The following is a 144,179-nucleotide window of genomic DNA, read 5'->3' as shown; positions in this document are numbered from 1 at the left end:
AAATAGGGTTAACTTGTACCGTAAATATGAAAGGGAAGAAGAAGAAGAAAGGTTGAACGTGAATGGAATTCATACGGCTTTGAATAAGAAAAAGCTCGTCTGCATAAAGTTATTGTAGGCACCTACTATAACTTGAGTAGGCACCTACTGTAACGTATACAAGAGAACGTTGCTGTCCATTAGCAACGTTCTCTTGTATATAAAATAAAATAAAGTTTATCTTGGTTGTTTTGTATTTTACATTTTATTATACCATTATGTTTTCTTCAGATCTATGAACCGACAGAGAAGTAGCATTGTTTGGGTAGAAAGGTGAAGTCGATTGTTATCGATACGTTAGCCATGGAGATGAAATATAAGACTTCAGGGTAAAACTGATGTTTATTTCATTAACAAGAAATACTATACTGAGAAAGAGGTTAAAGACGCGGAGAAAGTTCTACTTTAAAAAAATCTAAATACTTGTGCAGCAATAATATGGAACGAATCTCATTATCTGTCCATTATTTGAATTGTAAAGCCATTTGCAGAAGTAGGTACCTACACTTGTTCTTACAATAGCACGATAGGTCATACTAAAAGTGGTAAGAAACGGACACTGAAAAATAAATGTTTTTTTTTGCATATATTTTCAATGTAATTTAACATTTCACATTTTAATAGCTAAAATGACCTCTAACGACAAACCAATACACATGTTAGGTATATCACTAATCTATACTAACAAAAAAAGCTGAAAAGTTGGTATTTTATTTGAATGACCTAATCTGTGTTGTAGCTCGTTCAGTAGTATATTTTAGTGGTAGTTAACCAGTTAATTTTGAAAAACTTTTTTATTTGATAGTCCAATTCTTCTTAGTATCTGAGCAAACGATGTTAAAGCGCATTCGGCCGACGTGATGCATGCATCGAGATATATTGTGTAGAAAGGTGGAAGAAAGTTGTGTCAAGGAAACTTATCAGAAGCTTACGCGTCGCGGGTAAACCGCTCTTTAAAGTTATTGAAAATTTGAAATGAGTGGACGCGCTGGGGTAACACCCTATGCTTAAAGATTTTGCTATGGTTTGTTAGTAAAGATTTTTTTCTTTCTTCTTATTACTTCGTTCTTAGTATCTTAAAAGCGCTGATAGTGGTAAGGCCCTTCACATTCGGAGACCCGTGTGTGCCTGTAGTGGGCCGCTGAAAGCTTGATTATGATCACGATAGTAAACTTAACTGCGCTCAAAATACTTATCTTTTTGTACGTCATCATATAGGGACCGCGAACTTTTGCGTAACCTATTGTAGGTAAGGGTATTCCTACTTATATTATAAATGTGAATGTAAGTTTGTTTGTTACGCTTTGACGCAAAAACTACTGAACCGATCATCATGAAACTTTAGAAACATATTCTTGGAGGAAATAGAAGTAATATAGGATACTATTATTCCGAAATTAAGCTCAGTTTCTTTGGGAGAGGTGATGAAAAAGTTTGACGATTTTACACAAGTATATAAAAAAAATATAGAAATGTTCTTCGTTAACCTTTAGCATATAAATCAACTAACAATGCGATTTCGATTCGATTTTTTGTAAGTGATAGGAGGAGCTGAGACTGATAGGAGGTCAGACAGTTCTTTTCAGATATTGTTTATGCGTATAGATTTTTTTTTTATAAGAATACAAAACTTAAAAATTTCAGTATATCTACTCCTAAATTTAATGTCCATGTGTCTGAGACAAACGCAGACGAAGTCGCGGGCAACAGCTAGTGTTTCTATAAAAATATACTGGTAATTTTTGGCCTAGAGTTCGTTCCATCACGAGAGTTGTTGTTACACTCACGATGTGACGAAGGTGCCGAGTGGTTTCAGCATATTAGAATACAGTTGCCACAATCCCTCTTCTTCCCGCGGGTGTCATACGAGGCGAATAAGCAAATATAAAGGAAAATGGGCAGCAGCGTCCTTTGTGCTACTACTACCATATGTATATATACTGCGATCACCAACCCTTTTGCCCAGCGTTAGGATTATGGGCAAATCCTTTCGTGGCCTAATATGATGATAATTGATGATGGGACGACGCACTCGGAGTTCAGACAGAGAAGCAACTTTAAATATTTTTACCAGTAGTAAAATAAAAATTTTGAAGAAGAGAGTCGGTCAGTCTATAAATTATGGTCAATACGACCAAGTAAACATTGCATTGACCTCGACTCCCACTGACACAGTTACATAATAGTCTGTAACCGAGACAGATGCTCAGCGATTTACTACAGATGTCACATAATTTAATGCAAATTAAAACAATATTTGGATGCATACATAGCTATAAAGGAAAAACATCAATAAACTCTGTTCTTTACCTGATGGCAGTGTGGCCTAGTAGCGACAGCGGAAATCAAAGGGAATAGTTGTTCGATTTTAAATTTTAAAAACTTTCAGTCGGAAAATACTCCAAGGTGCTAAGTGTACTCTATCTTTTTGTTTCTTTTCTATTTTGTCACGATTTTTTCGCTAATAATCGTGACAAAATAGAAATAATAATAACAATAATAATAACAAAATATTAATCGTGTTAATCGTGGCTATATTTCTGACTTTGTTGGATTAGTTGTCCGCTTTATACGATTCCATTCATTCTTGAGTTGTGTTCTGTTGTGTTGGTTGCCTCAAAGAAATCGATATGTAGCGATGTTAAATTTTTATTTTCAATTTTTCTGTACGTTTATGTGGTGTACAATAAAACTGTATTAATACATTCAATAATGTTTTCCCAATAAAAAATGTCAAAGTTACCTTTAACGAAAATGTGAAATACGTTTTTTTAAATAGTTTATTACAATAGTATGGGGATAAAATAAAAACTGAATATGAACATTACAGATTATTTTGGGCGGTTTTAATCTTTTTTAAAACGCTTTGAGACAAATATAAACTTTATTGTGTACTCGACGCATCCTTTCTACGATCATCTGACGCGCCGGGATAGCACCCTTGAGAATAAGTTCTACATACTTTCCTCGGTGTACATCATCATTATAAGGTTCGCAAACTTTTGCGTCACATATTGTGGTTAAGAATTATCAATAGCCTATAACAGTCCACTGCTGGACTTAAGGTTTTCCAGCGGGAGAGTTTATCCATAATCAACACGTAGTTGGTGACCGCAGTAAATGGTAGTTGGTAATTGCAGTGCATGGTAGTGGTAGCGCAGAAGAGGACGCTGATATCACGCTATATCATGTGATGTGGCAAAAGGAGGAGGGGTGGGGACAACAGTATTCTGATCTACCGTCATTATTTTACTGTCATAAAAAATACCAAAATAAAGTCAGCAGGCTATGCAGCGAAAGCGAGGAGGGAGCTATGATTAGAGATAACCTAACTGGTGAATAATATCTCTTCGTGATATTATTCACCAGTTAGGAGATTCGTAAAAGAGTCAGAGGTACTGATATTTACAAGTTGCGAAGCTTAAATGGTAATTGAGAGTACAACGAGGATCGATGGACGTGATGGCTAGATGCGATCTAGATGAACAGAAAACACAAAAATTATTATAGATATTATAAATGAGTATTACCTAATTTGTAAATTATTTCTATAAATCTCAAGCATATAATTACTGATAAAATAATAATTGTTCCACATTCTGTTCTAGATGAATTTTAAACTAAACTAAATTAACAGATGTAAAAGTAGTGCTCCTCTTTTCACAAAGTTTTACTGAAACCTTTCTATCAGTATAACCTTGGGAAAAGGGTGGCAAAATTTTAGACTTTATTTATTTATTTAAACAACTTTATGGCATAATAAAGGAAACACACACAGGAACACTTACATCAACATAAATTATATGCAAAAGGCGGCCTTATCACTAAAAGTGATCTCTTCCAGGCTACCTTAACTAATGGAATGAGGCAATGATAGACGGGAAATCACAATTCTATATAAAAAAATAATATACATAAATAATTAAATAAAATAATAAATGAAAATTACTTTTTAATTTACTTATTTAAATTTAAATTTCTACAAAATTAGAACCATTACACACCGATTAAGATAGAACGTTATTAACAATATGTAAATGTGTCTCAAATATTTGCCTGAAAGTCTAGACTTATGGAAAACAGTCATTAAGAAAGTTGTAGAGTTTTTTATACATATGAGTTAACGAGTAAGATTAGCCTTGAATTTATTTAAGATAATTTTTGACAACTTTCGAAATCCAGTTTCAGATGCTTAAATGTTATTATAAAGGCTGTGATAATTGGCTACAGACACAGTTTTATTGAAACAATTTTTTATTTAAACTGAGAATCGAAAACAGAATTTCAATTTTTTTTAATAATAAGCTAGGTAGTTTGAAAGCAAATAAAAAAATACAAATTTATAACAAGAAGTCAACTTACGTCAAGAAAAGTATTTCAATTACTTGCTACTGGTACATGGATGTGTGTGTGTGTGTGTGTGTTTTATATTGCAGGGATGAGCTAAGCCGACCAATTACTGGGGTAATGAAATCTTTGGTATAGAGATGACAGAGACAATATGAAGTGCAACGAAATCTTTATTTCTAGTTTATTCTGAAATTCTTATATTTAGCGAATACTTATTACATAAGGTTTCCATGATATAAGGCTCTTTTGAGACTTTTTGACATTATTACATTGGGTAAGCAAGAAAAGAGCAAATAACATTTAATTTTTATTTTACAAAATAGTACTTGTTGTGCAAATGTTCAAAAGTCGGTAAGCCAAAGTTTAAGTCCAAAATTCATAATATTTTTAATCTGTTGGGCCTACATTAATTATATTAACATTATTCCGAAGCTCAGAAGTTAAGCCCTGTATCCTAAAGATTCAACTTTTTACGAACTCTAGAAACATAAACATCTCACTGGAGTGGGTCATTTAGCGAAAGTGTTTGTTTTCTCTCGAGACTCGACTTGGTTCACTTCTCAGTGTAAACTGTATTCGATTACTTACGGACCAAATGAAAGCTATTAGAAAATGATTGGTTTCTTAATAATATAATGTGACCTGAGGAGTAGGTACTATTACATGAACTACGAGTAAAAACTAGTTAGTTGTTTTGACGAAATGGGAGCTGGAGTTTACAAATTCCTTGACACCTTGTAGCTTTTCATTATATTTTTCTACATTTGACTTAATTTTTGTAAAAGTGTACATGGCCTGGGATGGAACAACCCCAATTAAAATGGATTGTAAGTAGAAAACTCCAACGAAGGCATAGTTATTAGTTCGGCTAGGATTACCTATTCTAGATATTAGTGTGACTGTGTTCTGATTAATAGAGCGCATCGACAACAATGATCGCAGTTTCAACGAAGGCGCTCTTTGTCTTGCACCAATATGCAGTAGCCTTAGTAAACGCATTTGCTCGTTCGCAATCGAGGAGTCGTTTCGAGTATGGAAATTCTTGAATATCAGGGTAAAATTGATCTTATTTATGTGTAGTCAAGGCTTTTTCCGACAATTCTTCAAATTCAATTCAATAATTTCATTCATTTTTCAATTCAATTCTTGATCACAGATTTCTGACAGAACGTTTGAAAAAATATCCCCAGACCTGTTGCACAGGATTTTCGACTCTAAAGTCAGGTCTATTAGGTCCATTTTACTTTGATATGCGAAAACGACACCTCGATTGCGAGCGAACAAAATATCTTTTACTAAGGCTACAGTTGCTACAATTTTGCGCAATACATATCGAGTTTATGTTGAGAATGAATATCAGGTTGATACACAATGTATTATGTGTAGTAATCCGTCGTAATCTGCAGCAACAAATGGTCAGTTAATGCGTGCGATAATAACAATCAAATTAATAAGTGGAAAAAAGTATTACTTCACCCACAAGGGGATCTGGCGGCTCTCGGAAATTCAGATTGAGATGAGATTCGGTAGATTAGGCTTTAATACTTTAAGAGTATAACACAGTAAGTTTATTTTGGGCTCTTCTTAGACCAGTAGGGCTGGCTAACCACGTTATAATTATCTCTACCCGTTACTCGTATTTCCTATAGAGATTGACGAGATAATGTGTAGACATAATTCTCTTGTTGCGCGTATCCTAAACCTAAAGGGCGCATTTGGAACTCTCGTATCTTTAGGTTTAAGTTGGCGAATGTAGTTATCACCATCACCTTACAATTATGGAAACATAATATATGTATGAAGACTTCATAAGTGCCTGTGATATGCCTACATGAATAAAGATTTTTTTTCTAGGCAATAAAGCGCACTGACCATGAGTTTCCGTGAAACCGTCTCTAAAGGTTCGATACCACGTATTTTTTCTTTTCTATTTATAAACTGACCGTTACACCTCATTTAAATTTCAATAGGAGTAAACACTTTATTTTAAAATAAGAACTGTTTTTAATAGAGAAAATAGATATAAATTGAAAATTTTAACTACCACGGCACAATTAGGGTGGACTTACAAATCTATCTTCTAGTCTTATCACGATCCGAATTTCCGAGATCATAAAGTAACGTCGCAGTGCAAGATGAATATTTCATTATATACCTAGCGATAAAACAAATATATTATTTTATGCTTTGCCCCATATTTGAATTCGTTACTTAACAAAGGTTTAAGTGTTTGCGAGTCAATAATATGACGCATTAAATAACAGTTACCCTAGGTTTGCGTTACATCAGGCCACGCAGTGTAGGTGTTAAAGTTAGTTTAATAATAAAGTATGTATTAATACAACAATGCAATTAACATCAATCTTCAGTTTCTACAGTGTTTAGATATCAATTGCCACATCACAACAAAACGTTTTGATGCAAAGCGATGTAATCATAAAATCCGACTTTTACTCAATCCGAAATCAATATACCTAATATATAATCAACATGGTTCATAAACCACTTCATCATCATCAGCTCATTGCTGTTCTGTTTCCAGCAACAGAACAGCTCTCAACTGTAATATATTCCAGAGAGATTAAGAGCATGCCACCTCCAATACCGATTAGCGAGTTCCAAGGTGCGGTAGTGGAACCAATTATCATAAAGGGCTGGTACTTTGAATTTATTGACCGAAAACTTAATACCCAAAACCAACATTTATTAATAGCCTACCCAAGAACGAAACCTAGGATCTCGTAATCCTAGTGAAAACTTTTTATTTGACCAAAATCCTTTTTATTTCTAGGGCGTTTTTAGGGTAGGCACCTTAAGAATAGCGTCTACCTTGTTAGAGCATGTCTTCAGACCGTTTTTATAAAGTATTATAAACAAACGAGGCTGAGCCAATTTATACACGAAGAACATTTTCTTTTGCTAGTAGGAAGTTTGTATCTACATACAACGTACTCCAGTTAGTTGTTCTTAATCCAAACAATTCAAGCGAGATACGAGTGCAAAGTAAGAAAAAAAACCAAATGCATTTACAAAGCATGTTAGCAAACTATTTCTCAATTAATGCTGTGTCCAATTTTTTCATCTCTCATACCACCTATGCCATATGGCACGTATGCCATTTGCTTGCAATCCCTACACCTAGCCATCACGCAATCGGTGTTGAGTAACATTTATAAAGTCCGCAGCGTAGACTAATCACAGGGATTCTTTGATCCACATGTGGTTTTGCAACACCGCGGAAACCCAGACGGCAATTTGTCGTAGCAATGTTGTGATGTGATACACAATGCTTTACGTTCGTTGATCTACAACACAACATAACCGTTATGTCAGAATAACTATTGAGGTCGGCCGGTAGTTTGCCGGTCATTAGGCCACGATTTTGAGGTCTTGTTTATAGTGTGACAAAACAGAAGGCTGAAAATTACGTGTTACAATGTGCTGTTGTCATATCTTACGTCAAATCCATTTTTTTTGACGTAAGATATTTTTAAGTACGGTTTAAGACCATTTATAAGTCAGTAAGCCAAGCTTCCTAATTGATGATCAAAGATTTTTCTACATATAATATTAAACTTTCACGTTTGTATTTCTGGAGGCAGAACCCCACAATGCTTATAAAAAGCTAACTCACTCAATAAATACTACAAAATCGCAGCATAGAAGTTACTTAACCAGATAAATTTAAATGAATATACATTCATGTGCATATATTTAGGAACGAGTAAGGTCAGTGCCCACCGTGGTCGGTAGGGCACAGAATTTTTGCTCAACGTAAATACAGACATTAATTAAAATGGTAACAAGATAAAGATTAATATGTGTGGATATCGACAAGTAAAATCCCCTTTGACGACTTGGGACCAATCTCTAAACATTAGTATGGAAACGTATCACAGTTTCACCGATCCGTATACGAGTAGCACAACCGTAACATCAGATGACCTTAAACTAACGGCTGGAATTTACCGAAGAAGGGTAGCGCGGGACAGAAAGTGGACAATGCTGGAGGAGGCCTATGCAGGCACACCGAATTATGAGACATTGTTTAAAAATTTAACAACTCTCAACATTGTTATATTATGTGCTTGTTATTCAGAATATACTATCCCTCATTCTCTTAGACTTTAAAATTAAGGCTAGTATCCCAATAAAAGGTTAGCTCCTTACTTATAAGATAACGATTTTAAGTCGTGTGACTTAAAATCGTTATCTTATATTGGTACATAGTAAGTATTGTATTAATAGTATAGCGGTAGTAAAAGACAATGAGATATTGTTCACCGGTAGTGGATATATTTGCAATTATTGCGATTTTGATGAGGTACACCGAGCCTATAAGGTATGCAAACGCCTCAAGGCCGTTGGCTAAAAACGGTAAACATTCAGGTTAATGTAGACTTAAATATACGCAATCTTTTAGTGGGACGAGTTTACCCATAAAATGCATTTCTGACAACGTAAAGTATGGACACGTAATCCTATTCTCAATTAGCTTAAATGGCTTTTTGTTTTAGTCATTTCCAAGTGTTGCAAATGTTATACCTACTTCCGTAGTGAAATTCTTGAATATATATTTTTGAGCATACAGAGCGTGAATTGAGGTCAGTATACAGTTTTTGAAAATGAAGTGTCGTGTTATTTATAGTAAAAGTTAATATTGAAAGATTGAATAAAGTGCAAAGCCTGCAAAGCACTAAACTAAACTGAATCTATTTTTCTTGCCTACTTAGAAACAAATTCAACAAATAAAAATATGTTTTTGCACAATGCGACGCAGCAAGAACGCCGCTGAAGGCGGGGCAAATGATATATTAAGAAAAACAAACATTTAAAAAGACACAATAAAAACTAGATACATATTTGTGTCAGTAATTTGATTAAGCATAGCAGAACTATACTATATAGAAACTTTCAAGGTATAAGCGATAAGTAGGTAAATTATATCTAGTAAATTGATTCTTTAATAATAAATGTTTCACGCCCTAGTTTGTAGTTGGAATTTATTTTTTTCCGGCGGGAATAACGTATTTTAATTATTTTTATTCGGAAAAATAGAGAGCACTTATATATTTTGAAGAAATTTATAGAACTTGTCGAGACGATTAAGTAGCCAATTTCACATTTATTATAAGTATAAAGGTTTAATGTTTTTTGCTTAGCAGAATGATCGAACCAAATTATAGAATAAATAAGTATGTACTTTAAAGGTTTACTTAATAGTACCTTCGTAGTTATAGTAAATAATAATAAAAATACAAAACAGCACTATCTACCACACTTTACGACTTCAGTTCTTTGGATAAGATCGCTATTTAGCGATATGGCCGCCAAATTGAAGCTTTTATCTAACTCGCTTCTTTGTATAATTATTGTTGTTAATTTTTGTATTATGTACAATAAAACTGTATTTATTCTTGATTACATACCTATTACTTTAGCCGAATGCTGGTGACCATATTAAACCAAACACACACCTGTGAATCTATTTAATTTGGGCATGCTTTTCTTTCCTGAATCACATGAACATACAGCAACATTTGGTCATCATCCGGCAATAAAGATAACGGTAACCATTATTTAAACTTTAAATTCGAAGATTAAATTAAATTAAATTAAAAATTCATTTATTTATGATCAGATTACATTGGATCAATAACAATAGAGACGATGGCGACAGGAAAAGTTTAAAACTGCGTTCCAGCCGCCGCGCCCACCTCCGAAACTAAAGCTATGATTATATTATGTTCTAAACCAAGTTGTTGTATAAATAAAGTATACAGTTAGTTCAGCATGCAAGAAACATAATAATTGTTGTGTGTATGTGTGCGTGTGTGTGCATGTGTATATGTGTGTGTGAGTGTGTATGCTTGTTTTGAGTTGGAGTGAAGATATAAAGTACCCTGGTAAATTCCGAAAAAATTTAGATTTGCCAAAACTTTTACGTCATGTCAGTTGTTTATGTAGTTGCGAAGAGCATGCATTAGCAAAATACTTAAATAGTCATAAAGCTAGGGAAAACGGATTTCCATTATTTTGTAACACAGCTCGAATTATTTGCATACAGCCTTGTTTTACACCCGTGCCCTTCTTTTTTATTTCCACACTAAGGAGTAGTACCTTATCTTAGTTCCCACCACTGTTCACTACTTAACCTACCACCAAGTGAGATTGCTGTCAAGGGCTTAGTTTTTATAGAATAAAAAAAAACCGAACAATTTTTACCCATGATTCAGACCATCCACCTTGACCAGGGTAGGCGAAACTCTTTTCACAAGTACGTGCCATTTATTCTTAAGCCTCTTTGGACATTGTGATTCAATATTTGAACATATCATTAAATCATTTTATTTACATTAATCAACACCTTCTTGACTTGAAGAATGTTACGGTATTCCATATTTCCGTAAATAAAATACATAAAAAAAACAAAACAGAAGAGACTATTGTCTATCAAATTAAACACAATGAGCCCTATCAAATTAAACACAATAAGCATTATTTTTAGATACAGATTTTTGTATCTAAAAATAATGCTTATTTTTAATCAACTAATCAATGTCAATTATGTTTTAAACTAATAACTTTATTTCTCTATAGCTTTATCTGTTTCTCAATTATTGACGTCTCAACATTTTTACTTGACTGCCATATTTGGCCCATTTGTCATTAGTTTGCCATCCCTGCAAAACCTATACCAACGAGACAGTTATGTATAGTAATTTAATATTATAAGTACAGTATAGATACTGAAAGTAATAAATCGCAGAGATTTAAATCTGCAAACTTGTGTAACGGTAGCATATTTGCCCACTGCAGCATGGTTGCATAGCTTTACCGTGTCAAATGATAATGTGATACTTCTTGTGTAATAGTTTGTACCTACACCAGTGATTCTTCCTGGATATCTACTAGCATCTCATAGATAATTACTTACTTTCTTATTATAACAATATATATAATTTTATATATACATATTTATATATATTACTTTATTATTATGTAGTATTTAGTAGTAGTTATTTTTTGGTTTGACCTTTACCACATTATTAAATCCTCTTACTCACATCCTGGGGTGGCTAGAAGATATTTGTTATAGAGATAAGCTTTCCTTTGTTAACTTCATATATTTATGTTTGTATTACAATTTCTCAATTTCTCATAAATAATAAATTAAATTACACAATAGTTTTATTATTTCCAGCATTTATACCCATACAAAATATCCGTTGACAACTGTTGCCTTTAGGTTATGCCTTTTTTATGAGGACGACGAAGAAACAGCAGATAAAAATAGAAAGTAACAAAAAGCTTTTCTGATTTAAAAGCTCAGATAAAAAGTTAAAGTTGCCCTGCCGGGGCTAGAATTCGGTACCCCCAAAAGGGAGGCTGAAGTCATATTAATTAGGATATTATTAGTGGCCTTATCTAGTTACCCTTTTTTAATTAATATGTATGACACGATAGCCATGATACCTGCTATTGTGTATTCGATTTTAAATCATTACTAAAACTGAAAACTGTTATGCTGTGTACTAAGAGGAAACTTCTAAACAAATTTAATGAACTTTGGCTAAAGCGACCGGAGGAGCTTTGGCAAAATAATGTCATTATCTTATTATTTAGATCAAATGGCACAAAATCGTCCAAAAAGTTGTAAGTGGAAGGGGTCACTACCCTCAGGAATGAGGAACACGACGTAGAGAGAGATTATTTAGATATTGACTTGAAGTAAGTTCAAGTAAGTGCTGTATTATTTAATTAAAATTATATAATCGCAAAAAATATCTTAAGCTTATCGCATTGTTTTCTTATAAATAGTTGATTTCGTAATCCATTCCTTCGTGGATACCATCTCGGATTACTGCCGGCTAGGTGTTGACAATAAAGGTATCGGTAAGAAAATTCTAAAGAATTTGTGTTACATTTTTGACATCCGCATATTACGTAGCCAAAAATCTTGTTGCATCTAGAGCAAAAAAAGTAGCACGTGACTACAATGTTCTTTGGAATGTAAATGGTTTTTATTGTTTAAATAAATATATATTTTTATATTTAAATGAATATATATATATTTGGTGAAGGATAACATCATGAGGAGACCTGTATCTATACATCGTGTGAAGTCTACCTAAACGCACTTGGCCAGCGTGGTGGACTACACGATAAAACCCTTCTAATTCTTAGAGTAGCTAGTGTAGCCACAAGAAATAATTCTCCTACACGACGTAAGGTCCGGAGTTTGGCAACTGGTATTGTAGTCTCCCATTCCACGATGGTTGATATTCCTTCCGATACATGCTCTCACTTAGGCAAGGTGTTTATAGGCTACGAAAAGAAATACGCCAAAGGAATAACTTGGTATACATTTTTGTAAATATTTTAGTAGAAGTTACCTTCCGTATATTAAATTACTATACACATTATTTGTGGTTTTCTATTTATATATTTTCACATAAATACAATCAAGTAATCCTTAAACCACAAATAAAATGAAGCATTAGATTGGCAAATACAATTAATTCGATCTCACAGTATTGCAAAATCAAGAAGGTATATGGAGTCCACTAAGGACGTCGCCCGTGGACTTATGCGTTCAACAACGGGCAAGCGTGAATCGCATAATAATTACAGTGAGAGAATCGTGATTTATTAATTATGTGACTAACATCACTATTTTGGTTAGTAGCTATTGAAAAAGGTTTATAAGACCAGTGTCTATTTATTATGATGATTATCATTTGAAACAGTGGACGTTCCCTGCTAGGCATAGTTATTCTGAAGGGTTACCACATACTTCACATTCGTGTGTGTTCTTTAATGTCTATTAAATATTCTTATTATTCTAATATCTCATTCTTATTATTCTAATATCTCATTCTTATTATTCTAATATCTCATTTGACGATTCAAAAATACTTCAACCATAACTCTCTCCATCGCTCGCTGAGTGACTTAGAGCTTTGTAAACACGCACGAAGACTTCAGACACTGGGTCACGAAAATACTTTACGAAGCTTCTCGAACGCTGGCCATCCGGGATGGATTCATCGACCTACGTCTTTTTCAAAATCGGATCTACCTAAACTAACTCTATTTCGATGTACAAAAACTGTAATTTTGAATTTTAAATGGTGGTGAAATGGAATGGGGTGGACAACGAATATAAGATGTTATAGATAAAATATGTTTTCCAACAGCATCTTCTGTATTATAGCTCAACTATATTTACCTACAAAGGTAAGCTAAAGATAGCTATAAGTATATTTATTCATATAAACCTATAGGTTTTACTTGGTGCGCCTATCGCTTCCTATAATCCAAGCCCAACAGAAATGCAAAGATTTTCACAGCGCTTTCTCGTGTGATTAATAGTTCAAACTAATAAGTACTGGTTTTCATCTGTTAAGCCGGGCACAAGTGCTGAGAAAAATACAGGCGACGCGGAACACAAGCATTTTCCGTAGTTAAACTGCCTGAACGCGTGTGAAATCGAGATAAATTATACAGTAGGAGGTAATTGTTGGTGGTTACATAAAAGGGAAATTAAGTACTTAGTTTATTTTAATCAGATTTTGTAGCTAATTGATGTTATCCACTTCGAATAATATTATTAACTAGCTAATACCCGCAACATCGTTAAAGTGGATTTAAGTTTGTAAAATATTCTCGTGAAAAGTCTTTGAAATTTCCGGTGTTAGAATACCTATCCTAAATAAACAAACAAACAGTCACGCAGTTATATATAAAGGCTTTTCATATTTAAAGAGCTGATTTTAGAAAATATTTCAAAATTTATATAGGTTTTTTAACACAGCAGAAAAAAAACACATTTTTTAACTACCAGATAGGTTATGTGGGCAGATCGTAATTAATATTATAATGCGACTAGTAAAATCATGAAATTTTGTATACACTTGTAAAGAAAAGGACCTAAGGGTTGGTATCTACTAAAACAATATATTATAAGAAGCATTATTTTGAGATGTAATAAAAATTTTAGAAGAAGACAACTAGATTTGATTGATTCAAACTATATTAGCGCGAGCGAAGTCGGGCAAAATATTGCCTATAATATTTGTACATTAAATGGTACCGAGCAGACTTTAGATGCGTCTTGGAAGGGAAAGCGAAACTAGCTTTCAAAAGGTTGTGGTGCTCAATAAAGCTAAATGCCACTTTGCGCCGAAGCACCCAGTTCAGTTTCATATTATGGAGCCTGCTCACTTTTCCGGCCGGTGCACTATACTTTGACCGGATACAAAAGCGGGCATTGACCGGCAACGAATAAGGGGCTGTTCTGGTGCTGGAGGATGCAGATGTCATGCACATCTGCGTTCACAAGCAGCAGCGGAAAAAGTTAGCAACCAGGCGACCCGCGTGTACGTTTGCACGATAATCGTAACTAAACAAGAGAAGGCGAGTGAAAATGTAGTCACGGTTTCCCTATTTTAGTATCTAGTCGTATGCATCTCAACGACTCAACTAGCACCGCAGTTTACCACATTTGCGAAGGTTCTGTTGATTAGAAAGCGATGCGTGTTGCAAGTGGCAGGTCATCGTATGCGCGACTTGCTTAATGCAGCGCACGTGCCCGGCTTTCGTAGTAGACGCTGGGCACCCAAGGCTCCGATGTTATGTAATCTAATCAATATTAAAAGCAAATTACTGATATGTATAGATGGCTATCACATACTCCATCATTTTATAACAGCGCTCGTCCATGTCTTTTCCTCGTGCTATTTCTGATAAGTAATGCGCATTTAAACTATTAGTAAAGATTTCAAACACACAGTAAAGTCAAAAAGTTTATTCTGCTTCATACGAGCAGTTATTTCGCAATAAGGGACTGCACGAAGCAGTTATTTCGCAATTAGGGACTGTTTGTATAGATTTTCTCTTGATCATAGGGTATACTGAAGAGTTATTTTATGCAAATCATCAGAAATACATTTTCAGCAGCATTTCATTCCCCATACAGTAAAATCAAATAATATTTAGTAAGAAATGTAGAGATGACCTAGAATTAATGTATCGATTCCATTGATTTCTATACGTAGAGAAAGACAACACTTGTACATCATTAAGTACATCATTACTATGTTCCATCCAGTTGTAGCCACAATGCAACTGAAATACAATCGTAAAATCCATCACAAACTATTAGAAAAACTATTATAGGCTGACTAGATAATATGGACGGGGTAAATATCTGTCCGAATTTCTCTATGCTTTAATTATTTTATTATTTATTTTTATTTGGTAACTATGACCCATCTAGAATATTATATAACCGAATAATTAAAAACTTAACTAAATCAAAAAAACTCACATGAGATATTAATATTAAATATACAAAAAGTTACACATTAGAATTTGTCTTCTTACAAGAGGCTAACTTAGTTTTTAATATAAATCTCTTCATCAATTAAATAAAAATCATAAAGTATGAGAAAATACGGCCACTAAAGTTATTCATTCTTGGTGAATGTTGTTTATATTCTAAAGAGAATTGAAGGCTTACGAGGAGAGATTGTAAGCCCACAATTACCAATTGAACCGTACTTAAACTTGACTAGTAATTAGTGGTTGAAGAATTGCAGGTTATAAATAATGTTAGATAACATCGAGTCGCTGATTCTAATAACAGGTTGGGTAGGTCTAGACAAAGTTGGCAGGTGCTCACTCTTAGAATGCAAACCGTGATAATGGATAACTACATATTAACATTTTGTAACGCCAAATTTTGAGACAAAATCATTAAAGGTCAGGCTGAAAAGTTTTTTTTTTATTTATTACTTTTTGGCTTTTGGGGAATTATTGTAATTATTTTAAACCAACTTTTCAATGTCTTCCACGTCACTTCGCATAAAAATTTGATTGAATTTATCAATTACCCGATTTATTATTTGTTTAATTTTGTAGTTAATACTGCCGGACCAAAATCAAATTTATTCGTTTGTTTTAACTTTTTTCAAGTATAGGAATTATTGTATCTATGGTGAATCAATGCTCATGTTTGCTCTGTTAATGCCGTATCAGGCAATAATAAAACATAAGCTACTTTAATTTGTGATAAACTTTGTGCTATGCTAAAAAAAGGGTCGTCTGGTTTATCCCAAATTATAGTAAAATATAAGCTTACCGTGTGGTGACGGCAGATGAGAATACAGTTGCAACCACCGCTTTTCTTCCCGGGAATATAACGGAGAGCGGGAAGCTGCGTCTTCTGTGCTACTACTACCATCCCAGCGTGGTAATTATTGGCAAATCCCCCAGTTGGGAGAGGCCTTTAGTCCTATATAGAGGCGCAGCGGCTCGAGCGCTAGATACAAAATTCGATTCGTGGTTCGAATCTCTTTGGGAAAGTAATTTTTCTTTCTTTTCCGACGTCCATACCACGTTGAATACAACGGTAACTGATAACCGAAGTTAAGCAACATTGGGCGCGGCCAGTACTTGGATGGATGACCGCCTGGGTCGCGGTTGTGTGCGAAAGCGGTCCCGTGGCCCTGCCGCCAGGCGACTTGTTGAAACAGAACAGACTTGTTGGGTTTTAGCCGGTACGAGTCCGACATAACCACTGTGCCTCCCCGTGGTATGGTGGTATCCATGAGGATTTACCCACGAAAAAAAAAGAAAAGAAAAAGGCCTTTAGTCCAGCAGTGGACTGTTATAGGCTGTTGATAAATGATTGATTGATAAGTTTTGTAATGTAAATGTACTATGAATATTAAAAATTAACACCTGCTTCTAGCTAACATTTAAAAAAGATATCGCAACACCCCGATGGTAGAGCTATGTGTCCATTGCTACTCTACCATATGTGTGTGAAATATTCTTGAGCAGCACCTCTCGAGCGAGGCCATGGATATATTGCTACACTTTATTGTTTTTAAAATAGTAAGGTCACATTGCTTAATGAACGCGTACCAAAAATTCAATGCCTGTATTTACTTTACGTGTATTTTATCAGCCACCACGTTTTTTTAATTTTATTTATTCCACTACAAGTTAGCCCATGACTGCAATCTCACCTGGTCACCAGTGATGATGCAGTCTAAAATGGTATCAGGCTAATTTTACACAAATTTCTACGCGACATTGTACCGGTTCCAACGAAACCGATTACGAGTATGCGTTTAATATAACTGCCATTTTCCGTAACTGATACTATTTTAGACTGCATCATCACTTACCACCAGGTGAGATTGCAGTGCTGAGAAGCGATTGCTTAGCGGCACGTCTTTTTCGGTGGTTTCAAGCCACGGCCTAAAACTCCCACTAGCCCAGCCCAGGGAAAATTCAGAAATAGTAAATATCCAAATTGCCCCTGCCGGGAATCGTACCCGGGACCTCGCACCTTAATTCCCACCACTCACCGTTGCGCTAGTGAGGTCATGAAAAAAAATGTGACTGTCGGAGGGCTCTTTTGTCACTATTTGTACATATATAATATTTTCTTGTATTTTTATGATAAAAGAAGAAGAAGAAGAAGAAGAAGAAAAAGTCTTTATTGCACATACAAATATAAAATCAGGTTAACAAAAAAAAAATAAAAAACTATACATATGCACAAAGGCGGTCTTATCGCTTGAAGCGATCTCCTCCAGACAACCTTTGGTTGAAGAAACATATTAGAGAAAACGGGATAGTGCAATAATTAAATTGTGCTAATTATAAACATTACATACTAATACTACATATATATAGTAAAACATATATATTTATATATTTGTATATAAATATCAATATATATATATATATCAATTTATAAACTTAAATACATATTACTATATAAACATACACATAAAATACATAGATATTTTGCTACATACTAGACAGGAAATAGTCTTTTAACCGTGATTTAAAGATGCTTAATGATTTGGACTGTCTTATATCCCTTGGCAGCTCATTCCATAAATTAACCACCTTTACCGTAAAAGAATTACCATACGCCAATGAACGACTAGCAGGAACGTGTAACAAGCTGTCGTTATTAGCTCGCAGATTTAAGTGAACATTGCTACCAAGAAAGGTGAATCGCTCTTTCAAATATGGTGGAGTTTGCGGATAATATAAAATGGAGTAAAGGAGAGAAAGAGCGTGTAAGTTTCTACGAGAACGAACTGGTAGCCACTTCAATTGAGCACGATACTGAGACACATGATCAAATTTACGTATGCCGAAAATGAACCGTATACACAAGTTTTGCAGCCTCTCAAGTTTGTTTAGCATGGTCTCAGATAAATCCAAATAGCAGACATCTGCATAATCCAAAATAGGCAGTAATAATGTATTAGCTAAAAGAATTTTAGTTTTAATAGGTAAAAAGTTTTTCCACCGCCCCAAACACCGAACAGCACCAAAAATTTTGCGACTCATTTGAGAAACGTGTGGTACCCAAGACATAGTATTATCTATAATGAGTCCAAGATTCCTGACCGAAGTACTAATCGGAATAGCCGTACCATCAAAGAGAACTGGCGGTAAACTATTATACAATATGGAAGAAAGGAAATAACTACTGCCTATAATAGTTACTTGAGATTTATCTGCATTTACCCGAAGACCAAAGGATCGACACCAAGCCGTTATATTATTCAAATCAGTATTGAGAGATTCAATCGCATATGCAAGATCATCAATGGTCGCCGAAACATAAATCTGCAAGTCATCAGCGTATAAATGATAGGACGAAGATATAACAGAGGAAATCGAATTTATATAGATAGAAAAAAGAAGAGGAGAGAGAACACCGCCTTGAGGCACTCCAGAAGTAAGAGAAATGAAGGAAGATAATTTATGATCCAACCGTACACACTGTTGTCGATTACGTACATATCCCTGAAACCAGTTGACAACAAGTGGTGACAAATTTATCATCCTCAAGACAGCCAAAAGCAAGTCAAAATCTACAGTGTTAAATGCGTTACTAAAATCTAAGAGAGCTATAACTGTTAGGAGTTTATTGTCAACAGCGTACCGAATATCATCACATACCTTAATTAAGGTCGTAGCTGTGCTATGCCCACGCCGAAAACCTGACTGTAATGGGCTTAAGACCTCATACCTTGTTAAGTAGAGGCTAAGTTGTTGATGAACAACACGCTCAAGAACCTTAGACAAAAAGGGAAGAATGGAGATAGGTCGATAGTTTGAAGGAGTTAAAGGGTTGAGAACTTTAGGTATTGGTATGATATAAGCTTTACACCATGCACTGGGAAACGAAGCAGAAGTAAGAGAAAAGTTAAGTATATGACATAGTATTGGCAGAATGTAATCAAGTGCAGCAATTAACATTTTCCTACTTATACCATCACAACCAATTGCATCCGATTTAATAGCAAAAATATGACTATTTATCTCAGCTGCGGTAGCGGTGCGAAACTGGAATTCAGGGCCCCATGTAAAGAAGTTAATTTACCTTGTATAGATGTACGAAAAATAAACTCTAAAGAATTTCTAAAGAGAAACAATTTCTCAAACATTACGAGGTTGTTAAAAAATGGGAACTAATTAACTTTTTCTATAAGAATAAACGTAGTCAGTAAATAAATCATTGTTTGTTGTATTGAAGAATGTAGTCCACGTAACGTTCTGTTTTTGCGGTTACGTCGGCGTAGTCGCAGTCCGCAATGAGGCGTAGATATAGTTACGTTCACGTACGTTATTCATTTGTAACTGACTCGGAAGTGTTTCCTCAGATTATGCCAATATTACCTCTATTCAACATAAACTTTGCACCAAAAGATTTTTAAACAGTACGACTTTATTTTTTAATCAGCAAGTTAGATCTGGATTCTGGTGCTGTTTAACGCAGTCTAAGACGGTAGCAGGGTAACTAGTTCTTGGTATGGCAGTTGTATTAAATCCGTATCAGTTGCTACATCGTAATGGAACGCAAAATCGCTTCGTTGCAAGTTTTTGTCGGAAGAATGGTAACTAACCTCGGCTGAGGCCTCCCTGACCTAACCGGATAATAATAAGAAATCATAAATTCCCAAGCTGCTTGGATTCGAAGACGGGACCTCCAACACAACGTTCACCACTGCGCTAGAGAAGTCGGAAATTACCAAAAACTGTATTCATTATTTGATTTTTTTTTCCCAATCTGTCTATGTATGTTCCGGGGGCGAGGGCTGGTTATCCTTAACGCAGATAAAATTTAGCTAGGGTAGCCAGTTCGTCAACTCATTATATGTGCAATTTTGATGAAAGAAATAAACGAAATTATTATTATTATCATTATTTGAGCTTAAGGGTTTTTTGTGGATAGGTAGGTATCATATGACCAAGTTAAGTATATTTCTCATAATAAGCTGAGTCACTCATTTTAGATTGAAGGAGAGCTTGGAGTAGCTCTACTTGATCAATTAAGAAGTGAGGATATAATATGTAGAAGAACCGGAGTATCTGGTATAGCTCAGCGAATTTTAAAGCTGACGTGACGGTGAGCGGGGTACATCGCTCGGAGGACCGATGCCAGGTACTGGAGTGGCTAACCAACACGGAAAACGCAACATCGGCAACATGGAAGATCTAGTCCTGGGATACAAGAGGCACTAGGCTGAGAAGTCCAGCTATGGACATCCTTCGGTTAAGATAGCTTGATACGTAAGGGATGTGTTGATTTTTAACAACAATTAGCTGTACAATATAGCTGTAAATAAATATTTAATTATTTATGAAGGAAGTATCTCATATATTGTTTGTTATTGGTAGTAAAACGATTACTCTCAGTAATAATATATATAATATAAAAATAATAACAATAATAAAAATAAGTACACCTCGGTTTGTACCTACTGAACTTCTTTGACAATGTTTCAAATTTTATTACCAGTATTTTGTACGAGTACCTACGTGTTTGTATATCAATTTTCATTTTGTCTATTTTTACTGTTGATGTCACATAAGAAGCGGCGTCAGAGTAAAAAAATAAAAGTACAAATTTTAGTAGGAAGAAATATAATTGTAAGAAAGTATAGACCATATTATCTCTAAGTATAAAAATACTTGTAAAAATATATAACAGGGAAATGATAGAGCTAATTATAAAATGCAGATTTCTATCGTAGCATCTAATTAAAGAAATTAAATAGTTTACACCTAATATTTAACTAGCAGGTAAAATAACATTGTAACAACAAACATCCCATGCGTGTTGAAAGTATTCCTTCCTCTTTTAGTCCTTCTAGAACAACATTATTACGTGTGCATATTTACTTTATACTCGTATCCATAGGTTTCTAAGTATACTAAAGTATTGTTTAGTTGGTACCTAGTACTGAAACTGTGGACTCACCTAGGAATAGCGTTAGATATTTTGAAAGCTTGCAGTGCTGGGATTTTGTTGTTCTTTTGACGGTTCAGGTTTCGAATATAATATTCACATAAACAAACACGATGCTACAATATTGCAAAACTAGTATTGCCTAAATATTTATCAGAGCGGTTGTATGGTAGCTACACTGAATTGAAATGTTCTTTAAACGGAATCACGTAATTTTCGAACGTTTCCGAGTGTTGCAAGCATGGGCAGTGAACGCGTGCGCGGCGCGGGAAAGTAATACCTCAACTGCTTCTTGTAGTTTGTTGATCGTCTTATTCTTGTTGGTCAGTGGCTTGCTGACTTTAAGGACGCCGTAGCAACTACCGGCTTCATACGCTACAGGCTCTATTATACGAGAGCATTCTGAGATGACCCTTTATCGACTTTAACGTTGTTTGCTGTACATGAGGTTATCAAACTGTGTTAGGATTTTTTTGCGGTACACAAATACCTTCGCGCTAATTTCCTTATCGTATGATACCAAAGTTTCAGTTAATCTTGTCGCTAGAAGATTTCAATATAAACCAGTTTATGCAATTGGAAATTTTGCTGTTAGAATAGCAAACAATTTATCTCATATAACTAAACCCTCATTCTAAAGCCCATCAATTTATGCTGGGTATAGGCCTCCCCTCGCATATGGAAGATGATTTTATAGAGAAGAGATAGAGAAGACCACGCTTCTTCAAGCGGTTCCGCTACGGTGTCGCGTAGAAATCGATTGGGAGCAGTGGCGTGCATAGAGGGTATGCACAGGGTATGCAAATGATATTAAATGGAGAAAATCTCCAGTACGAGTTATAAAAAACTTAAGGATAGGCATTGTAAGAGTTATAAAAAGCCCACCCTTAAGTATTTATAACTCGTACAGGAGATTTTCTTCTTTTTCTTCATCTGCATACCCTGTGCATACCCTCTATGCACGCCACTCAATAGGAGTATATGTTTAATATAACTGCCGGGGTATGGCAGGTCAGCCCGTTAAAATCTCAGACTGCATCATCACTTACGATCAGGGGAAATTGCGGTCAAGCTAACTTGTAGTGGAATAAAAAATAACAAAAATTGTGACTATTTCGGGCTGGTGCGGAGATATTCTTAAATGAAACACACAATTGGTACGTACCTAACAATTTCGGGACCTGAAACGTCTGCGGCACAATAGGTTTGGAATGAAATAGTAGAGGGAAACATCTCTAGAGCTTTTCAGGAAAAATTCATCAAGTGGCGAATATCAAAGAACGGAATGTGTAACAAAGGCAAATGTAAACCTAAAATTTCATGACTGATAGTGCTAAAGACTGCCCGAAACTCAATCCATTTAAAATCGAGAAAATTAAAATTTGGATGTAAGTGTATTTATACTTATAATATAACAGTATCCGGAAGATATCTGTTCATTTAATATATTTTGAAAATTTTGAGGGGGGGATGATTTATAATCGATACTGAGTCCAAAACAGATTTTTATTTAATTTATGTCTGTCTGTCTGTCCGGGAATCACGTGAAAACTAGTGAACGGATTTAAATAAAATTTGGTAAGTATAGTGGTAGCTGATATTCCGAGTCAACATATAGGATACTTTTTATCCCGATAAACAATAAGTTTCCTCCGGGATGGGATGAAATTTTTTATCAATTTTACTTCATAGCTCCATTAAATTTGAACCGATTTTAATCATTTTTTTTTTATTTTAAAAGGTATACTATCAACAATGTATTGTAATGTTTAATGAACATCTGATAAATATTGTCGGAAATAAAGGACATAACTCTTCACAAATAACACCAAGTCGCAAGGCATATAGAACAACGATCGAATGCATGCTTACCATATTACTAATATTATAAATGCGGAAGTTTGTGAGGATGGATGGATGGATGTATGTATCAACTAAAATAATGACATCTTACTAACTCAGATTTGATGCTAACTACTTACAACTTAAAGTATTTAGCATCAAATCTATTCTAGCTTCTCGATTGGCTCATACGCGGACGAAGTCGCGAAAGTCCGCTAGTATCTATTATATTTACTAAAAATTACTTAAATAGTAAGTATTATTGATAAAATTAATTAATTAATCGTGTATTTAGTTGTGTTACATGGACACAGCATCACAATACGCGTGCGTTTTTACCTTTTAGTTACTAGAACATAGAACAACAGTGACAACGTCTTATAGTATCAACCAAAATATATTAAAGCACACATTGGTGCAATGTTACGCTGTAACGTTAAGAGGTGCTTAATAGAGAGTGTCAGAAGCCAAATCGTACGACCTTGACTCCAATGAAAGGCCAGGTCGTCGGACTTACAAATAACAAATTTGGGTAGGTAGGCACAGATGAAAATATTTTGATGCTCAACATTGATTTTGTAACTTCTTCTAACATTCAACATATTATGAGTCTTTTTCGCTCATCGTGAATACACCAATGCCGTTTATTTATTTTAAAAATACCATGCAATGGATGGACGTAAATCACGTTACTTGTGTAGGAGGTATTTATCTGTTTCATGAGATCTTGTTTTATTGCTCAAGGATTATAGTTTTTTATCAAAACTTACCTTTGTATTTCTAATCTTACTTTAGGATGCCCATTATTAAGCTTGGATGGCTGAATTAGGTACTTGATGTTGAGAATAAATAATATAGGTAATTAGTGATACAAGATTTCTATTGTAACTGAATATATTTATTTTTTTAATCACAAAAGTTATTCTAGTGTAGCGTTATTCCGATATATAAGAGCAAATAGTTTTTGGACCTCTCGAGAATTGCCTTTTCAATATAACATGGCAATTTGCAAGTTTGATCAGGACATAAGAACCACAGCGTTAAGTGAAAGTTATATCGATGATATTATTTGAGAAAACAGTAGGTATAGAATAGAAATCTGCCTATTAGGTAACTATCTTCCTATTTATGTGAAAATGTAAAACAAAACATAAAGGGGTTGCAAAATCGAGTGCAACTCTATAATGAAATATTGCCAAACGTCATATTTCACACCATATGCAATATCGTACAACCCAATATATTATGACAAATAATATCTTCGCGTATCTAATAGCTGAATCCTATGGCACAATTTGGACATCGCGAGTTACGTTATCCGTTAACGTTGGTCGAGTAAAAGCAATTTGGAAACAAATTTACAAAAACCGCGGTAGAGCCTAAACACAGCTATAGACGAAGAGATACGAACATACTAAGTGCATAGACCGACCATTTTACCGATGGACGTCCACTACAGGACAAAGCCCTCCTAAAGGGGTTTGCACGGACTTTGTCGTGTACAGTAGTAGTGTGAGATTTACTGTCGTATTGCGAATCGGGGTTAACCAAGCCCATGCCTTTCAGTGCGGGGCTTAATCAGCCCTTACATTAAGACCTAGCCGAAGACTCTTCTTCTTAGTCGTGCACTCTTGGCAGAGTGGTCGTGGCTGCTGAGATGAATATCATGGCGCTAGACATCACTGGATTGCACGGCTTCACGCGCGAGTCTTCTCCACTTTTGGCGGTTGGTAGCATGTCGAAAACATTCTACCACAGTTGTCTGGGTCAACGATTTCACCGTATCTATCCAACGAGTAGGTGACCGCCCTCTTGCCCTTTAATAAGTTGATGACGGATGATTTTGCAACATGGGCGCCAACGTTGGACTGATAAGTTCTAACATTCAGCGAATGATTTTGCTTGGACTATTTGATCACCGAAGAATAATCATAATAACCTATAAGTATATCAAAGCGATATGTTAAGAAGTGGCGATAGGAACGGCTTATAGCTAACAGAAGCGTTGGTAGACTCCCTGTTTAGCAAACAGACTATAAAATTTATAAAACCCTACAACAATAATTAAGGTCAGGCTGACGACGATCATACGTACCCATACTATGCAATCTGTTTCTTCACTGATTTAACACACAAAGATAGGTTAATAATGTAGAGAGAATGTCTCATTAATACCCAATCAGCCCAGATCCGTTCATTTTCTATATGATGACATTATATATACATACGTATACTTACTTCATTAAAAGTTTTATATACGAAAGTACTTATGATGTAGGACTTACCTTTGTTTAACTCCCTTCGCTACAGCCTCAACAATCCTAGGTCAGGCTGAGGACGATCATCGGATATCGGATATATGATGATGATGATGCAGATAATAATTGTTACGGTACACAAAGAGGTACATAGGTATGTATGGAACGTACTAATCCTGCACAACTGTGCAGTGTCCCAATCCGATGAGCTTGCATTGAAATTATGTAACAGCGAACACGGTTAACCGTCGGACTTGCGACACGTAAAATCAACATAAGTGCTTAAAGATCGTGTAATTTTTAGATACGTCTCGAAAATATTGATTGTAAAACTCAACTTATAAGATCCTATGTAAATGAATAAAGCAATAGGTACATTGTCACAATCACGTAGACCAGTGAAATATAATAAAAATAGGTTAAATCCCGGAATTAATCCTATTTCTCTACATAAAGTAAGAATTTTTGCTTTTACGTTGGGTTAAATCATTTAAAGAATTGCGCAAGTTTCATAGCATCTTTATTTTGAAGTTCCCAAGCTTGACGTGAGTGTTATAGGATCTGTCCATGTTTTAAGCCATCAAAAATGAAAAGTTATCATTACCGTAGGCGTACCTACCTACTTTTCGCGAATAACTATTAAATGCTCCAGTTGTTGCATAAAAAAGAACAAAGCAACAAACTCACTTTTTAACTACTAATAGAATCTATGTGAGGTAAAGGATAAAAAATCCTTTCCCAACATTGAAACAAACCCAAGTCGCACGAGTGATTGGTACCTAAAGTTCTTCCTTTACAAGTACAGTTCATTTTGTTTTTAGCTCCCGACGCAATAACTATTAGATTAGCGTTACATAAGATTGACGTGTGTGTGTGTGTGTGTGTCTGTCTGCGGCAGAGTATTATTTCCCGACCGCAATTTTTTTTTTGTTTTTTATTCCTCTTTAAATTAGCCCTTGACTGCGATCTCACCTGGTGGTAAGTGATGTTTCAATCCAAAACAGTAGCGGGCGAGCCTTTTACGGAATATTGCAATTGTAATAAGCTCATACCCCCTAATCTTTTCTACGCAACATCGTACCGAAACTCTAACTCCTCCCAGCCTCCTACCAGACTAGACCACAAAACATTCAGAAATTATAAATTCCCAAATTAAATTAATTAAATTTATTTTGTCCGTTGAATTATGACCTGACAAGAAGGCATTATATCAAAGGTAATCCTTTGATACCTTTCGAAATCGCAATATTGAATTATATTGGTCTAGAGATAATAAGTGAAATTTTTAACCTACTACGTTCCAGGAATGACCTCTTATTCTGATTTTAACTTAAGATACCTGAATTTCTCTATGATGATATACCTACATTGTGGTAACTAGTAAATATGGGGTAAGGACAATCTGGTAATTCTATGTTACAAAGTAAGAGACGTTACACTACGAATACTCAATAATATAGTATGCAATCTGTTTCATCACTAAATTTAACATACCTAGATGGGTTAATAATGTCCGGAGAATGTCTCATTAATACCCAATCAGCCCAGATCCGTGACTTGTGTTCATTTCCTACATGATGTCACTATATTTACATATACCTACTTGATTGAAAGTTTTATATGGGAAAGTACAGAAAATGCAGGTTCTTACCTTTATTTTATTCCACTACAAGTTTGCCCTTGACTGTAGTCTCAAGGTAAGTGATGAAGTATTCTATTCTAGCGGGCTAACCTGTTAAGGGTATGGCTGTTAGGTATTAAACCCTAATCGGTTTCTACGCGACATCGTAACAAAACAATTAAACGCTTGGCGGCACGTCTTTGTCGTCAGGATGTTAACCAGCCACGGCCGAAGCCTTCCGAACCTTCTGGTGGGATGCTTTGGCTGTGGCCACAGACCAGAAAAAAATCAGAAATTTCAAATTCCCAGATTGCCCCTGTCGGGGATCGAACTCGGGACCTCCGTTTATAAGACAACAGTGCTCATGTGCATCGGAAAACCCATAATTGCTTTCCCGTGTTGTGCATGTAGGTAATAAATATAAATGACAGCACGACTAGCGTGGGCAGGAGACATTTTTCTCCGCGAAGAAAGGACAAAATATTCTTCAAAACTTTTATCAACTCTCCAAGCATTACCGCAAGTGTAAAATTCTCCTATTCCCTGGTGCCGCGTTTTGGCAGATGGAGACGTTTTTTTTCCCTTGTCAGTGGATATAATTTTAATCTCCTGCCTATACTAGCCGTGTATGAATGGTTCGTTAGGGACATACATATTCGACATATTTAATAATTATTTGCTGCCACATGGACCGATCATCGATATGAATATAGTAGTTTCATAATAACATGAGTGTAGTTCGGACTCCATGTGTTCAGCTTCAATTCGAGACGTTGTTATTTGTGTGCATACAACTGCAATGTCGATTTGTGAATAAAAATTCAATGAGTTTTGCATAAAAACTGGCCACAAACCTGATTACGTTTTTTATTAATAACTATTTCATTTTTACAACTACAATTCCTATAATACGTGATATCCATTTTATAAATTTGAACATGAATATAAAAATGTCGGAACCGACACCATTTCAACCTGCGACTCCCAAGCATTTTAAAATTGATAATTCTTCAGGTAAATATTATAAAAAAAAAAAAAAAAATATTTTTCACCTATAATTTATTATTTTTTACTGTTTATAGATTTCCGAATCATCCTATTTACGGAAATAGTACAAAGAGCTTAAATTAACTCTCTTAAGACCATCAATTAGTTATGGCACAGAAACCAAATGAGGCACATTCTCCAATTAAACTTGTTATATTATATTATGAGGTATGATTTAAAAGTTATCGCATCTTAAATGTTTAAGTACAGAAAATAATTGCATTAGTAACAATAAACAGTGATTTTTCCTTATTCATGGCTGACAATGCAAATCTGAGATGACATGGCTAGTGGCTACTCTATGGCTATTTTAATATAGCGTCCTCTCCGTCAGGTTTTTCGCATGCAATTTCATGATCAAGTAAAACATAAATTTTAGTTACATAAAAAATTTTATATAATAAATAGCGCAATACATTCATCCAAGAGTTATCATATTGTCTGTTGTTTCAGCAAATAATTGGTGGTTTCCTTTCGAACTGGCGGGCACTAGATGATGTGGTCCGATGAGGCAGTATTGCAAATTGCAGTTTGAGTCCACTGTAGCACCCGTGAATATTATGCAGTCTTGGAGAACACACCTGAAATTTTAGTGTAAGTTAGTACAACTTATAATTTTGCCTTTTTTAGTCGAGTTTTCCTAAACTTTAAAAAAATAATAAATAATAGCAGCGCCCTGCGGTCCCATGGTCAAATAATAATCATTAGTAGGTAAAGATTTTTTAATTCACTTCAAAATAAGCCCTTAAATGCACAGCTTGGCAGGAGACATTTATCTCTTAGAGGAAAGGATAAAAACTTATTTTCTCCTGCAGCTTTATAACTCACCAGACATTAACACACAAATAGGAGTAATATCCGACAAATAATAAACAGGGGTGAACTTTTTCTATTTCAGTTGCTGTGCTTTGGCAGGTGGACAAGTTAATTTTATGCCTTGTCAGGGAATATAGTAAATAAATGGCTTGGTGGCGAGGCTTTATTGGTAGGGTGGTAAAGGACATGCTTAAGCCTCCCACCAGACCAGAACAATTCAGAAATTATATATTCGCAAATTTCCCTAACCACGGATACAACACAGGATTGCCAATTACCAGACCACAGTGCCAACCTTGCAGGGCACGCAATGTGTCCATCATAAACCACAGCCTTCAGACTGGAACACATCATTTCAACAATACTGCCTGGCGGCAGAAATAAGGGTGGAGATATAGTACTTCATGCTTAAGGCACTTATAGAAGTATATATGTTTTCGTAAAATGGGTTTAGTAAAAATACAAAAGCTGATGAATTTAAGATGTATGAATGATGAAGCATAACAGCATTCTTAATAGAAAAGCCCCATTTTAGTATAAAGTATTATATTTGAAATAAAAAAGCTTGGGTGTGAATTATTGCTCTAACTAGGTTGCTCTTTCAAAGGTTGTCTGGATGTCTGGAGGAGATCGCTTAAAGCGATAAGGCCGCCTTTGTGCATATGTATATTATCATTTTTTTTTTTGTTAACCTGGCTTTATATTTGTATGAGCAATAAGGACTTTTTCGATTACTTTTTCTTCTCTTTTAATATTATTATAAATGACAATTTGATGGTGATAACATAAGAACACCCAACATAGTTTGTTGTGGGCTGCTATTTTGACCAAGGCGCATTTGGAACCCTTGTAGCTTTAGTTTTAAGTTTACAAATATGGTTCATGCCATGATTTTTTTTTAAATGTAATGTTTGCATTATAAGTGCCATATTTAGGCCTACTTTAATAAAGATATTATTGACTCTGGCTATAATATAGGTACTACAATCTTTCTGGTACTTACCCTTCTTTAACAGTAACATTGTTCATTAATATGCAGTTGGTCAATCGCACTTTGTTCTCAACAGTACAGTTTGCACCCACAAATGAGCTCTTTATAGATGTTTTTTCATTAATTACACTTTTCTCACCAACTGTGCATGTTTCATCTATTTGTTTTGTTTTTACATCACTGTTTGGATGAAGCCTATCTACAAGTGTTGTACCAGTTAGTTCCTCCCATTTTGATAATATCTGGAAATAAAATATGAAAAATTAATCAATTAATAAGATAATTTTAACAAATAAAAAATACCCTAACATGGAAACTTTTTAGAATGAAGGATTTAAATTAGTGATATAAACATAATCTAATCTACAATTATTCCAACTCAGCTCCAAGATGTAGCTAGTATGTTTTTCAATTTTAAGACTACAGCAATGGTCTCCTACGACAATGAGATGGTCCAGAATGGATTGGTGGACTCCGCACACTTTTAAGAACATTATATATATCAGGCAGGTCCTCACAGTGTTTTCCTTCATCTTTGAAGCAAGTGGTATTTTAATTTTTTTAAACGCACATAACTTAAAAAAGTTATAGGTGGGTTCTGATCTAGGCTTTCACCATTTCTTATAATAGACATTTATATAAATTACAATGTTTGAATTTTACCTTATTATTTGATAAATATAGAGTTGATAAAGTATTTACTCTTATACCAAATGTGTTTTTATTTGGTATGTGAGCATAGCACCTTAAAATGTCATTAAAATACACTCCTTTGCTGCCTAATTTATGGTCATTATAACTAGACATATCTCTTATTTTACTCTCATATCCTTGATCAACAGCAAAGTCAAAAATATCTTTAGAAAGATCCACATTTAGTACTGAGGTTCCTTTCTTCTCGGATGGATTTTTTGGTTTAGATAATTGTTTCTTAACAATGTGCGGTATTAATTCTCCTTTTATTGATGTATACTTATCACACTCTACTAAGTAGCTTATAACCCAGTTTTTCATAACATAGACATGAGCATCCAATAACCTGCTGTACATCGTTATAGTTCTAAATTTTTTCATTAGCATGCGGGGTACTGTTATGTTTTCTTCAAAGTCGCTAGCGCTAGCTAGAAAAACCAGTCTTTCTGTTTCCTTATCAATACAAACAAGATCTCTGTCTGGTTTTGCCTTGCTTTTGAGACCAGGGAGCTCAATCCATTCTTCTGGTCCATTATTAAAGAATAGTGTGGTAAGAGCGGCATCATGTTTTCGGTAAAGGTTTAGAACTTCATTTAAGTTAACATTAGTAATGAGATCTCCAGATACAACTATAAGATCAGTAGTAACTCGACTGCTTAAGTGTTTAAGGGAGTTTGCAGTGCCCCAGTCTTCATCAGATGGGATAACTATTAATTCATATTTAATCTTTAAAGGGCATTTTTCTAATGCATTGAGTATATTGGATTTATCTTCATCAAGAACAACTACCATAGTCTCTGTAAGAAGTAAAAAAAATATTAATTAGTTCCAGGGTTTCCAAAAAAATTATTTTGACCAATACAATAAGAAAATAAAATAGTAAGTAATATAGGCTGAATAAAGTGGTATCCTATACATCAACTGAATGAACAATGTCAGTAACTGGATGAGTTACTGAATCAAGTAGATCTGATTCATGCCATTCAAAGACCATACAGTCTACTGACTATTGGGTTAAACACCATGTCCTAGAGAGCACAGATTAATGATTGTGAAAACCCTCCAACCCAAAGTGAGGGACATAATCTTTGTGGCCCATGAGAACCTGCACCCAACCATGGGTCATTGGCTATGGATGTAAAACATGTCTACTTTATTACGATATTTTAGCTTACCTTGAAATCCATATTTTTCAAGTAAGTTCAATGAATACCACAGAACCGGGTAGGGTCCAACAGGAAGCAAGCATTTTGAAACTGTCCCACCAACATCAGGCAGGCGCGAACCCCTTCCCGCTGCCAATACTACCGCTTGAAACTCCAGTATTTTATGCATTTGTAACTGAGAACATTTACTCTACACAAAAAACAAGGTTAGGATGATGAAACTCGACGTGTAACAAATTCAACAATACTTGTGAATACTTCACTTTTATGAGCGCTTTCTGTTAAACTTCTTTAATAAATGTTAAAATTATAATTCATAGTTTATTTAATTTCTTAATTCCTATGCACAATATTTTTTTATTATAAAAATTAAAATCTCATACAATTCGTTCAACGTTTTTCTCACCCCTATGAAACGTCATTTGTCAGATCACACATGACAAATGTCATTTGTCAAAGGCGCGAGTTTTAGGAGGAAATTTTTTTTAGTTTTGAAAGGGGTAAAATATATTTAATTTAAAGGGGTAGATTTAGGATACCGTAAGGAAGGCAAAGATTTAGGATTAATAACTAAGGTTAACTTCGCCGCCGTAGCTGTCAGTTATCATTTGTTTCTTATTTCCTTTCCATAATAAAGAGCAAAGGTTTATGATCGTACAGCCTTATTTTCAGTGTTAAATATTCATATATTTTTTTATTGTAAGGCATAAAGCCATGTGTAGTCGCTTAGTTATCTACTGCTGTGCTGCTTAGTGTGCCGCTTATCTCAGATCACTATATACCAGTCAGAGCTGCTAATGCTGTCCGGCGGCCACAGATTACATAGTGTCTTCGGCTGTACGAATATTCTGAGGATTATACTAACGCCGTTAGTATAATCTATAAAGAGTTATTTTTTCGCTACTATTGATTTACAATATTTAATAATTATGCTTCTCCTTCTGTTACTGCAAAACAGCAGAAAAAACTGAATCTGAATTTGATCAGTGTAAAAGGCTACGAGCAAGCTTTATGCTATAAACCGCGGGCTGCATCCCGGTGTTCTCTTCAGTTTGAATTGAACTGAGTACCTAATTGACCTAGCTATATTATGCAATATAAAAATAAATCAAAAGTGTAATTGGTTGATATACTTTATGGGACTAATAAGATAACAATAACAACAAAAAATATAATAATTCAAAACTAATTTTGTTTTTATAAACAATATTATTCGGATACTTATTTCATAAATTATTGAGTTAGTAGTCTTCTTCAATAGGAAGCGGTGGCGTCATGGATACGCTGTCTTCAACTTGGCCTCCTGTTGAAGTCATTACCGGCAACACGTAATACCGGGCCCTTTCAGAATCGAATTCATGGCAAGAATCTAGGACGTAAGATTATGCAAAGTAAAGTGATTATGTAGGTACCTATTCTGAGCATTGCTTCTGCCTAAGAAGGGCAATCAATCGAATTAAGAGAGGGCTTTAGTGTTAGGCAAAGAGGCAATACTTGGATGCAGTGGCGTGCACTAGGCTTATTACCAGGGTACGCATACAGTAGAAGGATTGCCAAAAACACCAAAAACCCTCCTACTATAGGTACGAGTTATATATAAATTTTAGGGTAGGCCGTGCTTTTGTGAATGTACGAAGTGCACGCCATTGCTTTTGGCGTTCAAGTAAGCGTTTTGCGTGCGACCAATCGCAAGACACGTCCGCTTTTTTGAGCGATCGCATGTAGGATCATCTTGAACACCGTTAAAAATCAGATGCACGCGGCGGTGTGGACTTCGCTTTACGGACGCTTGGAGATGTACTTCTCTTAGCACGACCAGAAATAAATGCTTAGGTTCTAAACCGTGACCATAATACGAATTTTTCAGTTTGAGGGTAGTCGATGTATCTCGACATGTCACAAAGATTTAAACCATACGGAGACCATTTCTACTGTTGTCAATTGCATGGCATTTTAACGCTTATTCTACTGCTTTGTAATATATTGTGTCATTATGGCTTCACGTTTATATCATCCACCCACCCGTAGTAGATTCAACCAACACTTTGATTAGGTACATATTTTATTATTACCTTTATCTATGGCAGAATAAGGATGCGGCACAGCCTTGTGTGTGTTACATTGCCGACACTGTTTCTTTTCTTTTTCTTGTTCATCAATCATATACACCTGCATTAGATACGTAGCAAAAGTTAACCACGTATGTTACATAATATATTTAAATTTTTAGTTAAAAATGTCGAAAATATCTATTCTAAATATCTAGACTAGGTACGTGTAATTTTATTAAAATTAAATATTTCAGTAATGACTAAATTACTAAATCAATCGCCTCATACAAAACGGGTATTTTGTGAGAGTGTTGTTAATGCAACTTAGTCGCAATTGAACATTTAATATAAAAAAATCATGATGCCGATAAGCGGTGTGGATTTAATATGTTTTCCATACCCCTAATAGCCCGATTCCATCTTTGAATGCATCATCTCTATAAACGAGTTGTACTTTCTGACAGGATTTAAGCTATCATACGTGAAGGACGATTAGGCAGTAAGAGAATGATTTAAGCTGCGAAATTATGATTCTATACAGGCCTACATAGTAATTTATTAGTAATATAAGTTTACTTTTCCATCTGAACCAACTCCAGTAGTCTCGCCGCGCAATGTGCTTACAATAATTTCGGCAGGAGCACGGCTTAATTTGCCACGTATAGCTGTATGTGAACCACCACAGTATCTTCGGAAAAAATGGGATCTAAAACGTATTTTAATAAAATATATTTATACAAATTCAAGGACAAGAATCTTTATAGAATGGCTGACACGAAAAAGGAAAAGATAAAACGGTGTGAACAACCAAACGCTGGTGTTTACTCGGGTAAGTGGACTATATGGAGAGAGCTGTGGGAGGTCTACGTTAGAGTGTTAACTTCTGGCGCAAATAACAATAAATAAAAATAAATAGTAATCGAGCAATAAAAAATATGTGAAAATGCCGTATAGGTGTCTAATAATTTATTAATCTTTTATTATTTTATTTGTAAAGGAAAGTTTGGGCTTAAAGTAATGTAGGTACAATGAGTCTGAAGCAGTGATAGCCTAGTGGTCTTGACTTCGGTTTCACGTTCGGGGAGCCGAGTTCGAATCCCAGCACGCACATTTTAAGCAATTAAGCAATTAAAATATCACTTGCTTTAACTTTTTGAGAAGGAAAAATATTATATATAGGTCATTTATCGTATGAAATACAATACAAAAACTCGTTGTTTTTTATCAATAGTAAACTTATCAACCTAGGGTCTTTAGCATGTGGTATTGGCTGTCCAGGATAACATAATCCATGATCTCCATCTTCCTTTGGCTTTGTTGTATCTTCAGCGCCTATAGTAATAGGGCGAGATGTTTTAGTGAAAGCAGGTAACGCCGGTAGAGTGGCTTCTTCTAAATTCATATGTGCGGGGGTTGAACAAGAAAGACATGCAGCGTCACGAAACAGTCGTCTAGAGATAGTCGCTGCATGCGGTTCTCCGATTATTTCTTCCATTGCATGGATTTTATTCTGGAGTTTTTCGAGATTATCATTTATATTATCACGCAATGCCGCTAGTTGTACCCAATCGGCCTTTTCGTTTAATTCCCTTAGTAGGTCATCTATGATTTTCTGAAAGTTTACGAGAATTGCATTAGTTTAAACATTTGTGAAAAATTAGGAACTCCTGCGCATACTCTGATAAGTAAAGTACCATACAAACTTTTATACTATCCGCCGCGTCGTATTTCCCGCTCGTTGCTCAAATCAAAATGTTGTAGCGTGATTTTAAAAAGCCCAGTGCTGAAAATGGCTTATAGCCATCGGTGGGCTTTAATAATAATTAATTTTTCAAGTTAGTAGTAAGACTTTCCAGGCAAAGGGGTATAAAACCAAATACCCTCTCTCGTGATGGTAATGAGAATTTCTCGACGTCCACTAATCAATGCGATCAGTACCTAATTTCTAGAAGAGCGAGGCAGTTATTTGAAATATTTAAAAAAGTTTTTTTAATAATTCACAGCTAATGTTTTTATTATATAACTGCAGTTGTGTAAAAATGGAGTTTAAAACGGCATTTTTCACGCGTTGTTTTGCTGAGGATACGAATAATATGTGCACATCGGTTCTTACTTGCCAAATAATCTCTTGATTATTGAACTTATCATATGAAGCTCCAATACGTTTCTCGAAATCTCCGCGCACTGCATCAAATTGCTGATGAGTAACGAGACCATTCAATTGGCCGAGTCCAGCCTTGTCCCGTAAAGCATCTGCTACTTCATCGCGATCTGATTTTACTTCACGCAATAATTCAATCTCTTTCCACAAAGACTATGAATGAAAGTAATAAATTAAGCTTAAGTATGATGAGTCAAATAACGCACAATAATCAGTCAAAAAGTGGCCGGGAATATGATAAAAGTGTTAAAATAAATTAATATAAGATAACAGTACTCTTTGGTGGTCGATAGCCATGCTAATATATTTATATTTGCTAATATATATTTTGCCATAATATTATCATTAAATCAGAATCTACTGAGAGGCAATAGCCAGAAAATAACTTCTTCAGTTTGGTAAAAAGAAGACCAACCCTAACTGTAAGTAGGCGGCAGCAGCAGCAGGCACTTGGTCTGTCTATCTCATAAAACAGAAGTATCTAACGGGCGCCTGCTAGTAATATTATAAGATATGTCAGTTCATATTATTTCTTAAATTTATTACTTGAACGTCTAACGACAGCACTCCTTGGCTTTCCTGTAAGTCTTTTTGTCTCATATTGGCGATGTCAAATTGTATTTGTAGATTAGTAAAGTTGGCGTTGAGCTCCTCAACTCCTGTAATTATAACAAGCTTATTAAAAACTTAGGTACAAACTTTTGATTAATTACTTTTTTATTTTATTTGGTTACAATTACAAGTTAGCCCTTGATTGTAATCGCATCTGCTGGCAATGATGCAGTCTAAGATGGTAACGGGCTACACTCTTAGGGATATGGCAGTTATATAAAACCTAAAATCCCTATCTCTTTCCATTGTCCATGAAGCCAGGGATTGCCCATGTCATTTCATCTCATAATATTCTATCGAAAAGTAACCAAACTAAATTCGAAAAATGTTATCAAGGACGGTTCTTCGTCTCTTGCAAATATTGCAGATTAAGGAATAAAGAAAGCAATACAAGATTAATAAGATTAGGTACACAAACGTTTGCTTTTTTTAAAAATATACCTGGGGTTTCTGTTGGAGGATTTGCTAATGCTTCAGCCATGGCTTCCAAGCCCCCTTCCAAGTCATGCTGCATTTGAGTTAACTGTTCTTGATAATTTGACATCTAAACAATAAATACGCAATGGGCTCATCAATGTTTTTCTGAAATATCTTTCCTTCATCTCCTATAGCAAAAGCTATAAAATACAGGTGAAAGGTCTGTGCCTATATTTTTCTATATCAAGTATAGAAGTAAAATGGGCCTAATCTACTAGTTCTTGAGTCGCGAATCCTGTACTCCTTATTTAACGTTATTTCAAAATCCGATTGACAAATTGGAACTTTGACGCGATGCAAATAAAATTCATTTTACTCCGATTTTAAATTCCATACTCGATTTCGACCAAGCAAATGTGGCGCTAAGGCTACTGATCGCAACCATACTATGTTACTGCAATGCATAACGCTTATTTTTTAGTATGCGAGACATAAGTGACAAATTTCATACCAGGTAAAGATGCGACTGGCATGCCTCTAAAGGTTAGTGGAATATACACATTGAGAATAAGTAAATTATACCCTCACCTGCGAGGATAGGTTTGCATCTAGTCTATTAATTTTTCCAGTATATTCAGACACGAACATCTCTAAGTTTTCCATTCGCGTATCTACATCTATTGCTGTGTCCAATTTTGCCTCTATTGCCCAAAATATAAGAATTTATTAATGTTATGTACCAATATATATTTTATATTCCAGGCTATTATATTTTTTAAGGAGAAACTAATCTGAATCGAAAAAATCAATAACCATAGTATAATATATCATTATCCTAACAAACCAAAAACAAATCTAACAATTTAATCGTACTAACTAGATAAAATCAAGGAATAATGCGGCAAGGTTTGGATATTTTATGTGTTTTTATTTTGAGTTTACTGTTTATACTAGACTATTAACCAATTATTATTTCATAAAGGGAAAGTTACCTAGTTTATAAATATTTTTATATCAACTGATCTTAAGTTACCTAGTTTACAAGCAGTCTTAAGAGCATCGTCAGCCTTACTAATAGCTTTATTAGTTAAATTTCCCACAGTTTTAATTAAGTCGTCGTATAGTTCTTGCGTTGCATCACTAAAATTTGGAATTATTTAAACCATTTAAGTATAAATCTTAGCACAACGTTGATCTATACTAAGGTGACAAGGTACTAAGGTGAAAGACACTACTGACTATATATATTTTAAGTAGCTAGTTATTGGCATGTGTTTTGAAAAATGTATTTATTCTATATTTAATTTTAAATTAATTGATTATTTAGTATCAAGTGACTTGAGAAGCGGGATTTATGTTAAGTTTGTCTGTCAATAAAACGTTTGACCGAACAATTAGTGAAGATCTACATCATTGTTTGTGAAAATCTGTAAAGATTATTTATTTAAATATAAATTGTAAATGTAATTTATCTCACTCTAATTCAGCCATGTTAATGTTATTTGTTTTTGGCAACCCTTTCAACAATTCCATTACAGGATCTTCCGTTTCAATGAGTGGTGGTTTTGAAAGCTCATACATGTCTTCAGTTTCCCTGCCAGATTTCCCTGAAATATATGACGGATCGCGAGGCGCATCATAAATCACTTTTGTTTCAGGAGTATCACCACCTCTTTTTATTTGTTGGACTGGAAATGTATTTATTTTCCCTTCTGGCTGTTGTTTTATTTTTATATCCGTTTTGATAGCTAAATTAGTGATCATAGAATCCATTAGTTTCAAAGCTTTTTCTAAGTTTTCAATCCGAGCTGAGATTTGCAATGCAGCCATTGCATCAGTCATAGAAGAACTTCGCTGAACGTCTTGCATTAATTGCATATTTTCTTGAGCTTCACCAACTAATCCAAATTTTGTCTGCATTTCCTTTACTATATGTGCTAGCTCATCAAAATCTTTTTGTGTAACAATATTTAACTCTGTCATCTTGCCATCACGTAAACGCCCTTAAATTAATAAGGAAAAGATAATTGTTAATCTGTAATAAATTTCAGGGTATAATTTTTAACGTATCGAACTGACCTATCTTTTTTTCAGCTTCTTCAACCGGCACCCGTTCGACTGTAATAAATTTATATGAATAACATTAGAAACTTTTCTTTATTAATAAACTACAGTTTTAAAAATATGAGAGCCTCACCGACTAGTAGCTTTTCATATTGTACTTCTGAAATTCATAATCAAGGATTAATCCATTTCTATGAAGTGAATTGTATATATTATTATTTAAATTTTTTGCATTTATTGATTTATATACGAACATAAATTAGTATTTAGTAAAATCTTTAAAAACTACCCATCGAATCTAAAGACGCCATGGGTGTAGGCGTTTTCTCCGCTACTTCACGCGAATCAGCTCTCTGTGGAAAAAATAATGGCGGTAATTAAGTTTCACCTAAATCTTTAAGCTGCATATTATAAATGCGTAAGAAATTAGAAACAATATGCCAGTTTTATTGCTAAAATAATGTTATGCATATTAAGTCAAATATATTTTCTATGTTATACATATACGTTGACAATCTCGTAATGCAGTATCAACAAGTCAAATTTAAAAAACTTGAATTGAATCGTATTTTAAATGTTGTGTTATTTTAACAATTACATTTGCTACACAATGTTTTTTTATTATTATTATTCAGTTACTTACCTATAAAAGTAAACCTAGAGTAAAAAAAATATAAATAACATAAGTAAAACATTGGCACTGCATTTAAGCTGGAAAAAAAAGACAAAAAGGAGAAAAAAAAGGCGAAATTCAGCATATCTTGGTTACTATTTGCACCTGATTAACGACTCGTAACTCCTGTTCTCGCTGCTGCTCAAGAAGCTCCAAAAGATGATGAAAATCCTAAGAGAAAATCTAAATGAAAGCTCGATTATAGCAACATTACTGTTCATACATCACAATGAAAATGTATCTATTTATAAGTTATTATAATAAAGGAAATGTAATTACTGTCTTCTTAGTTTTTCCACTTTTAGCTTTATCTGATGATTCTTTAGCCGATAAAAATATTCCTGTTGAAATTTTAGTCTTATCTGATAGTGATTTGCTTTTTTCGAAAGATGACAATGTGCTATGCTTTGTGAAGGATGATAATTCCGAAGTTGCAGGTTTATCTCCAGTTGATTTAGAAGATGTATTATCAGGCATCGATTTTTCTGTCTTTGTTGTATCTATGGCGGTTTTAATGGTAGTTTTATCCGATATAGATGGTTCTGTTGATTTTAAAAGTGTAGTTGTGTCTGCACTTGTTTTAAAAGTTGTTTTAGCAGTAATCGATTTATAGGATTTAGAAGTGGTCGTTTTATCTGTAGTGGTTTTGGATGACATTTTATCCGTCGTTAATTTCTCTAATGTAGATTTTGATGCTGTCGTTTTATCTGTAGTTGATAAAGAGGATGATTTATCCGTTGTTGTTTTCTCTGATGTTGATTTTGAAGTTGAGACTTCATCGGTAGTTGATACAATGGACGTTTTATCTGCCTTTGTTTTTTTTCCTTTTGATTTTGAAGACGCAACTCCACTTTCACCAGTATACTTTTTCGTTTTTTTGTAAACATTTGCTTTTAATTTCACTTCCGTAATGGAAAGGCTAGATGTCCTTGGAACGAGACTTGCGCCAAATTCAATTGCAACTCGACGCTCTAATAATCGCTGTTGCCTAGCCAGGAGGTAAAGTATTGTTTGCATAAGCTTAAAGTTGACTATATTTACCTGGAAAGTATATTGAAACGGTTTGATTATAATCATGGCTGGCATGGCATTAATTAGTATCTAGGGTTATACCCTATATACTAATTAAATAGGTAATATAATTTATATATAGGTCGCAAGGAAAGGAGAACGTCATTGATTTCACAGTGGGATACTAAAAAAGATATCAGAAAATCACAGAAAGAACCATTATAACAAATGATTAACTCCTCTTCCACTACAAGTTAGTCGTTACCTGAGTAACGACTAACTTGTCTGGCACCAGGAAGGTTTAGGTGGTAGTTCCATAAGACACAAAAAAAATACAATAAAACTAAGAGGTTGATAATATTTTAAGTAAAGATAATAAAGATGATGATTATTGAACTAAAATAGTCGAGCTAAAGTTTTATTATAAGTATAAACAGTTTTTTGATGTCGAAATGAGTCTGGGGCAGTGAATTTTTCGTTCGTCACTTCTGAAGAACTTTTCGCGTTTCATAGTGACTCACAGACTACATATAAGACTTACATCTGGTTCCCCGAAACAATTATCTATCATTTCTCTGACACTCATTATACTGGAATCCGACATTGTGAGATAAAATCAATTAAACAGTTATTTTAGCTTGTGTTACGTCTTATTGTTTTAATCTCGAAGGCTTCAAAAGTGACAATCCACCTTGACGTGCTTTTGCAAAATATTACACTTTGATTGTGATTGTTGGCCCTTATTTTTATGATAAAATATGTCAGAAGTGTGATTTATTTTTTTCTTAAATAAATTATAAATTACGAACGAGTTTAAAATTGCATAATCTTCTTTTTCTTTTGCTTTTTTTGGCTTTAAGGTGTGCAAATCGGCATGTTGTATTTCGCTTATGTGACGAATACTTGCAAGATCCACAAAGGTGATTGTCAAAAAATAAACAAAATATAAATATAATAACGCTCAACCTTTAATCAAACTTATTGATCGAATCGGTAGCCTATTTTTAATCTGTTACTTGGAATTGTTTTATAATTTATATTACTTCAAATCCTTCTAACAAAATATAACAAAATCACTGACTTGTAGGTAGTACAGTCGGTAGTATCAGTGATTTATAAGTCTAGGAATAAAAAATAAAATAATCTAAATTAAAAACTTATTGTTTATTTTAAAATATATAATATGTACAACATTCGTTTCATTTTATTATAAATACAATATACATCATGCACGGAATAATTTAAAGTGTGCATTCCTATCATTTTCATCGAGAGGTAGGATCACACCTTGCGTTTCCACGCTGTCCTGTGGATGAGGTGGTAACCAAGGAAAGAAAATTACGGTGTTCTGATCTAACATTTATATCAAATAAAAAGAAATAAGTAACTATTCAGACGTAATCGGTTCCATAAAATTATTTAATTTAACTACCTATTTAAATATGTTACTACTTATCTATGTATTAAGTGAGCTAATTATTAGGCACGAATCCGACAGTCAGTGGAGCGCGAAGTAATGCAGGCGGGCGCCTCGATAGGAGTCGGTGAGGTGACCGCCACCGTAGCCTCAGTACCCACACTTTGACTAGAGATTGTATTTGCTACAGAAGACGTAATTTTAGTATGTTCCTTAGGAAAGTTTGATAACTTATCTTCGTGTATTTTTTTCCCCAATACATTATTCATTGACTTTCTTTCTTGATTCTTATATTTTATCTGATCTTGTGTCACTAAAACTGCAAGTGGAGGAACAGGTGGTATATAGGCATGAGGCTCGTAGTTATCATCAACATAATCCTGTGGATTCCATGCTGCGGTAGTTGTAGTCGTCGATGTAGTTGATGATATTTTTGTAGTAGTTGCTCGTGAAGTTATAGGAGAAAATGTAGAGGACGGAACCTTTTCAGACAATATTTTAACTGAGATTGGTAAATTTACAGGAACAGCAACAACTTTTCTATATTTGCTTGATCTAGTCTTACGTCGCGATTGTAGTTTTGGCACATCGAGAAAAAACGGATCAAATATAAGATCTGATTCTTTGTAGTCGTCATAATTAATCGCTACAATTGGTTTCACAGCACTGACTACATTTCCAACCGTGTAATTTAGCTTTTTCCCATTGCTATCGCTAACTGATGCACTAGCCGTGACTATAACACGTGGTGGACTTTTAGGTTTAGACGGTTTTCTTGCTTTCACAGTAGGCGGTGCTACCGATCTAGCTGATAAGGATGACTCGTCCTCTGGGATCACATCGTCGCTACGTTTACGATCATAATAGAATGGGTTAAATGGTAATGGTTGTTGTACAGGCAAGTGCGAATGGTGAGATTGAGGTCGATTTTTTACTGGAGTCTCAATTTTTTCAGAAGGCTGAGCATTAGGACCTGGTCGTAGAATTTGATCACGTGGATCAATTGTAGTTGGCCGGAATGGCGTCGGTTGAGGGCGTTGAACAAAAGGCACTGGACGATTCACGACAGGTCGTGGTGCAGTCCTAGATGACTCATATTGAAAGTGGTCATATTGGTGAGGTGGAGCATGGGTAATATAAACACCATCAGCTGGACGAAAACTCTGGCGTTGAAAAGAGATGGCTTCAGATCCTGGACCTCGGTGGCGGTAAATAAATTCTTGTGGTGATAAAAGTGAGGGATCTAATGTCGTTGAAGGCGGTGCCGAAGGAGTTAAAGAAGAATGTACTGGTGGTGACAAAGATGAAATTGATGGGGAAGGTGAGGATATCAAATGAGTCGCAGGAGTTGGTCGTGTAGTTTGTGGTGGCAACGTAGTACTCGTATATGGTGTTTTTGTTGTTGTGGATGTAGTCGTGATGGTTTGAACAGTAGTCGTCGTCAGGGGATGGGAATAATCTTCTTCGTAATCGGAGTTTTCATCATCATCTATTGCGTCATCTTCTTCTTCATATTCTGTAAAAAGTGTTAAATGTTACTTTGTTACTAATGTTTGTTGTTTATCTTTTAAATTAATAATGTTTTGTCAACGTACCTTCTAGATGTTGTATTTCTTGCTGTCTTGATGGCAATGCTGAGGATGGATATGTTGACGTGTTTTTATATTCATCTTTTTTGTTTTCTTGTATTGGATCTTCAGTAGAGTCTATGGGATCTGTCGGCTGATTCATAACTCTATTAGACGTTGTAGGCAGATAATTTACTACCGGGTCGGAAATATCTGTAGTACTTGGTTTATTTTGCATACGTGTTTGCTCTGTTGGTTTTGCTGGAGGTTTTGTTGGTTCAAGTTGTATAATTGGTGGCGTAGTGCTTCCATACAATTCTAAATTTAAACTATAGAACTTTTCAGATTTTGTACAATCTACTTCGTCTACTCTTTCGCATACTCTTGTCTCCTGAAAAAAAATTATGCTTATGTTATTGAAGAACATATTACATAACAAGGTGCCACACTTTATGAAATAATTAGTTTATGATGTTGGGTGGTTTCCCCTCGAAATATATGAATCTCAGCCTATCAATGCTCCACTGCAGAGCACAGACAGCGAGGTAATAAGAGTATTGAGCTACTTCATTGCTTTGATGCAAATTGGCGATTAGTAGCTATTGTTACCACAAGATAGTGATATGCCGGTGCATTTCTCTGTTATGATAATAGTATGTAAAACAACCTGTAGGTGGACAGATGGCTTAACATACACTCAAAGGGGCGGAGGGGGACAGATAAACACACTGACTTTTGTTTTTGATTCTAATCAATTGATTTTATCGTTATAAGTTGGGAATCAGATATTCGAGTGTAGTAGAGGGTTTAAAATATTGATGACAAAAAAAACTGATATATTAGTTCTAGAGTACTCTGAATGTCAAAAGAGGCGCTTCAAATGGGGACAAGATTTCAGCCAGAAGACATCCCGTCCGGTGGTGATGATAGAGGTCAGTGGAAAAACACAATATTGACGGGTCAACAACGGGTCGGTGAAATGGATCGTGAACATGGTAACCACTGGACTACAAACTTCATCGTATTACCTGGTCAAAAACAGTGCCGTTGAGGCAGAGGAACTTGATATCCATGGGTTCGTCCTGCTGTCCAACCGTGCACACGTGGAACATCTGACAGGACGTCTCAAGATCCGCGTAGTAGCCACCAATCACCTTGCCAGCACACGTGAAATTTGTTTCTGGGAGATTATCGAAGTCCAAATACTGAAATCGATATTTTTTGTTTAACAATGAAATTAGGTATATCATAATATATTTAAAGACGTTTTCTCTGGGACAATCTGTGACTAAACGTGATTCAAGCATTATTATATATTCTATCTATTGGTCTTTGTCTTTTTTTATAGACACATATTCTTAATCAATCAAATGTTTTTGAAAAGCTTTATAATCAATCGAGCGGTTTAATCATTGGTTTGTCCATAAAGAATATAAGGTTTCTATGAGAAATCCAAAGGAGCATTTAACATTTTTAAAGTAGTACGAAGTGCACAGCGTAATATTATAGTTAAAATAAATAATAACAATCTATAGCAGAGTATGTATCTAGAGAATGTATGTAGCAAAGATGTAGCCCGAAATTAATAATTAATCAACCTAATCCAAAATCATAGTCGAATCGACACAGATCAAAGATTAAATATATTCATAATATCTTTTTCTTAACATTCCTTGTTGATTAGGATAGCTCTACTAATTTTACTCTTTAATCTGAAGATTTTGGATTAGATTGATTTTTAATATCAGCCGTAAATAAACACTACATAAGTAATACTTTCTATTCAAAAATAAATGATTCCCTAGGCGTTAATATGAATTTTTGCTCCTTCAAGAATACTGTTTATTGTAATTACTTAAATAACAATGATAATCTTACTCCAGGTTGAATGGACCTCGATATCCGAAATTCATTTTGGAACACAAAAAGCAGCAACCACAGCCACACTGAAACGTAATAGAAAAGTATTTAAGTTATATAAGTATTAGCACTATAATCAATCTTTAACGTGAAAATATGAACTAAAGAAAAAAATTCAGTTTGAATAATATTTATACAGTAGATATATTACTGTGCAGCTATTTTAAAATACTTTGCAAGAACTGTATTCACGGAATACTGTAACCATCGCCATAAGCAATCGGTCGGAAAGCTTATTATGCCATTCTAAGTTCACTTTTAGGTGCTTTTCAATACGCCTTATCTATGTAAAAATTCTTATGCCCAAAATAAGTAGATAATCAATATACTTAATTCGGAATCTTCAAAAGCCAGATTGATTTTAGCAGTGTAATCCTTTTCCTAATCTGCATTACAGATAAAAAAAGCACTACTAAATTTTACCTCACATTTAAAGATTTTGGGTTAGATTGATTAATTATTTGGGCGTTAGAATATTTACAACTGTCCTAACTCGCTAATTGTAACAACTACAAATTTTATTTGAGCAACGTTTTCTATGAGATCAGGTGTAACAAATACGAGTATAACCACAGGTACATATAAATCTAATTTCTAAACACCGTGTTTGTCAGAGACATGAAATCTAAGTTTAAGTTAGTACTTAAAGGGTACTCACCTTGCAATGCAGAGGCGGAACGCACCACTAGCGTGCCGCCGGCTGAAATCCGAGCCTGCCGTCGCATCTGAAATTTAATAATTATTCTTGGTCATATAAATTTGTTATAACGAAAGAGAGAAGGGACAAAAAACCGTAACGTGTGGAAATGTCCACAAAAAGCAAAGACCCAGCAGTGATTGTGATATCAGTGTTTGCTAACTTTTTTTTTAGTTTAGTTTTTCTAGCTACTGTTAATTATTAACATACTCAACTAAGGATCATGAGTTTAATTTTCGGGGTTGGAGAATCATTGGGCTATGGTTGGGTAATAGTTTTAACTGTCAAATTAATTTTATGTCAGAAAACGTAGCAAAGTAAAAGACGTAATAGAATATATAAAAACGCCATAGCGACAATGGCACAAGACATATGATGAGGAATAGGAATTAAAAATGGACAAGAGATGTGACAAAATGGTATCAGAGCTAGGGAAAACCCCTTAAAGGGAGGCAAAGGAAAAGGCGTGTCTCAGAGAGCCCAGGGGCCCTGGTTATTATGACCAACATATGAAGGCGCTAGGGGATGTTGCGAATATTTCTTATGCGAAAATATTTCTTATGTGTATCTTAAATTGTCTTAACATCGTTTTCAGGTGCAATACGTTACACTATCTTAAATTTTAGTTTAAGTTACCATCGGTTGATCTACTGTCGTTCCTTATACTGCGACCTGTTCCTTACATTACGTTTGCTTATTTGATTCATCATCATCATCATCACATCAACCGATAGACGTCCACTGCTGGACATAGGTCTTTTGTAGGGAGTTCCAAGTTCCACGATTCTGAGCCGCTTGGATCCAACGGCTACCTGCGACGCGCTTAATGTCGTCTGTCCACCTCGTTGGGGGTCGACCAACGCTGCGCTTACCAGTACGGGGCTGCCATTCCAGCACCTTGGGACCCCAACGTCCATCCTTTCTCCGAACTATGTGCCCGGCCCATTGCCACTTAAACTTCGCGACTCGTTGAGCTATGTCGGTAACTTTGGTTCTTCTACGAATCTCCACATTTCTGATTCGATCGCGTAGAGATACTCCGAGCATAGCTCTCCATCGCCCGCTGAGTGACTCTAAGCCTTCTTATGAGGCCCATAGTTAACGACCATGTTTCAGAGCCATAGGTCATCACTGGCAACACGCACTGTTCGAAGACTTTCGTCTTCAGGCACTGAGGGATTTCTGACGAAAAGATGGCACGGAGTTTCCCGAACTATTTTTATTTGATTACGTGAATAGTAACTAATATTGGCATGGATTCGAAAGAACACCATCTAGTAACAATACACCATCTAGTGATATTATTCATACACGCAGTATTTGTTTCCAAAAAAACAATTTTCCCAGCGCTCCACGGCCTATTTACTTAATAAAAATTCTAAAGGATTAAGGTTGTAATCAATGTTTAGGTTACTCGTATCGCATTCTAATAACAGGGCTCGATATAATGGTAGCGATAATAGCAATCTCACAATGGCTCGTTCGGAATTTTCGCACGCGCATCAGAAAATAACAATAGAGTTTCGACATTTACAATTAGCCATCTACAATGAATTGTTCCGATATGCCTCATCCAAATTGCATAACCAAACAATTAAACATTTCGATGTTAAAATGCTCTACTTTTTTAAGTTAATAGTTGAGGAAGTAGGCCGTGAACTCAATACTTCTTTTTTCTTTTTAACTGGGTAACTGGATAGGTAGGTGCATAAACTTTGTAACAATTCTATTCGATTCGTGCGATTTTATAGTCAAGTTTATATTTTAAACGTCGGATATGCATTTTAAATAATTAAGTGGCGACAGAACAGTTCTGGAAAACATTGGTCAATGATGAACCAACCAGTCCTTTGTATAAATTATCAAGTTCACAATAATAACTTTGTCGTATAGAGTTATAAAATTTTGACATCTCACTCTGATTAAAAAAAAAACAGATTTAAGCTAGCGCAGATATTCACCCTGAATGTGGTATTTACCAAACGAGGTATTAGAAAATTCCTAAAAAACAAATCAAGCATGCACATTTGTTAATATTTCTTAAAATATTTGTTCTAATATAAGATTTTAAAGAATCTTTTACAGGCAAGTAGAAAATTACAAATGGAGTGCTGTGTGGTGACAGCTGATCAGTATACAGTTGTCACTACCCATCCCAGTGGCGTGCACTGGGTTTCTTACCATTGTATGCATACAGCAGGAAAATTGCGTAAATGGAAAAAAATCCTCGTTTTATACGGGCAATATTTAAATTTTAGGCTATGCAGTGCTTTTGTGCATGTATGAAGTGCACGCCACTGGCCCCTCCTCTTCCCGCGGGTGTCGTACGAGGTGTCTAAGGGCATATAAGCGAAATGGGCAGCAGCGTTCTCTGTGGTGAATATGGGCAAAAACTCTCGTCGGGAGAGGTCTTAAGTGGCCGGCAGTGGACTGATGACCGTTTCAATCCGTTCGAGTATTACAATACTTGTTATTAAAATACTTCTTGGTTCCCATTTTAAATTGCATCGTCATCCACCACTCAAGCGCTTCCTTTTAAGTATTGAATAAATAAATAATAAAAGTATGAAAAAGTATGCAACATCGATACATCGGCAAGTAAAAGTTTCGCCTTAGGTTACGAGTGCAGTAGTTAATGTAAATTAGATTGAGTTATCAAGATTTGAGTAACTGCAATTTATGTGTGTAATAATAACTGATTAAAGTTATAAACACCGATATAATTGCAAAATATTTGCAAAATATAAATAACCGACTTAAAAAATTATTAAATTTATTAGGTTTAGTTATTTAAGTATGGAAACTATTTTTAAACACCTCATTGGACTAGTGGTTAGTATGTTTTGATAAAGGATCGTTTTAAGATTTAGGGCCTATGTCAGGCCGACAATTGTTAGGTTTCTCACATCAAGAAATTTTCTGTACCATCTCGGAGTTCGGAAATTGGGGATGTCTACTCCGTACTTCGTAGAATATGTTAAGCCGTCGCCCACGTTTTTACCACAAACATGTGATAATTAAGTATAGTTAAACTCTCATTGGCAAACTGTGGCGATTCTAAGATTTAGCTCTAAATTTCAAATAATACAGAGAGCTCTTTGAGAGAATGGTTCTGTGTCCAGTAGTGGGTCATTTTTATGCTGCGGTTGATGACTTCCGAACACACCTACTGGCGCACGTAATAATTACTTTTCTTTTTATTAATTATAAGCTTAACTTAAATTTATCAAGTTTGACCTTTCAAATTTGCCAGGCGTTCCGTGTGAGCCATCTTTTTCTTTTTAGTAAGTACCTTCATACATAGAGTACAAAAGATTTATTACACAATAGATTTTTGTAGTAGCTACAACCCAAATCGAAGTTTTGATCAATAATGTACGTTAGTGGTAACAGAAATAATAATATTAATATTACAGTCACAGAAATATACAAAAGTGTCAAGCTATATACCTGTTAGTAAAAATACAATGAAATAAGGGTGGTATTTGGTTTTGAAAGCATTGCATTAATGGTTGTGCCACTTTATACCTATAATTTATCTAAGGCGTGGTTTCCGTATAAGGCGGACAGTTGGTGGGTGTGAAATTAGAGCAGCGAACAAAGATCTAAGCTCAGCGCACGGATAAAAATTAGAAAAAATAGATGAAGTTCTGCCGCGTTAATTTATTTTTCGGCGACTCAAATGCAAAATATTCTGATTTTTAACTTAAGAAAGCAGATAGGCTGCTTTAATTTAATTTCACATGAGTGAAAAAATACTAGTTAATATTAGTTACCAGATAAAGTAACAGACGCGGAAAGCAACTTTGTTTTATGCTATATAGACCTACTATACTATTTATAAGAACGCGTTCTTTATTTTTGATTCGATAAAAGTACGTAGGTATACGGACGTAGGTTTATCATTTATGTGTAAAAGTGCATAAACGTAATTACTGAGGTTTAAGTATTTTTTTGGACGAACAACCCCGGTGGAGTGTCTTGAGAGACTGTGCTTAGCTAAAATCTTAATCAAAGTAGTTCTTTGCGGAATTATAATCTCGACTAATATTAAGTAATGACTTTTTATCACGGCTTTAGAAACAATACAAAAAAACTAATGCATCGACGTTTGTTTGTTTTATAATCTTGACAACTTGATGTTTTGTGATCTAGTTATGCAATTAAAAAACTACATCGTTAAGTTTAATCACTATACAAATTTCAAACTCTTATTTTGTCTCTTAGGGGATGAATATTCCATAATCCTTTCTCAAACGATTAGGTATTCGTACCAATGCCAATTGTCATCCCAATCCGTTCCGAGGTTTGAGTTGTTCGTAGCTCAGTGAGTTAGACAGTCAGTCAGTCAATCAGTCACCTTTCATTCTTTTATATAAGTACAGATTTAACATACATAAATTACATTAACTTACATGTAAGTTTCCAGACTTTTGTATGTATATTTAAATAAAAATAAGTACATGTTAAGATGTAGGTATGCATTAACGCCGAATATTTGACACTAGGCTAAATGCGAAACCTCCGTGAGATGATATGTCATCCTAAAGTGGTTTTTGGAATTGGGACTTTAATCTCCTTAATACCTGTACGTCCAAAGGTCAGCGACCCGCTATGCTGGGTCCATATTTTACGTACTCCTGCCTTTCTCTACAGCTATAAGAGAGGAATTAAGAGCTAAGACACACCAGGCTGTTCTAAAGCGAACCGCCAAGTTTAAGGAATTTAATTCTAGCTGATGCCAGAAATTTCGGATGTGGTGAGTTTAATGATTTTTCCCATGCTGCCTATTCCCGTCTCGTAAAGTTAAAAAAGTTTTTGGTCAATTAAGAACCGTCTTCGTATAACAAACGGAAAGCAAGAAATAACAACTTTCTACAACATTTTTAAGTCGGTGACAACTAAAATTTAATAGCTTTTACATAGGTAGTAGAGTATCTAGTGATTTTCTACATTTAACTTAACACCGAATTAAAATGTTGAATATAATTCTTTGCTTGAGTAATAATAAACAATTCATTAAACAACTCAAATGTGTGACCCAGCCTAAAGTGTGACACTACTTATATCTCATAACGCGCCGATGCTACCGGTATTTGACCGGTAAAGTAGCTTGGCGATCGTGATTCATTAAGCCTTGAGTTGGCCTTATCAAATTAATTTAAAAATTGTGTATAATGCCAATATTAGATACGTTTTTTTCTGTTTTCCTTTTTAAAGATTTTCATTATGCTTTTTCAAAGAAATCTGACTTTATGAAGTCATCCTTTAAGCCTTAACCCGTGTTTGGGTGTTTGTCCTTACTTTTCGCTCTAACTAAGAAACCAATCTACTGGATTTTTGGCATAGAATTAGTTGAACGGACAGAGAATAACATAGGCTTTACTATTTGCCCAAGAAAAATACGGTTTCAAAGGGTTTTGTAGGAAACCGTAATAAACGCGTACGAAGAAAGCTGGCAAACGCTAGACTTCTATTAAAATACGTGCATGCGAAGTTTTATTAAATTAAACGGCAGTAAATACACAAAAACCGTAAAAATATATCTCTTGGGTGTGCAGTTGTTTAAAATAATACATAGCTAACATACCTAATTCAGAAAATCATACTAATAAAAGATAACAGCAACTTTACGTTGATATAGTTTTTTCCTGCCGAAAGTTACTGATGTTCCCTCATAAATAAAGTTTGTGCACGTAAGAGTGACATCAGGAGAGTAGCTGACATCAGGAGAGTAGCTGGGAGCCGTTGGAGGCAAGCGGCCCAGGACCGTGCATTGTGGAACTCCCTACAAAAGACCTATGTCCAGCAGTGGACGTCAATTGGTTGAGATGATGATGATGATGATGACGTAAGAGTGTTCTATATTGAGCTATTGAGTTTAGAAACAAAAACAAGTAGGTAGTACATTCAATTTAATTAACAAGTTAACTAATAGCCCTTTCAAAAATATCATAACAATATTTCCGACAGAAGGTTACATAGTATATAGCCTCCAGCCAACTGTATATAGGTACTTATATCAATGTGTACTCGTCTCGTATTATGTAGGTATCAAGTAACGGGGCAAGTGAACGAGACCGTTATGTCAGCAAGTAAGTAGGTATAGCTGAAAGCGCAAAGCGGTCAGTATGTTACTATGTTGTAGGTAATCGACGCTGGGCTTTGTGAAGAACTTACACATTATTCACACGTTGTGTGTGTGTGAGTATGTGTGTATGTGTGCGTGTGTGTGTGTGTGCGTGAGTGTGTGTGTAAGACTGTGTTCCTGTAACATCTTATTTCCCGGATAAACGGATGTGGGATGGGAGTGTTCTTAGCTATGTTTTATGAAAATCGTTCCAAGGTGGCCTGGATGGATTGAATATTTTTACAACTCCCACAATATGAGTATCAAATGAAATGGCTTGACTAGTAGAGTACTAAACACTAAGGCATTTTCAAATCCAAGATGGCCGCCACCTTAAAATAGGGCTTGGCTAATAGAACAATGTACTCTTTATTAAAAGCAGGGGTTTTATTAACTTTTAATATTTTTTTATACCGAAAAAATACTATGAGTCAAACTTACGGAATGCTTAGGTACTATTAGCAATATTCCTACTACATTTCTATTGCTGAACTTACATATTAAGCGTGTGTTTCTTCGCGGATGTTGAAGATATATTCGTACCATAAACATAACAAATTTATTTGGTAAAATCTGCGACAGTTAAACATTGTAACGGACATTGTATTAGATATATAGATATTAGGTATATATATCTTATATCTTTAAACGAGCAATTCTTGTATATATATAATTGGTATCTCGGAATCGGCTCCAACGATTGTCATGAAATTTAGTATACAGGGGGCGATAAATCGATCTAGCTGGAATTCATTTATATTGGACATACGAATATTTTTCTAAGTCGACTCATTCGCGGACGAAATCGCGCGGGTCCGCTAGTTATTATTTTATATCAGCAAATCCGATTGGTTTCACCCGCGCTAATTATGTTTAATAAATAAATTATTTACTCAAGCATATTATGGTTTTAAATGGCATTGTTAAAGTTCGTAATAATCTGCACCTACTAAATAAAATAAGTTTAAGTTGTAGAGTATTAGTACTTTGAAAAGTAAGAAGTGCGTAAGTACCGGAGATTCAACTTATCTCCCCGATAGTTAAGCCGAAGCATCGCCCGCTATCGCCGCTTATTAAAATTAAAATGTTTTTAAAATGTAATAAAGATATAAGCAAAGCAAGTAAAATAAACCCAGAATAAATTATTATAGTAAATACACGAGATAGAAAAGGAAAGTTTTGACACGCTGTTTCGCTGTGTATTTTTATTTCACGAGTCTAGCGGAAGTTCCGCTAGACTCGTGAAATAAAAATACACAACAAAACCCTAACAGCATCAATATGATTAAGAGCATTGGCATTAGCATAATATGCGAATTATAGTTTAAGTAGGAAGACGATAACGTTATATAACCATCACGTCAGTTTAAGACTTAAAGACCTTAATAAATCAGTGTATGTTGGCAATGTCTAGATATAAAATAAAAGGAATTAGGTTACTTGTGTAGGTGTATATTCATAACTATAAGCGGTGACAGCAGGTTACGGCATCGGCTTCTTTTCGGGGACACGAGTTTGATCCCCGGCACGAACCCTCAACTTTTCGGAGTTATATACGTTATAAATTTAAGCAATTGAATATGACTCGTTCTCAATATCGTTCTCAAGCGCGTTTAAAGTCAATTAATCCGTACTTGGCCAATGGTGGACAACGGAAAACCGTGCTCATTCTGAGAGCATAGGAGATCCTAGTATCCGTGGAATGCGTCTTGAGGCCTAAATGGAGTATATATATATTTACAGTTTAGTACCTTTATTAATAATATCAATGAGATTCTTTATATATATTATTGTATAGAAAAAATTACTTATTAATGTTCTTTGCTTATGATGTCGTAGTTATTACAAAAGCCTCTATCTAGTTAAGGGTCGTATTTACGGTCGTCGACCAATTGCACGCAAATCGCAGCCAGCCATCCATCGCTTTCTACATACATGCGATGAATCGCTACTTGTTTGCAGCGGGACGCATCACAGAAGCTCGGGCGAGTCGAATAACTCAGTAACTAACGCTAAAACTATAGCATGTGTATGTTACTTGCACCAGTAATTTGTTCAAATAACATGTACACTAACTAGTAGCTCATGCGAATAACTTTGGCCCGTAGCTTACGCCAGAACCCGGTAGTGTTTGAACGACTTACACGAGTATGTTTGCAGCTCAAAACGGGCCAGACTGCCTTTTGATTCTGAAATTGCATTTCATTTAGGTATATACGAGTAGATATATATACGAGCAACCGTCGTCGCTTGCGACCGATTGCGAGGCGACGGATTGCCCTGTGCATGGAGACCCATAGAATATACACGAGGGAGTTGTTAATTGAATTGTAGGCGTCAAACCGGAAGGGTTAGTAATAATACGATTATTGAAAGTCAGTCACGAATTTGATCTCATTTCAACTTGATACTTTCAATGAGATAATAATGGCTTTATAACACCATACCAAACTGATCATGCGATAGATATTAAGATCTCATATAAAAAGTACCTACTCTGTGGATCTCACATTCAGGCATTGATATTAAGATAATTATCTGTGGTCCAGACATAATCCGTAGTTAAAAAGATAGATTCGTGAAACACGGGAAATTGCTAAAAAGGCCTGGTCTGTTTTTTGTATCGTATCTTTTTGACCCTTATGATTTAATAGCGTAACGTGGGCTTGTTGGCTTGCCTAGGAGGAGGAACCCAAGGGCTCGAAGAAGCAAAGGGATAGTCGGCCTGAGTTCTCCTCATGTGAGGCCGAACCTCGGCTCAGGCGACGTTTGGAGTGACGGGGTTTCGGATGGTGATTAGTCCGCACGCCTCCGAGGCCGTGGTGTCAGCCTACGTCCGGATGACGCCAGAAGTCGGGGTCTTCGTCTTGGCCGACGGAGAAGGTATGTAGAGTTTTATTGTGTGTCCTGATAGGGAAAATTGCCAGTAGTAATCTGATCGTCAGGGTCGTGAAGGTTAAAGTTAAGGCCTCCTCTTTTTGAGAGTGGCTCTACGGTTGGTTGAGTAAAAAGAAGCTACAACTATGAGAAGGTTGGGTTGTCGGGTAAATTTCGAAGTAAATTTTCGAGAGTTTATCGAAATAATGAGCGATAATGGGGAGTTAAAGATCTCTGTGTAGACCGTTCGCACGAACCAGGGGAACCTGGTAGCGTTGCGCACAAAGCGGTTTAGGAGCTAGGACTGGTGCTAATAATAACTCATAAGTAATATATTATATAATGCCCACGTTCGTCGTTCGCGTTTATTACGGTTTTTTACAAACACATGTGATTCCCAAATCTTTTTATATCTTTAATATAACAATCGTTACTCTCCGTCCTTTCATCTAAGAGTAACTCAATGCAAAGAATCAAGTTAATTGGTTGCTTAGTTAGGACGTGAATAAACAAACACACTTTCACATTTATTATACTGTCACATTTATTACTGATAATGGCTAAGTCAGCTTGTTTATTTTTTTAATATTTCCCCGAAACTACTGAGCCGGTGTTGATGCTGGTTCTTGTATTACATAGTTATAACCTCAAACCAGCTAATACATATGCTATATGTATTATAGCATATGTATATGGGCTACATTTGCACCGAGAACCGAGGGGAGTACTTATAGTTCTACAAGTAAATACATTGGCGGTAATAAATTATAGTTAGGTAGGTGTGGCAGCAACAATGATTTTGGCAGTGTTTAAGCTTATTTACGTTATACCTAGAACAATGGGGTCGCCTACGCGAAACACAATTACGTTAATAACACTGACCTGCGCGCGTGCCAAATGATATCGCTGCCATATAAGGCATGTCTGTTTTTCCAAGAATTTTAAACGCGCTTGCCACTTAGAAAAGACGCGATACATCAAAAATAAAATTAAAAATAGCAGCAATGCAATCAAAACTACTTGGAACATAATGAATGAGGAGACGGGAAGAGTAACACCACGAAATATTAACTTTAAACTTAATGTAGATAATAAAGCCTTAACAACAGATTTCGAGGTGGCTACTGCTTTTGAAACCTTCTTTACCAACATTCCCGTCTCCACAACAGAATCATTAAACTCTTCACCAGATATGGCTCTCTCTCCATTAAAGGAAAATGTGCCTGAGTGTAACCATTCTTTTAAATTCACGCATGTTAGTGGCTCTGACGTTATTAAAGCCTTTAAATTATTAATTAATAAAAAAACAAATGATCTTGTGGGGCATTTCCGTAAACGTTGTCAAATCATTAATTGATATTGTTGCACCCGACTTAGCCTTAATATTTAATAATTGTATAGATTGTGGTGTGTTTCCTGACTTAATGAAACTTAGTAAAATAGTTCCATTGTTTAAATCGGGTAGTACTTCTGACCCCACTAACTTTAGACCAGTATCCGTACTACCCACTTTCAGTAAAATCTTTGAAAAACTCATTTTAAATCAATTACTTTACCATTTTCATAAGTATAATTTACTTCATATTAAGCAATTTGGTTTCACACGGGGTCGCTCAACAATCGACGCAGGTGTTGAGCTAATACAAAACATATTTGAAGCCTGGGAGGAGTCACGTGATGCACTTGGTGTGTTCTGTGACTTATCTAAGGCGTTTCATTGTGTTCAACACGAAACGTTAGTTAGGAAACTACACCACTATGGAATTCAGGGTGTAGCTCTAGACTTAATGAGTAACTATCTACGCGATAGAATTCAGAAAGTCGACGTGAATGGAAAACGGTCTAATGGATCAGTTATGAAAATAGGTGTCCCACAGGGGTCTATATTAGGACCATTTCTGTTCCTTATTTACATTAATGACCTTCCTTACCTTGCCAAGGATAAACACGGGATAGTTCTGTTTGCCGATGATACATCACTGACTTTTAAAATAAATCGACGTGAACTAGCTTTTGACGACGTAAACAACTCTCTCGCTAAAGTGGTACAGTGGTTTGAAGCTAATAATTTGGTTCTTAACGGAAAAAAAACCAAGTGTATAAAATTCACTTTACCTAATGTTAAACACGTGAAAACCACTGTACTACTTAATAATGAGGAACTGAAACTGGAGGATACGACAGTTTTTCTAGGAATAACGTTAGATTCTAAACTTCAATGGGGCCCTCATGTAAATAATTTATCGAACAGGCTTAGTTCTGCTGCCTATGCGGTAAAGAAGATACGCCATATGACCGACGTAGAAACTGCTAGACTGGTATATTTTAGTTACTTTCACAGCATTATGTCATATGGAATTTTACTTTGGGGTAATGCTGCTGATATTAGCACTATTTTCGTGCTGCAGAAGAGGGCTGTTCGTTCTATCTACAAAATGGGTCCGAGAGAGTCATTGAGAGATAAATTTAAAGATTTTAAAATAATGACAGTGTATAGTCAGTACATATTTGAAAATTTAATGTACGTCCATAAAAACATTTCTAAATTTAAGAAAAAATGTGACTGCAATAATTTAAACATTAGAAGTAAGAATAAACTTACAGTGCAATATACTAGGTTACATAAAATTCATAATTCGTTTAAAGGAAATTGCATACAATTTTACAATAAACTACCAATTGACATCTTGGAGATGTCTCTTAAAAAGTTCAAAGTTTGTATTAAACGTAAGCTTATAGAAAAGTCCTATTATAGTATAAAGGACTACGTCAACGATAAAAAAGCTTGGGTGTAAATTATTGCTCTAACCAGGTTGCTCTTCTAATAATTTAAAATGACATTGTGAGATGGCGATAACAAAAAAAAAAAAAAAAACACCCGGCTAAGTTTGTTGTGGGCTTCTTCTTAGACCGGGACGCGTTTGGAACCCTCGTAGCTTTAGTTTTAAGTTTACGAATGTGGTTATCGCCATCATCTCACTACCGTGTAATTCTTATGTACGCATCAAAAGTGCCACCTGTGGGCCTACTTGAATAAAGATATTTTTGACTTTGACTTTGACTTTAACTACCGTTTGGTGATTTTTCAAGCGCACAAATGTATCAATTCTTTCACAACTCAAAATTAAAACACGTCTTTCTACCATTTGCCTTCAGCATTAGTTATTTTGGACATATCACACGCCGCGGAAACGAGAGCATTGAAAAGTTGATAGTGGTTGGAAATGTAGAAGGCAAACGTCCCCGTGGCAGATCTCCAACCCGGTGGTCAGATCAACTAAGAGAAACTGGTGCCCGTACCTTCTATAACGCAATACAAATGGCCAAAGACAGGACCCGATGGAGAGAGATCTTATATGACAAGATTACTCGCCATACCAGTGATCACGATCCTCAGTCATGAGGGAGCGAATAAAGAGAGACAGAACTACCGTTTATGCGCATAATTCCATTCTCGATTCACGCGTTGATAATTCTTATCAATTACAGCTTCCCACCTTCACCTAGCTCACTCAACTATTTGTTTTAATACTAATAATTGACGGACCAATCCGGTAGCCACCTAATGGTAAGAAATCATCTACTACAAATAGCTTTCCTACATCACCAACCTAAGGCGGAGGTGATAAGCCTCGTGAACCTAAAGTTGCAGACTGGTATTAAAATTTTCTTAGCTGAAAATTCAATACCTTGTACCTTGTAATATTTGGCTCGATCCAGGGATCAAACCTAGATAGAGCCTTGTGATTGTAGTCAAACTTGCTTAGCCACTAGTCCGAATATACAGTTATTAGCCGAAGAATAATGAAAGTCCATCAGTGAGATGATGTGATGGGGACTAACATATCTCTGGTATATATAGTAGTACAATTTAATAATACGTATTTCTAAAAAAATATAATAATTGTGTTTATTCTGTGTCATTTACAACGGATTCTTTTAATCTAAGGGACCGTCCCTTAGTTAAAAGAATCCGTTGTAGATACAACAAGTGTCTTAGTTAAAAAAACTGTGTTAACGCTCTCCTCCAGGTTTGCTTAAATGCAAAAAGACAAAAACGGCGTGTGTGTGTGTGTGTTTTTGAGTGTGCGAGCAAGATTTGGAAACTTTCTGTCTGTAAAAGTGACGATATTTTATGTATCGGTATAGGACTGCGTCTTAAGCCATTTGGATTAAGCCATTCAGTTTCTGAGATTCATTGGGTATATTTTTAAGAAATAGTTTATTTTATTATACGATGTTTGGCTAGAATAATACTATACTATAGTTTTAGATATACTTTTATTATTCATGCACTACAGCGAAGTGGTTTTTTTTCAATCGTTTAATTGTACTTATGCATTCGATGATAAATAGAACATCAATAAATAGATTTTTATTATTGTGTCCACACCCTTTACTATTCTGTTAATTATACATTACCATCTCTTTGTTTTGCCGTAATGGGGTTAAAACATTGGCAACTCTTGATTCCAATATCCTGTTCCGAGTTTAATAAAACGTTATATGCACTGAGTTAATTAAAATAAGCAACCTTTAGATATGCGGTGTAAAAAATAATGCGAAACCACACGCGAGGAATGCAAATAAAAACTAACGTAGTTCGATAGACTTCCTTGGAGAAGTTGAAACGTTCACTGTTCAAGGTGCAGTGTCTCCGTAAAATGTCACGACAATGCTGTCACAATGTCTGTAATATTCCTACTAAATTAGGGTGGACGTGATTGGGCATGGCGCACACTACGCATCATCTGTGCGTAAATAAACAGGATACAATCATGTATTACGACCTACCAACTATTTAATTTATTGAACCTTAGATGGAATACGCACTTAACTGGAATCGATATTATTATTTATTGTTCCTAGCAACAGGGTCCGTGTGAAAAAAACCCAAATCTTATAAATACTATACATCGGGTCTTCCAAAAGTGAGAAGCGGCGCTTTTGGGTGCCATGTTGTTGTTTATAAAACGTTAATATAATTTAAAAGCTCTGCTACTTTAGTTAAAGCTTCAGACGAATTTGTGTAACGAAATCTATACTAGTTTCGTATACTGCACGCGGTAGTAATTCAGTCGAATACAAAACGATTTATATGATCGAAATATAATACAAGAGTGATCGAATTTATAATAAGGAGAAATCTAGATTTCTCCGCTTGCACAAAGTGTGATTATAATAATTTTCTTTCTTTTTTGCCTATTTAAATTTATAATTTAAAACGCTTTGTTGCAGATAGTGATATGATTGGCAAATAGTGGCTTTGTCATTTTTGTTTATGTTTAGAGTTTCTTAAATCACATACAGAGTGTTCGTCTTAACCACTTTTGTAAAGTACGCATTCATTGATAAATAATCTATCTAAGAAGTAGTGCGATATAAACTTCCATAGGGTACCTATCATATGCGCAGCATTTTCGCGACGATTACGTTGCGCATCCGCTGACCGCAACGACACAGCTACACACATACTGCGATTTCAGGCGTCCAACCAGATTCCAGCAGAGATACCTACGCTACTGTTGATAAATAATCATCGTCAATTTTGGAAAATTCCTGCATGGTCCAATCGGTTACAACAAAAAGTGAATATTTGATTAAAAGTAATGTATCTGAATTTAATTACAGTGCAAGACGGCGTGATTTTACTTCTTATCAGTAAACGCAACGTTGAATTGCCAATAGAGACTCACGACGACGTTGACGTCGCGTCAAGGCGACGTTGTTGCTACGCATACGTTGTAGAAACGCCAACGCTCGCTTAACGTCAGTGTGATCGGGGCCTTAGGAAGCGTCAGATGTGGCAAATGCTTTCTTATGGTCTTTATATGAAGTTATAATTAGAGTTGATTATCTGTCTAGCCGACTTTGTCACCGAGGTTGTTGCCCCTCGAGTGAAATAGTTTGCATCCTGGATGACACGACGTGAAATGCGGTGGAAGGTCACATTACAAGGATGGCGTAAGACTTTGACTCGGCATTCATTAATGAAATTATGTCTCCATTTTAAATGCAATTTATTGAAACGCACTGTGAATTTATTGAAATGGCTTTTTGATAATGAGCTCATTGATTTTTTGTTAGAAAATTTGACGGAGAAACGAATTATTCGCGAAAAACCTAATTGGATACAATATCTCAAGAGTGCTCAGTTCTAATCTAAACTATTATGAAATCGAAGTAAAACGAGTATTCAATATCATAAAAACTATAATTACTGAAGACACCTTTAATTCTCTTACATTCATTTCCACAGATAAGCTATTCGAGTGCGCAATTCTTTCTTACCAATTTGTAAGTGGTGTACCAACTTTACAAATATTGTTAGAATATATTTCAAACTACGGAATCGTAATTTTATATTACTATTTTATACGTTAAGATTAGAATGACCCATTTTGATCGCCTTTTACATTTTTATGCCCTATATGACAAGTGATTTTAATTGATCGTATATTTTTAAGAGAATGAAGACAGCAACTATATAAATTACGAAAATTTGTTTTATTCTTATTGAAAAAATACTCTTAATTTAAGCTTTAATTTTTTTTTAAGTTTTCAAAGTTATACTATGGTTGGTTTCAATCAACTTTTTAGAGATTAAAAGCATTTCAAGGAGTTAAAAGATAAGGTCTAGTATATGTATTTCTTCCTACATAATATTATAATTATATGTAGTAATCTGTGGCAGTAATATTGTATGATGATGCATGCTGTACAACCTACGTGGCCCAACCAGCAAAAACGTGGTGTACGAACGATATTATCAAATTATCGAGTAGAAGCGGTGCCCGCACCTTTAGTTAGTAAAAGTAGTAGTTTTAGCGAGGGCTGCGTTCTCCTTTTCTGGGGGACCCAAGACGCACAATCTCTAAAGAAATAGATTCTATATTAAAATAAGTTATGTAGTTTTAAAACCAAAAACAGCTTAACAATTATTCATTTAGCCACTCTAGGTAACCCTGGATTGCTGATGATACAAATAGAACAGTTAAATAAAGTAGTAATTTAAGTAAGACTTAGATATTTTCTACAACATTTTTTAGTCAGTGCCAAGTAAAATGTCGTAAACACATTACTACTATATAAAAGGGTATGTGTAATCAGTTTTACATTTTACTCGCATTTTGAAGTCGCTACGACTTCAAAATGTTGTAGAAAATATTTTTTTCTTACTTTTTAGTTGGCCCCCATCCTTTTTTGTTAGTTGGTTGACAATGGGTTTGGTTTTTTAAATCTTATTTTTGTTGCGACGGCACAAGGTCGTGTGTGTGTGAATTAATTTTATGGTTTTCCAAACAATAGTGTTCGCAATTTCTTGTCGAAAGATATGTCGCTAGTATGACCTTACGCTAAATGTCTGTGTAGTGAGCCAGCTTGCCGCCTCCGTTGAATTCCGCGACGTTTCCTGCGTCATTCTTAGAAATTTTTATTGTTTACTCACGCTATGAATGAGCCTTTAATGGAATAATTACTTTGATTGCTGTATCCGTCACTTTGTTGGTATTTAAATTAGCATATAAAAAGACGCCTACTCGCAGCGACAAATTATGTTCAACACAAGTTTAATTTTGAACACTTATATAGATAATAGCTTCCGCTTATACCTCTTAAATTTCTAAGCTCCTAAAGAGTGTGAATTTTGTGAACTCGTAATATAGGACGCAATATCGAAAAATATTCTTTACTTTGCTTTTTTTTATTATTCTTTGACTGAAATCTTACTTGATGGTAAGTGAAGATGCAGTCTAAAATGGTAGCGGATTCACTTGCGGTATGACAGTTATATTAAACCCTTTTGGTTTCTACACGGATCACAAAAAATCAGCAATTATAAATTTACAAAATGCACCCGCCAGGAATCCAACCCGAGACTTCCCACTTAACAGACCTCAACGCTCACCACTGTGCCAGGGAGGACACTACGTAGTAAGGATGTATTCATTTCCTAATTGGAGATGAAATAAATTTTACAAAACACTAAAGTTAGTCAAAAGACGCCGCATCGTTAACGCCGCGGTCGACTGCCAGCCTAATACCACTTATTTCAAACAAATGAGTATACAATCACTGCGTTACAAACTTAAAATAATCTGTGAAGGGCTAAGATAGGCCTTCATAGATTATTATTAGTTTTATTCATCAATACATTTCATAGGTAACTCGTAGGTATGACAAACTGTATACGTTAACAACCAAAAAGCGAAAATATATAAAAAATTGCCGAATTTATTATTACTTCATACACGATTGCTGTTACTATATTGCAAGCTTAAATAAAGCAGTCCAATTGGCATTTACGATTTAATCATTTCGTCAGAAAAGTTCTCATGCGTATTTTAGTTATGTAATGTATTAGCAGAAGATCATCTATTTCAAATGTAGCGCGTCGACTTGACCTGGGTGTGTCTAGCCGACATTCAAATAACGCTTGTTCTTCATGCTTCTTTAATTTGTAAATGTCACAAATAAACTTTTATTTAAGTTATCTTAAAAGAAAAATATACTGGCCAAGTGCGAGTCAGATTTGCGCACGAAGGTTTTCGTACCATGTATAAAAACAGCAAAAAAATCACAAATACATACATATAATTTGAATTTTAAAGTGAATATATTAAAATAATTAAAAGTAAATATTCTGTGAATATTTCAAACGTCTACCTGATTCTGTTATCAATATCCAGCAAAAACGAGCAATAAAAACACTTCTGTTGTATGGGAGCCACGGACATTATTGTTATAGCGACAACAGAAATGCAACATCTCTGAAAACTTCAACTGTCTAATGAGGTTCTTGAGATACAGCCTGGTGACAGACAGAGAGACTATGTACAGACTTAGGTCCTTTCCGGACCTAGACCTAGGACCCCGCTTTCCGTCCGGGTCCTGTTTTACGGAACCCTAAAAACATTTAAGTAATTTTTATTAAAAGCTACTATAAATAAATTGTGTGTTATAAGACGTAGATCGATTACCCTAGATGTTATTAATTAACTGGTATTCTAACTTATAAATAATTGAATAGTTTCTGAACTTATATTTCTTGAGAAGTGATTATGTACCAATATTGGTTAAGTTAACTCTGTATTGAAGTGTACGTAACATCGTGTTATGCGGTCAGATTACTTATATGTAATTGATTAGGTTTTTCATACGCATTGAACTCTCCAATTCTGGTCTTAGCGTCTTCACTTACATTATGGTTTTAAACTAGTTTCTTTGAAATATGTACGCACAAATTTTATGAATAATAAATCGCATTTGGGGTTTTCACTTGCGATATGTTTTTTTTGCATCATTAATTAACGTGCGGCCAATCTATCCGCGTACCGAATGTACACATACAACAAACACAGGACGTGAACATTTTATCGTAAGTAAGGTTATTTTACTATTTTAGAGGCAAACCCCATATTATTTTCTTTTAATTCTTTTACAGAAGAGTTAAATTTAAATTTATTTTAATTTTTACGGAAGACCAAAATGTTGTTTACCCCTTCACTAAGCGAACGACCTGACATTTGTTTCTTTACGTGAAATCCACGGATCAATTGGGCGCACTTTAGCTGAATATTTTGTATTCATGTTGTAATATTTATAACATGTACCTGTTAGTAATTTAGAACCTATAGTGTGAATTTATCGAGGTCGGAAATACAATAGATAAAACAATATGTTTAGCTTCGTTTTTCAATAATTACGGGTGGTGAACCACCAAGGTGGTTTTGCTTTAGCAAGCTACAGAGAAAGCTAATAGTAATTTAGAGCCAAAATACAATACATAAAGTGAAAAATAAATATTTTTCTATAAACTTTTATCCTCTTACCAATAATACCCCATCACACACATTCACATGGAATTAGGAAAAACGTGTTTCCCATTTTTTACTACTCCTTCTATACTATATATGCGCTAGTGTGTTTTGAGTCATTTTGTGTGTGCGTGGGTGTGTTACTGAATCCCCTGAACCGCACGCACAGTACCCACGGCGACAATTTAAACGTTGTAACGGCACTAGTTGCAACACTAAGTAAACTCTGACGTTTAGTTATTCAACCGCCTTACAACAGCTGCAAGGATTAAAATTATATTATGCAAGATAATGACCGTGTATTAGATAGCTAAGCCATAATTTAGCTTAAATCACCAAGGAAAATCAAGTGGAGTAGACGGGTGGCTATTAAATTTTGACATGCGTACGAAATTCTAAGCCACTTACTTGTACTTCTGTGAGGCTACGTTTATAAAATTCAATAACAAAATGAAGTCAGACGGTTTAGAAGTACTTTAGAATCGCAAAGGAAAAATCGGTACGATTCTTTAGGATTTGTAGACGTTTGACCTCCGTAGCACAGCCTATCATCACTACTGTATTTAAGAGCAGATCGAAAAAGGGGGGTATCGGGTACGTGTTTTATCGTATACTAACTGTCCCGGCGAACTTCGTGCCGCGAATTTTTTTTATGAATGTTATATTTTATTACTTATTATCCTATTCCGGTCTAAGAGAAATCCAAAAAATCTAATATCATCAAAATTGGTCTAGTTAGTTCTTGAGTTATAAATGGTGTAACTATCACAACTTTTTTTTATATAGCTGTTAGCCCATCGGCTTTCAGTGTGGGGTTTTAACGAAATGTTGAAGGAATAAAGATTTTATATAGATAAAGATATAAGCAACTTATTTCATCTTAAGTTTCTTAATGAAAAACTGGAGTTGCCCAAATTTAAATAGTACCTTCCATTTTTATCTGTACATCTGTACATATCATGCCAAACTTGACGGCTGTCTGCACTCTCCCCTCATTAGTTACATCGTTCGTGATTTGCTCATCATGCGCCATCATGAATTGACCTCTACATAGATAATAATTACGTTCATAAATTCAATGTACTTAGTAATTAAAAGTTATATTGTCATTCTTCGGAGTGATGTTCACAGTTACACCGGCATATCAATATTCCCATGACCTTTTGTTTGGTGGCCGCTTGTAAACTAATCGTTTTCATTTTTACCTTTGCTTGAATTATCTTCTTACATGGTCCTTCCGATTTATTGTTTATAACTAGCCCTGCCCTATTGGACAAAGTAACAAAATGACTTTTATAGGATGGGTATGCTATTCTCAAAGCAATTATGGATATTTTTTCAGTCAAAAATGTCGTTAAATTAAATAGTTTCGATGTTCACTACTGTATCATAGTTTTGATTTTTCATTATCTAACTTAAAGTTATATACAAATAGAAAATATCCATTTTGGTTTATTTTTTTGTTTTGTCTTGTTTTTTAAATTTATTTAACCAATTTTTTTAATGGTGATTTTGTACGCCAAACTAAAGAAGAGGCAATGGTGGCCGAACTTCTAGTCACATTGACAAGCTTTACTAAAACGCAATTGTAGGCTATGTTTTTTTTGTCTTCCTAGCAGCAATTTGATTGGTTGATTTGTCACAGTTATACACAGCTACAAAATATAGCCCATATAAAAAGAAATAGAAAGCAGCGAGAATTCTAAATGCTTACACTTAGTGCTGATAATGGTCAACACACCCTATTTTTAATATTAGTAAACCGTCCATTACAAATTAATGTCCGATATGTAACTTTGTCTTTGTGACAATAATATGAAATCTAGGATCAATTGAAAAATTTGGTAACAGTATTTCTTTTGGCTATCTTCTAAACAGCACTGATCATGGGTATAACCAATACCAGTTATAGTTTTAACTCTATTTCTCCTAACCTGTCTTATAAAGTAAACAATCGACTCATTACTTTTATCGTAAAGAATGTTTTAATAAAACCAATAAAATAAAAATAGATATGTATTGTTGATATTTTAAGTACGATCCCTAAAGTACCGATTTGAAAGATTTATTTATTTATATAAAAGGAAGCCAACGTTATATACAATGCCTTAAATCTATTATAAACATGGTCATATTATAAATTATACATTGTATACCTCACTTATAGGCTGCATGCAATATGCATGCAATATGAAATTTAGACGTTCTTCAATAATATAAAGAAACATTAGAAACAGTAGAAGACTGTTAACATACTTAACTGTGGTCATATTATAAATTATACATTGTATACCTCACTTATAGGCTGCATGCAATATGCATGCAATATGAAATTTAGACGTTCTTCAATAATATAAAGAAACATTAGAAACAGTAGAAGACTGTTAACATACTTAACTGTGGTCATATTATAAATTATACATTGTATACCTCACTTATAGGCTGCATGCAATATGCATGCAATATGAAATTTAGACGTTCTTCAATAATATAAAGAAACATTAGAAACAGTAGAAGACTGTTAACATACAAGACATGTAAGAAAAAAAGTGTGTGCGTAAAGTAACCTTTACTCGCGATTGAAGTAAAACTTTTATTATTATTTATGAAAGAATAAAATGTTTCTGGGACTCCCCCATTTCATTTCATAGTCACTATTTCATTTATATTCTATTTAAAATTCATTAATACCACTTTCACATTTTATAAATATTTACATTTGTTTAATAGAATAATTTAGAGTAGAAAATTTAAGGTTAGATTAGCACATGTCAATATAACCTTGTCACTGAATATAATAGAATGTCGCAATCGTCAGAAAATTTATAAATAATTTATTTATTACAAAAGTAAGAAATAAACAAGTAAATTAAGATATTTTCAAAATACTTTGCCATTTAAAATATTTTTTTTAAAACTGTTGAATTTTTATTCACTCTGCTATTCACAATTGATCTTGTAGTGTAACTGCTACACTCAATGTGCTATTGGTTCATGTTAGGGTAGCAAACGTAATAAATAAAACAGTTATAAATACTAACATGGCGTTGTATTAATATTCATAGAAAATAATCCAGGATTTCCTTTCTATTCTTTGTTATCAAGCTAATTACTTATAAAGACAGTTGCAGAACACCATATTGCCATATTTTTTATCTCATCTATTAACGTATAAGTAATTATACCAGGAGAAGGCCGTGTATCTGTCCACATATTCCATTTTATAGTTTAGCGTAAAGCGACCCTCGAGTTTCCTCACGATATTTTCCTTCACCGTTGAAGCAATTGATATTTTAATTGCTTAAAACGGTAAAACGGTTAAAACACACATAACTTAGAAAAGTTAAAGGTGCGTGCTAGGATTCGAGCTCTGCCCCCGAAAGTGGAGTCGAAGTCCCCGAAAGTGGAGTGGGCGTTTAGTATTGCTATTTGAAACTTAGAAACAAAGGTTTCAACGTTTGTAACTTCCCATGATTAAATCACTAAGTTCCGTTGCCTTTTCCATCAATTTTAATAAAAAAAATTATACCTATGTTATGTATTTTAATAATAAAGTACTTTGTATGTTGCGGATGTAGCTTGTTTAAGCGGCGCAATTTGACATTTAGAGAACCTGCTAACTGAGCATCGGGACACGATTATATTCTAAGATGTACCGTGACATTTCCTAATATATAAAATAATTATGCATTAAAACAAAGTATTAAAGCTGATCACAGTTATTCCGAAGAACTGGAATAGGTAGACGTTGAATGACGCTTGAGTTGCAGGCCGTCATGCTGTTCGATTCAGTAACATTTCAATAAGTACGAGTAGCATTTGGAATTTATAATTTCCGAATGGTGTAGAGTCTGGTCTTATGGGAGGCTTTTCATTACGAAAGATGACTTTAAACTTTATAAAAGACATAATTTTATTATAGTGTACTATAGTGATAATCTGCGAATATTGAAGTAAAGGCCATTTAATATTCTCAGCATTTTGGGTACCATGCCCATAAGTGAACAGTTAGACGGCTATAGACGGATTTATTGTAAATATTAATTTTAGTTTGTAATTATAATTTCCCTAGAAAAACATATTAGTTGGTTTATTAATAAAGGTTTATTCTGGAGAATGAAAAAAAAAAAAACCTCAGAGTATCTCAACAATTCACGGAATAATGCTGTCCACTATAAAGAAAATCAAAGTCCTAGATATAATATTAATTTAATAATTCAGATACAAATTAACATGCACGTGTAATGTGATGAACCTGACTGATGACTGTCCTAACTTCTACAACCTTTTTCTAAGTGACCCTTTTAATATATTATATAAGTATGTGCTACTATATCATTTAAGTGATTCTGCCGTGTGGTGAAGGCAGATCAGTATACAGTTGCCACCTGCACTTCTCTTCAGTCGTACGCGGATGTCGAACGAGGCGAATTATACGACGAAGAACGTGCAGTAGCGTCCTCTGTGATCCCACTAAGTACAACCATCTACTGCTATCACTAACTTGTCTGTCCAGCGTGGAGTGGCTCCGTCATCAAAATTTTAATATATAATCTCTTTACATATAGATTATTTTTAAGTATAGGCCGAAGAGCATGATGATAAACTTTACAATTTTATTGATTTTAAAATAATAGTCACCTTTAGATTTTTGTATTGACTTAGCAACTGCAATGTTAGGATAGAAAAGGTAAGTTAAAGCTCAAATCGTATCTAATTAAGCTTGCTCCCAAAATTGTTGTTTGATTATGAATTATTTTAGCTGCCTAAGGTTCTAGCAGCCTACTTTTCTTCTAATTTATATCTCATTGTTACATTTACATTGGTATTACTTGAACGTCGTGGCATATTTGGTATTATTCAGAACGGGAGACCAACTTTTTAATAGGAGTAGTAGGTACCTAAGACAAACAAATATTAAATTTCCAATCTAAATAAGTCAAAACCTTTACTTATATTTTAATACAATTTCAATATTGGCGTAACTAGGCCAAGTCTGTATCTTAACCGTTAGCCCCTTCCGGTCACATAATTATTTTGCAATTTGGTGTTATAGTTTTAGTTTCGCTACGTACTTATAATTGACGTTATTTGACAAACGAGATTTAATATAAATGTAAGCGAGTAAAAAATCAAAAAACCTTTTAGTTGATGAAATCGCAAAATAAACACATACTAAACGAGAACTTAAACTAGTATTGATTTAGGATATCTAATAAAATTGTGAAATTTACCTACCAAAAAGGTATGACATCTTAGAGTTGCGTAACACTTACGTTCAAGAGGCGCTGGAAAAGATAATATTAAAAATTATATAGTGATAGAAAATACAATGGAGAAAGTGGTAATCAATCTAAGAAAAATACGTGTTGCAGACTGTTAATTTCTATGACATTGATTCACCAATACTATCATTGTCATTGAACAGTTTTCGCCAGAGTACATCAAAAAGGTGGATTCTGTTTATTGAAGCTATACTTTTTTACTACGCCAGCAGAACCAATAAACCCACAGCGGTGGGCCTTTGCTTTAAAATCTTTCCTATGAGAGACGAGGCCTGTGCCCAGGAGTGCGCCCCACTGCTGGGCACAGATAATGATGATGATGAATTTCTCGAATTTTGAATAGGTGACATATAGGCTAATGTATTTCGCATGTAATGTACGCATCAAAAGTGCCACCTGGGCTTTTTATATAAAGATATTTTTGACTTGACTTGACTTGCTACATTTAAGTTCAGATTATCAAGACTAAATATCGCAAACAACTTATCATTGTTTTCAATATAATATATTTGGTTCAATTTCAATCTGCAACATGTTAGGATGAATTGTGATTACCAATGCCTTACTAGACAAATCAACGTCTTATTATTTAAATGAAAATTTTGTGATTCATCAAATGTATGATAAAATAAACATTTCAGTGGGTGGTATGCACAGGCGTGTACGCATCGCTGCAAATCGTTGTTTCTGTAAGCCAAGGGCAAAAATGTTTCTATGCCTTATTGAAACCAAGGCCGTAATTCCTTATTAACTCACATCGTAAGATCTTCATCTTTATATAATTAAAGATGAGTTACGCGTGTAAGATTTATCAACACAACATTTGGTCATGGGTTCACTGGGAGGTGTGTGGGTAGGTGCTTAATTGTCATCAACCAATGCATTAAATAAACTATTTTGCTGACCTAAAAATATTTAAAAAATAAACTAACTTCTTTGACATGCTATGCATTGAGCATATGATTTATGCAGGTATTGAGATTTAAGCACAAGTTATCTTTTACGCATTCAAATCAATTTGAACTAAGTTCAATAATAAACAACCAATACTACGAATAAAAACTTTATATGGTTAGTTGTTTTCATTCTAAAAAGAACTTCATTTGATTTAATTTGTTACGATCTAATTACTTCAATCAGATTTTTACGTGCCAACAGAAGAATAAATTCAACATTCTACAAACTTATTATTCATGTTTTGGTGTAATGGGTAAGGATTTGTCAATAACGCATCCAATTCAGGTAAGCAAATTCCGCAAAACAAGGGCAGCACTATTAAAGGTTGCGACCTACTTGGATTGCAATGCAGATTAAACTGAATCTGTTTGCGCCGCAATGCTTTTATATTGCGATGCGAGGACATCAAAAGTGGAGTGTCGTATTGGGTGATGTATATGAAAAATCTGATGGAAGCATCGAAATTATGATACAGACTACCGGAATTTGTTATACTCGCACGTGAGTGGTTTAAACATAAATACTAATAAGAAATAGGGACTTTGCCAATAATAGATTTTTCTAAAGCATAATCAATCATCCGTCTGAAGTTTACTATATGCTCTTTTAGTTCTCCAACTTCTGACATCTCTTCTGTGGTCTAATGTAGTACTACTATTGTAGGTAATTGCACCTGATGCGTGACGGAATTCTGCGCAAGATTGTGCGACGTCGGAACGCATTCAACCTGCTTTTGCCGTAGTATGTTTATGTGGAACACTTTTACTATGTAAAACTGTATCAAAATTTGTATTCAGGTGGAACATCTTTTTTGCAACTTTCTGAGTGATTTGGAAATATACAGAAGTCATATTTTAATAATACTTAATATTCAAAAAGCTAGATATATAGATATATCTAATTCAAATGAAATACTGGGTAATAACTCAAGAAGGCAATTAATTAATTGACGTCCTTCATCAACAAATATATATTAATTTATTATCTAAATTAAGGAAGGAAGGGGGTAACGGAATAAGAAGTTTAACACATTGAAAATATACAGAGAGTTTCTTTGAAAATGTATTAAATCTCAGAGAGATTCAGAAGCATAATATTAAAACATAAGATAATAATTTCTTTGTGTTTTCACTCAAGCGAGCAAGCGTACCGGTGCAAAGCCTGTGGAGTGCAGTAATATACCAATTAGATTATTGGAGAATAGCATGATATCACGTCATTTTTGATCTATCTGATTGATCTTTTCCTTCACTGTACAAAGAAGAGATACCGCAGTTGAAAGTCTTTGATCTCGTGGTAAATGACGACAAAGAGGTTATGTACTACTGAGGTCAGTAAGTGTATTTTTTCCATCTTGCAGCTACCGTACGATTGCTCTGTTTAAACGGCTTACTTACTGATGGATTGGACTATTTATTCTGCGATTCCTCTAGGTCTCAAATGTAACCCGCTCAGTAGCAATTCAAAATATTCACAACTTTCTTACATAATATAAAATAAGATATAGGCAACTCATTTAGTGAACTTTTAGATAGTCAACATCTCCTGAGGATGCTTCAGCAAAGCGTGCGTAGTTAGTACATTTGACAACGTGGAAGATCTGTTTGGTGTGGTGTATGAAGATAGTTTAGATTTCCTACTTTTTGCGGATAGTAGCCAATTGAGATTAATGTTCATTATTTACAGTTTCCGTTTTAGACGAAAGAGAAAAGTGTCCAAGGTTAGAATAAATATTTTATTTGCATCGAATACGTTTAAATTGTTAAATGTAACTCAGGTGGATGCAATAAATCTACATTTAGTCCGACAACCGGAGCCTACTTATGCAAGGTAACGCAACTTTTACTTTCATCGTAACGCCCAGAATGGATATAAAAACTATGTTTACGTTATTACGGTACAATTGTTTTTCAAGCATTTTCTTGAATTGGAATTAAGTGCGGATGTCATGGTTCTATGGGATCTAGATTATAAGTTGGACTAAACAGAGAATTAATTAACGATGATTTAAAATCCACCTAATAATTTTTCGGTATGAAATTTTTTTACGTAATGGGGTAGCGAATGTAAGTGACTAACTATGAATGTGTAACTAAATATGTTAAACCTAATACAAATCCAATAAGTGGAAATTTAATTTAACACTTGGATTTCAGTGTGCCCCACCGCATAACCATTGAGCTATGGGGGTTATTACTTCATAACGCTTATGAAGTCGCTTATTTTGGTCTGGTGTTTAGAAAGTTCATGTTTCGATTTCTGGTAAGGCTTAGTTTTTGGAACTGGATTGGGAAAAACTATGTTAAGTGTGTCTTTTCTTCTGTTGGTTCTGTCAGGAAATTTTTCGGACGAGCTCGAAGTTATAAGTAAGAGTCCTGGTCTAGAGGCCTTTCTCAATAGGAGGGTTTGTCCATAATCACCACGTTGGCCAGACGGGTTATTGATCGCAGTGCATGGTAGTAGTAGTAGTAGTAGTAGTAGTAGTAGTACAGAGGTAGCTGCTGTCCTCTGTTATATTTTTTTTTTTTTTCTTAGTCGCCTCGAACGACAGCCGCTGGAAGAGCAGGGGTTGTGACAACTGTATTCTGATCCGCCGTCACCCACGAAGTGATACTCGTATATCTTGACAATGTATGTCGATAGCTCAAAGCTACATGTCAGTGTTGGTTAAATTCATTTCAACTTGATCATCACATAATACTGAGTGATATGTGTACTGTGTGAAGTGGTGTGAAGGAATGTCAAAGTCTCATGCATCACGTCCAGTAGGCCTGAGGCATGTCACGGTTCATAATTAACTAGGATCGACATTCGTCTGAATCACGAACTAGTTTAGATGAACGAAGGACGTCTAACAGTCTAGTTTAGTTAAAATTACATCTTGAATATCGTTATTATCTCCAGACCAGTATTATTCATAAAATCAGTATTTAATAGTTAATTTTTGTATATTTTGTATGTTGTAGATGAAAACATGCTCTCCAGATCACCAATCTGCTTTTGTTTATCAAGAAATACAACGACTGTATCTTGATTAACGAAAGTAGATGCTGCATTTTAACAATGCGAAATTTATCTGTTAATATATCAATATAAAGTACTTCATTTACTCTTCAGCTTCCTCTAGGGCAGGTAACTAAGTAACCTTAAAAGTGTTCTTAATCATCAATTCAATCGTTTGACGTCCACTGATGGATTCAGGTATTTTGTAGGAAGTTCTAAAATCCACAGTCCTAAGCCGCTTTTTTTAGCGGCTTCCAACGACTCGTTCGATTCTCCCTGTCTACCTCGTTGGGGGGCGATTTACAAATCTCCGAGGAACCCTTTATTTTCCTGGGATAGAATGTATCCTGTGGCTTCCTCTAGGTTGCAACTTATTTTCATTCAAACTATTTACGAGGAAGGTTAAGAGGTTAAACCATGCTTAGGTAACAAACGCTATTTTTTAATCACGTGGGTAACCTTTACCATCAGCATTTACGTGTTAAATCTATCCATCCATCTTGAGGATGCTAGCTACATCTGTGCTCAGTTTCATTAAGATTTGTTCATAAGCTAAGTTGATAGGAAACAAAGAAGTAGACAAACAGTCACATTTTCACATTTTCACATTAAATTAGTATGGATTATCAGCCGATTACTGGTCTCCTCTTAGAATGAGAAAGGTTTATGTGTGGATTGGTGGTCCTTTGAGGACTCTCAGGTATACAGGTTTCATGACGATGTTTTCAGGGAGTGATAATTTATTACTTAGTACGAAAAGTATGTGCGTATCGGTAGACTTTGAGGACATTATGGAGAAATCTCAGGCATACAGGTTTCATCACGATGTTTTCAGCGCTGGATAAATAACTACTTAACACGCAAAATACTTTGAAAAGTTTGAGGTGCATGTCGGAGATCGAATTCGGTCCCCGAAAAGTGATGCCGAAGACCTAATCACTACGCTATCACTGCTATAGACATAAACATATCGTAGGCAGTCCATTAGGCGAGGTAAGGAAAGTTAATAAAAAGGTAGATAAATTATTTCGAAGTATTACATTCCTTATAAAGTGAAGCAGGTATCTAATGTGAACTGCTTGACGATGTTACGCCCTTGACATTTCGTATTTCTTCGGTATCTCGCATCTGTGTAGACCTTTAGCTAATGCTTTCAAGTGTTACGAAGAATAAAGCGAACTAAGGCCTTACTAAACGTTACGTTGTATATTAAGTTCATATTGTATGCTTTAAATATGTATATGTATGTAATATGTTCCGTATTCATTTGTATAGAGATCGTTCGCATTTGTGGCACAGTAATCCTACTTTTTTTTTATTTATAGTGTGGAAAATTGGTAGTAAAAATATAACCGCAGTGCCGTAGGTGAAGGAATCATCATATCAACCCATTACTGGCCCACTACAGGGAACGGCACTCCTCCCACAATGTGAAGGGGTTAAGGCCGTAGTCCTGGGTTCAAATCAATCGGGTCGGGTCGAGTCAATAATTGTCAGGTATTGTGTTTTTATCTGTAAAAAAAAATCCGTAACAGCCCAGAGTTAGAAAATTAGTTGTGACAACCCCCGTGCATCGGAGAACTTGTAAAGCGGTTCCTGTTATAATAACTAAATTATGACAACAGTTGTAAAAGCCCTCCAACCCACCATGGAGCAGCGTGGTTGGTCTCTACTCTAAAACCGTCAAATAGGGCACTGTGAGACAGCAGGCCGTGCCCAGTAGTGGGACGTTAATAGGCTGCGGATAATGAAGATTGAAGTACAAGTAAAATAAGAGCCACTATACGAGGAAACGCTCAAAAGGCTATTAATTTGGTATACCGGTTAGTCCTTGATATTTCCTCTTTTAGTATATTCATCGTCAAATAACCTTTATAATATAAGCTTAGGCAACTAATAAAATATTATTCGTAAATGCATCTAGGATTCATCGGACCATAATATTGAAAAATACTACTTATACCTGTAATATTATGAATGCGAAAGTTTGTTTGTTTGTCCTTCCTTCACGCCCTAACTAAGCTACCAAAGAACTTGAAGAGTTAGTTGAAAGGACGAAGAGAAACATAGGCTACTTATGGTCCTGGAAAGAATCAAATCAAAGAACCAAATTCCCAAGGTTGGTTGGTACAGGCATTTGTATTTCGTACTACAAATATTGTCCTTCCTCAACGAACTTCAAACCAATCAAAGGAATTATTCATTTCGAGTTACCGCTACTCAGAAACAGATTTTGAGAGATTTTAAATAAGAATTAATTTACGATTTTTCAATTATTTTACTACGATGTGCACATATAGCCCTGAATAACTAAATCTCATTCATCATCATCGTTAGCAAACTACTGGTTCCGGAACAGTAGCCGACTGGCATCCAAGGCTGATGGAATAGTAAGGCGTGAAACATCTTCACGCATAGAAATTATTCTAAATAGCTACCGCGTTCATTATTTTCATAAAGGAAATAAAAATATTCAAGATAGTGTAGATATTTTATACTAACTGTGCCCGACTACGTTTTGCTATGGCTCTGACTTGTATGTGTTCCCGTTCTAGTTCACTTCAGGATGAAAAGTATTAAAAAATATCTTCTATAGAAATGCAACGTTGCAATACCTACTTCAAATGAGTCCATTGACTGCTTTCGTATTTTGCGAGAAATAGGTAACGAAGAATATTTTTTATATTGAGTACTTATATATATATGTGTAACTATATATACGTATATATAGTTTCAAAAAAAATGTTTTTGCTTCGTTTTAGTGTTGCCCAAATTCAGTCTTGGTCTTGCAGTCTTGGTCTTGTTCTTGCGTTTTTGCAAGACCAAGACCAAGAACAAGACCGCGTATTTTTAGCAAGACCAAGACCAAGACTGACCGTGCAAGACTTGAGCAAGAACAAGACATAGCCTGCAAGACTCTTGCGTCTTGCAGCTAGGACTTAGCGCTATTTCACGGAGTAGTTAGGTGTAACAGTTCGGTGTATAGGTAGGTAGGTACGCTTAGGAATTCTATGAGACGCAAAAAACTATATCAAAGAATATGAAAAACTGGACCTATGCGCATTACGACTAATACCATAAACATAGCGAATAAAAAAATATCTATTAAAATCAAACTGAGTGCATGCATAGTTATGTTTTAATCATCGGCACTTTGATAATGCGGCATCAAAGGTTTTGTACTTACTTCTCAAAGAAATTTGCCGCTTTTCGGAAGTACATGGTTATGATACACGCGCCGGCGGCTTCTTTTGAAATCTAAAACAATCGTTGCCGCCGCGCCGAAATCATAACATTTGACACTATTCATGCAAAATAATTTCGAATTTTAAGAGTACCTACAGGTGTTCCAAAGAATAAATAAGTTTCAGAGTGCTTAGAATGAAAATGAATACATTATACTGATCACGCAAGTAGTATTATGATTAGGATAAAATGGTGAGGATAGGTAGTAGATGTCATAATAATTCATTCTAGTAAGTAATTATAATATTGATTACTTATATGGTTTTAAACTAATTACTTAGGTACTATTATTGTACATTTAGTCATTATATTTCTTAAGTTTTTACAAGAAAAAAATAGCAAAAAAGTGTTCGAATATCTCTGAGAGAGATGATGAGAGTAAGTATTTACTAGCTGTGCCCGCGACTTCGTCCACGAGGAATAGTAACTTTGGAGGTATAGTGACGTTCAGGATTTATTTATTTATTTTAAAACTTCTGTCATCAAACATACAAACGAACTCTTCAGCTTTATAATATTAGTATAGATGCACGCCAAAACATTCACTTATATGTAAAGAATAGTGATTGGCACTAATTCTTTACATATATTTTATTCACGGGTCGCGTCTGTACAAGTAGGTAATATTTAGTGTGTGTTTGTACGCCGCACGCGGCATCGTTCGATTTGCGGCGGCATCCTTTTCATAGAGCCGGCACGTGGCGAGGCGGCGCGGTAAAAAGCAAGGAAACGTACTATAAATGAAGGAATTATTTTAATTCCAGTCATTTCCAATTGAGCTGTGCTTCGATTCTAACTTAATAATTGTTTTTACTAATTCTCGTTGTTTTCTAAAAACGTATCACGTGTACAATTTAATATGAGTGACGAAGATTCAAATTATTCTAGTCCGAGTAACGAGAGTTTGAGTCACAGATCTAAAAGACCCAAAAGCAAATTTGAGGAGTTTTTCGAAATAATTCATGCATCCCAAACTGCCTTGTGTAAATTGTGCCAACATAAAAAGATTGAAATAAAAATGAAAAACAGAAACACTTCAGGCTTAAGGAAACATCTAATGTCTTTCCACAAAAAGGAATCAGAAATATTTCTTCCTGTTAAACCAAAATTAAGTGGAGATATCACAAGCTTTTTAGTAACCGCTGGAAGAAGTGGACAGGTAAGAATATTTTTTTAACAGTTAAAAGAATTTTAACTCCGCGTAGCTATTCATGCGATACTTTCAAAAACGCCATTAACTTACGTAAGTATTTTTGAGTTAGTGGTGTTTTCATCTAGGGGTGCGACATATTAAGTATGTAATTATCGTCTTAAATATTTTTTATAAACACCCATATTTTCATTTAATCGGCCAGTAACAACTAAGTACTTTATTTTGGTAAATTACAGTACAGTGCAACCTTAATATAACAAATATCAATTTAACGATTTTCTCGATTTAACAACAACAAACCTCCTCCTCTTATACGCTCAAACCTAGTATGTTTTAAATAATAACACAAGATTTATTGTTTTGTTTCAGTCGGAAAACAGCAGTGACAACATCACGACAGCTACAGTTGATTGGGTGGTGAAAAAATATCTTCCCTTCTCATTTTTCGATGACGAAGCTACACAAGTATATTTTCGACGTATTTGCCCTAATATGGTGTTTCCTAAAAGGTCTACACTTAGAAGGAAAGTCAAAGAGCGATTTGAAGAGCTCCAATTGAATCTCAAGGAACGACTTCAACCATTATCATCTAAAATGTCGTTTACCATTGATGGGTGGACGTCAATTGCTGGTAGGAGTTACTACGGGGTTACTATTCATTATATAGACAACGAATGGAAGTATCGATCTGTAGTTCTTGATTTTATACAATCACGCGGTCGACATACTGGGGAAGATATTGCAACGATTTTCCATGAATGTTTATTGGAATATGGCATAATTGATAAAATACAAGGTATCACGGTCGACAACGCAACTGCAAATACCAAATTTATGTATGAACTGGGCAAACAGCTGCCGCCACACTTTGATTCAGACAATCAACATTTCCGGTGCTTTGCTCACATTTTAAACCTTGGTGTACAAGATTTATTAAAGACCTTAGCATTACACTGTGAGTCTGACACTAACGCGCAAGATCAGCAGTACGAAGACTATGCAGACGAAACTGAGGATGAGGAAGATGAAGAATCTGCACCAAATATTGCTGACTCGCGTACATCTGTAACAAAGTTACGCAGTATTTCCAGTAAAATAAAAAGAAGTGAGATAGTGAAGAAGAAGTTTCAGTCTGCTTGTGAAGCAGCTGGCGTGCCATCAAATCTAAATGCCATTCTTGACTGTCCAACGAGATGGAATTCCACACATGATATGATTGGATTTGGTTTAAAAGTGAGAGCGGGCATTGACATATTGTGCAGTTCTGTCACCGAATTGAATGATTTTCAAATCACAGCTAATGAATGGCAGGTACTCGAAAAATTACATAAATTTCTAATAAACTTTAAACTTTTAAGTACAAAACTTGGTGGAGACAAATATGTTACGTTACCGCTAGTCATTGTATCATTTAATCTCTTGCTAGATAAAATTGAATCCATGGTAAAACAGTTAGATGAGAAACCTAATCGATCTGAAGTGGATGAAAGGCTCATTCTAGCTTTCCAAGCAGCTCGAGACAAAATGCTTAAACATTACAAGAAGAGCAACTGGATTTATTGTACTTCTTTAATTTTAGACCCAAGGCATAAGGCTCAGACTTTTGACCTGACAATGTGGGGGAAGCAACTTAAAACAGAAAGTCTGCGCAAGTTCAATGAACTTTATGAAGAATATAAAAGTCTACACTCACTGAACAAATCTCTGGAATTACCAGAAAAAGACAATAAAGTATGTGATGAAGATGAAGACGTAATAGACTTTGATAAACTCTATGAATGTCCCTCGACGTCATCTGGATCTTGTCTTCAAGGCTTAGTGATAGACGAGTTGGAGGAGTACCTGAGAAAACCAAGAACTGCCAGCTCGGAAGACATTTTAGATTGGTGGAGGACGCATGAGACAGAGTATCCGATTTTATCGAAAATGGCCCGTGATTTTCTCTCAATACCTGCAACTTCAGTACCTGCTGAGAGGTTATTTTCTAAAGCATCATTAGTAATTAGAAAACATAGAAATAGGTTAAGTGATGAGTCAGCCAGATGGTTACTTTGTATTAATTCTTGGTCAAAAGAATTGATATAAAGTATCATAACCTAATGATAAAGCTGTTGATTTGTGTTGTATTTTATTTTTTATTCAAATAAATGATAAATCGTAAAACTCTTTTATTAAATTTCTTATAAGTTGAGGGTTCAATCTCTTTCTAGACAGATAAGTATTGTTCTTTAAAATACAGTCAAGTTATTGTAATTAATTTGTTTTTTTACATGTTTTAGCAAATGTAAGCTTATAAATCATAAATGTTTATTAAGAAACAGTTACTTCCATGGAAAACGACATATAGGTCAGTTGATTTTTCGAATTTCTTATCAAATCTTCAGTTATTTATTAATCTGCTTGATCTTTACTATGGCTATGTTAATTCAAGCTCACAATGTTCCAATTCTAATACGTTTTTCTAAGATTTAAAGTAAACTTTAATAAATAATAATAGACTAATAGGTAATTGCAAGACTTGCAAGACTCTTGCTGCAAGACCAAGACCAAGACCAAGACTGGGAGCGCAAGACCAAAACCAAGACCAAGACCAGGTGTATTGGCGCAAGACCAAGACCAAGACTGGCTAAGTCTCGTCTTGTTCTTGCATTTGCGCAACACTACTTCGTTCCTACCTATACTGAGTTATATAAATTATGGAACGTAAACAAAAGGTTTTTACATTTATCATTGTCGACTTACCCGCATTCTAAATGGTAGTGTGAATAAGTAACGATTTTGTAGCATTACAAAATAAAATTAAAAAAATTTTAACAAAGCAAAAATTTGTCAACGGCTAGGTGTACGGAAAAAATCTTTTGAGTTTATGCTTACACCTTTAAATGAAGACCTGTGATGTATATTATGTGTAATGAGTTAATAAATAAATAAATAAATAAAAGTGAACTATGCCACCTTGAAATAAATGAATTTTGAATTTGAATTTGAATTTTGATCCATATAACTTAATTTTCTGCCGGGGCGCAAACCAAATTATTTAGGTATACTATTTTCCTCCATCCTCAGTAAAATACATTAAAGGAAAAATAGTAAAATTCTTAGTAATTTGAAGCGTATAAAAATTGACCTTCTAAGAAAATCATAAAAATGTGATTAATTTTGCTCACGTCAAATCAATCAGCATCTTATAAAGTATCTAAAGTTTGGGGAATTATTCAAAGCAAGTTATAGTTGGTAACTTGATTTGAGTTTCAGTATTTAGATTATGTACTAAAATTTTCTACTAAGATCACTTATATACTACCTATATAAAGTCATAACGAATATATTGTATTATAGTTGTGTGATCAAAATGAATAAGATATAGTTTTATAGATTTAAGAAGCATTTAAACTACAGTAGTCATCAATTGACTATTTCTAAATAAGGTTTGGTATAAAGACGTATTCAATTGAGTGAGGCAAATCAATAGCATTATGGATTCAAATAAGAATTGACTAGTTGATCCGCTCGTCTTCGCTCAGATTTTAAATCTCGGATGAAACCTTACATCACCGCGTCATTGAAACTTGTTCATCATCTTTTTCTTTCTTAGCCTGTGGCACGAGGCACAGGCCTCATATTATGACAGCGATTCTTTAATATCTATTGATCTATTAAATAATAAAATTAGTGGTATACATATTAATTGGTTCCCGAAATGCGCGGCCATTTAAATTTATTATCCTTCTACGAATAAAAGTGAGACGGTCAGCTTGTGAAAAGCTTAGCAACTTCCTTTAATCTTGGGGAAAGGTTAACTTGCCTTTATTTCCGAGATTATGTCTAAATAAAAAGTTACTGTACTCAATCTTTATCATATTAGCCATAAGAATTGCGTCTTATTTCCCTTAACGATACTATACATATTACTTCATCATTACCGGACCACTATAGGGCACGGTTATCCTCTCAGTATGACAAGGGCTTAGGCCGTTGGCCAAGTGCGGATTGGTAGACTTAACCCGCCTTAGGGAGAAATCATAGGACTGCAGGTTTTCTGACGAAGTGTCCTTTCACCGTTGAAGCAAGTCATATTTAAGCGAACATAGCTTAAAAAACATCTTAATCTCGAGTATATATCTATCTGTCTATATTAAATTAAGAGAATGAATGAATACGGAATACTGAAATTAGAGTTTAAATTCCGAAACGGATGTCGATGTTTCACCCACTGGCCACTACGCTTTCACAGCTTCCACAAAGAATAAAAGGTTCATTTTGCCGAACACTTTGATGACATTAGTAGTATTGATTAGCAATTTCATACAGACGGAGGCGGCGAACTTCCTTTAGTATATACTATGCAGCGAAGTGATAAGTATTCAGGTTAGATATAGGTGTTACAATAGTTGAACCTTATATATACGGACTACACAGGCGCCGCTGCGCAATATGATTTTGTATGTATTTGTAAGTATTTGAATATCATCATTACCACGTCATTAGTAGACATTCGTTACAGTGCTACCAGTGATTGATGTGGATAGCTTTTATCGTAATCGCTTGCAATAAAGCTGGGAATTAGCATTTTGCATGGTCATATAAATACAACTATCGGTCCAAATACGGGTTAATCAAATTAGCACGGGTGGGTCAATTCATGACGTGCAAAAGGAAGTTACGAGAAATGCAACGACCTATGTAGGTACATGAATATGGTTAGTTTATAACGTTACACTATTTTGCTGCTTTATATGTTGTAAGGCTCCAAAGTCGTGCGGTAGTTGAAATATTGTGGAATTTGCTACATTTGCAGATTTTATTCTGTGGTTTAGAAAGAGTTTGATATCCATATTGTGCATACAAATGGTTAACAAGTATTACCTACTTATAAAGTGTAGTTTATTGTGTACATTTAACTATCTATATATCTTAATATATCTTACATATATTAAGGCTGTAACATAAAGGACCTGTACCTACGCATCATACTCGTATAGCAAGTAATAGATGAAAAGAGTAAGTTATGTAGGTAAGAGCTTCTTTTGCAGATGTACATTCTGTATAACATGCCCTTTACCACTTACTTAGCTTTCAGTCTTCAAATCACTAGCAATTCTTTTTACTCTTTCACACTTTTGTTCTTATGTTCCTTCCATTTATTTATAGAGAGTTATACTTTTAGCCTTTAGATTGAATTATATATATTTTATAATGATATTGTATTGAAGTGAAACTTCTTTAGAATCGTTGTGATTTCAAACCGGATGCAACGGAAAAAACGACAAGTAAGAGACACAAATACAAAAATGTGTAGGATGAAGCCGGCAAAGGATAGATAGATAAAGAAACATACACATAAATGTATAGGACACAGTGAGATAGAAAACATTATACATTTTTTTACCTATTCTAGTTGCCATATAAACTAAATAATAAACCTTACATTTATCCTAACAGTTCTGGTCTCTCTTCATCCACCTCAATCTCTCGTAGGCTACTTTTCAGAAGTTACACTTCCGCCGTGTGTGCATAAATTGCACAGGATTTTTTTTTAAATAGTTAACTGTAAACATTAGGTTGGTAGTTAGGAACGCCAGTCTTCAATCAACTTCATGTTACGATCAGATGCACTGTGAGACTTCATGGTAATGTTTTTAATGGGCGTTTAAGTGTTTTCTACTTTCACAGTGTGTTAAGTCGTACACTGACCGGAAAAAATGCCTGTCATGGAGTGGTAAACATTACCTACGAGTGGCAAGAAAAGTTTTGTGGATAAGTATATTTTATTGGATTACAAATCTGGACAATGTACCATAGTGATGTAAGTATAAATATACTTTATAAGGTACAACAAAGGAACACTTAACGAGGTTCCGATAGTAGACAGATATGAAAGAGTCGCACAGAGTGGGTGTTCTTGCAACAATAACTACGTGACACGTGCGGGGTCAACGCTACAAAATGTTAAAGATTTCCGGATTAGATTGATATACATGATTGCGCTACATTATTATATTATGGGACAGATAAGAAAGCTCAGTCACTCCGCGGGCGATGGAAAGGGCTCGGAGTATGTCTACATGATGAAATAAAAGATGAGGAGATCTGTGCAAGACTGACAGTTACCGACATAGTGCAGCGAGTTGCATTAGTTATTGTTTCAAGTGGCATCCTCACAACGAAAAACGCAGCGTAGGTAGAACTTCCACGAGGTTGACAGACGACATCAAAACAATAGACAATAATGGACGTTCTTAAGTTGATACGCGATGACAATATTTATATTATTTTTATTCGTACAGCTAGAGATAGCGCCAGCAGACACGAATTCGTTAATTGTTGTATTGCGATTTGTGCGAGAACACTATGGTAGTAAATACTTCAATTCATTTGAACGGTGTTACGGTATAGAGTACCTCAAATTTGAAGACAATAATTAATTAATGAATGAATACTCTTTTATTGTACACCACATAATCATATAGAAAAATTGTAAATAAAAATTTAACGAAAAGTATACAATTTGGCGGCCTTATACATGCGCTAAACACAGCTCAAGAGAGGTAGGTGGTGCATATAAATAAATAATATAAATAAATAAATATACCTACTACGTCAATACACACAGCGCCATTTAGCCCCAAAGTAAGCGTAGCGTATTTTTTATATGAATAATAAATACTAATAAAATACATATTAACACCCAGACACTGAAAAACAATCGAATCGAACTTACGGCTCTGGACTCAGAGAGCAGGGTCGCTGCCCACTGCGCCAATCGACCGTCAAAATCAACATATATATTTAAAAATCATCCATACGAAACTAGTAGCGCGTATCACGCATATAGGATTTTAAGTTTCTACGAGTTTATAATTATTCTTAGTTTTAACTCCATATATCGCTATAAAGTTAAAGCGGTAGATAACCAAGTGGTTAGGACTTCGGCTTAACTTTCGTGGGGCCGAATTCGAATCCCAGTTATGTGCGTTTTACCTACAATATCACTTGCTTTAACGGTGAAGGAAAACATCGTAATGACACTTGCATTCCTGGGAGTTCTCCATAATATTCTCAAAGGCGTGTGAAGCCCACCAATGCACAATGGCTCAGCGTGGTGGACTAGGACGTCCCACTGTTATTATTGAATGAAGGGGAAAAAAAGTGATTGAATAAAATATGAACATCTCATCTAATTTCTAAGTTTCTAATATAAATAAATAGATGAATCCCTTAGCTGAAACTGCGATTGGACGGATGTCTTGATTCTAATTGAGTCCGGATGGCAGACGGTCATATTTCAGATAATTACGCTCTTATCTACAGGCATTAGTGGCCTCGGCTAATTTTAGCATTGCGCCGGCTCGTTGACCTGACAATTTGCAATAGGTATCGAGTTAAACGTTTGCAATTATCTCTGAAATGGCTCATTCATACTACTTTAGCTATCAAGTGGATATCGCGAACTTGACAAGATAGCGTTTTTTTGTTTGCCCCTATCATTTCCTGATTTTAATCACACCTGCAAATGAGTAAATTTAAAACATTCATATAATTGAAGCTCACGTACGACTTTATGCAATAAAATAAAGTACCTACTCAGAATATTCAACTTTGTTTTAAAACAATCTTGGAATGACTTTTATCGCTAACAATAAATATAAAATATTAGCAATTACTTTATTTGATGTAGCTAGTAGACTTTACTAATGAGGTGGATTTTAATAAACACCTCAGTAAGATGTTTTCTAAATGTTAATGGGACAGTAGAAATATTCCTTTTGGAAGATTCAGTAGAGCTATCGGCTAAAGTAAATAATCTAATTCAGAATCTTCAGGTGTAAGATTGAATTTAGTAGTGTAATCCTTTTCCTATTCTACCCTTTATATAAGAAAAGCACCCCAAAATTCATTTTGGCATATGGTAACTTCATCGAATAAGGATCAAAAAATTTGGATTACATGGACTATTAACTTCGGACGTTAGTGGAGCGGCCAAAATCGGAGCTTCTTTGTTGTGCCTGTTGCACCACGTTTAATGAGTCGTCTTGTGACAGAAGAGTTTATAATTGGTGAGCGTTGCAGTCGCATAAAAACGTGACAAACGGTGAGTTCGCAAGCGCAGGTCGGTGCGCGAACTCTCGCCCGATGTAATATCAATTTGTTCTGCGGCCTTGGCACAGAAGCGTGTTAGTTTCTCTCGACTGAATGAGGGCGCTGCTTTTTGTTCATAGCCACAGTTATTAGTGTGATTGTAGGGAAACGAGTCTTGGCAACAGTCCACTTAACGTCTCAACTAATGGACATGTTACATCCTAAATAATGCCAAAGAATAATTGCTGAAACGCTGCCTCATGGCCGAAATGTGTGAATGCACAGTATTATTATTCCTTTAAGATTCTCTAGAAACAGACGGAAATAATTGAAATGGAGATAAAAATTAGCATAAAAAGAACCAGAAAGAAATTATTAAAATAAAAAGTTCTTAACATGCTTTTAAATGTTTTTTATAAATAATATATTTTAGAAACTAAAGGATTTTGTAAGAGTTTTCGGCGGTAGAATTCTATTTTGAAAATCAAATTACAAATCACGTTTTGAGTTCTTAAGCCCGCCACTATTTTAAGGGGATACAAACTACAATTATCATCAGGGGAGATAGTAGTCAAAGGCTAACTATTTGTTGACTGAAAAAAAAATCAAAGCCTGCCAACCCGCATACTACCGGTAGTACGGATGGTATGCGTAGATATATCTCGACGGAAGGAAGGGACATGACAAGGCATTTAAACAAAGAGTTCGGGTCTGCACGATTACTTATTCATTTATGAAAGTAGTTTTTGAATTTATCAAGCAATGCTTCTTCAAAGTAAACTGCTGTAAACTTTATAACTTGGACCTTGGATCATCGAGAAAGCAAATGGGTTATCGAAAAATAGCATACATAGATAGATGTTGAAACACAAATAAGTTTGTGATGATTTTTTTAATTATACAGGTTAAGCCGATTATATTTTCGCAAAAAATAAATCCGACTATAATAGGTAATCTGAATGCAATATATTTGATCGCCAAGTTCGTGTTTTATTAAGTAGTTTCTTCACCAATCACACTCCACTGATTTATATTGAACTAAAATGGGACAAGGTTATTTTATAATTTTAACTAGGGAGGTGAGTAGTACTTTAACTTCTTAAACTTACTAGGTTTGGGGGCTTTCAATATATATTCTGTACCAGAGTAAAAAAATTGGCGACGTTACAATCCCGTGCTTTGGAGAGCACGCTAAGTTGTTGATCGCGGTTAGGTATTATTATTAACTTGTTATAATAAACATTAAAGTCCTCCAACCTCCATTTTATTTTTGTGGGGGATATAAGCTCTAACTTTTGCGAGCTTTGCCCAGCGGTCGGAAATTAAAAGGATATTGCCTGTTGGGATGTAGGGGATGATGAAAAATAAATTTATAGCAAGCGGCTTAAAACAAGGAGAACTTTCTCCGCATCCTCGAACCGTCAAACCCTTTTGGAGTTCTTAGGCATGACTTCGTTCGCCTGGCGCAGACGACGTGAACTTTAGGGATACGGTTTTACAAATAATTATATTACTTTTTTGAATTTATATGAATAGCGTTATAAGCTTACCTCAGTGTAGAGAACGTGCAGCGCAAATGTTTGCTAGTCGGTAGCCTGTGATGTAGCCCGCATGTTGTTGGCGGTTTTGTACCTCATATCACTCATGTACTAGCTCGGGCACATCCGCCTCATGATCTGCAAAAAGATTGAAGATTTAATATTATATTTGACTGCCGATTGGCGCAGCGGGCAGCGACCCTTCTTTCTGAGTCCATAGTCCGTGGGTTCGATTCCCATAACTGGACAATGTTTGTGTGATGAACCGGCCGGTAATGGGTTAATTTTTTTCAGTGTCTGGGAGTTTTTCTGTATATTTTAAGTATTTATGTGCATTATTTATAAAAAATATTCAGTCATCTTAGTACCCATAACACAAGCTAAGCTTACTTTGGGGCTAGATGGCGATGTGTGTATTGTCGTAGTATATTTATTTATTTCATTATTTATTTATCAGTTAGCCGAGTGGGCAGTGCCGCTGATTTCAGAGTGCAAGGCTGTGGGTTCGATTCCCACAACTGAAAAATGTTTGTGTGATGAACATGAGTATTTTTTGTGTCTGGGTGTTTAAGTATTTATGTAGGTATAATATTATGCGTATATATAATGCATATTTATTAATCATCTTACTACCCATAACACAAGTTACGCTTACTCAAGGGCTAGATGGCGATGGGTTTGGTGGGATGGATTGGGTGGGAAGCAGTGATAGCCTAGTGGGCTTCGGCTTTCCTTTCGTTGAGACCGAGTTCGAGTCCCGGCACGCACCACTGACTTCTCTGAGTTATGCGTTTTAATTTCAGCGATTTAAATTTCACTTGCTTTAAGCCATGAAGGAATACATCGTGAGGAAACCTGCATGCCTGATAGTTTTCCATAATATTCTCAACGGAATGTAAAGTCTTCCAATCCGCACTTAGCCAGCGTGGTAGACTACGGCCCAAACCCTTCTAGTTCTGAGAGGAGAACCGTGCCCTGTATATGGGATAATGGGATAATGATGAAGAGTCATTATTATTTTACGGTTTCTGTTATCAAAACAAAAATTATCACCTTTACATGACTAAGCTAACGGATGTTTCGAGAGTTTTCACAACCAAATAAATGAAAAAAACATTCCTGAAATCTGGATGACAACAATAAGTAAGTATTACTCGTAGATAGAAAAAGGAAATAAAAATATAATGGTGTGTGGAATTCCTTCTTTTACAAGCAATCATTTATAACGCACCCAATGATTTTTAGAAGTAAATTAATGTAAAGGTTTATCAAACCAGTGAATAAACTGCATCAATCATGTTATTATTAGTAGCCGCACGTTTGCATAGAGATTCGCTAATTGGCATACTATGTGATAAAATTGCATTATAATAACAGGCGGACATAACTTACAAGAATAATAGTGTTCTACGAACCGTCGTTATATTTGTTTCGACAAAATCTTTAATAAAAGGTCAAGACACACGTAATAGGTCACTAAGACGTTTTTGACAACAGTAAAAGGATGTGTTCGAATAGCCGTACTTAAATTATTTCTGATTAACAAATATCATTTTTAAGAGATTGATAGTCTTACGTTAGAAATATAAAATATATATGTAAAGTTCAAGTTTAAAACATAACCATTCATTCCATTTTCTTGTAGGTATACCTACTACGTAGTCACAATGTTCAATTTTAATTAATGTATTATTACTTTCTTAGGATACTTGTAATACAAATCAATTCCTAGTAGTAATGTATTTAAACAATGCCTACTTCAATAACTCAAATTGTACTTTAATAATACAGAAAAATAGAAAGATCGGACTAAGAAAGGACGACGGAATAAGAAAGCGTACCTACAGGTGCTTTATTATGTATGCATTCATTCCCTGCTGTTAAATGCGTTAGGTACCCATGCGTTATAACAAATGTTTATGTATTTGTTACCAAATGGTTACCACACGAATTCAAGAAAAAACAATGCAATTATCTGACATTTGCGGTTTCCATTATTAAGCACCTTATTATTAAAACAATAATTAAGAATAGATACTGTGTTTATGCTGAAGTGGCAATGGGCGGGGCACATATCTCGCGGAACCGATGGCAGTTGGGGTTCCAAGGTGTTAGAGTGGCAACCCCGCACCGGTAAGCGCAGCGTTGTTCGACCCCTAACAGACGACATTAAACGAGTCGCTGGGAGCCGCTGGATACAAGCGGCCCAGAATCGTGGAGTTTGGAACGCCCTAAAAAAGACCTGAAATATGTCCAGCAGTGGACGTCAGACGGTTGATTTGATAACGATGATGATGACCGTGTTTCTCATTTTAACTATCGACTCATTTTTTAAGTTGTATACCTACTCAATAGATATGAGTGCCTAGTTGAATAATATCTTTTCGAAGTAAGAACGTTTTAATTAGGTGAAATAATTTATTTTAAGTTAGATAATTAAGATTTGGTGAATGTTGGAGTTGATAAGTCAAATGTCAGGTAACCGGTTCGGTTTAATATCGACTGCGCCTCTTTTAAGGCATGCGAGATGATATAATTGGCGAGATATTCGTTTTATTGACAAATCATGTGCTTGGAAACAATGCGAAATGTCGAACGAGTAGTAACATATTATCCAAGGTTAAAAGTTTGTAACATTCAATTGGAATGCTTGCTTTTAACCCGCTAAGATCAAATGTAGATTATGTTTGCAGGCTGCGAGTATGGTTGGTAGTTGAAGTACTAGTACGTACTAGTTCATTGGGCACGATTTAAAAAACCTGGCTAAGATTGTTGTTGGCTCTTTTTAGACCAGGGCGCGTTTGAAACCTAGCTCCTAACTTTAGTTTTAAGTTAACGAATGCAGTCATCACCATCCCACCACCAGGAACGCACCGTTGCCTCCCTTGTACGACGCCATTTGGGCACGTCCCGGGGAAAAACGCTTTCCCAAATTTATAAAAGCATAACCGAGACTATAATTGTTGCACTGCTTAACACAGGGCTCCTTTGCCACACATAGGCGCAGAATACGCTAACCGAATCTCACTTTTCCGACGCCGATGCTCAAAAAGCTTTCAGAAGCAACCAGCCAGTTTGAAAACGACAACAAGCAAGACTTAGAGAATACGACCGAAACACTAAGTACGATGGCCAAAGTGTGTTTGAGGATGTTACCGGTGCGTTCTTAGAAGATCCCGGAGCCTCCCTTCATGTGCTAAGGCCAGCCACAGAGGGGGTTTTAGTGGATAGAAATCCCCCATAACCCAATTCTTTAGAATTCGGGTATCTCGTAATCAGGAGATTTCCCCACCGTTAACAAAAAAAAACGGTTATGTTTTTAGACCGATTCTATTAATTTAATTAAATTTATTAGATATACCGATTCTGACTCAAAAATGCTTAGATTTTAAAAAGGAAAGGTTCAAAGATATAATCCTGAGATATCCTGAAAAACTAACATTAGTGCAACATGTTGCAACATGTTACACACTAATGTTAGTGATGTGCCTGTGATAAGGTCTACAACCTTTTTGAAACCTAAACATTTTTGAATTTTGATTATGACTCCTCTTCTACTTAAAATTTTGCTACAGATGGCATCAAATTAATTTTAAAAATATTTTCCACACCTGGAAACCTAGACACTATAAGAAACTTTAAACGTAAACCTTTTTCTAGGTATAGTGAGATAAAAAATTGCGTGATGCGGTTTGTCTCCTTGAAAAAATCGCCAACAGGAAACCCAACACCTATTATTTTTTTTCACGACTTGGGAATCAAACTCATAAACTCCTGATAAATATTCGAATGCGTTACTGGACCAGCGAGGCAATTTATAATAAAATCTATCAAGCTACAGCTTAAAGATCTTATCACTGTCCATAACCGTACCTGACAGCGATATAAACCAAGCGAATTTGATACCCAACTAATTAAATCAAGTGTACAGATAGTCGAAAGCGTGTCTCAGTTTTTAGTAAGTAGACCGCGGGCGCAAAAACTGTGTCCCAAGGCGCCCCGCGGGGTCGCGCGGTGCACGCTTGCAACCTCGATTGGCTGTTGTTAAGTGTACCCTTAGTACAAGATTCTTACTATCACAATCGTAGAGACTCGAGTTTTCGAGTATCGATAAATGCAACTTATCTAATGTATTTGAATGTCCAAATTATTTCACTACGTATAACAGCAAGCGAAATTCAAATTAAATGTAATTTTATACATTTTTAAATTGTAGGTGCACTAAGAATTTAATATTTCGCTAAAATGAATAGCCGTTCTTACAAGGAAAGTAAACACCTCATGCATGTAAAATTGTTATCTCTTTTCTTGTTTGTTTGTTAATTGATTTAATATTTTTAAGGCCTTCTAGCACAAGCCTTCCCTCCCAAGTCCCATAGTAACTATTGGAACATAGGCGTACCAAAATTCTACGAGTGGTGAGCTATTTATAGAGTAATAATTACCACCAAAAATCAACATAAGGTCTGACAGTTTTCGATACTCGAAATCGACTTCACGATAGCGAGCATACAGATCTTGTCCTAAGGGACTGGGGGCGCAATGACAACAGAGCACCAAATTATTTGGTCCACACCGTATCTGATGACCGCCCACAGGTTAAACACCGATACTTTCTCATTTGAAAGGAACTGCGATAACCTGTGGGCTCCAATGTCGAATACCACGTGAACAGACACAGAAAAAATTGCATATTGTTTGGGTAAGATATTCGTTTACTAATCACCCGTTGGCCAATGCAGTTAGTCCACGCTCTTGAAGCAACGCAGTATTGAAACAGAGCTGGAATAAGGATGGCTATAAAACATCCCCGTACGAACTCGGTCCATTAATTCTCTTACATACAGTCCTAATACGTAGGCCCCAATCATCGATGCTGATCAGCGCTGGCGTTTTACTCAAATCATCAATAGCGAGGTTTTGCCTATAATCACCACTGGGCAGATTGGTGTCCGTAGTAGATGCTAGCACAGAGGTCGTTACTGCCCGTTCTCTGTACCACATAGCTTAGCTGGCTAGTTTAATAAAATCTTAATATATATAAATCTCCTGTCACGATGTTTGTCCGCGATGGACTCCTAAAATACTTAACCGATTTTTAATTAAATTGGCACACCGTGAGCAGTCTGGTCCAACTTAAGAGATAGGATAGCTTATATCTTTAATTATAGTCGCAATTTTATTTTATTGCAATTTATTTGTCTATATTAATTGACAGTCACATGTTATATATATTTATATATACTACTATACTCATTTAAGGCTTAGCGATACTGAATACTTTAAAAACAAAATCAAACGCAGACGAAGTCGCGGGTAACAGCTAGTTACATTATAAAATGTTAAAATTAATCACTCTTTCAGAACCACAATTTTAAAATGAGTACCTTACTCTTATTTAATCTGTGATTGGCGTTTCAAACACTAGCAGTAAGCAGTCAATAGGATAGGAACCCAATAGGGATGCAAAGACACTGTAATCTTAAAGTAAACTAGCTACTACCTAGCTTAGTTATTAGAGTCTTTTTTTCTGTTTTTTAACCTTAGTATCCTATGGCCACCTCCAGGAAGCCAGCCTTTGCATTTAAAATTCCCCGGGAACGTTATCCTGGTTCTTTACACGCACAAAAAGTATTCTATGTAGATATCCAAGATGCAAATTTTATACGTGCCAAATTTCATTAACATCGGTCTGGTTGTCGAACCGAACAAAGCCAACAAACAAACAGATATACTTTTGCATTTGTAATATAAACATAATATTGCTACGTTCACATATTATATGTTACGTTACAAAACGTGGTTCCATTTATAGCACCTACTTGTAAGTCATTGTCGGCCAGATGTGAATGTGAATTTATTATTTCCATTTAACATCCAAATAACATTTCGCGTTATGATAATGGGCAATGTAAAAAAATTGTAGTAGAGCTGTGACAGAGCTCGTCCGGGGAAGAACTGACGTCATGATTTTTTCTGCCGCTAAGTAGCATTGCTGCTATGCTGAAGGGCGTGGTTGCAGGTGTAATAAGGGGCACATGACACTTAGCACCTAAGGCTCAGTTTGATAGACACAGGGCGGCATGTTGCAGTACGTGTTCCTCGCATGCTCTACGAAGTGTTGCTATGTTTATAACTTTACTAGCTGTTGCCCGCGACTTCGTCTGCGTTTGATTTTGTTTTTTAATGTGGCTTTCAATTCAGTTGTACTTAGTTCTAAAAAAAATTTAAAGTAGTCAGTAGCGCTAAGCCTTAAATGAGGGGTTTGCTGCTGTCCGCTGAGGAGTTCTGTCCTCTATCTCCAAGCACATTCAGATCCACACAAAGTTTAGGCAAAATTAAACACATGTTATAACCTCTATATAGTACAAAAATAATTATTTAAATCGGTTATAATTTGTCGGAGTTATGGTGTTAAATCGGCAAACACTTTCATCCCCTCTCCCAAAGGAACCAAGCTTAATGTCGGGATAAAAAGTATCCTATATTACTTCCAAGAATACGTGTACAAAGATTCATGAGGATCAGTTAAGTAGTTTTTGCGTGAAAGCGTAACAAACATACTTACATTGACACTTATAATATTATAACTTTATAACTTTATAAGGGATGGTCTTTCACTTTCCATGAGGTGGGCCATATGCTTGGTCCATCAATTCATCATCAGAAATGAGCTTGGTGGAAGTAATTCCCCGCCTAAGCTTTGTCACAAAGAACTCTACTACTACTTTTTTACATTCGCCGCGTGTGTGCCCTCACCTTAAACAAGACGCAAATAAGATTTTTAATTTTTCAATTTTTCGATTATCTGCCTCGTTACGTCAAGGTTTTCATGTTACCACCATTATGACCAATACCTACTAGGTGCATATGTAGTTATAAAGCACAATTATCAATTATTATCCATTAGTGGAGCGAATCGTAGTTATTTTGAAACAATGATGATTGAACATTATTTTATCGTCGAACCTTGAGGAAAATGATTGGGGCTCTGTGCGCCTCGTTCAAAAATTCTTGTTGGAGTTCCGCGTCACACGACACAACAATACGTTACAAATCTCATAATTGTGTAATGTTCGACTGCAATTATCCTTTTTAGCTTAGAATTATCTTAAACCTCGCTAATATGAGAAAAGTTGAGAGTTCCCTGACGCAGTGGTGGGCATTGTGGTCTTCTGAATTGGAGGTCTCAGGTTCGAACCCCGGCAGGTCTGGTGGGAGGCTTCCAATTAAAGCGTGTCGCTATGCGGTGTTACGATGCCACGTACAAATCAATTAAAGTTTTGAATTTTAATTTAACTGCTATATACTGTAAACATATTAGGTCGATCTACTATTTTAAATACTATCTTACTGCATCATCTGTTACTACCAGGTGAGATTTCGATTAAAAACAAATCTGTTGCACGAAAGCTGATAAACAGTAGTTACTTAGGGGGTACATACAACAAAACGATTGCATATTTTAATTTTCTTTGTCAAAGTTTCGATAGTACAAACAAATAGTAAACGATGAAAATATCGTTTAATTTAGTGTCGTGTTTACATAAATGGGATTTTAATTTCTCACACCTTTTCTTTGTCTCTTATTTGTAAAGAGGAAAACCACTGCAAACTCACTGGAGAATGCCTATAATTCTCTAATTACATACATTCAACGTCATATTGATTAGTTTTTGCTACCCCTTCACTCAGTAGCACGTCCGGCATTTATAAATGCGTCTAGAAAAAACTTTGTCTCAATAATATCAGTACCTAGAATAAAAACTGAGAACTACATCCGTAAGGCGACATTCTATTCAAGTGCCTTGCATTCTTTTTTTTTTTTTTTTTTTTTTTTTTTTTTTTTTTTTTTTTTTATACAGAGAAAATGCCTGACGCATACCACTCCGTTGGGGAAACGGAGTAGTTATGTGGGACTTGCACCCACTAAAAACTCTGTGTGTCCCTCGATAGCCCTATAAGTGAGAGCACGGGGTTCACTTGCGTATTCACCGCACTCTCGCCAAGGTTTTGACCCCCCAGTGCGTGGCGGGTCCTATCATCACTGGCCTGATCGCTGCCAAATCCTCCAGAGAGGCGTACACTACACGGCACGCCAGACTGCCTTGCATTCTGCTCGTGTTTGGGCAAAGTATTAATAATTTAAACGATCGTATTAGACACGCGTTTACGACATACCAAATTCTGTTGAAATTGTAATTGGGATCAGTATTATAAATATTAAAAAAATACTTGGACAATGGTACCCTCAGTAACGCAGGTTTTCCTACCTTTCCTCTGTCACCAACAATTCATAAGCTTGAATGAATTATTATTATTATTTTATAGTTGTCAAAACCAAATTACAGTTTTAGTTACGCTACTGCGCGGCGGACGTAGTATTGGTAAATTTAAAAACTTTAAAAACCCACAATTAACTTTTAGGTTTCATTAGGTATAGTAATATAATTTTAGAGTTATTAGTGCCTATTAAAATCGCGTGGATTTAAATCCAAAATTGAATATCTGTTACCGAAATCGATTGCATACTAAACAAAATACGTAAAATATGGCAATTTATTTTTAGGTAGGTGAGCTTTCGGTGATAGAGCTCGTCCGGGGAAGTATTACCGACATACCTGGCACTAAGAAGCATTGCTATGTTTCGATCTGAAGAGCAAGGTTGCTGCTGTTATGACTGGCACTGGGTACATAAGGCTTGACACCTACGCCTGAGGATAATGTACCCAGAGCGGCACTTTGAAGGACGCGTTTCTTTTTTTTCAATTCCACTACAGGTTATGATAGAGTCTAAGATGGTAGCGGGCTAACCTGTTAGAGAGCACGGTATTTATACCTCCTAATCGGTTTCGATCTACTTGTTCAAAGGTCCATATTACAATGAAGATTGAAACAAGAGATGACACATTGCTTTTTTATAATTTTATTAGTGTTTTTAATAAATTTTATAAATTTAAAATGCATATAAAAATTTGCGGAACCAATGTAAAAGGTGTATACTAATTTCGGGATCGACGGTCAGAGAACCAAAGCTTAAATGGCTAAAGCGCTCAGGCCGCTTCGCAGGTTCAAATCCACTCCGGTCCGAAATTTTTTATATGAATTTTAAATTTATAAAACAGATGTTAGTAGTAGCACAGAGGATGCTGATGTGGTATGGCACCCGCGGGAAGAGGAGGGGCGGGGACAACGGTTTTCTGATCTGTGTCCACCACACGGCACACGCATAGCCATAAATAGAGAAATGAATCGTTGAACTAGACACACTCCGCGTACAATGGTCTCCGTGGGAAAGGCGACGGCATTTACTGTGCCGGGCGGCGCGAAGTCGCATCTTCGGTTACCTAACGAAAATACGTAAGCGAGACGAGGTGTGACCTGGTACCATAGGCTTCACAAAATTATAGAGCTTTCCCAATTAACATCATATGTATCAAAATCTCGTGTCACTGCATTTGTGGTCGCAATGTTTTGAAATGATTTTCGATTTTTTTTTAATGATTTATTAGAGTTTGTCTCAGATGGCCTGTTTATAACTTCGATTCCAGTTACAACTGGACTCAAATATCGAACCATTATTGCAACTTATTCGGTTTATTTATTTTATTGAAACTCTTTATTTGTACACCACTACACAGTTAGGAAAATAAAGGACGAATAGAGAGAAACACAAAGACTGGAGTAGAATACAAAAGGCGGCCTTATCACTTAAAAGCAATATCTGCTAGGCAACATTAGGATAACGGACGAAAGGACGAGAAAAAATAGGTGGTGTAAAATTATTATAAACCTACATTCAAATAACTACATACGAATACATAAACAAAATATACACAAATAAAAAATATATATATATATACATACCAAATTTAAATATAATAAACGTTTTATTTATTGAATACAAGCCGTTGTCCGCTTTCTTCGTCCGTGTTTATTACGGTTTTTTTACAAAACCTGGGATAAAAGTAGCCTTTGTAACTTTCATCCCTCTCAAGTAACTAAAACGTCAAAAATCTAGTTGATTGGTTGCTTAATTAGAGCGTGGAGTAAGGACAAACAAACAAAATCACTTTCAAATTTATATTATATTATTATAAATTTTGTACTAACTAATATTGACCAAATACTGACTTACCAAGCAGATGGTATTATGGTAAGCGGAAAACTATCGCCTTCAAACAGAGCAAAACTTTGCAGGGCACGCAAGGAGCACGTTCTAAAAAGTGGCGCCCTGCGTACGTTAAAGCGTGAAATAACCGCACATTCGTTTCGTGTTTTCATATAATATTAGTTGAACATTCCATTTTTAAAGTATACGTAAATTAGTCTATATACATTTGTTTATTCATAACCATTCATAACTCTATAGACTTTGTCAAACTTGCGAAAATACAACCAGTGCTACCGGATTCCGTGAAATGTTATGTGTACGGCCTTATAAATAAAGTTTTCGGAATGCGAAATACCAGCGAAATACTTGATTGGTAGATGGCCTGGCCCAGATGCGACTGACAATGTTTACACAAGCAGATATCTACTGAATAAACAAATAAGCAATCTCACTTTGAAATTCTTCAACTATGGATTATGAAGTTCTGCATCGGATTTCCGGGTTGAGCTAAGAATTGCACGGTAAATACTTCAACTATGGATTATGAATTTCTGCATCGGATTCCCGGGTTGAGCTAAGAATTGCACGGTAAATACTTCAACTATGGATTATGAAGTTCTGCATCGGATTCCCGGGTTGAGCTAATAATTGCACAGTAGTCTTGATTTTTTGTCATGTGATGACGGCAGATCAGAATACCGTTGCCACCAGCTGTCCTCTCGATGTCGTTAAGGGAATATAGCGGAGAACTGCTATCACCAAGCCGTCTGTCCAGCGTGAGCATTATAAGAAAACCCTCCCGTTGGAAGAGGCCTTTAGTCCAGCAGTGAACAGTAACAGGCTATTATTGAATTTTACTGTAATTAATGTAAATGGAGGTCTCCAACCCAGTTCCTCGGAGAAAATGTTAAGCCGTCTGTATCGGTAACTACTAATATGACAGTAATTGTAGAAGCTCACTAACCAGAATTGTACCAGCAAGGTAGGTCTGTGCTCTGCAACCATCTCTCTGATAGAACCTCTCCTATCAGAGAGAGTCCAGTGCCCCGACGTAATTATTAAATGAAAAACAATATAGTTTCACTTTTATACTGCTATCCCTTTGGCTTCACTCTTGCATAATATTTTTAGGTAATGTATCCTTGTTCTCTATACGATTAATGATAAATATCAAAGTTTGAGCAAGAAATACATATATGCCATTAAACTCACTTACTTTCACATTTAAATTATTTATTTGGTGGAATAAATAGTATCCCATTGATTATTTCCGAAACGTAACATATCTTAATACCAAATTGTATCAAAATCCTTAAAACTCACCATAGCCTTCGCGCATTTAATTTTATTACACTTTGTACTTTTCATTTTGTCAATAAATTATTCATAGGATTGATTCGCTGTTAGATAATACAATGATGTAATTTTTTTTTTAAATGCTATTTAGTTTATCAACCTATATTATAACATATGTTAATCATATTTAAATGCTGTTGCTGTGCTAGTCAAAATATTCGCAAAACATCTTTATTCCACAATGATAGAGTTTAATTTTAAGGTGGAAATTCTTTTATTTTATGTTTTCCCGAAATGTTACTATTATTCAAATGGGTTAATAGACAACATGAATTAATTGCTATAATGTCTTATAACCAAATTTATTCACTCTGCTTTACTATTATTTATTAAAAAAGTATTCGCCTGTATTTTAAGAAGTAGGAATGTTAATTTATAAGATAACATATCATCATTAATCATAAGCGGTGATGGTCTAGTGGATAAGGTTTCGGCTTTCCTTTCGTGGAGACCGAGTTCAATCCTCGCGACGAACGATTGACTTTTCGGAGTTATATGCGTTTTTAATTTAAGCAATTTCAATATTACTTTGACGGCCGATTGGCGCAGTTTGCAGCGACCCTGCTTTCTGAATCCAAGGCCGTGGGTTCGATTCCCACAACTGGAAAATGTTTATGTAATGAGCATGTATGTTTTCAGTGTCTGGGTGTTTATATATATATTCTAAGTATTTATGTATATTATTCACAAAAATATTCATCAGTCATCTAACCCACATCGTACCCATAACACAAGCTACGTTTACTTTGGGGCTAGGTGGCGATGTGTGTATAGTCGTAGTATATTTATTTATTTATTTATTACTTGCTTGAACGGTGAAGGATAAACATCGTTAGGTAACCTGCATACCTGAGAGTTCTCCATAGTGTTCTAACGTAGGTGTGAAGTCTACCAATCCGCACTACGCCTGCGTGGTAGACTACGGCCGAAACCATGCTCATTCTGAGGGAACACCCATGCTATGTAGTGGACCGGTGATGGGTTAGTGATGATATTATCATTATTCATCCACAGCGTATGATAAAATTTATATAAACCCACTAAAATACTTATTTAAGGTAAATAAAGGTAATAATATAATATGGTTAAAGTTTGTCGGTCTATGTTCTCTCCCTTAGACCCTAACTTTACCATTTATTCTACGAAAGAGTTGCCCTGTGCCCAGCAAACGGCTATTAAAAGGCTGAGAATAATATCTATTTAGAATCCCATCTTGTATCATAGCATCAAACCATCTTGTGGCATCTGACATTTGAACAACCATAATGTCAGTTAAGGTGTTGGGCAAGCTTACGAAAACTATCACGATAGGCTAATTACTTTGTTTTGCGATAATTACACTGACACGCAACGTTTTACGTAAAATAAATATTTGAGCCTTAATAACTCAACGGTTGTGTAGGGCCCGTTGAAATCGGAAAGGTTGTACGAGGTCGTACCTTCAACGTGGGTATGATATTATTCCAATCTGTCACTATTGTCATGTATATTTACCTGGGCACTTAGGCCTGTATCGAGCCTGTATCGGCTTGTATCGAACAGGTTCTCAAGTATGGTCTTACGTATAGACCGATATTTGGAACCTTGTTCTTAGCTTGATATAGGTTGAGCAGATCTAACATCCAGGAATTTAAAAAGGAAAGCGTTTGTATTTTTTAAAATCCTTTTCTGTTTTGTGGAGCCCACGATATTTTTTCTGTAGGTACTATTCGCTAAATGATTACTACTGCAGTTGTGGTAGCACTTTTACGTTACGATCATTTGTACAAGAGACAAACTGAGAAGTTAAATAATATAAATTAGGTAATATTACAGGTAGAGTTCAATGAAATCAACTATCGGAATTACCTAAAGTTGTTTTTTTACCGATGACAAGCTCGAGTTTGATAACAATCTGAACAGATAGTAGGCAAAGATAAAGTCGAAACTTTAATTGAATTTTAGAGACTTTACTATCATCAAGATTAAAATGTATTCACGAGCAAATTGTCCACTTAAACTTACTTAAAGTGTACACTTTAGGCTTCCGTTGTAAAACCTTACAGTTTAGTCCAGTAAATCCGTCCGCCGGCCATAGCCGTTACGATAAGATAAAAAAAATGCTTCATTTATAGAACACGTTAACGTGTTTATATCCCTATTTCGATAAAATAATTTTGAGGTAGGTACTTCCTTGTTACTTACTTACTTCCTACTCGTAAAAAGTAAGAATAAATAATAATTTTGTAGTCTGGGCTCTTGATCTCATTATTATTAAAAACTTTAAAAGATCCTTTTTTTTAAGGAACATACCTTAAAGTTGGAGTTTTACGAGAGGTAATTAACCCTTTCTTTCAAGGAGTAAGCAAGTAAACAACTAAAAAGTAAAATCTAAAACATTACGTTATTTTGTCAACTCTTGTTGAAAAAAGCGTAAAACGTAATGTTTTAAGTAATACAAAAATATGCAAAAAAAAAAATAAACTATAGCCTATTATGGGAATGTCTAGTTGTATCAGTTTAAAATATAATCTAAAGGGATAAAAAAACATTAAAATAAAGAGTAGATTTGATTCAATAAATCATTTCCCTGCGGGTTGCTTCACTTTGACCAATTATTGTATAATCCCTGACGTATTATTAGCTTTAACTTCGGAAAGAGACTTTCTAAGCAATTTCACTATATCGAGTAATATTGTAATATTTAATACAGACAAGACGGTTTTCCGTTCGGTTTTCTCTTCAGGAAATACGTTTGCAAGCAAGCTTATTGTAAAGAAATATGGAATTTTCCGGAGTTGTGTCGATTTTTATAATGACTAGAACAATCATACGTTTTTCAGTTAATTAACCACCGTGAAATTAGTTTGCTTTGCTTTAAAATTTATATGAGGTCATTAAATTCATTTCATAAGAAATGATTCTTCATGACATAAACGTACCTTGATCAATTTGGTCGTTTAAAAAGGGTAAACAAAATGATTTTAATTGATTAAGAGTTTTAAGCTCAGAGTTGAGAAGATTAATAGTTTTAAGTTGAAGAGTTTCTACAGCGTTCTCATTTTATCAATTACATAAATAGGTAAAATGATGACCTTTTACTACATTAATATCTAACGTGGCATAATGTCGGAATATGTATGCAATGTTTCCTCACAGTCCCTTTCAAATATTAGAGCATGAATAGACACTGTATTACTATTCCGTCAGAACGGCAGGTTTAATAATACCCCTAGAGTTTTATTAGTTTAATTTCAACGCTTGTTAAGCCATATAGCATGGCAGATTAAGCTATCAGTTCTAGTGGCGCTACTAACCGTATACGTAATACTGATACTAGAATAATTTTAGTATTTTTCGATAACTAGTAGTAGATTCCTACTGTTCTAACTGCAATAGTTTATCTAATATGCTATAGAAGTCACAGAGCTAAATCAAGTTATAAGAAAGTTAAGTTTGACCACATGTGAGGTACTTGAAATAATATTCTATCACCTTATTTGCAATCAGCGTAAGGAAAACATCATGATATATTATATATTTTCGCCCAAATTTCATCATTTCCAGAAATCTAAAGTACTACCAGTAAGGGCCTGATGAGAAAGCTTAAAGAAATATAACGGTAGATGTAGAGGGCAGTCCGAGTATCTTTTCGTGATCAAGCAACAAAAGAGATACGTACATGCATTTACTGAGCAAGCTTAGCGTAATGTGTAGCGGAAGTGGCAGAAGGCGGAGCGAATAGTTTGGAGGACCGATTGACGTCGCCGCGGTCCCAAGGTAATGGGGTGACCCCAGTCCTCAGCCCTGGTAGGCTAGGGCTTCCAATAGGTTAATAAATGACATGCGGTTGCCGACAATCAAAAAATCAACAGTATATTATACATTCTATAGACAATTTAGCCATACACCTTATATCACCTTATTCCAGTCTTTCGTATCAACCTACGGTTACATTTCGAACAAACATCAAATAAATACACGAAAATATATCTTTTTTCATGCAATATTTATCATATAGAATAGGACATATTTCATTAAAAATCTTTGGCCTAGTAATGTCGCTCAAATGTTACGGTACCCGCATTTTAATCATGCCCATAAAAGAATAAAGCAGTCTTTCACAGGTGATTATACCCCCTTAACTCAGCGCTTCATATTACAGCGGTTTTGTATTATTTTTATTATCTATTTATGGTTCGTTATAATTTTATACAGTTATAGTTTTGTAACGAATTCGGTTAAAATAGTTGTAAATTAAATTCAATTATGGCAAACGGCATTGACGTTCGTTTAACAATAAATACTTTAGTTTCTTTTAGCACCCACCGATTGTTACGCTGAAAAAATCATTGTGTAACTGAATTTACAGTTTAACCACTAACGAGGTAACCGACTAAAAGTTTTTACTAAACGAGAGAAATCAAGTTTGTTTCATTCATTAGACATAAAAGTAATTTATTTTACGTACTAGTAAAGAACTAGCAACTTTTTAAAGTATAGATAATAATAAATAAATAAATATACTACGACAATACACACACCGTCATCTAGCCCCAAAGTAAGCGTAGCTTGTGTTGTGGGTACTAAGACAACTGATGAATATTTTTAATGAATAATATACAGATTTACTTAGAATATACATATAAGTTAACACCCAGACACTGACAAACATTCATGCTCATCACACAAAAATTTTCCAGTTGTGGGAATCGAACCCACGGCCCAGGGCTCAGAAAGCAGGGCTGCTGCAAACTGCGCCAATCGGCCGTCATAGATGTATGTGGAACGATTGATTGATGCTCTCAATTAATATTAAAACAAGTGTTGAAATACCCTTTTTTAAGCCTCATATGCCTGTATTTAGCGGCAGAAATAGGCAAGACGGACGAGCTCTGTCACAAAAAGCTATACTACAATACGTCTGACAAAAGTCTAGAAGTTGAGAACAGAACCTTTCGGAACCTTAGATCGTTTGGTATTTGCACAGAAGCCGCAAGGATCTTGCAGTATTTAATTAAAATAAGAATTAAGAACCGCAGGGTATTCTACTAAAATGTAGAAAATAATTAAGTGTGGTAAACTATAAAAAATGTGTTAGGCCATTCTCGCTTACCAATTTTTCACAAACCTCTAGTCACGAAGTCTTCGTTGTCCGCAGTATTAGGATTCAGTAAATGTGGTAAACATAAAACTGCTATGCGATAATTTTTACGAAAATCATGACTCATCGAGCTATGCTTGGAGTATTTCTTCGTTATCAAATCAGAAATGAGATCCATAGAAAAACCAGAGTTATTCCTCTGTTTTTACCTAATTATGATGCCGTTCACAGCAAAAAAAAAGAGATATGTATAATAATGGAAAGACATTATGTGTAAGATACGTATATGAAACACGTTTTGTTTATTTACACCTTAAGTATATTTTTGACTAAGTGTAGTTAAAAATTGTTAATACATATAAACATAAAATTTTACTAGCGCTGAACTTGACGTTTCCTAGAAATTAATTGAATATTACAACCAAATAAAATTGCATATTGCAACGTCGCATAATCTTGTCTAGTCAAGTCATAGCAGGCTCTCAAGGGTGCGTTTTTGCATGCCATCTAGTTAGGTCAGGCTTTTATGCCCAGGCTTATATTTTATTATTTTTATACTGAACTCTTAAATTTTAAGCCGAGACCCACTTGACGTCCACTTTTTGTGACTACTGGCGGAAGCGCACCGTCACGACATAACTATTAAAACCAGTAGTCTGTAACATCGAGGTTTATTTATAAACAACACGAATTTTTTTAGGCGTAAAATTAAACATTAACGTAATTATTTCAATGCAATTATTTTATTGTTTCGTGATTATTTAAAGATACCGTAGCAGCTAAGCATTGCCACTTACTAATTAAGCGTTTCAGTATAACAGGTATAGGTACTTCACCAAAAACGGGTAGTAGAAATACATGAACCTCTACAGGTGTTTGTTGAAGATGTTCGGGTGTAAAATGATTCAAGTGTCGAGTCGCGTGGCTACCGACGATCGGGTGTTACAAACTTCGTTGATCGATCGTTTTAAAATAATAGTTAATGTACCAAACAGTCCACCTGATGGGACGAATAAGTGGAAATCAGTGTCTTTAAACAGAGCAACACCTGAAAAGCAGTAACACGACCTACAAAATGCCGCCCTGTTTTCATTAACTTGAGGCGTAAGTATTAAGTGCCTGTAATTATACCGCGGGAACCACGCCCTTCAGACCGGAACACGCCAATACTGCTTGGCGGAAAAATAAGCAGGCAGAAATACTTCTTAGGGCGAACTGTATCACAGAAAACTCTACTAATACTAAAAGTTATACTATCCTTCTCACAATGTGCCATTGGGAAAACAATAGCCCTATTCTAAGACCTTGTAATTTAGTTGCGTCTAGATTTTATAACTTAATGAGTATCACCTATATATGTGTCATAAATAAACACAGTACAGTACAGGTACAGTACAGTGTGCCTTTTATTTATGAAACATATTTATAACCATAGATTAACGAAATCGGTCGGTTTATACTCTATCTATCTCCAAGAAAGGGTGTACGCAAATATAACAATTATTATCATCCCAGATTGTTTCGCTTTTTAAAGTTATTATCCCATTACACATATGGATAGGCTTGATTAGTAGCTGCCTTTCACCATGTGGCTGGTCAAAGAATTTTCTTAGATTGTATTAAGTAAATAAGATTTCCTAAGTTATTTTTTATAATGACGAAATTACCGTCTTTTTCTTCGTGGCTCAAATTTTACTAGCTTAAGCGGCTCGGTCACGGGACTGTATTATTTGTATAGATACAAAAAGTTGTTTACAAATGAATATTGCTCTCGTATGTGATTAAAATTCATACGCATAACAATAATAGACCGTGTTATCATGAATGAACTTATATTTAATTCACGGTCACTGTGATAAATTGATTTTGAATACAATGGCCCGAGGCACTTTGAATGCTTCGAATTATAAGCTATAATATGTGACTTAATTTTTTTTTTGTTCTCTGCATAGTAGAAAATAAAATCGCTTTCCGCGTCTGTCTGTATATCAATTAACTACTTATAGACCACGCAACGTCAAAAGTCAAAAGCCTATAACAGTAAGTACTCTGTACCACGCTTGACAGAGTTTGGTGAAGACAGTATTAGCACAGATGACGATTCTGCTAGTTTATCGGGCGACACCCAAGAAAAGGGGTAGTTACAACTGTAATCTGATCTGTCAACCCCACCCGGGCACAATGTTTATATACGATTACATAATTAAGTCTAATAAAATAAGAAAAAAAAAATGCTACCAAGCCGTCAAAAAATAATTTATGTGTTACTGACACATAAATGAAGTCATTTCATTTATTGTTTCTAGTTTATACATATGCAAAGCCGGGGCGTAGTTCATTAATATAGTTCATATTCGGTTATCGGGACGTTTCTTAAAGGTAAAATATTGAAAAACACAATATTAACCTGGCTTCTAACGACGTTGAAAATAAAGTCGTTAGTTAAGTGGCGGGTTCTCCTTTCAATAAACTCTCACTGCTAGCCTGGACTTAAGGAATTTACTTTGATATCGTGACGACCGAGCAGATGCAAAGAAAACTAGTAGTAGTTTGAATAATAGCTTTTCGTGACATAGCTCGTCTGAGGAAACAACTTCCACCGCTATGTTTATTTCCGCCGCAAAGTAGCATTGCCGTCGCCAAGCATTGCTGTGATTCGGTCTGAAGAGCGTGATAGCCGGTGTTATTATGAGCACATGAGGTTAAACACCTATTTATTATACTCTTATACCTCAGATTGCTGTACACAGGGCGGCACTTTGCAGGAACTGTATCTCAGGAACCCTGCAAAGTGTTGCCATGTTTCTGGCGATGCCAGAGCCTCTTGGTGCCTATCAACTATGTATTACTATTAAAATTATACAAGGATTACGAGTATGCAGCACTGGAATAGAGTCAGTAAAATGGTTTGAGTAGGCACAGACATTTGTAAACATCCTATTAAAATAGTACATCAGTGTTTTAACTCAGAACATACGTGTCGCTAGACGTGATAGAGACAGTGTACTTAGACATGCGATATCGCGTTTGTTCAGAGAACAATATTGGTAACGTGACGAGTATTTCACGTTGCGTGTCTGTCTACACATTTGTGTAAAACATGTAGACTTTTAATTAAGTAATCTAGTAGTACCCATGTCTTAAACGCATAATAATGGTAATATAACAAATTTTAATGTTTCTTTGGATATCCTAGAGTACGGAATAACGTATTATTATAATTCTTTAACGGATTAAAAAATTACTTTAATTCTAAACGAACTTATAATTATTTTGTTAAGTTGCAAATATTATAAATATGCTATTGCGGTAATATTTTTCTGTTATTTAAATGTGAGTTTAGGAATAAACTCATTCAAACGAATCTAACCTATCCAACCGAATCTAGCTTTTATTACCATATATTGTCCCTTCTACCATCTTAGACAGCATCATCTCTAACCCTAGATTAGATTGCAGTCAAGGACTAGTTTGTAGGGAAATCAAAAAAAAAATGTCACGAGCACCGCAGTCTTCATCAATATGACTAACATAATGAGCCTATTAAGAGCTTTGGACCAGATATTTTAAGTAAAGGGAAAAATGCATTTCCCCGAAAGAGTTTCATGATTCATTTAATTTATTAACATTACATTTCGATTTCTCTCGTGCCGAAAAGCGTGAAACTCAATTATCGTTTTACGGATTGGAAAAAATAGTAAAAATATTTAAGTAAGGCCAAGAATAATAACAGAGTTTGACCCAAAACTCCCCCTCTACCTGCCTACGGCCTTGCAAACTGTACGGAGCTATGGTGATGCGCTCGACCGTAACAATAGGAGGATCTTCCTTCGAGCTGGTGTTCCATTCATCATTTGCAGTTGTATTCGTCAATATTTGTGAAAATTTCGCAAGCGCGATGCAAGGTCATTGTGGCGCCATCTTGTTAGATAAGGTGGAGACGGCCACACAAACATATCTAAAGTACATTAGTTAATATCAACGTCGTGTAAGTTACTGTAGTTTATATCGAGGAACAATAGCGTTATGGTAGATCATGAATATGCCGCGTTACTCGGAATGCGGCATTTTGAAAGTGGTACGAGCAAGGTCAAAGGTGCAACAAGCAAACTGGCAGCTATGACATGATATCCGCTCTAATGCATCCACAATTTACCCCACAATGCGCATGGAAGTGGATATTATTTAGCTGAGCAAAGCAAGGTCTTTGAGTTATTTGGGTTGAATTAAACTCTATCGTTTGGTATTAAGTGACGTAGAAACTTTTAATATCACTTTTAATCTTTTTGTAGAGGGCTAAACGGTTTGAAGTATGGAACCCCAAACGGTTTCTACGCAGCACCGTACCTACTGCCGCAATTATTTGAAAAGAATTTTAACTGTAATTGAATTTAGGGGTAAACTAATGTATTGCTGTTACGGTATGTAAATGAAAATATCTCGAGAGAAAAAAATCCTATATCGAATTCAAAAAGCAAGAAAATGTTTATCACAATATGTTAACCTCGGTTTACATAATATAGAATAATAATAAGCAATTATATTACTCTTCAACATAAAAAACAGGAGGTTATTTTTCAATTCGATGGTAATTATTTTTAAATGTATTAAAATCAACGATACATAATATACAATGTTAAAGTTAAAGCTTTTAAACTGCAATCTTCCTTTGTTATTTTATTAAAATAACTTTAAAATTGATGTCTCTATCAGGTGGAATATCACGGTCATACGCAAATAACAACACAAGGCGTGTACAACTTGCAATATTCACGATGGCATTCGTAGACGGGCTAGCTTTTGTCGCAATTTTTAGAGGCAACATGGTCAATTCAATCCAAAAATATTATTTACTCTTTTGAGGCCGTTCTGTCTGAGTAATATTCAGGTAACCACAAAGTACCTCGGATTTTGCTCAAGTTAGTTTAATCAACCCCGAAATATGTATCTCTGATTATACGTTTTTAAAAGCGTTGACAAAATAAATGATTTGTCAATCATTGATAGAGATAAAATTAAAGATTACAATGTTTATTGCTAGGCAAATGTAGCTCGGAAATTGTTAGCAAAATTTACAGCAACGTGCAATTTTTATAGCCGGTTTATGACCCATTTCACAATGGCATTCAGTATCACAATGACTTGATTGGTGCATGTGGCTTGGGTATTGCGAAGGCGGACAATTGTACATGTGTCCAGGTGATAAGTTATCGACATTTTGCTGGTCACGATCTCGATTCGGACTTGTTTGACTGAACTTTCTACATCTACCACTATCAAACGTTACAATCAAGAAGGTGCTAATTTCATTTATATTAACCACACCAGCCAAATAGCCGGAAGTTGTTTTTTTCGGATGACTAAGGTTTTTTTATTTAGTAACTTATGATCTTTTATCAAACGTTATATCGCATTGGCATCGGAATTCTGTAACGATGACCGAATGTCTTATCACAATCCCATAACACAAGCTACGCTTACTTTGGGGCTAGATGGCAATGTGTGTATTGACGTAGTATATTTATACATTTATTTATTTATTTTGTAGATCTTTGGCAGTATGCTCTCTACGCACGTTTCGCTCCGACACCGGAGCATCCTCAGGAGATGTTGACTTTATTATCATATAAGCGTAACGTCCGAGTCCCGTGAGATGTGTCATGAGCCCCGCAAAATATGACCTTCAGGTTATGATTCTGGCAAAAAAATACCTGGCTAAAGAAGAGAATATTTTGGTTGGAAAATCCAACTAATTCTCCCATTGTTTTCTTTCTTTGCATTGCTCCTTGACCTTTAACCTATCCCTTTATTTAAATTAAAGGAGTATTTTTGCGATTATTGCGTGCAGCACTGCTCGCAAGAATCTATTTGAGTTCCTGCACTTTGGTAGCTTATTAAAATCGCTTGAAGCTTTGTTATTTTAAGGTTTTAGACATTTTGTTTCTGAACTTTAATCCTTATTTTTGGAAATATTTCAGATGAATCCCAAATTTTTTAAATCCCCTACAAGCCCTTGTCTGCAATCTCGCTTGATGATAAGTGATGATAAATTCTAAGAGTTAAGCGAGCTAACCTGTTAGAGGTGGGACAGTTTTAATAAACCTAAGTCTGCGTTCGGGAAACTCCGTCACATTTAAAATACCTCAAAACCAAAGTCTTCAGACATTGCGTGTTTCCAGTGATGTCTTATGGCTCCGAAACGTGGTCCTTTACTATGGATCTCTAAGATTCATGCCCGTTTTCACTAACGAGGAACAAGGCAATGCCTAAATAAGTAAAGCCTAAGGAGATGTCTAGGCATACATCAATCGCCTACCAATAGTCAACACCTAATAGTTGGTAAAACTTTTTTTTTTCTATAGACATCGCTTAAATCATTAGGCATTCGATTGAGGCGATGCGTTTACTAATAACGGGCATTAGGGCAACTCAGTTGGCTATAAAGAGAGCTAAGCTCGTGATCAAATCAAGGAATGAAGATATATGTAAAATAACCTGATTAGTGTTACCTTGTTTATATACTTGGCTTGGTCCGTTAACACTCGAGTTAACGATATAGATAAAATCCGGGACCTCTTACTTGTAAAACAACAGCACTCAATATTGCGCCTGGGCGGTCTTCCGATTTTAAAATATTGTTACTTTAAGCGAGCCCCCGTTACACGGAAACATAAATACAGTTTTTCCTGTCCATTTTATAAGCGGTTTTGGTAATAGTCAACAGTTTTGAAACGTAAATTCGTTTAAAATAGTACCACGGCATTGCATGCGACGGCGTGGAACAGTTTTCATCATGATCAATTTATTCATTACTTATTACGTGATCCAAGTCGGCATGATGCATTGGAAACAAAATGTTTTCAATTTTAAGGGATTGCCTTCAATGATATAATGGGATTGCTTTACTTCTTAAAAAAATGTAATGCCGCAACTGCAGGCGGAAGCTTACTTCGTAACTAGTATTTTATTTTTGTTGAAATATTAATCTTTATAACAGCAATTACAACAATTGGAAAATAACGGTTATGAGTACGTGATTAAGTACAATGACCATGGTAACGTAAATTCACGTTATCATTTTAAGCTACAGTGACTTTCTGCGACGTCTTTTTTCTATTTAGATAAAGTATAACAGTAGAATATAATCTAAAAGTCGTTTTGCTTAATTAATTTATTCTATTCTACTCGCACCTGGTGATAAGTGATGATGCAGTCTAAGATGAAAGTCGGTTAACCTGTTAGGGAACATGCCATCGTGCCGGAACGCTCAATCGCTTAGCGTCATGTTTTTGTCTGCAGGGTGGTAACTAGCCTCGGCCAAACCAGATCCGACTAGAGAAAATTCAAAAATTATAAATATCCAAATAGCCCCTGCCAGGAACTGAACCCAGGGCCTCCACACAGCGCACACCGCTGCGCGAGGGAGATCGTCGAAATCCTAATTAGTTAAAACCGTTTTCGATATACTTGAATACTACAGAATTTCCTCTAACACGCACTGCTAAAAATTTGTTTTTTATGGAGTTCTCGGCTCACTTACTGCTGCATAGCTTCCTTTGGCGACCTCTCTGGCGCAACGGTGAGCGCCGTGAATTTTAGTAGGAGGTGCCGGGTTCGATTCCCGGCTGGAGCAATTATTGAATTCATAATTTCTGAATTTTCTCTGGTCTGGACTGGTGGAAGGCTTTGGCCGTTGCAAGTACTACCCTACCGACAAAGACGTGCCTTTAAGCGATTTAGTGTTGAACATCATAACCGTTAACATAGTCCGAAATAAAAGCTGAATGAAACGATTGTTTAATATCTATATATTAAATATATAGATATTAAACTAATTAAACAATCGTTTCATTCAGCTTTTATTTCGGACTGTGTTAACAACGGATTTAAGTAAAACTGTGTTACTCAATATTAGAATTTGGCTTTTTTTTACAGTACATGATGTGTGAGTAGCTCTACCTAACAGTGCAAATAAAACAAAACGTTCGAGGCAATATACACGAGTAAATACATTTTATGCGTTACTAGTAAAATGGCAACATCGCACCGGTTCATCGTTACAACACAGTGGTGCAGAATAAATAAAAAATAAAATAAAGAGCTATGTTAGCGCCGGTGAGCATTTGCATATAAGAGAAACCTTTATGTATTGTTTATTGTAAAAAGGACCTTCTTGAAAATAGTTTCGGTTTAAATTTTATTGATAGCAGTGAAACGTATATAAATAGAAGGTATGTGTGGTACATTCCCCCCGACTCATACATTATCATTTTACCATTTTGTTAGTATAATCCATAGTCAGTGGCGTGCACTTCATACATGCACAAAATCACTGCCTACCCTAAAATTGATATGTAACTCGTATAATAGGAGAATTTTTGCCGTTTTATGCAATTTTCCTGCTGTATGCATACCCTGGTAAGAAACCAAGTGCACGCCACTGGCCATAGTCTATAATATTTATGCGTACTTATACCTAGTACCTATAAGTAAATAAAATGTTAGCCTGCAGTCTTTCCTTGCAGCCTTCGGTAATTAACTAACAGTTTTTTTAAGCTTTCTTTTTACAATTATTATTTTATTTTACTATATCCTATTACCGGGTAATTTTAAAAGAAAATGCAAACTTCCGTCAAACCACACCACACCGGAATAAACCCACGTTGGTGGGGTCGACGACCCATGCATTATTACCCTTAGCACGTGGTAGTATGCCTCGCAAGAGTCGTTTGTTTTCGAGTTAAAACATTATTTAACGTCAGAGTAAAATTGTCTTAATACGTTTGGTTTAAAAGTTACATGCTACGAGTATATCACCATCATCACAATACTGGTCCACTACAGGGCACAGGTCATCTCTAAAAATGATTACGAAAGGGTTTACGCTGTAATCTGATCGATAGACTTCACACGTGGCGCCGTTGAGTACATTATGGAGAACTCTCAATCATGCATGCAATCTACTCGTATATGTAATTTAGTAGTGTATTATTCTATATGTAGATATTTAGCGAAATTCATTTTAAGGGCTGATGATAGATGTATTACAGGAATTTAAAGTTTAAAACAAGAAGAATAAGGCAAAACTGTTTCTGACGTTATCATAGAGTCGTTAACATAGCGCCGTTATAGTACTTATAAAAATTGATCCTTGTAAGATGATATACATCATTCAAAGAGGTTCAAAACAAAAAAAAACAAACCCTTAAAGGATGTCCAGATGAAGTTTATGCATTGGTAGATTATTTCAGTAGAAGTAGTAGAAGCATAATACCCACTTGCAGACGCGTGTTTTGTTACTTGCTTTTGAACCTCCAGTATCGCATAATCGCGCGATCCTGCATTAAGAACATACTAGGAACTTACTCATTATCGTATTTCGATACTAGAAAATTAGACTACCATCGCGAAAATACGAATATTATAATAAAGGGGCATAACCCTTTATTATATAATACGAATTTTATAAGTGTGTGTATTCTTTTTCGTCGAATTAAATCTAGTTTTGCTAATCTTAGAGTCACAAATTTTACAAATGTTGAATGTGTACAAAAATTTGAGGATTAAAACAAGGTAGATGAGTTCTTTTTCTTTCACGTTACACGTAACACGTTACGGTTTAATATACTCGTTTTGGTGTATCCAATTGCGAGTCTACTAGGTTACAAATTTTATACTAGGGTACTGGCGTCGCATGAGAGCCGCCGTAGTTATTTATAAGTCGTTATTAATAACTCACAATAAACAAATGATAATATAGCGCAGGTGAGTATTATAAACCTCATTATCTACCACGTATCCCGATCACGATATCATCCATATAATGCACTTACGGATTAAAAGCTTATTGAAATAATTCGTGACTATTTTGGCAGTGATATATTGTTATTACTGTATTGGTAAATAAAGGGAACGTATAAATTACATAAAACAGCTTATAGCATATAATATAACTACTGGACGTATTGATAAAAAACGGCTTTATTATTGGATATTCTTAATAATAATAATAATAATTCATTTATTGCATAAACTCTGTAATGGTCTCATGAGTTAAAAGTTTGGGGCTTCCAGTTTTCCATTTCAGACTTGCAATATTATTTAAGCAGTGAGCTGACAAACAGTTGCATATTAAAAAATAAAATCGTATTAAAGCAAAAGTCCTATTTGAACTGAAACTAAAAATTATATAATTTAAATATTGATATCTGCCTGACATGCATCTCAAACTTTTCGGAGTTACGGGTCACTTTTTTTAACGGGGAAGGAAACCATCGTGAGAGAAAATACAAATGTAAGGTTTCCACAATGCTTACATGGGCGTGTGAAGTCTACAAACCCGTAATGGGCCAGTGTGGTGGACTACAGCATAAACCCTTCTCATTCTGAGAGAAGACCCGTGTTCTGTAGTGGGCCGGTAATGGGTTGGTAATTATGATGACGAGTTCAGATTCTCTGTGGCAATAAAAAATGTGTGCATTTTGTTACGTCATATATTTTCCAACAACAGATAAATAAATAAATAAAATAAAATAAATATACTACGACAATATACACATCGCCATCTAGCCCCAAAGTAAGTATAGCTTGTGTTATGGGTACTAAGATGACTGATGAATAATTATATGAATAATATACATAAATACTTATAATATATAGATAAACACACCCAGACACTTCAAAACATTCAGATTAAATAATAATAATCTCTTTATTTCATGCAAAACCCATATTAATACATTTAAAATAACAATATTAGAGAAAAGAAAAATAAATAATTAACAATATACAATATCGAATTAAAAATTAAAATTACAGTATAAATTGATTCAAATGGCATGTCATAAATATAAAATTAAAAAGGCAAAATAAAAAATAAAATAAAAAATTACAATGAATGATGATAATTATTAAATAAAAAAATTAAAAAATTAATACTTTTTGCACCGTGTGTGTATGTAAACCCACCCAGTGCCTCCAGAACGGGTTATTTAGTTTTCCAGCTAGTGTTTGCAAGATGCTGATGCTGCTGCCGCGAATGGAAGTAGTTTATACATCACATATCTGATAGTTGTTCCAAAAACATATTTTTACAGTAATACCTACTTGTTTGACCAATCAAATGGCCCATCTTAGTAAGAAAGTGGAAATGGTCATAAATTAGTGTCCTCAGCATATCTTCTGCGAAAGGTACAGAAGCCGTATGTGGGATTGAGTATACGCTTTTATAATATGATTCCTAAGGTGATTTTGGACCTACCAATGCATAAGTTTAAAGAATATATTAAAACACATTTATTACAGCGAGGTTACTAAACAATTGATGAATTTCTTAATCACAAGGTTGCTTAGTAGCACCCGGCTTCGCTTTCATCTCTCACAAGATAGAAAAATGAATGTTAAAATGTAAAATGTAAATTGTTGATATTGGAAAAGAGCAACTGCTGAGTTTCTTGCCGGCTTCTTCTCGGTAGAATCTGCCTTCCGAACCGGTGGCAGAGTTACTACAAACAGACAGACTTGACGTTTCAAAAGTTCTTATAGGTCCACTTGAAATAAATGAATTTTGAATTTCGAACCCGGAGAAACCGGAGCAACATGTCAAGGGTATGCAAGGACACTTCCTACAAAGTGCAAAGCGATTTAGTGTTCCGGTGCGATGTCGCGGGGAAACCGATTAGGGGTATTACTACCATACTCTCTAACAGGTTAGCCCGCTTCCGTCTTAGACTGCATCATCGCTTACCATCGGGTGAGCAGTCAAGGACTAACTTGTAGTGGGATAAAAAAAAAAATAATGAGGCTTAGGTTTTAAGCCTGATGTGCCTATAATAATAACGGCAACCACACCCTTATCACCGGCACAGCATCACAGCAGCAATGGAGCAATGCTGCTTAGCGGCAGAAGTAAGTATAGCTAAGTCACAAAAAAATTTAGGTACTACTACTAAATACATACGTATATGTTTATACGGAACTTTTTGGACAGGCAGCTTAACCATTAAAACCATGTTTATGTAACAAAATGATTTCTGTGGGTAGTCAGCTATCATAAACTGAGCATAAATTAATATAGACCGCATCACGAAGCGGTGATCTGTGGTCACGTAACATGCGATGTTGCCTCACTGTACGGCTTGCGTCAACCACGCGAGGCGCATCGCGAATGTCATCGGGCAACGTCGAATTTAATCTTATATTTTATGGAGCTACTAGCTGACACTAGCCCAGTGGTTAGGACTTCGGCTTTACATACAGGGGCCGAGTTCGAATCCCAGCACGCACCTCTAACTCTTCTGTTATGTGAGCTTACCAGGATTTTTGCCAATCCCTTTGGAATTGTTTGTTTTCTTGTGATAAAATGTTAGTAAATAAAGAAAAGTTAGTTCTATGTCTTTATTAATACACTATGCCACACATTACATAAACATACATAATATTAAGGAAAAAACAAGCACACTTCGCATTAGTAATATAAGTATGGATAGAGCGCCTTGCAAGAGAAATATGAGAAGGATAGTTTTAATCAGTTTTACAGAGTTTTTACAAACATAAATGGGAGGCTCCAGCCGTAGCTAGATACCACTCTACCGAAAAAGACTCAACAAATTAGCGTTCTGCTGCGATGCCGCGTAGAAATCGATTGGGGGTGCCCCAACACCCAAACTGGTTAGCACGCCACCATCTTAGACTACACCATCTTTTACCACTAGGTATTGCAGTCAAGGGCTAACAAAGGTGAAATAAAAAAAAAAGGAGACATCGATATGATCGATTGAGAAGATGTATCGTAATCTATACTCTCAAATTTATGAATATAAACAATTTTTTTTTCGTTGCTAAGCGCATCATATGAGCACCGCTGAGATTACTTCGGGATCCTGGTAAAATCCGCAAGATATAAGAAAACTGAAAATGCGTTTTTCCATGGGATTTCGGTTTGAAATCAATATCAAAAATTTGGGCCAGCCAATGTCTGTCGCATCAGCTAGTTAAATATCTAAGGAATAAACAAAAACATATAATATATACTTTCATCTTCGTAACTACTTATAAAAAACCAGACAAATCACAAATCCTTTTTGAATGAAGACAAGTGATACCAGTCTGTGAAATTTTATACTATCAGTATAAGTTTTTATCAGCCAGTTAAATCTAAGTTAACGATTAGAAACCAAATTTATTAATAGTTTATATGGCGTAATTTAGTGGATATGTACCAATAAAAGCAGCATTAATTTTAATTCAAAAAAGTGACGGTACCTAAAAGTGACATCAGTCGTTGAGTAGAAGAGTTTCTGTAAAAATAAGTTTTTACTCTTGATTTAAACACCTTTTTTGTTATTTTGCTAGTGAAAAAGCCAATATGTTCTAGCGTCGTCCGAAAAACAAATAAAAGTTTTAGATATTTTTTTCTTTAGGAATAAACATAAGTTATATTTAGTTTTTTTAAACCCAATAGATACACACCACTAGATGCTGATAGATAATATGGAACTGCATAACAAGTACCTACCGCGTTGTTTATTGAAGGATAGATGAGTCACTTTATTGGTAGGATAAACTTAAAAAAGAGGGAGGCTTTGACTTTAAACTTTAATTTTAAAAAAAATATTACCTTACTTTCACAAAATAAATCGTTGTATGCAGTCTGCTTTCGGTATTATTTTTTGCCTAGTTTACCGATAATTATTTGTAGACTAATAGTCTACTACTGATCTAAGACTAATCAGTAGACTGTCAACATAAAGTTTTGAAAGCTACGCTAAAATATGTCACTTTACAAGCAAAGTACAGAAAAATGGCAATATTTATCTACACTACATTGTTGCAAGGCTATTAGTTCTATGTCATTGCTTTTCTATTCTGTAACCGCATATTTAGCCCGATGCACAAACTGTTAAAATCTGTTATAGTCTAAGAGTTGGAAAGGAAACAGTTTTGTATACTTGAATATTTTATAATGCGTTGGTTAGCAACTTAGCTACTAGCTATGGTACTTCGATTTATTAATAAACTTGTTTCTTTATGTATTTTCTTATTCTTTTAGCAAAGCTTTATAAAGTTTTGGACCTTTAAAATAAATTTGGAAACATTAAAAAAACACCGCCGTGCAAATAACTGAGCCAATGATTATAATGGCAATCAATGGAATTACGAAATGTGTTCAATTTTAGTGCTTAGCTTCAGCAACGTTTACGAGACGAAATCTTTTATTTATTAATATATTTACTTATATTCTCTTCATATTTAATCATTTTAACAGCTCGAAAATTTTAAATTCATGCAAAGTACACACTTGGCATGAATTTAAAATGGCATAATTATTATGTAGCCTCATGTATTTTTTTACTCAAATGAATAGAAGAGACTCGTAGTGCAATATAGAGTACTTTACTAGTGGAGTACGTGCGACATATACATATAGACACAACGAGGCAGAAATGTTAGAAGTAGTTTTATTAGGAGATTTAAATACGATAAATTTGGCATTGTGAAATATATTCTAGCCTTTCCCGCGGCTGAAGAGACAAGAATAAACTTGTTTTTAAGCTTAAAGCGTAGATTAAATTAGTTTAATTTTGCAATGTTTTATTTTCATAGGGGTGTAAAAGTCACGTTGTGACTAAATCCAAAAATGAACAAGAATAAAAAAGACAATCAGAGACTGCTAGTTTTCAAATCAATTATACTCGTATGTATCGGATGTGTAAAGTCTCACGACCTCCTCCGAGACTATATTATATGTAATAGTTACTGTGCAGTGTACGCATCACCGCGACGAATTCGGATTACATAAAGCATGCCTTTGGTTACAATTTTGGCGGGCCGTAGCAAAGTGCGCTGTTGTTTAGAACAAATAGAAACTTTCAGATGTAACAGTACGATAATAGACATACCGTTCCGGGAAATTATTGTTGCACAATGCATTGTTTAAGAATCGATACACATTGTTTTGAAATAAAAGTGCAAATTCTTTACTCGCAATCTTGTTTATTCACCTCGAATCTATGACAATTAACAATGTTTGTAAGAACAACGACCTTTATCGGTTCACGATTACGTTTGATACTTATCTGCTTCTTTGCAAATGCACTTGATGAGTGATTAAGAAATGAATGCTGGTATAACCAAAATTATTTCAGTTTAATTTAGAAAAACTTTATTAGTGAAACTCAGTATTAAAAAATCTTTGCAATTTTAATCCTTAACTAGGAAAGCTTGTATATAAGAATTAATTTTGTATGTTGATACAAAAGAGTGTAATTTATATGTACAAAATACGGTGGTTCTTTTTCTAGCAGAATGCTCTCTGGCCATAGCAAGAAAAAGCCCAAAACCTACTCAAAAACAAATCTATCCCAGTTTGTTCGCAATATTCCTATTAGTAGCTATTCAATTTACTGACTACTTTTTAAAACACAACCATACAGAAACTGAACATCATTTAGGTAAAATGTGTTTCCGGCATAATCATTTCGTCGACCGCACAATACATGCGTTTGATACGGGTGATTACAAATGTGAAGGTCGGAATGTGTCAAACCTGTCGAGTACCGTCTGCCAGAGGCCGGTCGAATGTTAAACACCTGTCGAAACGTCTCATTATCCAATTGGCTGGGAAAACATATTGCACTAGTGAGCGACGCGTACCTATAACCTTGATTGTACCGTGACGCTCGAGAAGTGCAATCTTCCTCATGTTCTAGAACACTAGGAATTGATTGATCCCTTGATCTCATTTCTAGTTAGTAACTTTTCTGACAATAGCTCCGACTCCTTGTCGGAATGAATCGGGTAGCAGCTGATTAGGCATAAATCAATTCATTATCTAAATGGGAAAACATATTTCACGTGTACCGTGATGTAAATAGGAGTGCATTGTCTTCTAGAAAACGAGGAATTAATTGATCTGTGGTATTTTAATCTCCAAAATAAAATATTTTCTATTACATTAAATTTGTATTGTAAGGATTTAATTTGTAAGTAGGTTATTGTTGGCCTCGGGGTAATAAGTTATAATATTACTTGCATTCTAGAATGCCTAAAATTAATTAATCTTTCATGTTTTAATCTCCAAAAACCTTACAAAAACCTTATGATCGCATAGATATTTTTTAAAATTAATGGGGTAGAAATTTTACATTCTTGTATATGAATACAAAAAAAATATTAAAACTCACTGTATTTCGCAAATTCTTGTTCCCATTAACAGCATTTATGTAATGACATATTGATATTTTACAAATGCTAATAATGACCCCGGCTCACTTATAACACGCCACGCGATTCGGATTGACTTAAATCAATTAGCAGTATGACCATAAACATCGTGTTACATTATTATGTTAACTCACTAACCTACTGTTTTATTATGTAAAAATTTTTTTACTTTCTTTTTATGTTATTACAACGTTTTATGTTCGGACTCTTTAGCGTTTTTATTATATTAAAGAATAATATATAAACTTTTTTAAATTTTCACTTGAAGTTAATGAAAATATTCTTTACATTAAAAGGCAGGTTAGGAAAAAGCCGTCGCGTTATGCGTTGAATATTTAAGACATATGGAACAAAATTCATATTTTACTCCATGTCTTCTTTATTGGTAAGAATAGAGTTTCGTTAATGAAACAGTTTATTTCTGTGTGGTATACAAAAAGGAGTTGAGTGCGGCGGCATGACGGCATAAGAGGGCGTCATGCCGTTCTCCGTAATGGGTTAATTTCACTGCCCAGTTGTTTCGCAAATAAATGTTTTGAATCAAAATGAATCTGCTTCGTTGGTCTAGTGGTCGACTAGAAGTAACGAGAGCAACAATTCGCGGGGCAGGAAAAAAAAGATCTCATTATCCAATTGCCTGAAAACGCATTGCACTACTAGGGGGTCATAGGCTGATTATACCATGTCGCTATAGAAGTGCAAACTTCCTCGTGTTCTAGAATACTAAAAGTTAATTATTGATATTTGATGTTTAAATCTCGTAAGCAGGCGTAATAAATGAGACTTTAATTATATTATGTAATTAATGATTCCTCGCGACCTTAAGCATTTCAAAATTGTATTATATTGCTCATGCTATAAAATACTGAAAACTAATTAAATTATTGATAAATTATGATGTTTTTAACTCAAAAACCTACAGTCTTAATAAATAAAGCTTATTTAATTTTTTTATTATTTTTATTAATAAATAAATAATTTATATACTACGACAACGCACACATCGCCATCTAGCCCCAAAAAAAGCGTAGCTTTTGTTATGGGTAGCTTACTGAAGAATATTTTTATGAATAATATACATAATTACTTAGAATATACATATAAACACCCAGACACTGAAAAACATTTATGCTCATCACACAAACATTTTCCAGTTGTGGGAATCGAAACCACGGGCTTGGACTCATCGCTGGACTAGTCGCTGCAAACTGCGCCATTCGGCCGTCAACCGTCATAGTAGTTCATCTTTTACAAATTAGTTAGAATCTATTATGATATAATATTTCAAAACTGATTGATACTAGCTTTTGTAGTTAATATACAGGATATAATGAGTAGTAAGTTAGCGATAAATCCATTGAAGAGATAATTATCTCCTTATTTTGTTTAGGAATTAAAATCTCTCGAAAAACAACTCAAAGTAGATTGTCTTGAAAATTGTTTGGTACTCAATTTTAAAAGGTCTATTAAAGATTGAGTTCTAAACTATTTTATGTTCTTTGTATATATTGAATATGTTATAATATGTTAGGTACATCAAACAGTTATACGTACTGACCAGGTAGAAAATGAAAATCTTGTTTTCATCTGTATGTTTGATAAGATGTTTGAGTAACTAACTATCTTCTGCAGAACTCAGTAACATCAATTGAGCTATATAGCTTTCGTAGAATACTTTTTTTATATTCAATTCAATTGTTATAATAGAGCTGTATTGTGTTTCTAAGAATAGTATCTACGTTTGTTTATATTTCGTAGCGTTTGCCAAAATGCTATCAATACATTTTCATAATTACGTTTGCCAAAGTCGGAAATAGTTTTCTTTACCTTTCTCTATATGCAAAAGAATATTTATGTACTAAGAACCTTATTACACATTAGAGGAACTTTGATATTTTATTTTGTTTACAAGCTTTTACTTAGTGTATAGCAGATAATCATTTAGTCGGAAATATGGTCAAGAATAATGTAATTTTCTGAAATGATATCCTATATTTATTTTTTATTTAACTCTTTATTTGTATACCACAACATTAACATGTATAAAATTAAAATACATACACGCGAATAACTACATGCTTATACATAAAATAGTATATAAATAAATATAAAAATAAACTAATATATATAATAACAACATTTACATATTTAAATACTATATACAATACATAAATAAATGATAACATACAATAAATAATACAACATACTATTTATAGACCTGGATAGCAGCTTCATTTTTGTGCCTTTTGGAGTAGAGACTTTGGGACCGTGGGGTCCGGAGGCAAGAGCCCTTTTCAAAGAATTATCGAAAAGGGTTATCGAGTCTACCGGTGATCCTAGAGCGGGCAGTTACCTTGGCCAACGAATTAGTTTGGCCATCCAAAGGGGCAATGCTGCCAGCATCTTGGGAACTGTGCCTCGCTGCGGTGGTTTCGAGGACGTTTTAGATTTTATTTAGTTTTTAAATAGTTTATATTATATAATTATAATTTTGTATATTATATAAGGTTATATTTATAATTTTGTATATTATATAAAATAAAATGAAATTGTATTCGAGAAATTAAATAAATAAAATTTATAGATAAATTTAAGAGTAAATAATTAAAACTACGAGTAGCTCTCATTCGCTCATTGCATTTATGTTGATGTAATAAACTTATACATTAGAGAAGAAGGAAGAACAGCTACGGGTAAATATTCGTATTCATTATTAGCTAGGTGTAGGTGTGGCGTTTATAAGGTTATTATGTAGATTATACAGTCATAATTATGATATCATTGACTATTAAGATCAGCTCAAAATGTCAATTTAAGTACAAATTAATATGAAGAAAATTAACCTTTTTAAACTTAATTCATAAAAGTGTTCATCTAATTAGTCTGCCTGAAACTGTTTTTAAATTGAAATTTTGATATTATTGATAATATATTCAAATTAATTAAGGCAATCATGGTTTAAAATTATAAAAATAGTATAAATCTACGAACTAAATATACCAATGGGTATATTAGTTTTATGAATCATTAATTTGATTGATGGTTTCATCTTATTTTGTGACCTTAAACGGTTATTTTAATATAGTCATAAAGATCAGTGTTGCCAGATGGTGCGTCTTTAAAGAGCGCCGGATTCTCTAATTAAAATTTAAATAATGATGTTACAAGCACAGTTTACAAGGCCGAAAATCTATATTATGTTATAAAAATATATTAGTTTAAAAACTGTTATAAAAATACTAGTTGTAGACTGTGTGACTGTGTAGTCCTGCCGCAACTGCCGCAAGACCGCAAAAAGCGCGAGAACCGCAGCACGAGTTGCTTCTAATATGCATCAAAGAAATGCTGTTGCTTGATGCGTTCGAATTGGTTTGAGATTTTATTGGATAGAGTAAGCTGACCAAAGAATGTATAAAGTCGTATCGTGCCCGCTAACTAAAGTCGGAAGAGAAGCTTTGTCAGTTTGAATCCATTTCAGGGAGTATGATATCCAAAGGGTACCATGAAAGTTGATCCACGTTACAGGGTAACGTTGGGACTAGTAATATGGTTAAACCGAGATAAGTCTGTATGTTCTAAATCATGGAGTAAATTCTCGTTAAGGATGTAAGAAATGGGGGATGTCGTCTTCATTGGTCAAGATGCCATGCAGTTTGTATCTGTGCGTAGCCCAATTACTTACTACTTACTTGCAATGTTTTTTTATTACACTGCAAGTTAGCCCTTGACTGCAATCTCACTGTTAGAGTGTGAGCCAGTTATATTTATTAATTTTTTAATTCTTGGCTGACTGTAATCACATCTGATGGTAAGTGATGATGCAGTCTAAGATGGTAACGGGCTAACCTGTTAGGTGTAAGGCAGGTATTTTATAGCTAAGCTGCTAATCGGTTTCTACACGACTTTGTCGGTAGGGTGGTAACTAGCCACGGCCGAAGCCTCCGATCGGACATCTTTAACCACGCAACGGTTTCAACGCGTCATTACATTGCTTAGACTAGTCTTACTTTATAGGGTGGTAACTAACTCCTATATTAGTATAAGTGGGAGGTTCATTTATAAATCCCCAGCGCTCAGTGCGGCACCATGGAGGTCGTCAAAAATGTACCATTATTGGTCGATAGTCATACGATTCTTAAGCCAGGTATTTAGTGACATTGAATAAAAATATTACTTACGTGTAAAATGAAATCTCATCAATACGTCTCGGCAATGTGATAATCTGAATCAGTGGAACCAGTGCCAGGCGACGTTACACTGAGACCGCCAAGACCATTTAATTATACAACTTTTCTGAGTTTAAGACTATGTTCTCGAGGATAAAAGTCCCTAAAAAAAATTAAAAAAAGACCTTACCGAGATGGGTTTTATAACATTTATTGAATGAGATTGATCATCAGCAAAAATAATTACATTGTACACTGTTTAATACGTATCACATTTTTAATGATAAAAATGAAATCTCTTTAGTCATCAGTGTCATTAAAAAGTTTAAACACAGCAAATTCTAAATATTATAATAATCTATGTAACACAAATAATCTGAATATTTTTTTTTAAATTAGTTTACGCTTAAATGGACTAAGCTTAATTAATAGAAGAACGCTTGCTTATGCTGTATGCTAATACTAAATGCAAACAGCAGGAATGTATTGTTAAATTAAATAAACTGCCAGACGTGGCCAGACTGCCAAATGCAAATTTTATTCAAACCTCGGTTAGATATAAATTGCTAACTACGTATTAAAAGCCATTTACATATCCAATATAATGTGTGTAGAAGCAATTTTTAGTATTTTATATTAATTACAAAGGTATACCTATTCTAATAACTATAATATTATACATAAAAAGTGCTTTAAAATGAATTGTAATATAGTTTCTTATGTCATAAAATTTGGTAAGGTATGGAGGATGAGAATTGATTGCTTGAGTGAAGTTGTTCTACGGAGTGTTTAAATTTTTACGTTTTCGATTTCATCTTGAGTATTCCTGCGACGCATGCAAAACTAGTGGACGATGTGAGCATGCCTAAATACACGTCGATGCACTTCTGGTGTCAACTACGTGCATCAGAAATGGCCTGCCAATAATATTATTATCTATTTACAAATAATAATTGGTACAGCTATTTAATTAACTAATACATTCCTGCTTTTAATTAAGTAGTTAATAGAAAAAGTAAAAATAAATAAATTCATCGGAGAGAACAAAGATATATTAATATGTACTTCTATACATAATTGTAATTAGATACTCAATGAAAACTGACATTGCCTCTCGATTGTGAGATGCTGACGTTTGAGCATCCTACTAACGCATAAGCTAGTGTTTTTTAAAAATACTAAATATACTACGACAATACACACATCGCCAGTCGGTACTAAGATAATTAAAGATTTTAAACTTAGATTTTCGTGGTTAATCAACATTTCTTAAGCCATACAACTGGGTCGAAATATCGACAAATTCAAAATATTATCGTGGTATGTACAGGTACTAAAATACCTTATAAATATTTTAATAAATAATAAAAATATACAGATAAACACTCAGACAATGAAAAACATTCATGTTCATCGCACATACATTTTCCAGTTGTGGAAATTGAACCCAAAGCATTGGACTCAGAAAGCAGGGTCGCTGCCCACTGCGCCAAACGGTCTTTAAACGTTTAAAAGTAGAATAAAATATAAGGTGCGTAAATTAATTATCTTCCACCATAAGGATTTACAATTGCAATAAGGATTTATAATTGCAATAAGGATTTAACAATTGCAATGAGTATAATCCTTTCGTGAAGAAATCCCTACAAAATATAGATTAGCAGTATATCATCGATTGAGATGACGACGATGATGATAAAGAGCAAAGACTAGCCGCCGCGTCTCTACGCGGTAATAAACGTTGACAAAACGTCCAAATTGACATGAATATATGCAGCGTCTTCTAACAAAAACATTCTAACCGTTGAATGCCATTGCATGTTATAATATTATGACAATGTTCTGTATATTAAATTCAAATTCAAATTCATTTATTTCAAGTAGGCCTATTTATAAGCACTTTTGAAACGTCAAGTATGTATGTTTGTAGTGACTCTACCACCGGTTCGGAAAGTAGATTCTACCGAGAAGAGCCGGTAAGAAACTCAGTAGTTGCTCTTTTCCAACATCAACATTTACAATCATTTTTCTATCTTGCGGGAGATGAAAGCGAGGCTGGCTGCTTCCAATCTACCGTGTCATTGAAGAATTCATCAAATGTATAGTAAACTCGATGTACTAGATGCGTTTTTACACATTTTTTAAATTTAAGCATTGGTAGGTCAAGAATTCCTTTAGGAATCATGTTGTAAAAGCGTATACTCAACCCCACAAAGGAGTTCTGCACCTTTCGCAGACGATATGCAGATATCACTAATTTAATTTCATTATTATAATGGAAACAGGGAAAACCTATATAAATATTTTGTTTACGAGATGGAAATGTTGCGATTTTGTACGCTTATAGAACCCAATCATAAACATATAACGTAATTTGTATATTACCTCGATTTGAACTTAAACTAGTGATATCCGAATTGTCTTTTTGTGGGCTTTTTGTGTCTAAGCATATTATAATTAGTTCATATTATGTAAACGAAGATAGTGTTTTATTCTGAATTGAAAGTAATATTCTGCTAAGAGGAACAAGTTTTAATTTTAATACCGTGAACAATAAAAATCGAAAAGCGGTCCTATTAGTTAATAACTGGTGGGCGAGACATTGATATTAATTAGCTACGATGTAGAAAATTTAAGATTTAAGTAATTTTGCTTTAATTCCAGAAAATTCAGGCAACTCCTGCAGAAACTGAGTACCTATTGTCATTTAATTTTGTTGTAAAAACAAAGTGAAAGAAAATAAATAAATATAAATAAATAAATACACTAAATACTTATAATATACAGATAAACACCCAGACACTGAAAACATTTATGTTCATCACACAAACATTTTTTTCCAGTAGTGGGAATCGTACCCACGGCCTTGGACGCAGAAAGCAGGGTCGCTGCCCACTGCGCCAACCGGCTGTCAAAAGATAATGATCCAGAGTTTAGAGATAATATAATATCACTAAAATAATGCGGGTATTCAATATTAAACATTTTTTTCTTTCTATCGCGATTTCCTGATATCCCAAGGATTTTTACGAATAAACTGATTCTACTGCGACAGTTTTTTGTGGTGAAACTAGATGGCTTTTTACCTATATAAATGTTATTGATTATTTATATTTGATATAAATCCTATACAACGCTATTTTCTTTATTATTTATGTACACCGTAAATGTATATGACTAAGGATTTAACTAGGTCCCCCAAAAGGTAGGCCTAGTGTAGATTGTACCTCGTGAAGTCAATATCCCCTGGATGGAGGATGCTCCAGGAACGTGTATAGAGAACATAATAAAGGAAAATATAAATTACAGCACATTAAGTTAGATAGATAAAATTCTTTATTGCAACAAAAACAAAGAAACAATACAAGAAAACCAAGACAGTAATTAATCTTAATGTTAACTATACAGAAATTATAGATTTAAAGGAAATGCTCTTAATACCCCGCCTTGCCCAATCAAATAGCAGTATGACAAAAACGATAATAAACCTTTTGCCAAGAACAAACACAAAGAGGAAAAAGTGCAGAATTTCCTCATTGTCACGATATCTACGCATTCATTAATAGAGGGAAGGCTGTAATTATGCAATTACGTTCAATAATTCTTTTTTGGCTGCACATATTTTATAATAGACAGTTTTTTAAACTACTGTGGAATGTAGACTGTTAATGCGTTTTTAAGTTCGTATTTATATTGGAAAGAAGCACTTTGTTGAATTGCATGAGTATACAATGAAAACAGAGCTTAATTTGCTATCCTCCGTGAAAAGCAGGAGAATGTGTACGGTGTAATTTATAATTGTGAACGTTTATTTCCTAAAAGCACTGCATAAGTTGTTCCACTTTGTGAATTACATAAATACTCTGCTCGAGTTCAATTCGAAGCACCTCTAAGTCACCTTTTCGGACTTTGCTTTTGTGGTGAAGTAAAACATCACGAGGAAACATACGTGCCTGAGAGTTCTCCATAATGTTCTCTCAGACGTATGAAATCTTTCAATCCCTACATGTCCCACGTGATTTACTACGGGCTACACTTTTCTTACTCTGGAAGAGGAGACCTGTGCTCTATAATGGGCTGATAATGATGGTATCACCTAGTTAATTCGTGTGTTCGGTTAGTATGTTCAATTATGGATCATTTGGTCCTGGGTACCATTCTCGTATTGGCCCACAAACTGTTGGGTATTAAAGGATTTTCTTTTTAGAAATTCGCAGTACTAGCCCTGAGTAGGAGATAGGCGTTTCCCAACTGACTGAGGAAGACGCCTCGGGTATTATTATTACTAATATATTACAGTACACCAAACCACATTGGATTAGCGATTGTAGACCATAAACCCAAAATGCTCAAATATCCTCTTTTCATATGAAAACCGATGTTTGTGAGGTGGATATAAAATAAAATGATAAGGTATCATCTCTGAGGGGGTTCTTAGACATGTGATACGCGGATGTTTTTGAATTTTTGCCTGTTTATTGAAATGCTATTTTACTTTGGTATGCAAGCTTTGAACATAAATGTCGGTTTGCTTATTCCGTGGCAGTACCGGCAATATACTGGTCAACCGTTTTCTGCATTGCAAATCGGATAGGGGAAAGCAAATTGTCACGTATAGTACCTAAATCGTGAGTAAAATAGCATCCAGATGTTTAGGTTAATAAGGTATTACTTTCAATATTTTCTATATTATTTCCTATATTACTTAAAGCAATTTATTTGACTAGCATTAAATATATTTTCGGTGTATTGGATATACAAACTAACAAAACTCATTCGCATTTAAAATATGTGGTATGTTTTTCGCTATTAAAAGTATTGTGTATACAATTACAAGATTTAATACCTTATAATATTTTGCATGAATTTGCAGATAAAAGCAGAATATTCAAACTTCTGACCTATCACATAGAAAACGTGTATTTTGCGATAAAAAGTACCTCTTGTCACTCTTCGGGCAATAGGATACCTCGACCCGAGAAACCATCAGTTGCTACCAGCCCTTTAAAGCTTTCTTGGGGACATGGGTCGAACATGTATGAGCTTAGTGAGTGAATGAATATAACAACCGGATTTTATCCTTTGTACATCAATAAGTTGCACTGTACAATATTACCCGGTGTGCCAGTTAAAATACATCATATTTATATGTTCAATTGCATCTTTTGTTTTGTATTGTTATTTTTCAATCAAAAAAGCAGAAGTACCAAATATTATTTGGTAGGTACATACTTCTCAATATAATAAATAAATAATGATTAAATTTATAATTCTAATACTACTACTATATAATTCTAAACTTCTATGTGAATATCAATTTTGAAGATTTTGTTTCATCGATACCTCATGATATTAAAGATGTTTTGATCTTCACATCAAAGGTCATCAGATGATGACCTTTGATGTGAAGCAGTTCTCTACATATATTCTCAGAACCTTCTAAATTATGAAAAATAAGTAGCATTTGGATTTAATTGCATATTGCAAGTAAATCCTGTATATTTATAATACTGGTTTTACTGGCATAATATAAATTAGCAATTTTCGTGTTACATGATATGAAACAATTAGTTAGGTAGCTCAGTACATTCCGTAACATGCAGTTTCAGGTCGCGGGTGTATAGCATAAATCAGGTTTAAACGCTGTAGTTCTGTGATATACGGGTTTCTGTCCAAGACAAGGCAACACGTGTCTACGTGTCGTGTTATAAATGAAACCTGTTTTAATGATCCGATTGCGAGTTGGTTTATAATAACTCGCTTACCGACTAGCCCGCTGACCACTTACTGACGGGAAATATACTTTCGACATCTCATTCGTAATCCGTTTAGCGCAAACAGAAGCGAATAACAAATATTCCGTTCAACCCAACCCCTCTACTAATGATTGCGCCTAACTGGCAAAAAGTAATAAAAATATTTATCAATACATACTGATATAGTAAAGGCAACTTGAGTAATATTTAGGAAATAGTAATATTTTAAAAATAACTTACGTCCAAGGAAGCGTAACATCCAATATTATCCGGTGTTTGAACTGTACTTTATTCAATATTTCACTAATGTTATTGACTTTTAAACGATAGAAAAAAATTCACCGAAATGGTTTTTTATTCACAGGTAAGTTTGAACCAATTCATAGGGAAAGTCTATGAAGGTCACGTTTGAAAACAAAATAAGAAAACGCCACTGGCTACGTTTTCGTCGTCCGAAAAGAAAACGTCCGAGAAATACGTACTGCCGCACGGTGGGAGTTGGCAAAACTGACGTACGCCTTGCGCAGGCGCCGCCAAGGTATTGTTTAGAGTTACTTTTACTTGCGATACTCGTTGCTCTAGGCGGCTTGCTTGAGACCTCGTTCTTGCGCACGCGTCTATACTTAGCTCTGTGTTCGCGAAAGAGAAAAACAAAGGTCTCTATTTTTCTTAAACTCATAAAAGATTTCCTATTTATGTCACTGAACTCTTACACAGATTTTTTTTCATAATATTTATTAAACATTATATCATTAATAATGGTTGCTAGTTAAGTTGTACTTTAAAAAAATACCTTTTCCATAATATTAAAATCTATTATTTCTAAACTTCTTTACATATTTAATTCTACAAAATAGTTATAAGACAATCTTACCCCCCCGTTATTTAGGCAAGTTTCTGGACTTTATAAGGTTCCATTAATTAACACCGATATTAAGAATTATAAACAGTTTACAATAAAAAGTTCCGGTAATGAAAAAAACTAATAAAAGACAGGAGTTTGGAACTCCCTTCGAAGGACCTATGTCCGGCAATGGACGTCAATGGGTTAATATTTTTGTGATGATGATATGATGATGATAAATGAATGTAGTGGTTCAGGAAATTTCAAAGAAATCCAATCAAGTTTTATTTGATGAGTTGTAGATATTATTGGTATTTCTTAGAAACGCTACACAAATATTTTTGTAATTATCAAAATGAGAATCACCGACAACTACAATGATAAAGATCATATTATTTCCACGTAAAACTAGGTTGAGTTTGGTATTTTCACGGTTCATTGAAATATTAGGCGATTGTTGCAATACTTCCTTGCAAGGAATTATAAATATGTACTGAGTAACAAAGTTACAACACCGATTATTATTATTATATATACTTTTTATAACTACTTTACTATTTTTATATATATACCAAACATCGTACAATTTGTTCTTACTTTTGTTTTTCTAATGCCACACTCCCTCAAAAATCATGATATTTACTTCTACCTCTATAATATACCTAGAGTCAGGAACCACTTTCAACATTGCAAATGACTATGTATTTAAGAGGTTTATAATATGTAAGGTAGGAAATTCGAAAAAGCAATCGGAATAATTGTACATGACTGATTTTTGTTTTAGAAATCTCACAATTTTCAATTCGTAATGTATACGAATTGAAATACTTATAGGTAAGTAGCCCGTATTACAATAGTGTGAAAAAAAATACATTTTAATTTGAGTACTTGTATTGATTAAAATGGTATACTTTCGATACCAACCATACTTTGTTTGAATATTTGAGTTATGTCAAAAGATTACCTCAAGTTATTAACAATGTCATTAAACTTACCTAAGAATCTGGTTCAGAAACCCAGATTCAGTGTTTAATAACAATGTTTATTTCTTGACCCAGCTTGCGACACTTACAATAAACAAGGTTATCACTACCTAATATGCCTTTACTGGGTAAAGCCTTCAGGTCAACTAGCTTTTACTTGGTTTCCGTTTCAATGTCAATCATTCTAATAAATAATAGGGTAACATAAGCATGCATGCATTTGTATTGAGTATGGTATGCCAAGGCCCCGCTGATATCCTGCGGCGCTGTCGGTTGCGCGGTCGCTTGCGCGGTCGCTTGCGCGGTCGCTTGCGCGGTCGCTTGCGCGGTCGCTTGCGCGGTCGCTTGCGCGGTCGCTTGCGCGGTCGCTTGCGCGGTCGCTTGCGCGGTCGCTTGCGCGGTCGCTTGCGCGGTTGCTTTCGCTGAAACAAACACATCCTACGGATTACTTTATAAAACTTAAATCTATGCGGTAGTCGTAGATATTAATAATAATTATAAATGGGGATCGTTATTTACTATGTAATTAAAAATCTAAAGGCGGTTGGAAACTAGGTCTTGTCACCAAATTAAAAGAAACAAAAAAATAAGTATGAGCTCTATGAAAAAATTAAATGAAACTTAAAACCTGCGACCTTGATACATTATATTTTGTCGGCTCTCGAGTTGTCCATTCTCCAGTTACAAGCAAAAATATATAATCACGTTTATTATTGTTAGGGTTCCGTACCAAAATGATACCGTAACTGTATTGATAGTCTATAGTTTGTTTTAATTATTATAGTAGTTTTACGTACACTTGGGGGAATGATCAAATCAATAAAATATTGAAAGCAATTGTTTGTTTGCAGAAAATGGACACAGCATGTTGCCTTAATTGTAAATTTTTTTAATAAATAAATAAGTCTACAATCGCAGTATAGCGAGAGATGCAATAGTTTGAATTTGTGGTAAATGCCACAAAAGTCTAGGTAGCGTAGTGAGATTTCTGTAACTATCACTGATGATTAAATAAAAACAAATATTGCTTATATAATAGCTTTGCGATTCTAAGCAAAGGTATATTTTGGATTTTTTCTAGTTTTGTACACGTTACCTTTAAAGGTACGGAACCCCAGCTTCCCAAGGCGATTCTGACAAGCAATTTTAAATTATTTTCAATAAGCAGTTTCTAAGATATAGATGCGTTTCTGTCTAGTAGTACCTACTATCAAACATATAATAAATATTAATATACAATATCTATTATTATCATCATCTTCATCAAGAAATTCAATTTTTTTTAAACGTAGATAATAGATATTCTCTATGATCACTCTTGAACGTTAAGTTTGTCTCTACGACCGGTTTGGAAGGCAGACTCTACCGAGAAGCAGAAAGAAACTCAGCAGATGCTTTTCAACACACACAATTTACAATTTTTTTTAATATTTTCTTTGTATCTTGTGAGAGATGAAAGGAGCCGGATGCTTCCAATAAACGTTGTCATTGAAACATTCATCAAATGAATAGTGACCTCGTTGTAATAATTATCTTTAAACTATTGATTGAAACCTACAAATGTCTTCTGTACCTTCGTAGACGAAATGTCACTTAATTCAAATTTTTCTTTTTATGGCTGGTACATTGGTTATATATATCTACTTTTGTCTTTAAACAATAATATAAGACAAAAGTCTTACAAAGGTTGTTTACAACCATTTTTATCTCTCGCAATATTGGAAACTAGCAACTGCTGGGTTTCTTGCAAGCTTCTTCTCGGTAGAATCTGTCTTTCAAACCGGTGATATAGTAACTACAAAAATACAGACAGAAAAAGTTTTTAGATCATTGAAATCGACCATGCTGCTCTAATGCAGGTTCGCGGACTCTTGTGATAAAAAGAGGTTATAAACTTTATTTATACGCCCACATATTATTTATTTACCACATGTGCTCCACTTTCATGTAACCATTTTTCCCACGAACGAGTCGCCATATTAAAGCATTAAGGGTAAACAAGTTCCTTAATAGGATACTGGTTTGATTATTATGATTGGTGAAATTTAATTGTGCAATTTAATTCTTCATGTAACGTTACAGGCAAGAATTTTTTAAATACCTAAGAAGAAATAACTATATTTCATATAAAATAGAAGAAATAACTATATTTCATCAAACTAGCCTTTAGCTACTGAAATCGCACCTGGTATTAAGTGGTGATGCAGTCTAAGACGTAAGCGGTGTAACCTGTTAGGAATGAGTTATATTAAGCCCATCCTCCTAATCGGTTTTCATTCAGCGTCGTAACGGAACACTAAATCGCAAGGCAGTCTTTGTCAGAAACTAACCACGGCTGAAACCTGCTGCCAAAGTAAGACCAGAAATAGAGCAATTATAATTTCCATAATTATGAATGATAAAGTACTCGGGACATCTCGCTTACAACAACGACACCACTGCGTACTCGTCATGTCTCGTGATTTTTTTCAAAGATGGCAACACTAACACCTTATCGAAAATGGCAGAAAACAACAGCGGCCACATGGCAGCACTCGTAGGTGCAGTCAACTAACAACTTAGCGTTTTTATTGTAATTTATCCTCTTGCTGGATCTTGTTCCGACTTAATTTTTGAACTGAAGCACTCTTAATTTGGATCTTCGCAAAGTTTCTCGATAGTTCGCTTCAAAGTAAACATAAGCAAGACGAAGATTATGTCTTATGCTGATGTTCCGCTTCATCTAGTGACTGTTGAGCGCTGTGCAGTGCACTCGAAATTGTAGACGATTATAGAGGGTGTCATCATGTCATGATGATGATCATACAGTCTATGCCTGCTTATTTAATAACAATAACAAAGAGGAAATATTTTTGAAGTTATACTTCTTTTGGCGCGATGGAGAAAAATGATGAGAGTGAGTTTTTAAGATGCGCGCGCACACCGACACCTGAATTCTACATCGTAAAGTTAGTTCTAGGTGGCATAAAAACTATGTTCAAGTTGTGTATTCTAGTATTTTTATATTTGGAACACGTGTTTCGTAACAGTACAAACAGTGTGAATAAATAAATATTATTGCGTTAATAAAACCTTTTTTATTTAAATAAAATATTTTTGATCAATTTTAATATTTATCGTTAAACACTACAGCGTTTTAGGTATTTCTTTTCCATACACCGAAGAAGTATAACTTCTAACGCGTGTACATAAGTACACACACTCTTTTTTTTGATTGCCAATTGTTTGTACCCAAACACTACAAAACCAAAAGACTGATTTTAAACATGTTCTTACAAAAGAATAACAAAAATAAGCAATATGTTTTAGGTTACATAGTCAAATTTTGCCTATAAAATTTGTCAACCCATTTTCACTGTGGGAGGAGACCCGTGCCCTGTAGTGAGCCAGTAATGGGTTCATATGATGATGGTGATGAAAATTCATTATTTGGCATTTTCTGAAACAACTATTAAAACTAAAGGGCTACATGATTAATGTACTTATCGGGATAAGCGGTATTAAACGGTATTTTACGAGAACGAAGTCGAAGATAACAGCTAGTAATGGACAATCTCACATCTGCAGCAGCAGGGAGCACAATGTTATAGAAACCCGGAAACGTGTGAATCTACCTTTATAAAATCTTTCGCCCACTATGTCCGGAAGGGACGCAAATATTTTGCACGCGGAATATATGTAAAAACGCGACAACATAATAACTACTATACAAATAAAATTAAATAATATGGCTGGGTGCACATATAATAATCTTTCTAGTTTCTACGTTCATGATATTACTCATCCATATATGAAATACCGCTTCACCTTCCTTAGCAATTTGAATCGTCACATATCGTTGCGCTCATGTTCAGATAACAAGCTCCAATGTCCCCAAAGTCGTTGAAAGTTTTTCGGGAAGTTGCTATTAATGCTGTGCTGTCATGGAATGCTCTACGCAAAGATATTCGACTTAATCTCATTTGTGTTTTTTTGAGGCATTTGTGTGCAATAAAGTGTATATCTATCTATCTAACTACATATTATATAAATTCATTAAATCTTGTACATTCTTAGGATTCATTATTATTTGTTCTAAATATAGCTATGCAGACGAATTTAAGTTACCTTAAAAGAAAAGATTAGCGATTCGGGTCCGAAAATTATTTTTTTCGGTAGCTTTGATTTCTAATAAAGTATTTATCAAAGGGGTATACTGTTTCGAAAATCTACATTAAATGCCCGGATTTTTTGGATAAGGATTCTCAATAAGAGTATAAGGCATCACATATAACGTTATTTTTACACCCGCTGCAAAAATGTCGTAGTGTTATAAGTTTGACTCTGTGTATGTGTATGCCTATGTCTAGAATACGTCTTTGGCATGGTATTTCCCGAACGGATGACCCCATTTGTTTTTTTTGTTTGAAAGGTGAATTAATTGGGAGCATTCTTTGCTATGATGAAAATCAGTCCAAAATGGCGGATTAGATATTTTTTCACAACTCCATTAATAACAAATGGAAGGGCTTATTTGTATACTCTATGACAAATTTCAAATCCAAGATGGCCGCAAGCAACGTATGTTCAATTACATAATTTTTTTAACCCTCAACCCTCTTGGTTATCAAATGAAAGTTCTTAACTTGTAGAATAATGTAAAATATATTGAACGTTGGGCGTTATTTCAATTTTTTATTTTTTTATTTAAGTTGTATCGAAATATAAGGCTTATGTGGATCAACCGTAACAGACAGAGTTTTGCATAACTCTATCTGATACGGTTGATTCGCGGAGTCGCGCAGTTTTCTTTAGGATTTTAGAAGAACTGAGATTTTCTGGTAGATTATTTTAAGTACCCCGTCATAAGTTACCACGTAAGCGGTGTAAATTTATTTTTCGGTGACTTGGTAGCAAAATATATTTTTTGTGTACTTAGAAAACATTATCAGGGTTAATTATATTAATAAACCATTTTAAAAAAATTATCTACGCTACTCGATGGTGAAAACCGCATCAAACTCCGTTATGTGGCTTAGGAGGAGTTACTGGAGAAATAAACAGAAGCGGAAAGCGACTCTGTAGAGATAGAGATTTTTAGCGGTATGTTTGCGAAGGTTAGCGCTCAGCTAGTGCTGACACGGTTTATACATCCACGCCATCTATACAGTTGTCATAAAACTGGTTCAAAGCTTTCACTTTGCTCTTGTACCAGAAACCGATACGTTGTGTGCAATGGCGACGATGAGAGTAGTTAGTTTTTCCAACGTTTAAGAGATGTCACTGTCGTTTAATGTTTAGAATCTTCTGATTAAAGATGTAGATAGATTTACTTACTTTTTTTACCACTCATAAACAATAAGGCAGTGCGAAATATATATAAATATCGTAGCATTCTATTTCAGCATGAACGTTGTAGTAGTTTTTTTTTTGCAATTTTGATGCATTCTAGAAGTCTCTGAGCTCGTCATAAAAAGGGTTTTTAATTTCAAAAATTAAAATTTAAAACAAACAAAATACGCAGTGATGTTATGAATATCAATTTGTACAGTATCTTTTATTTTAACCTTAAAATTTTAATTAATAACTAAGAAAACGTACTAGTAAGATTTTCGTTAGGGGTAAATTTTACCAAATCTAGTAAAGCGGATATAGGCAGACATATTTTTAAGAATACCCCGATTTATTCTGAGAAAAACTACATAGATTTATACTATTTTTAGTACTTTTAACCTCATTTACACAGCACTTTAAATGTTTACAATTATACACTCGTGAGTAAAATAATCGAAAAAGGTTTGGACAAGTCCGAAATTTATTACAATTATTCTTACAACTGTCTCGTTGATCTAGGTGCTTGGCGTATTTAACTACACATTAATCACTAGACTGACACCGCTTTAAATACTCGTATGTTTAACGAAATGCAACGAGTAAGTAAATAACAAAAAAAAAATAACAGCTTCCTTACAAAGAAATGCGATGACGTTACGAATTTCGATGAAAGCAGGCCACTCCAGAGTGATAATAATATTTCAGTCACATACGATGTTTGTGTATTTCATTTTTATATTTACATTTAGAAAAGTGAGACGGTAAAAGGCGTTATAAGATTTTATTAAGGTACAGGTTTAATATAATGAGCTTCCAGGAATCCCATTAAAAATTCTCTTTTATAACTACCATACGTGAATTTAGAAAATAAAATGAAAAAAGATACAATTCCCTTGCGCAGTTGTAAGAGCTGTGACCTTAAAAGTCCCAAGCAGATTTGGGAATCATAATTACTTAATTTCCTATGATGAGGCCTTGTGGCTGCTTCGAGCGTGACCCTACTGATAAAGAATAGGGGACTAGAGTTTACAGTTTCATTGCTAGTTTGAATTAATTTTAAATATAAAAAACTCCCCTTTTTATTGTGTCTTAGTTCAACTTACGAACTATATCTTTGTGCATAAAATATCTTAAGGACTAAAGGACCCTTTTATGCCCTATTATTTTTTGATATAATTGGCGGTCACATCCATTTTGTTATTTAAGTATACAAACAATATAAGCATAATATGCGGTCCTCAGATTAACATATTCATCGCTAATTTAATTATTAATTTTGGTTCTAAATCAAGGTTGATAAGAAGCAGTCAGGTCCGTTCACAACTCACGCAAGATAAAAAAAAAATTGTAAAATGTTGATTACGGAAAATAGCAATTGTTGAGTTTCTTGACGGCTTTCCATATTCCAAACCGTTAGTGGAGCCACTTCAAAAAGACAGGATTGACTTTTCAAATGACTTATAAACTAGGCGTAGATAAAATAAATGGATTTTGAATTTATTTCTCATATTTGGTTGAGTATTATATTTAATAAAAACTATTTTGTAAAATTCTTAAGTTTCCAACAACGAACGCAACAATTTTTTTCATCTTTTCCTCGTATTTTCTACTTTTAAAGTACATAGCACGTTTCAAACGAATGGCGAGTAAGGGACAAACTAGATTGTTAAAAGTTAAAACATTACTTATCTGCCAGCGGGGAAAATTTAGTTTATCCTTTCATCTGATAGCGACATGATTTATTGCATTAATTTGCGTTTTTCGCTTAAATTCTGACCTTTTCGAGTAAAAAGGGACGTTCAATTAATAGTTACAAGGTTAAGTGACGGTTTTTCTTCACTTAAAGTTAATCATGGCAATGGTGTCTGTTCATGTCACAAAGCTGGATAAATTTATATGAGTAGATAGCGTTATAATCGAATATAACTGGTACGGATTATTAAGCATACTTCAATAGACATATAATGCTACAACGATGCTTCCAGTCCTCAATAAAAAAGTCTTTATCTTTATGACTTAAGATAAAGTATACTTCATTGAGAAAAACCAAATAAGAATAAGAGATAGATTAGGTAAGGCCATTAATCCTGAGCTAAGTAGCAAGAAGAATAATTAGGCTTAAGTAGGAGGCTACGAGTCCACGTCTTTTGAGTTTGTCCCTTAAGTACCTATAATTAACTATAAACAAAAACTAACAAAGTAGTATTTTAAATTTAAAAAACAGTAAAGAATTTAAGTCTACATGTTTAATTAATTTAATTTCATTTCTTATTTATATATTTCACATTTGTTTTATAAATATAACCTAAAATAAACTATGTAAAACTAAATAAACGTCTTCGAAACCACCGCAGCGAGGCACAGTTCCTAAGATTCTGGCAGCATGGCAAAACTGATTAATTCGTTGGGCAAGGTAACTGCCCGCTCTAGTATCAACGGTAGACTCGATAACACTTTTCGATAATTCTAATTCATTTCTAATGAATAAAGTTAAAGTATTACAGTACTTATAGAGACAGTGTAAATAATTGAAGTCCGTAAGCATTCAATTAAATTTTTATTATTTTAAGTAGGCCGACTCAACGGCACTTTTGTAACTTTAAGTCGTCGCCGGTTTGGAAGGAAGATTCTACCAAGAAGAAGCCGGCAAAACTCACAAGTTGTGCTTATCTGACATCCTTTCACAATTTATTTTACCCGCTAGTGTCATCAATAATATTAATATTATAGTTATATCTCATCTCGAATTTCTGATTATTGCAAACATTGGGTCTTTACCATAGAAATCTTAATTTGTTATTAAAGCTTCTATGGAATCTATTCATTGTTTTCGCGGGAAATATGCGTTTTATATTTGTAGCGACGCCATTCTTGACTTTGCAAATAATAATAATGAATATTATGTATAATGTGTTCCACTCACTTCTAGCAACTGTAAACTCATTACGTCCTTTATTTTATATATCTTTGTTTGTTTTCTCTCTAACCCTTTTTTCTATCACATGCATGAAATGCAATGTGTAGATAATATAAATTCTTCGCATGATATTGATTATTTTTATTACCACAAAATAATATCGTTTATTTCTTTCCTCAAAATTGAACATATTTAGAGTAGACGAAACTCGCTATCCTAGCTAGACTTCATTTGTGTTACGGAAAACCAGCCCTCCACCCGGGATTTAGTATAAACTGCTAATGTAGCTTTGATTTTAACACCTATGTAAAGTAATTAGTATAGTGCGTTGTTCTTCTTGATATTATTGTGTGTATTGAGATATTGTTGTGTGTATGTTTGAGCGGGAGAGTGTGAGCTTGTGTGTGTATTGTAAATTCTGAATTCACACACACACACAGTTTCACCAAAAAAAGTTTTCTTACACAATATTTATAAGTAGGTATGTTGAAATTCAGTGAAGCGAGTGTGAGTGATCGATCATCCGCTAAAGTTTGATCAAAGAATTTTATATGAAATTCTTTCAAAATGAATTTTTGTACAAACTATACTAGTAGATCTTTACTTGTTGAATCGCTTATATAAGAAACTATCTGAGTGCGAGTTGAACTTGCACACAAATTGCACAATTAACATTATTTTGATTAAAATTTTAACTTATTTTATTATTGTCATAATTTTTTTTATTACACCACATAAAGAATATATACAAAGAGAAAAAAAAAGAAAAATAAAAAAAGAAGTAGAATTAAAAAGGCAGCCTTATCGTTTAATAGCGATCTCTGCCAGGCAACCTTAGAATTAGGAACAAAATGAAGAGAACAGACTTTTATAGTAATAATTGACAGACCAAACAGATGGTAAGTGGGAAAACCACCGCCTATAAACAGACCAACACTTTGTAGGGCATGCAAGGAACACGTACATTAAACTGAGGCATAGGTCTTAAGCCTCAGGCGCCTGTAATTACACAGGCATCCACACCCTTCAGACCGGAACACAGCATTGTAACGAAGCTTCTTGGCGGCAGAAATAAGCATGGTAGTAGTTTCCCCGGACGAGCTCTGTCACAAAAAGCTCTACTACTACTACTAACACTAAAATACATCAGTAAAAATTTCATCTCTCTAACCATTATCGTCCATGGGATAATATTTTTTTTTTTTTTGCAATACACACACCGCCATCTTGTCCCAAAGTAAGCGTAGCTTGTGTTATGGGCACTAAGATAACTGATGAATACTTTTTTTTATGAATAATATACATAAATACTTATAATATATAGATAAACACCCAGAAACTGAAAAACATTCATGTTCATCACACAAATATTGTCCAGTTGTGGGAATGGAACCCACGGCCTTGGACTCAGAAAGCAGGGTCCACTGCGCCAATCGGCCGTCAAATATATTGGATAGAAGCAAGCGTTACTTTGCGGAAATCCATGATATGTTATGAAAATTAAGCTTAATTTGCAACAAAAGCAGGAGAATCTGTGTGGTGTATTTTATAATTTCTTCAATCCTTATACTCCATACTAAAAAGACCTTCGGCAATGTACCCTCTACGCACGTTTCGCTCCGAAACCGGAGCATCCTCAGGAGATGTTGACTTTACAATGAATAATTGTTAACTCAACAATTTTCATTGTAAAGACTTAATTTTTATAATATCCATAGGATAAGCCTGCTGGCAGAAAAATGGACTGGCGTTCTGACTTCGAACGGAGGAATGGCGGAAAGCAGCTTACTAAAAAGATCTCGTTGGATCCCTTCGGGTACGGAACCCAGAACTTAACTCTACTACTCTACGCTACATGTTAGTGATAATATTTAAAGTCGAAGTCAAAATTAATATTACAAGCCAAAATAAAAATAAACTTGTCGTGCACTTTGCTAAGCTGTATAAAATTGTAAATTAATTGTATATCATTTTGTAACAAATTACCACATCAAATCTTTGAGATGTCGTCTCAGGAAAATTAATAGTTCCTGCGAGATTTAAGAAAAAAAAAAACACTGATGAAGTCGTTGGCAAAACCTTATTTATAGTATTAGTAAGAGCATTTTATGATTTGGCTTTGATTGAGCTTCTTTTTAAATAATAAAACTTTATCAGTGAGCTCCAGAGCAACATCCGACATAGCGAGTTACGTAATTAATATTAAAGTAATACTTCAATTATGCTATATGAAAATGTGCTCTCCGTTTACTTTGAGTGGAATGTAAAATTTACGCATATTTTACTACGGTATTCAATAGATAAAGTGATTATGAAATTAGGAAAAGTGTATTAAAAATACATGATATAATCATGTATTTTTAATACATGATTTATCAATTATTAGTATTTTTAATCAATACACTTTCCCCTTGGTGGATCTGTTTATTTGTTATCTTGATGAAACTTCGTTTGCATATAATTAAATAGCTTTAAGGCGAAATTAAACTTAGAGTAATATTTTTTAAATTGTTTTAGTTTCTTTTTTTAATTTGAATCATTATTTTCATTTGTTTAAAATTAATTCTTACTATTTTTGCTTTAACCTTAATTTAATTATTTTACCTGTAAGTGATAACTGTACTCGGACA

General features: G+C 34.8%; 3 protein-coding genes across 3 annotated transcripts; all 3 read right to left on the bottom strand.

Moving 5' to 3' along the window:
* Positions 1-28,826: 28,826 nt before the first annotated feature.
* LOC120625912 (translation initiation factor eIF-2B subunit gamma) lies at positions 28,827-32,519 on the bottom strand. Its single transcript, XM_039893179.1, has 5 exons — positions 32,383-32,519; positions 32,129-32,309; positions 30,924-31,750; positions 30,273-30,502; positions 28,827-29,034 (listed from the first exon to the last, which is right to left on the bottom strand). Exons 2-5 carry the CDS (start codon positions 32,286-32,288, stop codon positions 28,872-28,874), a joined length of 1,380 nt encoding a protein of 459 aa, XP_039749113.1. The 5' UTR covers positions 32,289-32,309; positions 32,383-32,519; the 3' UTR covers positions 28,827-28,871.
* Positions 32,520-33,355: 836 nt separating this feature from the next.
* Positions 33,356-41,712, bottom strand: LOC120625798. The gene is made up of 16 exons (XM_039893010.1): positions 41,650-41,712; positions 40,377-41,138; positions 40,203-40,268; positions 39,714-39,777; positions 39,558-39,584; positions 39,440-39,478; positions 38,838-39,363; positions 38,394-38,500; positions 37,949-38,061; positions 37,385-37,487; positions 36,878-36,990; positions 36,284-36,484; positions 35,415-35,782; positions 34,747-34,876; positions 34,192-34,288; positions 33,356-33,488 (listed from the first exon to the last, which is right to left on the bottom strand). The coding sequence occupies exons 1-16, from the start codon at positions 41,710-41,712 to the stop codon at positions 33,361-33,363; spliced, it is 2,907 nt and encodes a 968-aa protein (XP_039748944.1). The 3' UTR covers positions 33,356-33,360.
* Positions 41,713-42,285: 573 nt separating this feature from the next.
* LOC120625866 (mucin-2-like) lies at positions 42,286-132,020 on the bottom strand. Its single transcript, XM_039893116.1, has 7 exons — positions 131,733-132,020; positions 88,806-88,931; positions 46,672-46,738; positions 45,972-46,039; positions 45,122-45,298; positions 44,121-44,484; positions 42,286-44,041 (listed from the first exon to the last, which is right to left on the bottom strand). The coding sequence occupies exons 3-7, from the start codon at positions 46,736-46,738 to the stop codon at positions 42,588-42,590; spliced, it is 2,130 nt and encodes a 709-aa protein (XP_039749050.1). The 5' UTR covers positions 88,806-88,931; positions 131,733-132,020; the 3' UTR covers positions 42,286-42,587.
* Between the last annotated feature and the right edge of the window lie 12,159 nt (positions 132,021-144,179).

The sequence above is a fragment of the Pararge aegeria genome, chromosome 8, assembly GCF_905163445.1.
Source record: "Pararge aegeria chromosome 8, ilParAegt1.1, whole genome shotgun sequence".
NCBI classification, from domain to species: Eukaryota; Metazoa; Arthropoda; class Insecta; order Lepidoptera; family Nymphalidae; genus Pararge; species Pararge aegeria.
Note: the sequence above shows the minus strand (reverse complement) of the source record. Positions and strands in the feature narration are given on the sequence as shown.

Excerpts from the sequence above, each read along its gene's own strand:
- LOC120625866 (XM_039893116.1), bottom strand. The coding sequence starts at position 46,738 with ATGCGACGGCAGGCTCGGATTTCAGCCGGCGGCACGCTAGTGGTGCGT. Across the intron at positions 45,299-45,971 it reads CGAGGTCCATTCAACCTGGA|TATTTGGACTTCGATAATCT; the intron begins GTAAGATTATCA and ends TATCGATTTCAG. Across the intron at positions 44,042-44,120 it reads AGAAATACAACATCTAGAAG|AATATGAAGAAGAAGATGAC; the intron begins GTACGTTGACAA and ends CACTTTTTACAG.
- LOC120625912 (XM_039893179.1), bottom strand. The coding sequence starts at position 32,288 with ATGCATAAAATACTGGAGTTTCAAGCGGTAGTATTGGCAGCGGGAAGG. Across the intron at positions 31,751-32,128 it reads TGAAAAATATGGATTTCAAG|AGACTATGGTAGTTGTTCTT; the intron begins GTAAGCTAAAAT and ends TACTTCTTACAG. Across the intron at positions 29,035-30,272 it reads AATGTTACTGTTAAAGAAGG|GTGTGTTCTCCAAGACTGCA; the intron begins GTAAGTACCAGA and ends CTAAAATTTCAG.
- LOC120625798 (XM_039893010.1), bottom strand. The coding sequence starts at position 41,712 with ATGTCGGATTCCAGTATAATGAGTGTCAGAGAAATGATAGATAATTGT. Across the intron at positions 39,778-40,202 it reads AGTTACGAGTCGTTAATCAG|AGAGCTGATTCGCGTGAAGT; the intron begins GTGCAAATAGTA and ends TTTTTTCCACAG. Across the intron at positions 36,991-37,384 it reads TCCTCCAACAGAAACCCCAG|GAGTTGAGGAGCTCAACGCC; the intron begins GTATATTTTTAA and ends TTATAATTACAG.